The sequence below is a fragment of the Ranitomeya imitator genome, chromosome 2 (assembly GCF_032444005.1).
Source record: "Ranitomeya imitator isolate aRanImi1 chromosome 2, aRanImi1.pri, whole genome shotgun sequence".
Lineage (NCBI taxonomy): Eukaryota > Metazoa > Chordata > Amphibia > Anura > Dendrobatidae > Ranitomeya > Ranitomeya imitator.
Window position 1 is genome coordinate 339829329 of NC_091283.1, and position 144179 is coordinate 339973507.

At 45.1% G+C, this 144179-nt stretch overlaps 1 protein-coding gene across 1 annotated transcript; it reads left to right on the top strand.

Annotated features, from left to right (window-relative positions):
• The first annotated feature begins 57823 nt into the window (after positions 1–57823).
• On the top strand, positions 57824–115995 carry LOC138663659 (oocyte zinc finger protein XlCOF8.4-like). The gene is made up of 7 exons (XM_069749941.1): positions 57824–57902; positions 108687–108836; positions 108966–109145; positions 109227–109350; positions 109434–109528; positions 109727–109817; positions 113354–115995. Exons 2-7 carry the CDS (start codon positions 108759–108761, stop codon positions 114040–114042), a joined length of 1257 nt encoding a protein of 418 aa, XP_069606042.1. The 5' UTR covers positions 57824–57902; positions 108687–108758; the 3' UTR covers positions 114043–115995.
• The last annotated feature ends 28184 nt before the right edge of the window (positions 115996–144179 follow it).

Consider the following 144179-nt stretch of genomic DNA (forward strand, 5'->3'; position numbering starts at 1 on the left):
TAGTCTATGTCTATTGATTACAGTTTTTTATTTTGTATGATTTCTGGTCTGATTGGCCTGCCTCCCTTATGTGAGGCTGCAACTCCCTGGTAGACTTTAAGAAAAGGTCATCTTCCAAATGCCCGAGATTAGAAGCAAATTTCACCAGAACAGATCCCAAAGGACACACCATTTGCAGAAGCCCTAATATGCCTTATATGCCCAAAATGTCAGAAAATCAGAAAAGTAGAAATTCCCATAGTCACTTGGAAATTATAACCCTCAATGAGCTAATCTTTAGAAATGGTGACTATTTTGACTCCACAGTCTATTTCAGTAAATTAGCACTCATTAGATGGTGGAGAGTGAAAATTGCACATTTGCCGTTTTGTTACCCAAAACATAGTGCCCAGATTGTGCTCGAGAAGACGCACACGCGCACAAATGAAGTGGGTTCTTCTCACCATAGCAATTCAAAATACATGGATGATAAATGTGGTTTGGGCAAGGTTCAGAAGCAAGGGGGGATTTGATTTTGGCAGAGCGGATTTTGCTGCACTGGTTTATGAAATCCATGTTGCTTTTTAAGAGCCTTTGATCTACTAATAATGTGGAAACCTCTATTACATTGACAGATGATGGACTTGAGTGGGAACTTGTTTTTTTGTGAGATGAGTAGAGGTTTTACTGGTACATTGTTTGGTGGCTTCTTATTCCATATTTGGGAGGCAGATTGAACAGTTGAACCCCACGCTCTACTGGTTGATTCTATGAAGTTTTCCATTAGACTGTGAACTGTCATTGTCTTAGGGAATAATTACAATTTTTACATACCTTGCCATTCTTAAGGTACCTTCACACATAACGATATCGTTAACGATATCGTTGCTTTTTGTGACGTAGCAACGATATCGTTAAGGAAATTGTTATATGTGACAGCGACCAATGATCAGGCCCCTGCTGGGAGATCGTTGGTCGCTGAACAAAGTCCAGAACTTTATTTCGTCGCTGGATCTCCCACTGACATCGCTGGATCGGCGTGTGTGACACCGATCCAGCGATGTCTTCACTGGTAACCAGGGTAAACGTTGGGTTACTAAGCGCAGGGCCGCGCTTAGTAACCCGATGTTTACCCTGGTTACCAGCGTAAAGGTTAAAAAAACAAACACTACATACTTACCTACCGCTGTCTGTCCCCGGCGCTGTGCTCTGCACTCCTCCTGTACTGGCTGTGAGCGTCGGTCAGCCGGAAAGCAGAGCGGTGACGTCACCGCTCTGCTTTCCGGCCGCTGTGCTCACAGCCAGTACAGGATGAGTGCAGAGAAGCTGAGCGCCGGGGACAGACAGCGGTAGGTAAGTATGTAGTGTTTGTTTTTTTTTACTTTTACGCTGGTAACCAGGGTAAACATCGGGTTACTAAGCGCGGCCCTGCGCTTAGTAACCCGATGTTTACCCTGGTTACCGGCATCGTTGGTCGCTGGATAGCCGTCTGTGTGACAGCTCTCCAGCGACCAAACAGCGACGCTGCAGCGATCCGGATCGTTGTCGGTATCGCTGCAGCGTCGCTTAATGTGAAGGGGCCTTTACAGACCGTTTAAGTAGAAATTTTCAAAAATATAAATTTCAAGGATCTAATAATTGGTTTTATTTTTAGCATATGAGTGTAACTGGAGATCAGCGGGACAGATGACATCTTCAATTTTTAAATCAGATGATCTTGAGATCCCACAGGATGCAATTGAAGAGACTGCCATTACTCCAGATAAACCACCATCCCTTCATAGCTAAGATCTGTCATCTGATCCTTTGAAATAGGGCTCGTGTTCTGATTCACTACCGACGACTAAGGAAAATTAAAGTCACAAATTAAGCATTCAAAAATTAACTACTAGAAAGATACCAGTTTGGGCCTCCTTGCGGGCTTATAGCAAATAGGTAGAAATTGAGAAACTTTGAATGGCTCCAGCGCATCCCAATTCATTGCTATGGGGAGATGGGAGTACATGCCCCTCAATACCTCTGCTGGGCTCTATGGCATTTACAATGAAAATTTGGAGGATAAGCAGCAAGGCCTTTCAATTGATCTCCCCCAAGTCCCCTATGATCTCCTTCCATTTTACACCCTCCATACCTGATAGTCTTACTGCAACTATGACAGAACCATGGCTTCAAGCACAATTATTTTATTACGCGGCTATTGTAGACCCCTTTAATAGAAATATTCTTCCTTTTCAGACTCTTAAAGAGCGGTTTAAACTCCCACTTAGGACCTACTTCTCACACTTACAAATCCGCCACCTGGCCTTAACTTTATATAAAAACACAACGTTCTCCACCTCCACTCCCTTTGAGCGACGCTGTAAAGGGAATCCCTCTACAAAGGGTTTGCTCACGGACATTTATAGTATACTGTTCACTCCGCCATCAGACCCCCTCCTAAACATGCTTACATGATAAAGTGGGAGAGATACCTGGGGAGGGAACTTCCGCTTCCTATCTGGCAGGTCATATGGTCTAAGGCAGCTAAATCGTCACCATGCATAACACAAAAGGAAAATCAGTACAAGATACTGATGCATTGGTATCATACGCCGGAGGTTTTGCATAATATTTACCCTGCCACGTCGGATAAATGCTGGAGATGCCTGGGGGCTGTGGGCTCATTGCCACATATATTCTGAGATTGCCAGACTATATCCCTATTCTGGAAGAGAGTACAGGGGCTGATTTCTCAGGTGTTAGATGTAGAGATTCCTCTGGATCCTGTGACTTTTTTGCTTTATGTTCCCCCGTGCCCTTGACAAAGGGCCCTGCCAGGCTGCTCCTCCATATCCTAACATCGGCGAAGTTTCTATTAGCCTCGTACTGGAAGAAAAGATCAGCTCCCTCCATGAAGAAACTCCGGATAAAGATTAAAGAAATGAGACGTATGGAGAATCTTACGGCCTGTATTAATAATCAGCTTGATTTGTTCAATCGCATCTGGGCTCCATGGGATGACTATGTAACTAAGCTAACCAACTGATGTTACGTGCCTTTTTTCTTTCTTTCTGTGTCTTTTCCCCTCCCTGACTTTTTCCCTATCCCTTCCCTGTACCCCACCTACTCTTAGATGATGCATTAGATGTTTGCCCTAAGTTTAGTAGGAGCAGCAGTGCTGCGCAGTGTGCCACTGGAAGAAACATCTAAAATGTTTTGCTTAATTTTGCTACAACTATACTTATGCTTATGATGTTATTTGAATGAGAAAAAGGAAAATTTTTCAAAAATAAACAGTTTAATTTAAAAAAAAAAAATGAACTACTCCTAAAGCAAGAGAGTCATTTTCAAGTTCAGAATATGGAAATAGTTTTCCCCTTAAAAAGTCTTTTGCTTAACATCCAAAAATTCACACAGCGGAGAATAGATTTTCTTGTTCCAAATGTGGGAAATGTTTTAACCAGAAATTAAATCTTGTTAGGCAACAGATAACTCATGCAGGGAGGAAGCCATTTTCCTGTTCAGAATGTGGGAAATCTTTTAACCAGAAATCTATTCTTGTTATACATCAAATAACTCACACAGGGAATAAGCCTTTTTCATGTTCAAAATTTGAGAAATCAGATTTTGTTCTGCACCAGAGAATTCTTCCAGGGGAGAAGCCTTTTTCATGTTCAGAATGTGGGAAATGTTTTCTAGAAAAATCATATCTTGTGAAACATTAGAGAACTCGCACAGGGGTGAAGCCTTTTTCCTGTTCAGAATGTGGAAGATGTTTTACAGAGAATTCAAGTCTTATCAGACATCAGAGAACTCACGCAGAGGAGAAGCCTTTTTGCTGTTCAGAATGTGGGAAATATTTTATACAGAAATCAAATTTTGTCAAGCACCTGAGGACTCACACAGGGTAGAACTCTTTTCCTCTTTCAGAATGTGGGAAATGTTTTAACCAGAGAGCGCATCATGTTAGTTATCAGAGAACCCACACAGGGGCGAAGCCTTTTTCCTGTCCAGAATAGGAAAATGTTTTGTGAAGAAATCATCTTTTCTTAGTCGGCAAAGCAGTCACACAGAGAAGAAGCCTTTTTCATGTTTAGAATTTTGGAAATGTTTTAACAGAAAATTGTATCTTTTTAAATAAATTGTCCTTTACTAGGACAATCCATTGTCATTCATAAAAACTGTCATTTTGTCATTGTCATAAAAACTGAAAATGTAGGCCCCTTAAAAAATAGTGAGGAAAGAATGGTTGTAGATGACAAGGAAAAAGCTAACATATTAAACACCTTCTTCTCCACGGTATTCACGGTGGAAAATGAAATGCTAGGTGAAATCCCAAGAAACAATGAAAACCCTATATTAAGGGTCACCAATCTAACCCAAGAAGAGGTGCGAAACCGGCTAAATAAGATTAAAATAGATAAATCTCCGGGTCCGGATGGCATACACCCACGAGTACTAAGAGAACTAAGTAATGTAATAGATAAACCATTATTTCTTATTTTTAGGGACTCTATAGCGACAGGGTCTGTTCCGCAGGATTGGCGCATAGCAAATGTGGTGCCAATATTCAAAAAGGGCTCTAAAAGTGAACCTGGAAATTATAGGCCAGTAAGTCTAACCTCTATTGTTGGTAAAATATTTGAAGGGTTTCTGAGGGATGTTATTCTGGATTATCTCAATGAGAATAACTATTTAACTCCATATCAGCATGGGTTTATGAGAAATCGCTCCTGTCAAACCAATCTAATCAGTTTTTATGACGAGGTAAGTAATAGGCTGGACCACGGTGAGTCATTGGACGTGGTATATCTCGATTTTTCCAAAGCGTTTGATACCGTGCCGCACAAGAGGTTGGTACACAAAATGAGAATGCTTGGTCTGGGGGAAAATGTGTGTAAATGGGTTAGTAACTGGCTTAGTGATAGAAAGCAGAGGGTGGTTATAAATGGTATAGTCTCTAACTGGGTCGCTGTGACCAGTGGGGTACCGCAGGGGTCAGTATTGGGACCTGTTCTCTTCAACATATTCATTAATGATCTGGTAGAAGGTTTACACAGTAAAATATTGATATTTGCAGATGATACAAAACTATGTAAAGCAGTTAATACAAGAGAAGATAGTATTCTGCTACAGATGGATCTGGATAAGTTGGAAACTTGGGCTGAAAGGTGGCAGATGAGGTTTAACAATGATAAATGTAAGGTTATACACATGGGAAGAAGGAATCAATATCACCATTACACACTGAATGGGAAACCACTGGGTAAATCTGACAGGGAGAAGGACTTGGGGATCCTAGTTAATGATAAACTTACCTGGAGCAGCCAGTGCCAGGCAGCAGCTGCCAAGGCAAACAGGATCATGGGGTGCATTAAAAGAGGTTTGGATACACATGATGAGAGCATTATACTGCCTCTGTACAAATCCCTAGTTAGACCGCACATGGAGTACTGTGTCCAGTTTTGGTCACCGGTGCTCAGGAAGGATATAATGGAACTAGAGAGAGTACAAAGGAGGGCAACAAAATTAATAAAGGGGATGGGAGAACTACAATACCCAGATAGATTAGCGAAATTAGGATTATTTAGTCTAGAAAAAAGACGACTGAGGGGCGATCTAATAACCATGTATAAGTATAAAAGGGGACAATACAAATATCTCGCTGAGGATCTGTTTATACCAAGGAAGGTGACGGGCACAAGGGGGCATTCTTTGCGTCTGGAGGAGAGAAGGTTTTTCCACCAACATAGAAGAGGATTCTTTACTGTTAGGGCAGTGAGAATCTGGAATTGCTTGCCTGAGGAGGTGGTGATGGCGAACTCAGTCGAGGGGTTCAAGAGAGGCCTGGATGTCTTCCTGGAGCAGAATAATATTGTATCATACAATTAGGTTCTGTGGAAGGACGTAGATCTGGGGATTTGTTATGATGGAATATAGGCTGAACTGGATGGACAAATGTCTTTTTTCGGCCTTACTAACTATGTTACTATGTTACTATGTGTTGCCTAGTAAATAAAAAAATATACTCAGCTCCCATGTCAGCGCAATTCTGCCGGTGCTAGAACATGCATTCCTGGGGCTCACATGAAGTTGATACATCACACGAGACCTGCGCCCAATAAGTACAGACTTCATTGTCCCCACCTTTGGACATATTTACCATCAACAGCAAGCCAGTGCTTCGGCTTTTCTCTGACTACCTCATGATGTTCGATTTGTCTGAAGGAGGGGATAGTGACACCAACACAGATTGGGTGGAGGGCTCACATAATGTAACAACCTCACATGAGCCCAAGGAACACGCATACTGACATCGCTGGAACAGCATCTGCATGGGAGGTTCGTGTAAGGTTTTTTTTTTTTAAATAGAACCAAGCAAGAGGAATGAGAATGGGTTGACCAAGTAGTGAGTAAGAATTATAAACATTAAAAATCCCACACAGAAAGGTGGCATTATCATACCTAGGGTGTGGAAAACAAATTACTGGAAAATCGTATTTTGTTGATCATCAAAAATAACTCAGACGGGGAGAAACTATGTACCGTATTTTTCAGATTATAAGATTAAGTTCCCCCCAGATTTGAGAGGAGAATGAGAGTGCATCTCATAGTCCGAATGTAGCTCACCTGGGGGGCAGGGGGATAACTGTCATGGAGTGGGCAGGGTTAGTGCTGCAGGAAAACGGTGGTGGCAGGAGTGGGGCGATGCTGCAGTCCCCGCATTTCTCATAGATTTCTTTGCAGTGGGATTTAGGAAAATGGCCGCCTCTGGTGGAGCACGCAAAGATTGAGATCTCAGTTCCCGTGCATTGTACCACTTCTACTGCCGCTGCCAGCTTCCCTCAGCAGATACCTGCCTCATGTGACTCTGCTCAACCACCACCGCCTCCCCATTCCTGGTAAGAAAGTCATAATTAAATGAGAAAGGGTAATAGCTTTAGAACTTATGTTTTTTTGGACTATAACACATGCTTTTAGCAAGAATCTTTTAGCAAGAATAAAATCTTGTTAATAAGGGAGTTCCTCTTGACTGTAGGCAGCTTCCCATGATAGAGTAGAATGCTGAGAAAGTGTCCTTCCTGATCACTGAGTTAATTACTCAATGGTCCACTGTTTCAAAGGCAGAGGAAAGGTCCAGGAGTAAGAGGACAGAGTAGTGTCACTTGTACTTGGTGGATAGTAGGTCACTGGTGACGTTAGTCAGGGCAGTGTCTGTGGAATGATGTGGTCAGAAGCCAGATTGTAAGCAGTCAAAAAGGAAGCAGGAGGAGAGGAGGGGGGACAGTTCAAGATGGACGTGTTGTTCCAGTACTAGTTTTGAGGCAGCATAGGGGAGAAGTAATACAGGGTCATAGCTAGACACCAAGAATAGGCCAAGGACAAGAATATAGGACAAGAATAGTCAGATATAGTGCCAGGGTTACTTGTTATTGTTCAAGCTTTGGTTTGTGTGAGAGGGCGACCTATTCACTAGCTGTAGCGGTGTTATATAAAGCGTCAACAGCAATTCATTGTGTAAGGAATCTGTCTGCAAGAAGGAGAAATGACCCCGAAAGTGAATGTCCATCAAGGTGTTTGAATTTTCTGCGAGTGTGTGCAAGTTTTTAAATTGGGGATTGTGAACATGAATATGAGAGGAAAGAGAATGTAGTAGATTGGGGTCAGATGGGAGACAGGTGAGTTAGAGAAGTTGGATGGCAAACAGAGGCGGGTGAAGATGAGGTCCATTGTGTTGCCAACTTTGTGAATGGCTACTGATGACCATTGAGCAAAGCCAAAGAAGGAAGTGAGAGTTAGAATCTTAGAGACAGGTGTGTGGGAAATGTCAATTGGGATGTTGAAGTCGCACAGGATGACATTGGGGATGTCAGCGGAAAGGAAATGTAGGTAGATAAAAACTGGAATGACAGTAAGCGCAATAGGGTCTTATCCAGATTACAAAAGAAAGATTTACTTACCTGGTTAGGGTTGAGAAAGTCACAACCTCTTTGTTAGCTTGTAAGTAAAGACGAGTGGTGCAGATCCACCAAACAGTAAGCAAACTTGGAGAAGAAGGTGGATGCAAAACTGGCTGCTGAGAATTCAATATACAATAGGAAACCAGATGCGATTTTATTTGTCGATGCATTTTAAGGTGATCGTACCTCTTCATCAGGAACCTAAATGTATTAGAAAAGAGAGAGAAAAAGATGTTTGCTTTTATTGAAAAAAAAAACAGTACTATTGTGAAAACTCAAACATCGTGGAGTGAATATTCCTGCTTTTATTAAAAAAAAACCCCTGTATTGTTGTGAAGACTTAGAACATTGTGAAATGGTGAAAGAGAAGATTCTTGCCTTTGTTGAAAAAGACTGAGCGCTCCAATAGCTCTATTAACCCCTTTACCCCCTAGGGTGGTTTGCACGTTAATGACCGGGCCAATTTTTGCATTTCTGACCACTGTCCCTTTATGAGGTTATAACTCTGGAACGCTTCAACGGATCCCGGTGATTCTGACACTGTTTTCTCGTGACATATTGTACTTCATGATAGTGGTAAAATTTATTTGATATTACCTGCGTTTATTTGTGACAAAAGTTCTCAATTTTCCAACTTTGAATTTTTATGCAATTAAATCGCACAGATATGTCACACAAAATACTTAATAAGTAACATTTTCCGCATGTCTACATCAGCACAATTTTGGAAACCAAAAATTTTTTTTGTTAGGGAGTTATAAGGGTTAAAGTGATGTGTCGCTCGCAAACGATCCGAGTCAAAGAGCCAGCACCTCAGCGAGAGCCACTCTGTCTGAATGAATCTACTGGGCCTAAAATCCTTGGGCTCAGCAGACGTAACACCGCCCACCCGAACAAAACTCCACCCACTCATCACATTATTTGGTTACTAGCGAGTGGGCAGAGTTTTTGACGTAGATGGGCGGGGTTTCGGACGCCTTACGTCAGCATCTATATACATAATTGTCTAAGGGGTACTTCCGTCTGTCTGTCCTTCTGTAAAGGTTATTCGTTCGCTGATTGGTCTCGGCAGCTGCCTGTCATGGCTGCCGCAACCAATCAGCGACGCGCACAGTCCGGAAGAAAATGGCCGCTCCTTACTCCCTGCACTCACTGCCCGGCGCCCGCATACACCCCTCCAGTCTGCTCTCACACAGGGTTAATGGCAGCGGTAACAGACCGCGGTGTAATGCAGTCCGTTACCGCTGCTATTAACCCTGTGTGACCAAGTTTTTTACTATTGACGCAGCCTATGCAGTGTCAATAGTAAAAACATCGAATGTTAAAAATAATTAAAAAAAATAAAAAATGATTATATACTCACCTACACTGCCTTTCCCGCTCCTCGCGATGCAACCGGCACGTTCCGGTCGCACTGATGGTCTGGCAGAAGGACCTGCTATGACGTCACGGTCATGTGACCGCGACATCATCACAAGTCCTGTGCGCCTGCTCGAACAGGACCTGCCGTGACGTCACGGTCATGTGACCGCTACACGGTCATGAGACCGCAACGTCACGGCAGGTCCTGCACGACAAGGACCTTGCCGCTTGCAATGGAGCGGTCCCGGGAGCGTGGCGAGGAGTGGCAAAGGCGGCGGAGGGTGAGTATAGCAGGACTTCCAACGGGCCTTCGGAAGGTGAGTATATGTTTATTTATTTTTTTACATCTCTATACTACGTGGCTCTGTGCTGGGCAATATACTACATGGCTGGGCAATATACTATGTGGCTGGACAATATACTCCGTAACTGGGCAATATTCTACATGGCTCTGCTATATCCTATGTGGCTGGGCAATATACTACGTGACTGGGCAATATACTACGTGGCTGGGCAATATACTACGTGGCTGGGCAATATACTACGTGGCTGGGCAATATACTACGTGGCTGGGCAATATACTACGTGGCTGGGCAATATACTACGTGGCTGGGCAATATACTACGTGGCTAGGCAATATACTACGTGACTGGGCAATATACTACGTGGCTGGACAATATACTACGTGGCTCTGTGCTGGGCAATATACTACATGGCTGGGCAATATACTATGTGGCTGGACAATATACTCCGTAACTGGGCAATATTCTACATGGCTCTGCTATATCCTATGTGGCTGGGCAATATACTACGTGACTGGGCACTATACTACATGGCTGGGCAATATACTACGTGGACATGCATATTCTAGAATACCCGATGCGTTAGAATCGGGCCACCATCTAGTAAATATACAGTGGGGCAAAACAGTATTTAGTCAGTCAGCAATAGTGCAAGTTCCACCACTTAAAAAGATGAGAGGCATCTGTAATTTACATTATAGGTAGACCTCAACTATGGGAGACAAACTGAGAAAAAAAAATCCAGAAGATCACATTGTCTGTTTTTTTAACATTTTATTTGCATATTATGGTGGAAAATAAGTATTTGGTCAGAAACAATCAATCAAGATTTCTGGCTCTCACAGACCTGTAACTTCTTCTTTAAGAGTCTCCTCTTTCCTCCACTCATTACCTGTAGTAATGGCACCTGTTTAAACTTGTTATCAGTATAAAAAGACACCTGTGCACACCCTCAAACAGTCTGACTCCAAACTGCACTATGGTGAAGACCAAAGAGCTGTCAAAGGACACCAGAAACAAAATTGTAGCCCTGCACCAGGCTGGGAAGACTGAATCTGCAATAGCCAACCAGCTTGGAGTGAAGAAATCAACAGTGGGAGCAATAATTAGAAAATGGAAGACATACAAGACCACTGATAATCTCCCTCGATCTGGGGCTCCACGCAAAATCCCACCCCATGGGGTCAGAATGATCACAAGAACGGTGAGCAAAAATCCCAGAACCACGCGGGGGGACCTAGTGAATGAACTGCAGAGAGCTGGGACCAATGTAACAAGGCCTACCATAAGTAACACACTACGCCACCATGGACTCAGATCCTGCAGTGCCAGACGTGTCCCACTGCTTAAGCCAGTACATGTCCGGGCCCATCTGAAGTTTGCTAGAGAGCATTTGGATGATCCAGAGGAGTTTTGGGAGAATGTCCTATGGTCTGATGAAACCAAACTGGAACTGTTTGGTAGAAACACAACTTGTCGTGTTTGGAGGAAAAAGAATACTGAGTTGCATCCATCAAACACCATACCTACTGTAAAGCATGGTGGTGGAAACATCATGCTTTGGGGCTGTTTCTCTGCAAAGGGGCCAGGACGACTGATCCGGGTACATGAAAGAATGAATGGGGCCATGTATCGTGAGATTTTGAGTGCAAACTTCCTTCCATCAGCAAGGGCATTGAAGATGAAACGTGGCTGGGTCTTTCAACATGACAATGATCCAAAGCACACCGCCAGGGCAACGAAGGAGTGGCTTCGTAAGAAGCATTTCAAGGTCCTGGAGTGGCCTAGCCAGTCTCCAGATCTCAACCCTATAGAAAACCTTTGGAGGGAGTTGAAAGTCCGTGTTGCCAAGCGAAAAGCCAAAAACATCACTGCTCTAGAGGAGATCTGCATGGAGGAATGGGCCAACATACCAACAACAGTGTGTGGCAACCTTGTGAAGACTTACAGAAAACGTTTGACCTCTGTCATTGCCAACAAAGGATATATTACAAAGTATTGAGATGAAATTTTGTTTCTGACCAAATACTTATTTTCCACCATAATATGCAAATAAAATGTTAAAAAAACAGACAATGTGATTTTCTGGATTTTTTTTCTCAGTTTGTCTCCCATAGTTGAGGTCTACCTATGACTGCCCATCACTACCGCACTCCACATATATGGCTGCTCTGTGCGCACAGGACCTGTGATGAGGTCACAGGAGGGGAGGAGTCAGGGGTCACATGATCAGGAGCCTCAGTGTATGCAGGACTCTGTGCTGGTTGTCATGGTGCTGGATGAGGGGAAGTTTATGTGTGGGGTCAGGAGGGGTTTACAGTTTGGATGTAGCAGAGCCGTGTGAGTACGAGGTGTACGGAGCTGAGCTGTGTGTGTACGAGGTGTACGGAGCGGAATCGTGTGTGTACGAGGTGTACGGAGCGGAATCGTGTGTGTACGAGGTGTACGGAGCGGAATTGTGTGTGTACGAGGTGTACGGAGTGGAAGCGTGTGTGTACGAGGTGTACGGAGCTGAGCTGTGTGTGTACGAGGTGTACGGAGCGGAATCGTGTGTGTATGAGGTGTACGAAGCAGATCCGTGTGTGTACGAGGTGTACGGAGCAGATCCGCGTGTGTACGAGGTGTACGGAGCAGAGCCGCGAGTCTACGAGATGTACGGAGCAGAGCTGCGTGTGAAGGGACCCCTGTATGTATTCAGAGCCCTGTGTGTATGGACCCCTGTGTAGAACGACTGACCCCAGACACACACGGTAACACTGCAGTCGTCGGCCTGTCGTCTTTCGCACATACACTGATAATATAAGATCGAGTCAGACGAACCCTCCTACAAAACGTGAGAAGAAAGTCATTATTACAGGACAGTACAGAAAGTGATTCGTTCTACAAGAAACGCAGGAGCCACAAATGAGACAATCCGGGCTGGATACTTCAGGGCCCCAGCTTGTTAGGACCTGAGGGGTCTTTGTCCCTGGAGCTACTCGGTGTAATGAGACTCTGATCTTGGTCATATAAGGAGGGTTGGAGTAAAATAGAAACTGCTGAATATGAGACCTTTTTTTCCTCCAACAAAATGGCAGCTGCACTTGCACAGCAGAATCTATCACTTGCCATTCGGTGTGTGGTTAAAATTGATAAGTCAGCTTTATTCTTCGACTCAGAACAGTTACAGCAATACCACATTGATATCATTTTTTTATATTTATTTTCGTGCATCGCTTTATTCTGAGAACTATAAAGGTGTTATTTTTTGCTGATGGAGCTTGTTTTTTGCGGTAAATGATGACGTTTTCAGCGGTACCATGTTTATGACATTCGTCTTTTTGATCGAATGTTATTCCAATTACTAGATGGTGGCCCGATTCTAACGCATCAGGTATTCTAGACTATGTATGCATGTAATAATAATATAATAATTTTTATTTATATAGCGCCAACATATTCCGCAGCGCTTTACAAATTATAGAGGGGACTTGTACAGACAATAGACATTACAGCATAACAGAAATACAGTTCAAAATAGATACCAGGAGGAATGAGGGCCCTGCTCGCAAGCTTACAAACTATGAGGAAAAGCGGAGACACGAGAGGTGGATGGTAACAATTGCTATAGTTATTCGGACCAGCCATAGTGTAAGGATCGGGTGTTCATGTAAAGCTGCATGAACCAGTTAACTGGCTAAGTATGTACAGTACAGACACAGAGGGCTATTAACTGCATAAAGTGAATGAGAACATAATGCGAGCAGCCACATAGCATATAGCAGAGGCCACATAACACAGACAGCAGTATATAGCACAGCCATGTAGTATATAGGAGCCACGTAGTATATAACACAGCCCACGTAGTATATCACACAGCCCACGTGGTATATAACACTGCCCATGTAGTATATAACACTGCCCATGTAGTATATAACACTGCCCACATAGTATATAACACTGCGCATGTATTATATAACACTGCACATGTAGTATATAACACAGCCCACGTAGTATATAACACAGCCCACGTAGTATATAACACTGCCCATGTAGTATATAACACTGCCACATAGTATATAACACAGCCCACATAATATATAGCATCCACGCAGTATATAACACTGCCCATGTACTATATAACACTGCCCACGTAGTATATAACACTGCCACATAGTATATAACACTGCCTACGTAGTATATAAGACTGCGCACATAATATATAGCATCCACATAGTATATAACACAGCCCACGTAGTATATAACACTGCGCATGTATTATATAACACTGCACATGTAGTATATAACACAGCCCACGTAGTATATAACACTGCCCATGTACTATATAACACTGCCCACGTAGTATATAACACTGCCACATAGTATATAACACTGCCTACGTAGTATATAACACTGCGCACATAATATATAGCATCCACATAGTATATAACACAGCCCACATAGGATTTAACATTGCCTACGTAGTATATAACACAGGCCACACAGTATATAACACTGCCCACGTAGTATATAGCAGCCTCGCAGTATATAACACAGCCTAAGTACTATATAGCACTGTGGGCACCATATCTATGTTAAAAAAAGAATGAAAATAAAAATATAGTTATATACTCACCCTTCGGCCTCCAGCGAAGCTGTCCCTATGCGCGCGATGCGGCCGCCAGCTTCCGTTCCCAGCGATGCATTGCGAAATTACACAGATGACTTTGCGGTCTCGCGAGACTGCAACGTCATCATCTCGCGAGACCGCAATGCAAGGCCCGGAGCGTCGCGATAAGCGGGAAAGGCGCCGGATGGTGAGTATATAATGATTTTTTATTTTTTTCTTATTTTTAACAGATCTTTTTACTTGACATTGCTATTGGTCGATCCCTCGAAGGGATGACACCCCCTTTTTATACCGAACCTTCAGTTATTTTTGTCACCAAACCCCCACCAAATAACGACAGACTCCGATCTTGGATTATAATTGGCCACAGTGGCCTTAATTATAAACATACAACAAGAATAAATAACGTAGGGGAGGAGTCCTTGAAGCTCCAAACTGGTGGTCAACCATAACAGGGAGTGGACAGAAACATACCATATATTTACTCCCAGCCGTAACCACCCAGGCTCGGGAGCACCAAACTACCCAGAAGGGTTAACCATGTCCACTTTTAACCTGGGGATCCGGCCCACCGTTGCCAATATCCCCCCCTGAATCACCAGACCCGAAAACCAAGTTTACACCCACTGAAGGATCCATACCCCGACGGATCCCCCAGGCCAATTTATCACCAACTCCAAGGACCCCTCCCACCGCCTCGAGCCACCATGACCCAAAACAATTAAACGAAAATGCAACAATACAAAACACGATAAAACAGGGCGGGCGGGCGGGATCTCCTTGATGGTCCAGAGCGGGAACTGGTAAGCCCCACCCCACCCCTACCTTATAAACCCCTGCCTCATACATAACACACCCCTCCCCTAATTAACCCCTTCCCCTCCTATCTCTCCCTCCCAAATCCCTGTCATGACGGCCTGCACGTACGTCGTCTGCGGGGGGGTGGGACGGCTCGCTCCGGCCTGCTCTATTGATGCTGCATAGGCAGAATCAATAGTAAAAAGTTGGTCACACAGGGTTAATAGCAGCGTTAACGGACTGCGTTACACCGTGGCATAACACGGTGTAACGCAGCCATTAACCCTGTGTGAGCGCTGACTGGAGGGGGCACTGACAGAGTAGGAAGGAGCGAATTTGCGGCCGGACTGTGCCCGTCGCTGATTGTGTCGCAGTGTTATTTATACTCCGCGACCAATCAGCGAAGCGGGATTTCCGTGACAGACAGACAGAAAGACAGACAAACAGATGGAAGTGCCCTTTAGACGATTATATATATATATATATATATATTGTAGGGATTTCACTCACTCAGCTGCGACGGCTGACACTCAGGAGACGTGTTCCTTTAAAGTTCACTGGGTTTATTGCTTCATAAACCATGTGGCAAACAACAGAAAACAAATAGCCTTTGGTTCAGGTAAAGAAAAACAAGTGTCCAGTTCATCCGGCTCAGTCCTGAAGCCGTAACACACTCAGGAGGGTTTCACCTCCACACATACCTCTCTGTGTTAAGCATTAGGCTTTCTTTTATATGTCTAACCACACCCAGAACCCATCACATGACCAGACATGTGGTTGTGACATCACCACAGGTCCTGAAACACATATAGGTAGCCATGGTTACATCACAGCAACAAGCTATCTATAAGACACATATCTCCCATCGATTAGACATCCTTTAGCCACGCTACATACCTCCCCCCTCTGCCTAAAGCCGTGGGGCTTGGCACTTTCTCCCACTAGACAAGGGATTCTTGACAGGGCATCAGCATTACCGTGCAGCTTTCCGGCCCTATGTTCCACATGGAAACAGAAGTCCTGCAGGGCTAAGAACCAACGGGTGACCCTAGCATTTCTACCCTTCGTTTCCCTCATCCACCTAAGTGGGGCATGGTCGGATATCAGTCTAAATTTACGTCCCAGCAAATAGTACTGTAATGTGTCGACTGCCCATTTTATGGCCAAGCACTCCTTTTCAACGACTGAGTAGTTCTTTTCAGACGAGGACAGCTTCCTACTCAGATAGAGAACAGGATGCTCCTCTCCATGTAGTTCTTGGGAAAGGACTGCTCCCACCCCAACATCTGAGGCATCTGTCTGAAGAATAAACTCTTTCTTGAAGTTTGGGGCCATCAGAACGGGTTGCTTACATAAAGCCTCTTTCATTTCTTGGAAGGCTGAATCTGTTTCTTCAGACCACTTAACCATTACTGATTTTGTCCCTTTTAGCAGGTCAGTCAGAGGCGCCGCCATTGTGGCGAAGTTTGGGATGAACCTCCTGTAATATCCCACGATTCTCAGGAAGGCTTTAACTTGCTTCTTGGAAACTGGTTTTGGCCATGTTTGAATTGCCTCCACTTTACTGATTTGGGGTTTTATTTCTCCATGACCCACTATGTATCCAAGGTACTTAGCTTCTTCTTTACCCAATGCACACTTCTTCGGGTTTATTGTAAATCCGGCCTCTCTTATAGCATCCAACACCGCTTGGACTTTCTCCAGATGACTCTCCCAGTCCGGGCTAAAGATGACGATATCATCTAGGTACGCAGCAGCGTATGCCTTGTGGGGTGCAAGGACTCTATCCATAGCCCTTTGGAAGGTGGCCGGAGCTCCCTGTAGGCCAAATGGCATCCGGACATACTGGAAGCATCCATCTGGTGTAGAAAACGCCGTCTTCTCCTTGGCTTCCTGTGCCATGGGGATCTGCCAATACCCCTTCGTCAAATCCAAGGTGGTTATGTACCTGGCGGGCCCAAGCCTTTCGATGAGCTCATCAACTCGGGGCATGGGATATGCGTCGAACTTGGAGACCTCATTCAACTTCCTATAGTCGTTGCAAAATCTCCACTCCCCATCAGGTTTTGGGACCAGGACAATTGGGCTCGACCAACCGCTCTTGGATTCCTCAATGACTCCAAGCTTCAACATACGCTCCACTTCCTTGGAGACTATTTCTCGACGGGCCTCAGGAATTCTATAGGGCTTCACGTTCACGCGCACATGGGGCTCTGTCAGGACCTCATGCTCTATGACCTTCGTGTACCCAGGCAACTCGGAAAACAGGTCCCTGTTTTTCTGGAGTAACTCCCGGCATTGCTGTTTCTGAGACTCCGATAGCGTCTCCGCTATAGTAACCGCTCCAACCTCATCTTCTGGGTTGCTTAACAACGATGGAGTTACTGTCGGCTCTCTATCTTGCCACGGCTTGATAAGGTTGACATGGTATACTTGGAATGGTTTCCGTCTTCCTGGTTGGTGAATTTTATAGTTTACTTCACCAAGTTTCTCGACAACCTCATATGGCCCTTGCCATTTGGCCAAGAACTTGCTTTCCACTGTCGGAACTAACACAAGAACTCGGTCTCCCGGATTGAATTGCCTCACTCTTGCAGACCGGTTGTAGACCCTGGCCTGAGCTTCTTGTGCTTGGAGAAGGTGTTCTTTCACGATAGGCATCACCTTTGCAATCCTCTGCTGCATCAGGGCCACATGCTCAATGACGCTTCTGTGGGGCGTGACTTCGGCTTCCCAGGTTTCCTTGGCTATATTCAGGAGTCCTCGTGGATGTCGGCCATACAGAAGCTCAAACGGTGAGAAACCTGTGGAGGCCTGTGGAACTTCACGAATGGAAAATATCAAATAGGGTAAGAGACAATCCCAGTCTCTACCGTCTTTCTCTATAGCTTTTCTCAGCATGCTCTTCAGTGTCTTGTTAAATCTCTCAACAAGGCCATCTGACTGGGGATGGTACACCGAGGTCCTCAACTGGGAGATTTTCAGGGCTTTGCATAGTTCCCTCATCACCTTGCTCATGAAAGGTGTCCCCTGGTCAGTCAGGATCTCCTTCGGCAGACCTGTCCGGGAAAAGACATGGACCAACTCGCGAGCTATACTCTTTGAAGAAGAATTTCTCAAGGGAATTGCCTCAGGATAGCGTGTGGCGTAGTCCAGGATGATTAATATATACTGATGGCCCCGGACTGATTTAACCCTTATCCGGCTGAATAGGTACAATTGTAACTATTCCGTTTTAAAATTGCAATAACTTTTTTTTGAAAAGACGTAGAGGGCTGAAATTTCGTGACATCTCTACATTTTTGGTCCAGAATATATTGGCCAAATTTCAATAAAATATCTCCACCGAGATAAGGGGTCGAGATCTTTTTGCATCCATAACAAGCTGCATAGGTACAAATGTACCTCATATATTTTGAATGAAGATAATGCAAGGGAAAAAGCATAAATTTTTTTTTAATGATAATGCTATTTAACTATTATAAACAAGTAAAAAACTGTTCATTTACATTATAAAAGAAAATGTAAGAAACTTTTTTTTATTGATTTTCTTTGCAAGTAATGCATGTTGGCTTTGCTACAGAGTGTTCATCGCAAATGGGTTTCACACAAACCACACAAGACTTTCTAGTCTTGCGTTGTTTTCGCCTCAGGTCTCTGCAGACATAGCAACTACCAACAACAGGGGAGGGTCCACGACTACCATGAGGTATTTTGGGGCCAGCTGCTGGCTGCGATGCTACCACAATGCATCGTCCAAGCACCATTTCTACTGCACCTCGAAGAAAATGGTTTCTCATTATCATTTTGTTTGTACTACGATCTTCAATTGCAATCATACACAGCTGATTTGCGAGATCTTTCAGGAACTTTCTTCATTGATCCTTTGCCCTGAAGCTTGGATTGTGTTCTCTGTAGATGATGTAGGATGCTAACCCACTGACATCAATCATATTGTAGAAAAATGCCAAAGTCCAACGTGATGTTCGTCGTTTCACAGTGTACTCTCCCAACATTTTATCCATAACATCAACGCCACCTTTTGTTATGTTGTAGTATTTTATTATCTCTGGCTTGGCTGCTAGTGTCTCTTCAACTTCTCCCGTCATGTGCATAGATGATAGAAGCACGACTGATTTGTTCTTCTTTGGTACATATGAACAGACTGTTGCATCATGATTGTAGGCAAAATTTGTCGAGTATACAGGCCTTTCTTTGGCAGGCTGCATGTTGTTAGGTAGGAACCTTTTGTTTTTTCTCACTGTACCAACTAGTGTCATGTTCCAGGAGTTCAATACCTTAGCTAGTTCCATGGTTGTAAAGAAGTTATCGGTGGTGACATTTCTTCCAGAGCCTTTATACGAGCTCACTAGGTCCAATACTGTTCGTTCTCCAATGTTTACTTGTCGAGGACCATCAGTTGGTTTCCCAGTGTAGAGCTGACCTTGTAAAGGGTAGGCATTTGATGAGTCACAAGCCCAGAAAATCTTTATGCCATATTTAGCTGGTTTTGAAGGTATATACTGGGTAAATTTAGTATGACCTCTAAATGGAAATAATTGCTCGTCGACGGTGATACAATGATATGGCTTGTAGGCTCTCTCCAGATTACTGTTCAGCATTTTCCAGATGTCCCGTATTGGTGCAGCTTTATCTGTTTGCACACGTTCTGCACGTGTATTTTCGTTGTCAAACCTGATAAATCTGAGTATCATCTTGAAGCGGTCACGAGACATGGCTGCACGTATAAGAGGCAGAGCAGCAACATTCCACATTTCCTCCAGATTCTCTTTGTTGGCTCTGTGCACACCAGCAGCAATCAGTATGCCCAAAAATGCATGAAGTTCAGTTTCAGTAAATTGCTTGAATGTTTTTTGTGGTGGCCGTTTGGAAGAATCAGGAAAACGTTGTACCAGTTCGTTGTTGTAAGCATCACAAACTCTCTTGGCCTTTCGATTCGTTTCCCGTAATATGATGTCACACATCTCGGGAGTCATGATGGACTTGAATAGCTCTTTTGCTGTATATAGGTTGCTGATTGCTGCAGGGCCACCTCTTTGTCGTAGGACATTACGAGATTTTGTTTGTGCATTTGGCAGTGGATTACTGCACCATTGAGTTTCATCCTTAGCAGTCCAAATGTCGCCTGCACTTTGAGGCACAGAATCATCCTCAACACTTTCGTCTGATTCGTATTCATTTTCATGCTCTATGACCATTTCTTGTTCAATGTCTGAATCTTCTTCAGTAACATCCACTTGTGGTACATAGTTTTCATCATCAGATGGAACATATGGTTCATCCTCATGCTCAGAATCAGATTCTTCTAGCATTCGCATTATTTCGTCAGACGTAAATCTGTAAATATGAAAAAATGTAAAATAAATAATTTTCCGAAATACTACATTATTGGCTTTTCACAAAATTATACTAACCTGCAAACACGTTTTCTTGGATTATGGCGGAAACTAGATCCAGCATTACTATCACTCATGATGACTTGCTAAATGAATTTTGGCTTCGTATTTTGTGCTGAATATAAATAAAACATCGTAAAACAATATGTAGATACTAATTATTATCCATTTTTCGTATAAAAATTATACCTATAGTGATAAGTTTCATACAAAATATATGTAAGCCAAGTCCAGGCTGAAAGACAATTTGACTGTTCTGTCCCCACATAATGAGAATAAAGGTATAACTGGCTGTTAGATGCTGTGAGACTTTCCTACCTTCGTTTCCAAGAAATTGAAGACTTCACAAGCCTAGAAATGTGTGCTCACAGCAATGAGATGAACAGCAAAATGGCTAATGAGAGGAGGGAGGCAGGAAGACAAGTAGAAGCCACTCCCAGTTTGAATTAACTTAATTGACAGCAACATAAGTGACCAGTAACAACACTGAACAATAGATATCAGCATAACATTTGTAGCTGAATGAACTTTAGTTTCTGAAACCAAGTAAAGTCTTCCCACAGTGGAGGTATATGTGAAGGTATAATTGTACCTATGCAGCCTGTTAAGGTTGTAAAATTATGCAGCCTGACAAGGGTTAACTAAGGGACCGACCAAGTCCATGGCAATTCTCTCGAATGGCACCTCAATAATGGGCAGTGGCACAAGGGGGTTCCGGAAATGAGGAGTGGGAGCAGTTAGCTGACATGTAGGGCAGGACCTGCAATAGTTCACTATTTCCCGGTGGTACCCAGGCCAATAGAACCTCTGCACAACCCGTTCCTGCGTTTTTTCCACCCCTAGGTGTCCACCCAAGATGTGTGAATGGGCCATGTCCAACACCTTCCGTCTATATGGACCCGGCACTACCAACTGCTCTACCAACTCCTCCCTTATTTTCGTGACCCGGTACAACAACTCCCTGCTCATTAGAAAATGGGGAAATCTTGTGTCTGCCCCCGGCTCCTGTACCACCCCGTCAATAACTGTGACATTATTAAAGGCTTCCCTCAGAGTGGGGTCCCTATGTTGGGCAGTCCCAAAATTTTCACCGGATACCTCTAACTCCAGAATGTCAGATGCAGGGGACACTTCCTCCTCATCTCCAGCCAGGACACAAAAAGGAAATCTGTCTGACTCTGGGTGTGGCACCACCCTTCCCGGGTTCACTGGTTCCCTACTCTTGCTAGGGAGCTCAGAACCTTTCCCCCACAAATCCCAAAACAAACAGAAATCCCGGCCAATAATTATAGGGTGCAACAAGTCCTGAACGACGCCGACTATGTGGGACTCCGTGCCACATGTCGTTTCAATGTTCACACTGGCCACAGGGTAGTCCTTTGCATCACCATGTATGCACCGCACTCCGACCTTCTTTCCCGGGAGCAGGTGGAGAGGAAAAGTGGCCCTCACCAGGGTCACTAGGCTCCCCGAGTCTAACAGTGCCGTTACTGCTTGACCGTTCACCTTCACGGGACATGCTTGAGGTCCCTCGTTGGGCGGAGAGTTCACACTGCAAGCTGGATACGCATAGTACGAACAACGGCGTCCCATGCTGCAGTCCATCTGCTCAGTGGTTTGGGAACAACGGGCAGCTATATGTCCTGGCTTGTGGCACCTCCAACAAATAATATCACCCGTGGGGACCTTGGGCACCACCTCCCCCGCCCTTTGTGACCTTGGATGCACCACCCCTTTTTGGGACTCAGCTGCCTTCTGGGATCCCCAGTACGGCATGGGCTGCCTCCCGAAGGAGCCTTCCAACCCTTGGTACCTCTCAACCAGTCCGATCAGCTCGTCGGCATTCTGGGGATCACCCTGGGCAACCCAAGACTGTATAGGCCTCGGGAGGGAATGGACAAACCGATCCATCATCACCCGTTCTACCATCTGTGCAGGCGCAGAGGACTCTGGCTGCAGCCATTTCTGGACCAGGTGCAACAGATCAAACATTTGGGAACGAGGTGGTTTGTCCCGGTGATAGCCCCAGGAGTGAACTCGCTGTGCCCTGACAGTCAGTGTCACCCCCAAACGTGCGAGAATCTCGGCTTTCAATTTGTGATACTCTTTGGCATCCTGCAAGGTCAAATCATAGTACGCCTTCTGGGGTTCTCCCGTCAGGTATGGCGCAAGTACCTCTGCCCACTGCTCTGGCGGAAGTTTTTCCCTCTCAGCGACCCTCTCAAACACCGTCAGGAAGGCCTCAACATCATCCCCGGGAGTCATTTTCTGCAATGCGCGTCTTACCGTTTTCCGGACGTGGGTGTCATCAGCCAAACCTGGGGTTGGGGCGCTCGCCTTGCCCTGGATGGCGGTTGCCAGAAGCTGCATCTGCTGCTGATGCTCCTGCTGGCTCTGCTGCATCTGCTGCCGTTGCTCCTGCTGGCTCTGCTGCATCTGCTGCTGGCTCTGTTGTAACTGCTGCCGTTGCTCCTGCTGGCTTTGTTGCATCTGCTGCCGTTGCTCCTGCTGGCTCTGTTGTATCTGCTGCATCAACAGCCTGTTGGTCTCTTGCTGCCTTTTCTCCTGCTGTGACTGCATCTGGACCAAGTGTTTCAGCAGGTCCTCCATTTTCTCCGGCAATGCTTGCTGGCTTGCAACAGCCTTGACCCAGGACATTCAAAAATAAACTCACGTCTCCGCTGGGAACGCTGCTCGCACGTCTACCACCAATTGTAGGGATTTCACTCACTCAGCTGCGACGGCTGACACTCAGGAGACGTGTTCCTTTAAAGTTCACTGGGTTTATTGCTTCATAAACCATGTGGCAAATAACAGAAAACAAATAGCCTTTGGTTCAGGCAAAGAAAAACAAGTGTCCAGTTCATCCGGCTCAGTCCTGAAGCCGTAACACACTCAGGAGGGTTTCACCTCCACACATATCTACCTGTGTTAAGCATTAGGCTTTCTTTTATATGTCTAACCACACCCAGAACCCATCACATGACCAGACATGTGGTTGTGACATCACCACAGGTCCTGAAACACATATAGGTAGCCATGGTTACATCACAGCAACAAGCCATCTATAAGACACATATCTCCCATCGATTAGACATCCTTTAGCCACGCTACAATATATATATATATATATATATATATATATATATATATATATATATATATATATATATATATATAGATTGTTCAGCGGTATGATGATAAAGCATTGCTTTTTGCCTCGTTTATAAATTATTGATTTTCACTGTGTCACTGAAGTGGTTAACTAGATGGACGGTTTCATAGGTTGGGTCTGGAGGCGGGGATACCAAATATGTGTACAAATCCCTAGTTAGACCGCACATGGAGTACTGTGTCCAGTTTTGGGCACCGGTGCTCAGGAAGGATATAATGGAACTAGAGAGAGTACAAAGGAGGGCAACAAAATTAATAAAGGGGATGGGAGAACTACAATACCCAGATAGATTAGCGAAATTAGGATTATTTAGTCTAGAAAAAAGACGACTGAGGGGCGATCTAATAACCATGTATAAGTATATAAGGGGACAATACAAATATCTCGCTGAGGATCTGTTTATACCAAGGAAGGTGACGGGCACAAGGGGGCATTCTTTGCGTCTGGAGGAGAGAAGGTTTTTCCACCAACATAGAAGAGGATTCTTTACTGTTAGGGCAGTGAGAATCTGGAATTGCTTGCCTGAGGAGGTGGTGATGGCGAACTCAGTCGAGGGGTTCAAGAGAGGCCTGGATGTCTTCCTGGAGCAGAACAATATTGTATCATACAATTATTAGGTTCTGTAGAAGGACGTAGATCTGGGGATTTATTTATTATGATGGAATATAGGCTGAACTGGATGGACAAATGTCTTTTTTCGGCCTTACTAACTATGTTACTATGTTACTATGTTACTTTTTTAAATAAAAAATTCTAAAATTATTATTTTGTATATATATTTTTTACCTTTGTGACTTAGGCTAGTTTCACATTTGCGGTTAAGTCCGCAGGTTATTGTCCGCAACCGCAAATGCATGCAAAAACGTATGTAAACATCTGATAACGCAGCGTTTTTTATCTGCATCAGCTTACTCATGATCGTAAAAAAACGCAGAGTTTGCATGCGTTTTTACATGTGTTTGCGCTTTTTATGCACATGCGTTTGATATTTCCAGGAGGGTGTGTCTTAAAGGCTACGTTCAGACTAGCGTTGCGCGCCGCTGCGTCGGCGACGCAACGCACGACGCACACAAAAACGCGGCAAAACGCACGCAAAAACGCTGCGTTTTGCGACGCGTGCGTTGTTTTTTGCCGAAAATCGGACGCAAGAAAAATGCAACTTGTTGCGTTTTCTTGGTCCGACGCTAGCGGCAAAAAAGACGCAAGTGTTGCAAAACGCAACACACAAAAACGCATGCGTCCCCCATGTTAAACATAGGGGCGCATGACGCGTGCGTCGCCGCTGCGTCGCCCGACGCTAAGGCGACGCACACTAGCAGAACGCTAGTGTGAACGTAGCCTAATGGGCATGTCTAAATCAGTTCCTGGACATGCAGAGTCCGAAGTACGCAAGCGCATCAAACGCATGCGTACGCAAAGACATGTGTACGCATGCGTTCCCATAGACAGTAATGCGTTTTTTTGCCGCAATCCTAGCGCTAACAATCGCATGCATTTCTCGGCGGCAAATTGACGCCTCTAAAATTACTACATGTAGGGTTTACAGCGCCAAGCTGCAGACGACGAAATGCCACATGCATCGTCAAACGCGGCAAAACGCAACCAATCGCAGACACCTGCGCCCCTAATGTTAAAGATAGGAATACACAACGCATGCGGAAAATTGCGGCACAAACGTTGTGGACACAACCGCTAATGTGAAACCAGCCTAAGGCCGGGATCACACATGCGAGAAACACGTCCGTGTCTCGCACGTGAAACCCAAGCTCTGGCGCCGGAACTCCAGAGTGGAGCGTGCGGCCGCATAGGAACACATGGAGCTGCACGCTCCGCTCCCAAGTGCCGGCGCCAGAGCTTGGGTTTCACATGCGAGACACGGACATGTTTCTTGCATGTGTGATCTCGGCCTTAGGCCGGCCTCACACTAACGAGTTTTACGGACGTATGAGCGCATTAAATACGTCCGTAAAACATGCATTCCACATGGCCCAATTATTCTCTATGCCCCAGCTCCTATCTGCCGTATTTTACTGATCCGTATTATACGGCTTTCTACGGCCGTAGAAAATCACAGCATGCTGCGTTTGTCACCGTATTGCGCAAAAAAATTGCCAATGCAAGTCTATGGGGGCCCAAAAAATACGGATTACATACGGACAAGCAGTGTGACTTGCGAGAAATACGCAGCGGTGTTAGCGAGAAAAGCCGGCAATTCAGTGCGGTGTACAGTAAAATCACACTGACAGCTTACAATAGAATAGGTGGAATAAATGTGTACACATAGAATAGATATATATATACCGTATATACTCGAGTATAAGCCGACCCGAGTATAAGCCGACCCCCCTAATTTTGCCACAAAAAACTGGGAAAACTTATTGACTCGAGTATAAGCCTAGGGTGGAAATGCAGCATTTACCGGTGAATTTCAAAAATAAAAATAGATCATTATTTCCCCATAGCTGTGCCATACAGTGCTCTGCACCGTTCATTGTGCCCCATAGATGTGCCATATACGGTGTTCTGCACCGTTCACTGTGCCCCATAGATGTGCCATATACGGTGCCCTGCACCGTTCACTGTGCTCCATAGATGTGCCATATACGGTGCTCTGCACCGTTCACTGTGCCCCATAGATGTGCCATATACGGTGCCCTGCACCGTTCACTGTGCCCCATAGATGTGCCATATACGGTGCCCTGCACCGTTCACTGTGCCCCATAGATGTGCCATATACGGTGCCCTGCACCGTTCACTGTGCCCCATAGATGTGCCATATACGGTGCCCTGCACCGTTCACTGTGCCCCATAGATGTGCCATATACGGTGCTCCGCACCGTTCACTGTGCCCCATAGATGTGCCATATACGGTGCTCTGCACCGTTCACTGTGCCCCATAGATGTGCCATATACGGTGCCCTGCACCGTTCACTGTGCCCCATAGATGTGCCATATACGGTGCCCTGCACCGTTCTCTGTGCCCAATAGATGTGCCATATACGGTGCTCTGCACCGTTCACTGTGCCCCATAGATGTGCTGTGCCATATACGGTGCCCTGCACCGTTCACTGTGCCCCATAGATGTGCCATATACGGTGCCCTGCACCGTTCACTGTGCCCCATAGATGTGCCATATACGGTGCTCTGCACCGTTCACTGTGCCCCATAGATGTGCCATATACGGTGCTCCGCACCGTTCACTGTGCCCCATAGATGTGCCATATACGGTGCTCTGCACCGTTCACTGTGCCCCATAGATGTGCCATATACGGTGCCCTGCACCGTTCACTGTGCCCCATAGATGTGCCATATACGGTGCTCTGCACCGTTCACTGTGCCCCATAGATGTGCCATATACGGTGCCCTGCACCGTTCACTGTGCCCCATAGATGTGCCATATACGGTGCTCTGCACCGTTCACTGTGCCCCATAGATTTGCCATATACGGTGCTCTGCACCGTTCACTGTGCCCCATAGATGTGCCATATACGGTGCTCTGCACCGTTCACTGTGCCCCATAGATGTGCCATATACGGTGCTCCGCACCGTTCACTGTGCCCCATAGATGTGCCATATACGGTGCCCTGCACCGTTCACTGTGCCCCATAGATGTGCCATATACGGTGCCCTGCACCGTTCACTGTGCCCCATAGATTTGCCATATACGGTGCTCTGCACCGTTCACTGTGCCCCATAGATGTGCCATATACGGTGCCCTGCACCGTTCACTGTGCCCCATAGATTTGCCATATACGGTGCTCTGCACCGTTCACTGTGCCCCATAGATGTGCCATATACGGTGCTCTGCACCGTTCACTGTGCCCCATAGATGTGCCATATACGGTGCTCTGCACCGTTCACTGTGCCCCATAGATGTGCCATATACGGTGCTCTGCACCGTTCACTGTGCCCCATAGATGTGCCATATACGGTGCCCTGCACCGTTCACTGTGCCCCATAGATGTGCCATATACGGTGCTCTGCACCGTTCACTGTGCCCCATAGATGTGCCATATACGGTGCCCTGCACCGTTCACTGTGCCCCATAGATGTGCCATATACGGTGCTCTGCACCGTTCACTGTGCCCCATAGATGTGCCATATACGGTGCTCTGCACCGTTCACTGTGCCCCATAGATGTGCCATATACGGTGCTCTGCACCGTTCACTGTGCCCCATAGATGTGCTATATACGGTGCTCTGCACCGTTCATTGTGCCCCATAGATGCTCCACATAAATCTCTGCCGCCGCTGCTGCTGCTGCTGCAATAAAAAAAAAACACATACTCACCTCCCTTGATTGCAGCTCCCGGCGTCTCGTTCCGGCGCCTCCATCTTCCCGGCGTCTCTGCACTGACTGATCAGGCAGAGGGCGCCGCGCACACTATATGCGTCATCGCGCCCCCTGCCTGAACAGTCAGAGCGCAGACGCCGGGAAGATGGAGGCGCCGGCCGGGAAGATGGAGCGACGCTCGGCGGCTGGAACGAGGACAGGTGAATATGCTATACAGGTACTTACCTAGTCCTGGCGATCCTCGCGCTGTCCCTCTGCCTGGTCTTCGGTGCCGCAGCTACTTTCTCTAATCAGCGGTCACCGGCACCGCTGATTAGAGAAATGAATACGCAGCTCCACCCCTATGGGAGGTGGAGCCGTTTATTCATTTCTGTAATGAGCGGTCCCACGTGACTGCTGAAGAGGGGAAGAAGCTGCAGCACAGAAGACCGTGGGACGGCAGGGACAGCGCGAGGATCGCTGGGACTAGGTAAGTATGCCTCAGCGCCCTCACCCCCTCACCCGCCGACCCTGCCACCCACCTTGACTCGAGTATAAGCCGAGAGGGGCACTTTCAGCCCAAAATTTTGGGCTGAAAATCTCGGCTTATACTCGAGTATATACGGTATTAATATTTCATCCAGCACTAGATAGCTTAAAAGCCGGTAATTCAATTGCCGGCTTTTGCTATCTCCTTCCTAAACCCGACATGATTTGAGACATTAGTAATAAATCAATTGGCTTCTTTGAGCGTGGGAAAAATCAGAAAAGTTCCCAGGCTCGAGTTCAAATGAGGACAACCAGCAGAGGGCGCCTCACCGCGAATGAAGGTAACTACAGGTCATTGACCTAGTTTCCATTCATTCGCTGAGGTTTTACAGCCAGGAGCATAGCTACATTATAGCAGAGCTCCTGGCTGTAAAAAAAAATTAACCCCTTCAGATGGATTTACAACGTGGGACGTTAAAGATCCTCGGAGGGTATGTATATTGTTGGTTTATTATTTTTTCTTTGTTACAGGTCGAGGGTCTTCAGCGAGTGGATTCAGCGTACAATAAAATATTACAACAAACGGTGTGTTTATTTCATTAAAAGACTTTTTAATAATGTGTGTGTGTGTTTTTTAACTCTTTCATACAATTGGATTAATAATGGATAGATGTCAGAATTGACGCCTCTCCATTATTAATCTTGCTTAATGTCACCTTACAATAGCAAGGTGGCATTAACCCTTCATTACCCCATATCCCACCGCTACACGGGAATGGGAAGAGAGTGGCCAAGTGCCAGAATAGGCGCATCTTCCAGATGTGCCTTTTCTGGGATGGCTGGGGGCAGATGTTTTTAGCCAGGGGGGCCAATAACCATGGACCCTCTCCAGGCTATTAATATCTGCCCTCAGTCACTGGCTTTACTACTCTGGCGGAGAAAATTGCGCAGGAGCCCACGGCAATTTTTTCCGCCATTTAACCCTTTAATTTAATAGCTAGAATGGCCAAATTTTTCACATACACACTACTAACATTAGTAGTGTGGAATATGCAAAAAAAAGGGGGATATGACATGGTTTACTGTATGTAAACCATGTCTCATATCCTGTCGGGTTTAGGAAGGATATAGCAAAAGCTGGTAATTGAATTACCGGCTTTTAAGCTATCTAGCGCTGTATGAAATATTAATATATATACATACAGTATATGTGTCTCACTAATATATATATATATATATATAGACAGTATATATGTTTTTATTATATTTTGAGCACATGGATCCCTTGTATATCCGTATGTCGGTTTTGCAAGCCTGCGAGAAAATTTCGCAGTACGGATGCCATACGGAGGATGCCATGCGCAAAATACGCTGACACACCCTGCCTACGGAGGAGATACGGACCACTATTTTGGGGACTTTTCAGCGTATTACGGCCGTAAATTACGGACCGTATTTTTATACGCTGAGTGTGACACCGACCTTAGTCTCACTATGGGACTTTCACAGCTCTGATGTTATAAAGCAAAGAAGGGCAGGAGCATTGCTAGGTTTTAGGGTATGTGCACACGATGCGGATTTTGCTGTGGATCCACAGTGTTTCCGCAGCTGCGGATCCGCAGCAGTTTCCCATGCGTTTACAGTTCAATGTAAACCTATGGGAAACAAAAAACGCTGTGCACATGCTGGGGAAAAAAAACGCGTGGAAACGCAGCGGTTTACATTCCGCAGCATGTCACTTCTTTCTGCGGATTCCACAGCGGTTTTACAACTGCTCCAATAGAAATCCGCAGTTGTAAAACCACAGTAAAAACCGCAGAAAAACCGCGGTAAATCCGCAGCGGTTTTTCACTGCTGATTTATCAAATCTGCTGAAATCCGCTGCAGAAAAATGCGCAGTGGACCCAGAATACGTGTGCACATACCCTTATACCTGTCAGTGCTTCACTGCGCATTACCTAACTTCCTAGCTATGGTGACGACATCGAGTCACTTTGAGGGGGCAACGATCGGAGGGCAGAGGGAGCCCCCTTGCCTTCTAAATTTAGAGGGTTAAATTGCCGGGGGCATCGTTCCTGGCAATGATTGCTGGCTGTCAGCTGTCAAATCAGATGAGCACCCAGTGACGATTGTGCACACAGCTCCAGGACGTATCCATACCAAATCTGTGATGTCAAAAAGCCAAACTTCCAACTCCGTCCCCTCAATTTCCCTGACTCCAACTCCACAGCACTCGTCACTACTGAGCATGTGCATAAAGTGCAGCACAGATTCATCTGAACTCCGACTCCACAGCACTCGTCACTACTCAGCATGTGCATAAAGTGCAGCACAGATTCATCTCAACTAAAGGCCAAGATTTACAGCACATCCTGCACCCAATGTATTATATATTAGTTCATACTCCAACTTCACCAAAATAGACTCTGACTCCACAGCCCTCATGTACACGTCCAAGGTCCGGAAGTCCTTACCATGCTGGATATATGGATACATCTAAGGGGTTAACAGAGGCGTAGCTAGAGCTTTTGCCGCCCGGGGCTGTTCCCGAGTTTGGCGCCCCCCCTCCCCCCGGCTCAATACACACAAAGGTTACCAAAAATGGTTTTCCTGTTTTGTAGAACTTAAACTGGGCCTAATGGTGTCACCCCCACATGCCACACCTGTGACTTAATACCACCACACCATGACCAGGCCACATAGTGACCGAATAATACTACATACAAGGGACAAATACCACAACACCATTTCCAGACCACATATTACCACCACATAGTGACTGAATACTACAATACTGATCAGTAATAAAAAAAAAACACAATACTATCACCATAAGTGCCAGTATTCACAGGAGATCTGTACTTAGTATGCAGTGTCTGTGTAGAGGTAATACAGAGATCACTGGTGACATTATACACAGGACCTCTATATTGTATACAGTGTATAGTGTCAGTGTATAGGTAACACTGACTCACCAGTGACGTCTCTAGGTGAAGTCCTTCATCTTTCATCCAGCACAGACCGCCATCATTCCTTCCAGCCAGGACTCGTTTCTGCAGGAAATAACACAGTTATCTCGAGCTCCGCTTGCAGAACACATTACTTAATTTTTCACAACTTCTACATTACATCACATGAAGAAAAAAAGGTGATATAGTGTCACTCTGCCCCCCCCATTTAAAACAGTATACTCAAAAAATAAAATAAATATATCACTGCAGTAATAATATCCCTTAATAATCCCCTATGGTAACACTATTCCCCACCCTGGCCCCGTTTATCTCATTCCTGGCTCCAGCCATATGTTCTCGCATCCTGCCCTCATGAGTATCCATTCTACCCCATATGATCTCCCCATCCTGCCCCACCAGCCTCCATCGTATCCGTCCTGCCCCATGATCCAATCCTGCCCCGTGTCTCCAATCATGCCCCGTGTCTACATTCTGCCCATGCCTCAAGTCCTGCCCCCAGTGTGTCCAGCATATTACCCCCATGTTGTCCAGCAATCTGCCCCAGTGTGTCCAGCATATTACCCCCATGTTGTCCAGCAATCTGCCCCAGTGTGTCCAGCATATTACCCCCAGTGTGTCCAGCAATCTGCCCCAGTATGTCCAGCACTGCCCCCAGTGTGTCCAGCAATCTGCCCCAGTGTCCAGCCTTTCCCCAGTGTGTCCAGCAGTCTGCCCCAGTGTGTCCAGCATATTACCCCCAGTGTCCAGCATTGCCCCAGTGTGTCCAGCATATTACCCCCAGTGTGTCCAGCAATCTGCCCCAGTGTCCAGCATTGCCCAGTGTGTCCAGAAGTCTGCCCCAGGGTCTCCAGCATTGCCTCAATGTGTCCAGAAATCTGCCCCAGGGTCTCCAGTATTGCCCCAGTGTGTCTAGCATTCTGCCCCATGGTCTCCAGTATTGCCCCAGTGTGTCCAGCAATCTGCCCCATGGTCTCCAGTATTGCCCCAGTATGTCCAGAAGTCTGCCCCAGGGTCTCCAGTATTGCCCCAGTGTGTCCAGCAATCTGCCCCATAGTCTCCTGTATTGCCCCAGTGTGTCCAGCAATCTGCCCCATAGTCTCCTGTATTGCCCCAGTGTGTCCAGAAATCTGCCCCAGGGTCTCCAGTATTGCCCCAGTGTGTCCAGCAATCTGCCCCATAGTCTCCTGTATTGCCCCAGTGTGTCCAGCAATCTGCCCCATAGTCTCCTGTATTGCCCCAGTGTGTCCAGCAATCTGCCCCATAGTCTCCTGTATTGCCCCAGTGTGTCGAGAAATCTGCCCCAGGGTCTCCAGTATTGCCCCAGTGTGTCCAGCAATCTGCCCCATGGTCTCCTGTATTGCCCCAGTGTGTCCAGCATTCTGCCCCATGGTCTCCTGTATTGCCCCAGTGTGTCCAGCATTCTGCCCCATGGTCTCCAGTATTGCCCCAGTGTGTCCAGCAATCTGCCCCATGGTCTCCAGTATTGCCCCAGTGTGTCCAGCAATCTGCCCCATGGTCTCCAGTATTGCCCCAGTGTGTCCAGCAATCTGCCCCATGGTCTCCAGTATTGCCCCAGTGTGTCCAGCATTGCCCCCAGAGTCAGACATAAAGAAAAAAAAAAAAGTAAAATCCTCACCTCTCCCGTTCCTAGCGCAGGTCCGGTGCAGCCAGTCAGCGTCTCTCCGGCTCTGCGACGCTCAGGACAGAGAGGCAGAGCGGCGTGCACAGTAGTGACGTCATCGCGCCCTCTGCTCTGAGACGTCGCAGAGTCAGAGGACGCTGAAGCCGCAGGAACCAGGAGAGGTGAGTATTAGAGCGGGGGGCGGGGTCCGGGGGTGGGGGGAGCTGGCCCTGGTCGTGGCGGCGGACGGCGCCGCCCGAAGATTTAAAGGGGCGTCTTTTTTTTTTTTTTCTTTTCTTCTTCTCCTGCAGCGCCGGCCGCCCCCCGCATTGTGCCGCCCGGTGTGGACCCCCCCCCGCACCCCCCTTCCTACGCCACTGGCTTCTGAGCTAATTGTCCAAATACTTTTGGCAGCTCCATATTACAGAGCGGTAATTCCTTACTCCAATTAGGATGTGAAGACCCTCAAATTAAGGCCGGGATCACACACAGCGAGATACGGCCGAGTCTCACAGGTTAAAACCAAGCTCTGGCACTCCAGAGCAGAGCGTGTGGCCGCATAGTAATACATGGAGCCGCACGCTCTGCTCCGGAGTGTCGGTGCCAGAGCTTGTTTTTAACCTGCGAGACTCGGACTTATCTCGCTGTAGTGTGACTGAGAGTCGGCACTTTAAGCCAAGACTAATTATATTATTGTATCTTCAATATGTTTTGGTAAACAGCTAAAATGCCAAAACTTGTGTCCCTGTCCAAAAATATTCTGGACCTAACTATCTAAAGGTGCTATTGATATGAAATTCTCACCAGATGTCGGTAAGAGCCCATCCAATCCACACAGGCAAAGAAATCAAACCAAATATGGCCATAAATTGTGTGTAATAATGAGGAATGACCCAGGGAAAAGTGTCTGAGATACAAATACGTAGAAGGAGCCGACTCTCCTGCTGTGGATCAATGTTTGGGAGCGCGGAGCATTCGACCAGGCGTGAAGTAACCAGTATAAGGCTATGTGCACACGTTCAGGTAAAAACGCTATAAAAGCTCATTAAAAACGCATACATTATGCATTCTATCATTTAGAATGCATTCTGCATGTTTTGTGCACATTATGCGTTTTTTTCCGGGAAAAAAAACGCATCGCGGTAAAAAAAAGCAGCATGTTTATTAATTTTGCGGATTTTCTGCGTTTTTCCCGCTATTCTATGCATTTGGGAAAAAACGCATAAAAAACGCACCAAAAACGCATGCAGGTAAAATCGCGGTAAAAACGCATGCAGATTTCTTGCAGAAATGTCCGGTTTTTGTCAGGAAAATTTCTGGGGATCCTGCATATGACGGACATAAAGTGACGCGTTTCAGACCTGCTAAGATGAATCCAGCACCGGAGATGTAATAAACGGCGGTGACAGGAAGAATCTCCGCTCCGTACATACACATCATACATATGGCATACACTGAGACCCCTGATCATGTGACCCCCTGACTCCTCCCCTCCTGTGACCTCATCACAGGTCCTGTGCGCACAGAACAGCCATATATGTGGAGTGCGGCTCTGCAGGTGGAGGTAAGTGCAGATCATAGAATGGTAGAGTTGGAAGGGGCCTCCTGGGTCATCTGGTCCAACCTCCTGCTCAATGCAGGAGTCACTAAACTCTCTCTGGCAGATGTCTGTCCAGCCTCTGTTTGAAGACTTCCATTGAAGGAGAACTCACCGCCTCTCGTGGCCGCCTGCTCCACTCATTGATCACCCTCACTGTCAAAAAGTGTTTTCTAATATCTAATCTTTATCCTCTCCCTCTCAGTTTCATTTCTTTGCTTCTGGTGTTTCCATGTGTGACGTCCCTTCAGATATTTGTAGACCATTGTTAAGTCTCCTCTTAGCCTTCTTTTTTGCAAACTAAACATTCCTAGATCCTTTAACCATTACTGGCCACAGGCGGCAGTAACCCCTTCAGCACTGAGACTCCTTTGGTGTTTTTTTTGCCACTTTATAAGAATCATAACGTTTCTGTTCTGTTTCCTGTAATAGATACATACGACCCAACTATGGGAGACAGGAAGTGAGGGAAGAGATTGTTCTCATAGTACAGGGCCCCTTTCTTGGCCCCACACAGTGTTAAGCCCCCGTTATGCCCCTTATGCAGTATGTATGATGCCCCCCACACAGTGTAATGTTCCCACAGTACCGCTATCCCAAAGTCAGATATGCCAGATCACCTGTGAGGCCAAATTAAGAGGTGATGCCCTCAAATTGACAAGCGCTTGGAGAAAGGAATGCACAAGGTTGTGAGCAAATCACTTTTCTGGTTTATTGAAACAAGAGGCTGTATTTTTATACAATTTTCAGCAACTGTAACCCATGCAGCCCCCCTCCCGTTACCCTGGGTCATTATTTACCATGTACCCAGAGCATGTTCTTGCTGACTATTGAAAACATTTCATATTAGATAAAATCCTTGAATCGGAGACTATAAGGCTATGTGCACACGTAGGAAGGGTCCCTGCGGGTTCTCCCGCAGCGGATTTGATAAATCTGCAGGGCCAAACCGCTGCGGTTATCCCTGCAGATTTATCACGGTTTGTCTTGCGGTTTCCGCTGCGGGTTTTACTCCTGCACTTGTTTTACTATTGATGCTGCATATGCAGCATCAATACTAATGTTGAAAATAATAAAAAAAAAAATGGTTATACTCACCCTCTGACGTCCCGATCTCCTCGGCGCTGCAGGCGGCGGTCCGGTTCCAAAGATGCTATGCAAGAAGGACCTTCGTGATTTCACGGTCATGTGACCACGATGTCATCGCAGGTCCTGGTCGCATAGCAACCCTGAGACCGGACGACAGCGTGCAGCACTGAGAGGTGAGTATATCATTATTTTTTATTTTAATTCTTTTTTTTTTTACCACAAATATGGTTCCCAGGGCCTGGAGGAGAGTCTCCTCTCCTCCACCCCGGGTACCATCCGCACATGATCCGCTTACTTCCCGCATGGTGGGCACAGCCCCATGCGGGAAGTAAGCGGATCAATGCATTTCTATGGGTGCAGAATCGCTGCGATTCTGCACAAAGAAGTGACATGCTGCGGATTGTAAACCGCTGCGTTCCCGCACGGTGCAGCATGTGCACAGCGTTTTCGGTTTCCCATAGGTTTACATTGAATTGTAAACTCATGGGAAACTGCTGCGGATCTGCAGCTGCAGAAACGCTGCGGATCGGCAGCAAAATCCGCAACGTGTGCACATACCCTAAGGCTATTCCATTATAAGAAAAAATTCTAGCAATTCAAGGAAAAACATTAACCCTTCTATTTCAATTTCCCCTTTTGTAAATGGTATATAACCTTTTGCCACAAGGTCAGTTGGTGTCTGTAAAGGAGCTACTGTCTCATGGGCCTAGTACCCATAAGGGGGCTTTCTACCTGCTTTGCCCATCCACCCTCAGTGTGGACACTCACTTTCCCGGTCAGCAGTGGTTATCTGGGGTCTGTGATATACTATGGAAGGTTCAGACTTAGATTCTTTTTTTCACACATACATTATTCAATAGCTTAGGTAGTACATATATATTGGTGCTTTTATGGCTACATAAAGCAATAAACAAAACTATACAATTTTCATGCAAATCTGTATAATACCAGGAATCCATCCTGTTAGGCCACTAAACCAATTGGCTGGATTTAAAAAGGAGTCTCTGTATTGTATTAGTCTCATTAAGAACCCCAAGGGACCTGGAAAATCTGAGTCCAAGTCTCATTGTGTATGCAGTGTGGTGCTAATACCTTCCATAGCTCCAGAGGTAAGGCTAAGTACAGCATAGTCCGTGCAGATACTGGGCTGTGTCTACAGATCCAACAGTCTTTTGGTTTTTGTCCTTCCATGTCCTTTATAAGAGGAGCATGATGTTGAATAAGTTGGTTGTCCCAGTCAACATTTAAAAGTTTATCCAGTGTCTCTGTAGGGTGCAAAATTCCTACCACTGCCAGCACGGTGATTAGGAGAACCGTCATTCTGCTGGTGAAAAGATCTTTTTGCAGTGACTGGCATGGATCCAGGTGGGCTTTCCCTCAAGTTTCACTGAGGTGGATGTGGTCAGCTGGACTTTATAACGGGACGTCAAACCGTGGATCTAGGCTCCTTCTCACGTGTCTGTGTATGACCACCCAATCACCTGGATTCAGCTGATGTACGTCTGCACTGGCATTAGGATCTGGAATGGATGAGAACACATTTATGCACCACATTAAGTCTTTTCTGCAAGGCCTGGACATGGGCTGTCATAGCACTGTGTTGCATTTGTAGCACCTGTGGGAAGTACAGACCAGTCTTTGACAAACTACTAAACAGGACTTCAAAAGGAGACAAGCCTGTCTTTATATATGGAGAGTGTCTGACTATAAAGAGTGCAAGAGACAAGCACTGTACTCAATCATTTCATGTTTCTGTCATGGCCTATAGGATTTTTATTTTAAGTGTCCCGTTTAGTCTCTCCACTTTCCCACTACTTTGTGGTCTATATGGTGCATGATATGCTTGCTGAACTCCCAGGACCTGCATGACTTCCCTCATTATTTCTCCCGTGAAGTGTGTACCCCTATCGCTCTCTATGGTTTCTGGGACACCATGACCTTGGTATAGTCGAAGGCGCTCTCTGGGAATACTAATACCCCTTAATCCAACTAATTGTTGATACCCCTATTTAACAAAAACCCACCGTTCACCCGCCCCCCATTACCAATTAATGACAGAGACATAATTTTGTTGGAATAGTATAGGCCACAGCAGCCTCTTTTATTAAACATCAAACATTAACAATAAATGTAAAAAGCATTAACATTCTTTAAAACTAGGAGAAGTCCTTGGAGCCCCCAAGAATCTGGTGATTTAAAAACCCATAACGTGAACTCAACTTAACCAATGTTTTACTCCCAGCCGTTGTAACCCTGGCTCGGGAGCACCAAAAACCCACAAGAGGGTTCACTGTTCACGGTACTAATCTGGAGATCCGACCACCCCTACCGGAACTCCCCACCACCATTCACCAGATCCGAAACCAATTAATTCCAAACGGGGGGAGCCATATGCCAATGGACCCCCCAAACCAGTTTTCACCAACTCCAAGGACTCCCCCCAGCCGCCACAACGAAAGGCCTTTGACCACCTTAAAGGCCCGAGACCCCACCAAAACGAAAAGCTATGGCCCTTTCAATACCCTCCTGAAGACCCAGAGTCCAAAAATCCATGCCCACGGCATTCAAATGAACACCGTCAGCCAACCAATATTCCCCTTCGCTTTTTTCCAATTCGAAGTGCCTCACCGCCACTCCCCCATTCCGAGACATGAAGGCGGACACTGCCCGATTCACTTTTATCCTGGCCTTGTCGATTTTTTTTCTAGAGATCTCATATGCTTCCACCGTTTGCGTGGAACAATGTCAGACCAAACAATGGTCAAACCAGGGTACAATACCCATAACCTCAAGCAATCCTGCTTTATGTCCTTTACCAACTCACGAAAAGGCCGGGCCCCCAAATCGTTACCCCCAACATGTAAAACCAACACATCCGGGGCTCTGTCCAAACTCACGCCGTTGTGAATTTCGCGCAACACTCGATTCCATGTCATACCCCGAAAACCGAGCCACCGGATCACTGCCACGCCTCGATCAAAACCGAGCTGTCTGCCCTCCGTCCGCACATCGGCCCGCAGCGCTCCCCAATGGACATGAGTGACCGAAAATCCACACCAGTAATGACTGGTGACCTGGAAAACAAAACACAAAACTCAAAATAAAACACACACCATGGCAGAACCTTCAACAACACTCTTACATGTCCCCATCAACCATCCCCTGTGGGCGTACATAACTGCGAAACCTGCTTGATCGCCACCTGCCTATCCGCCGAATGGCGGGAGCCCCGAGACCCCCAAGTGCAGCCTCAGTCGCGGCCCCTATCCGAAAAGAATGGGGGGCAAAACAGGCCCCATCTAGACCCAATAACGCAATTGCTCTTTTAAAAACCGCTGTGAATTGGTAACGAGACAAACAAGAACCATCCTGATGGCACAATAATGATCGATCCCGCCTAAGCTGAAGGCCCCAGTACCGGCGCAGACAAGCAACAGGACACATAGCCGAACCCTCAACTGAACCCAACAAGATCCTGCTAGCCCGGCCCTCTTGATCCGATTTTGATCGCCGTAACCACAGTTCCACGTGACCGTCAGACAAAAACACATCCCTGGCTAAAATTCCCCCCGACACCTGAGTACTAGGCGACACTAACTCGCCCACTCGAAAAGCCCCGAAAAAGGCTAAGGAAAAAGCCAGCCGAAATAAACAAAGCTCCAAAACCAAAAAACATAAAGATGACAACACCTCGCCCAACTTCTCTAAAACCTTAAAGGAAACCGGCCGCCTAGAATCCTTTTTTCCCGGCCTCCGCCTGAAACCCTTCACTGCTCTCTGCACCAGAAAAGACTTGGTAATATCGCAGAGGCCCCGCAATTTAAAACCAAAGGCCAAAGCCGCCAAGACTCTTGACACTTTAGAAGATGACCATCCAACCGATGCCCCGCGACTCAACCATGACAGCAGGACCCCCACCTGATCTTCCTGACTTGACCCACTATGTGCGGCCAAAAACAAGTCCTCCCACTCCCTCCAAATCGCCTGATAAGCCTCCCAAGTTCTGGGAGCCAACGATGCCTTAATCAACGCCTCAGCGTCCCGGATACCACTAGCCAAAGTTACGCAGGGCACTCCAACCCGACCGCTTGAGCCTCTGGAGCCAAAGACCAAAAACGATCGAACTGTAAACGAGAAAGAGAGTCAGCGATGGAATTACAAACTCCCGGCACATGCGACGCCGTTACGTGTGCATTCAGAGACAAACACAACAACACCAATTGCCTTAACACACGCACCACCGGGGGCGATGACGCGGACAAGCTGTTAATCGCACAAACCACCCCCAAGTTATCACAGTGAAAACGAACTCGCCTATTTCGAAAGATCCCCTGCCACAAATGCACCGCTACCAAAATAGGAAAAATTTCCAACAACGCAATGTTACGAACCAGACCGGAGGAAATCCAACTCGCCGGCCATTTTGACGCACACCATTGACCTTGAAAGTAGGCTCCGAAACCAGACCCACCGGCTGCATCGGTAAATAACTCCAACGACTCATTGTCAATCACGCTCTCGATAAACAAGGACCTGCCATTATACGTCTTCAAAAACTCACTCCAAACCGCCAAATCCTCCTTGTGTTCAGACGACAACCGTATGAAATGGTGAGGAGCCTTAACAGTCGCACTAGCCAATCTCCTGGAAAAAACTCTGCCCATCGGCATGACACGACAAGCGAAATTGAGTTTTCCTAGCAATGATTGCAACTCTCGCAAAGGCAGCTTGCGCAGGCGACCAACCTGCCACACCTCATCACGAAGGCCTGTCACTTTGTCTTCCGGCAACCGAAACTCCCACTGAACTGTATCAATGACGATACCTAAAAAACACAAACACGTGCTCGGGCCCTCCGTCTTACCTGGGGCCAGCGGAACGCCAAAACGGAAAGCCACCCATTCTATTGCACTCAAAATCCTGGAACAACAGTCAGACCCGGCCGGGCCAACACATAAAAAATCGTCTAAGTAGTGCAAAATCGAATCACAACCAGAAACTTCTCGAACTACCCATTCCAAAAAGGAACTAAAAGCCTCAAACAGGGCACAAGATAACGAACAACCCATGGGTAAACACCTATTGACAAAAAATTGATCCTCCCAAAAACAACCAAGAAGTCTAACGCTAGACGGATGAACTGGCAACAGGCGAAAAGCGGATTCTATGTCCGTCTTGGCAAGCAGAGCACCTTTTCCGCATTTTTGTACCCAAACAGCCGCCTCATCAAACGATGCATACACCACTGAACACAGCTCTGGATCAATGCCGTCATTCACCGATCTCCCCTTGGGGTACGACAAGTGCTGAATCAGGCGAAATTTTCCCTTCTCTTTTTTAGGGACTACACCCAAGGGGGAGACGACTAAATCTTCAAACGGAGCCTGTGCAAACGGGCCCGCCATGCGACCCAGCGCCACCTCCTTACGTAATTTTTCAGAAACCACATCAGCATGCAACAAGGCTGAACACAAATTTTTTCTAACCAAGGGGACCGCAAAGGAAGGAGCCGGAATAACAAAACCTTCCGTAAAGCCTGACAACAATAAGGCCGCCTTTTCCCTATCCGGGTATCTATTTAGATAAGGGGCCATCCTTTCCACCTTCACCGGTGTCTCCCCCATAAGAATTAACTGAACCTGACTTTGCCTTGCCTTTTTTAAAACATTTTGCGGCTCCGTGGGAGGTACCACTGCAGTGGGAACACAAGTGCTTAAATTTACAATTGACTCCAAATTTGCACTGTCCCTCATTAAATTGCCAGCAGACGCCCAATTTCTGTCCGCCTGCCTGTCCCACATTACCTGAGGTACCCGCAGCGCCTGGCTGTGAACCATGGCCGGAAGCACCGGCCCCCCCATGAAAGGGGGTACCGAACTTGTACTGCGCCATTACGCGCAACCAAAGACCAATATCTTTTTGGTCCCATCTAATGGCCGGCCGAACAGCTTTCCTCTGTCTGAACTGCTCGTCATACCTAAGCCAAGCCTGACCGCCATACACCCTGTGAGACTCACTAATGGAATCCATATAACAAAATAAACCCGAGCAATTCTCGGGCGCCGTCTCACCAATAACACTGGCCAGGATAGCGAAAGCCTGAAGCCAATTGGCGAAAGTCTGAGGAATTAAACGCCACCGCCGTTTCTCCTCCTCCTCTTTTTTCGAATCATCCTTCTTTCCCTTATCAATGTTACATTTTTCCAGCGGGAGCAGTGAAAAAATTTCCACATATTCATCTTTGCTTATCTTTTCTCTAACCTCTTTTTTCAGATGCGCCCCCAACGGGCCCTCAAAACACACATACACCTCTCCGTGGGCCCTATCGTCTAAATGGATCCTACACTCCATCTCTTTCTCCTTCTGCACCGAGACGGAAACCGGTTCCGAGACCTCGACCTGCACCGCCGCTGCATTAACCGGGCCCGCTTGCTGACCAGACCACGCCCCCAAAAACCCCTGCGGACCTACGCCGCCATCCAATCTCGCCAACAATGTCTGCACGCCAGCTAAAAGCTCCCGGACCCCCGCCGCTTCACCGCCGCCTGCCAAACCCGCCGCAGCTAAACTGCTAAGCGCTCCCTGACCACCACCAACTGCAGGCGAACTCGCATCAGAATGACACAAACGAGACACAGACGCATACTCACCGGGCTGCAAGGGGTCTGTGGTCCCTCCAGCCGGAGTGCTGGTATCCTGACGTCCGCGAACCGCCCAGTCCGCCAACGAACCGTCCACCGGTGAACCTTGATGCTGGCTATCCGAACCGCTGCTCTGGAACGTCGCCGGTACCTGCGGCACCAGATCCGGGCCCCAGCTGGCAGAGGCCGTCCGCGCTGGTGAATAAGGGGCCCGCTGCCCGCCACGCTCCTTGCTGCCACAGGAGACTGCCCAGGCCTCAGCCCTGGAGCAGGGAGACCCCCCCGCCGCCGCTGCAGGGGCCGGCCCGGCGCCGTCCAGCCTCGGGCCGCCCGATCCTCCGGCCACTACCGCTCCTCCAGACCTGGTCGCTGTTGCCGAGGCAGGCCGCGCGGCAGGCACATCACCGCCGCGGCCTCCCGAAGCCCTAGGCCCCATGCGTTGTCCGGCGCGTCTAGGCCCCGCCCCCACCACGCCACGAGGTGAGGGCCAGCCACCGCCGCTGTGCCCCGTCCGGCTGTCGGATTCCTCCCAGGCCGGGGCCTGCTCGCCGCTGCTCTTACCGGCGCCCGGCCTGGAGGGTCCCGGGAGGGGCTCCTGCGCCTGCGGGGGGCACGTGGTCCAGAATCCGGCGACAGCCGCTCGGGGGGCCGTGTCCGCCGAGCTCGCCGTTCCAAAGGGGGGACCACAGATGAAGATCCACCTCCGCCGCCATCCATCAAGTGACCCACCTGCACTTCCAGCCAACCCGAAGGGCGAGAAGCTGCAGCCGCCCTCAGGCTCTCCAGAACGGCGTCCACGCTGGCCATGCTTCTGCTAAGGTGAGCGGGAACTGACCAGCCCCCGCCCCCTACCCCTTACAATATCCCCTGCCACTAGCCCACCCCCTCCCTTCTAATTAGCCTAAAGACGCCCACCCCCTCCTCTCCTAACCCCTGTCATGTAGGCCTTCACTTAGCCGCGGGGGGGGAGGGGGCGGCTCGCTCCGGCCTGTCCTTACCTGCAGATCAGTTCTTTCATCAGTTTGTCTGCAGTCGTTTTAGCATTTGCGTATTTTCCCAGGTAGGCTTCCGGCCAACCAGAAAAGAGATCTACACATACTAGGACACATTCATACACTCCTATCTTGGGTAGCTGTATGTAGCCAGTCTGCAGTCTCTGAAACGGGTAGAGAGGCCTGGGTGTCACTTTCTTAGGAACTTTTATTATTTTTCCTGGGTTGTGCTGTGCACAGATGAGGCAATGTATGTAGCAGAGCCAATCAAGTTGTGCCAGCTTCTAGCCTCCCTTTTAAAAATATGAAAAAATTATAAAAAATAAAAGTTCAAACGACCCCCCCTTTCACCCCTTTCAAAATAAAACAATAAAAAAGATCAAACCTACACATATTTCGTTTCGCCACGTTCAGAATCGCCCGATCTATCAATAAAAAAAGGTTTAACCTGATCGCTAAACGGCGTAGCGAGAAAAAAATTAAGAATGCCAGAATTACGTTTTTTTAGTTGCTGCGACATTGCATTAAAATGCAATAATGGGTGATCAAAAGAACATATCTGCACCATAATGGTATCACTAAAAACATCAGCTCAGCACAGAAAAAAATAAGACATCACCCAACCCTAGATCAGGAAAAATGGAGACGCTGCGTGTATCGGAATATGACACAATTTAAAAAAAAAAATTTTTTCGCAAAGTTTGGAATTTTTTTTTCACCACTTAGATAAAAAAAAAACCTAGACATGTTTGGTGTCTATGAACTCGTAATGCATGTAGAAAAGCTGCGAAGACATTAGGAGCAGTGCCTGGTAAAAGGACTATAAACATAAGGATGAATGACCTCGGGGAGATCAAAACATCCAACATCGCGGAGACACCATCACGTGTTTCTCAACGCAGTGATCCAGAACACTGCCCCCATCCCTTATGGGAAATATGCAAATCTATATATATAATTGTCTAAGGGTTTTTCCGTCTGTCTGTCTGTCTTTCTGTCTGTCTGTCTGTCCTGGAAATCCCACGTCCCAATCAGAGACCGGCACAGCATCGACGTAGAAATCCCGCGTCTCTGATTGGTTGAGGCCTGGCGGCCTCGACCAATCAGCAACGATGATGTCATAAAGGACGTAGATATCCCGCGTCTCTGATTGGTCGAGGCCGCCAGGCCTCGACCAATCAGCAACGAGCACAGCGACGATGCTGATTGGTCGAGGCCGCCAGGCCTCGACCAATCAGCAACGGGCACAGCGACGATGATGTCATAAAGGACATAGACATCTCACGTTTCTGATTCAGCGACGGGCACAGTATCGACGTAGATGTCATAATGGTTGCCATGGCAACGATGATGTCATAAAGGTTGCCTCGACCAATCAGCGACGGACACAGTCTGCCGCGAATTCTGGAATCATCATTGTCCATATACTACGGGGACATGCATATTCTAGAATACCCGATGCGTTAGAATCGGGCCACAATCTAGTGCATGTATAAAAGCTACCATCACGTGTTTCTCAACGCAAGCAATAAATAGCTAGGTCTTTCACCGGGAAGGAACAACCACGGGAAGGGCAGCATCCATAAAGGAAAACCACCTATGCCAAAACATGGTATCCATCCACATACAGCTGTTTCGGGGTATTTGCCCCTCATCAGTGTGGAGTAGGAAACTGGCTATTAGGAGCAGTGCCTAGTACACATGGATACCATGTTTTGGCATACGGGGTTTTCCTTTTTGGATGCTGCCCTTCCCGTGGTTGTTCCTTCCCGGTGAAAGACCTGGCTTGCGTTGATAAACACGTGATGGTGTCTCTGCTGCTTTTTTACATGCATTTGCATATTTCCCATAAGGGATGGGGGCAGTGTTTTGGATCATTGCATCAGGGCCGGACTGGGACTAAAATTCAGCCCTGGCATTTGAAGTTACACAGGCCCACTTGTCACATGGTGACTGTATAATATCTTTGTACACTTGGTAGGGCCGGTTTTAGGCAAAGTGGGGCCCTAGGCAAAGTTTAAAATGGGGCCCCAAATGCTAACATATTGCACATCACACAGAAGCATTTCGGTTGTATTTACTAGCATTGAGTTCAGGCCGCTAAATGAGTTTGATTGACAATACTGAAGTTGTTCAACGCTTGTTTCCCGGCCTCTTTTCACCAGCTGAGGAATAATGATGGGACAGAATGATCACTAATAGATCACTAACAGATCACCATACAGGATCATGTTATCAGCAGCACATCTACAGTTTACACCAGTGATGTGCTGCTGAGAACAATGATTTTTGTTCCGGCAAAGACAATCTGAATATGCAGTATGCAGCATTTTACTTGTTTAGTAAAATAGACCCCATATTCCTCCATATATTATAATGTGCACCACAGTCCTCCATATAGAATAATACACGCCCTATAGTCCTCCATATATTAAAATACACTCAGAGGCCTATCTAGGGTTTCTGGCACCCGGGGCAAGAATTCATTTTGGCGCATACATTTTTTCATTTTGGCGCATGGCTGTTTCCTCATACATGCCTCCCATTCCCCCATACTGTTTCTTCATACATGCCCTCATTCCCCCATACTGTTTCCTCATATATGCCCCCAATTCTCCTGTACTGTTTCCTCATATATGCCCTCATTGCTCTTCATTTTGTGTTCTCAAGTCTCCCACACACATTAAATCCCCCATCCCCACTACAAATCCCACCCCACACATAATAAATTCCCACATCCCCAAATTTTCCCCACACATATTAAATCCCCCTATCCCCACTCAAATTGTCCACACACATATTATTGTCCTCTACCCCACCCCATCATTGCCCTTTCCACCGCATCCATCATTTCCTCCTCCTCCACCATCCCCATCCTTGCCTATTCCACCACTTCCATCATTTCCTCCTCCCCCACCATCCCCATCCTTGCCCATTCCACCACTTCTATCATTTCCTCCTCCACCACCATCCCCATCCTTGCCCATTCCACCACTTCCATCATTTCCTCCTCCACCACCATCCCCATCCTTGCCCATTCCACCACTTCTATCATTTCCTCCTCCACCACCATCCCCATCCTTGCCCATTCCACCACTTCCATCATTTCCTCCTCCACCACCATCCCCATCCTTGCCCATTCCACCACTTTCATCATTTCCTCCACCACCATCCCCATCCTTGCCCATTCCACCACTTCCATCATTTCCTCCTCCACCACCATCCCCATCCTTGCCCATTCCACCACCATCCCCATCCTTGCCCATTCCACCACCATCCCCATCCTTGCCCATTCCACAACTTCCATCATTTCCTCCTCCACCACCATCCCCATCCTTGCCCATTCCACCACTTCCATCATTTCCTCCTCCACCACCATCCCCATCCTTGCCCATTCCACCATCATCCCCATCCTTGCCCATTCCACCACTTCCATCATTTCCTCCTCCACCACCATCCCCATCCTTGCCCATTCCACCACTTCCATCATTTCCTCCACCACCATCCCCATCCTTGCCCATTCCACCACTTCCATCATTTCCTCCTCCACCGCCATCCCCATCCTTGCCCATTCCACCACCATCCCCATCTTTGCCCATTCCACCACTTTCATCATTTCCTCCTCCACCACCATCCCCATCCTTGCCCATTCCACCACCATCCCCATCCTTGCCCATTCCACCACTTCATCATTTCCTCCACCACCATCCCCATCCTTGCCCATTCCACCACTTCCATCATTTCCTCCTCCACCGCCATCCCCATCCTTGCCCATTCCACCACTTCCATCATTTCCTCCTCCACCACCATCCCCATCCTTGCCCATTCCACCACCATCCCCATCCTTGCCCATTCCACCACTTCCATCATTTCCTCCACCACCATCCCCATCCTTGCCCATTCCACCACCATCCCCATCTTTGCCCATTCCACCACTTTCATCATTTCCTCCTCCACCACCATCCCCATCCTTGCCCATTCCACCACCATCCCCATCCTTGCCCATTCCACCACTTCATCATTTCCTCCACCACCATCCCCATCCTTGCCCATTCCACCACTTCCATCATTTCCTCCTCCACCGCCATCCCCATCCTTGCCCATTCCACCACTTCCATCATTTCCTCCTCCACCACCATCCCCATCCTTGCCCATTCCACCACCATCCCCATCCTTGCCCATTCCACCACTTCCATCATTTCCTCCACCACCATCCCCATCCTTGCCCATTCCACCACTTCCATCATTTCCTCCTCCACCGCCATCCCCATCCTTGCCCATTCCACCACCATCCCCATCCTTGCCCATTCCACCACTTCCATCATTTCCTCCTCCACCACCATCCCCATCCTTGCCCATTCCACCACCATCCCCATCCTTGCCCATTCCACCACTTCCATCATTTCCTCCTCCACCACCATCCCCATCATTGCCCTCTCCTCCCCTACACACACACACCATTTACTTCTCTGTACATTCCCCTGCAATGCCGCAACACACACACGAATACACACACACACCCCTCTCACCTCTCCTCGCGCTCTGCCGCAGCATCTCCATCGCCTTCCTCTGACACAGCCGGCCACTTAAATGATGACGTCATCCAGCGGCGCGTTTGTGTGAGTCTGAGAGGAAGCGCGGGCAGGAAGACAGATCGCTTTAGCTCCGCTGCTATTTTCTCTTGTAGGCAGCGGAGCTGCAGGGATTTCTCCCTGCCTGCCACAGCCACCCTGCAAGGGCCCCCCTCCACCTCCGCACCTGTTGGGAGTCGGCGCTCTGCAGCTTCTCTGTGCCGGCTGTCAGCTTGACAGTCGGCACAGAGAACAGCTGACTCCCAGACCGGGGCGGCAGAATGCAGCCGCCGGGGGAGACACTGCGGACTGCCGAATTAGGCGGCCTGACTGCGCCCCCCTGCCGGCTGCACCCGGGGCACATGCCCTGGCTGCCCCCCTAGATGCGCCACTGAATACACTGCTCAGTCCTCCACATAGTATAATAAACTTCCCGTAGTCCTCCATATAGCATAATACACTCCTCATAGTGCTCCATATAGTATAATGCACCGCCATAGTCATCCATGTAGTACAATTCACTTCCCATAGTATAATGCACCCCATAGTTCTTCATATAGTATAACATATTCCCCATAGTCCTCGATACAGTATAATGCAGCCCACATATAGTATAATGCAGCCACCACCCTGCAGAGTATAAAGCAGCCACCCCAGAGTATAATGCAGCCACCACACAGCGTATAATGCAGCCACCACACAGCGTATAATGCAGCCACCCCACAGCGTATAATGCAGCGACCCCACAGAGTATAATGCAGCCACCCCACAGAGTATAATGCAGCCACCCCACAGAGTATAATGCAGCCACCTGTCATGATCCCAATGGCAGGGGATCACAAAAGGACAAGCACAAAAAACAAAACAAGCTCTAGGGTGATGGAAACTGAGCTGACCGCGATCCTGAACCTCAACACACAACTAGCTGTAGCCGGGGAACGTGCCTACGATGATTCCTAGACGTCTCGCGCCAGCCGAAGAACTAACTTTCCCTATTAGAAGAAAGACAGACCTCTCTTGCCTCCAGAGAAACACCCCACAGAAATAGCAGCCCCCCACATGTAATGACGGTGAAATGAGAGGAAAGCACATACGTAGTTATGAAAACAGATTCAGCAAAATGAGGCCCGCTAAAGCTAGATAGCAGAGGATACAAAAGTGAACTGCGCGGTCAGCGAAAAACCCTACAAAAAACCATCCTGAAATTACTTGAACTCATGTTCCAACTCATGGAACATGAGGAGTAATATCAGCCCACCAGAGCAACCAGCAAAAAGGAATCACATATCTGCAAGCTGGACTAAGACAAAAATTAAGCAAAACGTGGAACAGGAAAATCAAAAACTTAGCTTGTCCTGAAGAATCCAGAAGCGGGAAGCAGAGGAAACAAGACACACTGATTACATTGATAGCCGGCGAGGAAATGACAAGAAAGCCAGGTTAAATAGGAAACTCCCATATCCTGATTGAACAGGTGGACACCAGAGACCGCAGAGAACACAAGTCACCCAGTACCATCTGTAACCACCAGAGGGAGCCCAAAAACAGAATCCACAACAGTACCCCCCCCTTGAGGAGGGGTCACCGAACCCTCACGAGAACCACCAGGGCGACCAGGATGAGCCCTATGAAATGCACGGACCAAATCAGCAGCATGAACATCAGAGGCAACCACCCAAGAATTATCCTCCTGACCATAACCCTTCCACTTGACCAAATATTGGCGTTTCCGTCTGGAAACACGAGAATCCAAGATCTTCTCCACAACATACTCCAATTCTCCCTCCACCAACACCGGAGCAGGAGGCTCAAGCGAAGGAACAACAGGTACCTCATACTTCCGCAACAACGACCGATGGAACACATTATGAATAGCAAACGATGCCGGGAGATCCAAACGAAACGACACAGGGTTAAGAATTTCCAAGATCCTATAGGGACCGATGAACCGAGGCTTGAACTTAGGAGAAGAGACCTTCATAGGAACAAAACGAGAAGACAACCACACCAAGTCCCCAACACGAAGTCGAGGACCCACGCGGCGACGGCGATTAGCAAACTGCTGAGCCCTCTCCTGGGACAACTTCAAATTGTCCACCACATGACTCCAAATCTGATGCAACCTATCCACCACCATGTCCACTCCAGGACAATCAGAAGGCTCCACCTGACCAGAGGAAAAACGAGGATGAAACCCCGAATTACAAAAGAAAGGAGAAACCAAGGTAGCAGAACTAGCCCGATTATTAAGGGCAAATTCGGCAAGCGGCAAAAAGGTAACCCAGTCATCTTGATCAGCAGAAACAAAACACCTTAAATAAGTTTCCAAGGTCTGATTAGTTCGTTCCGTCTGGCCATTCGTCTGAGGATGGAATGCAGACGAAAAGGACAAATCAATGCCCATCTTAGCACAGAACGTCCGCCAAAATCTAGACACAAACTGGGATCCCCTGTCAGAAACGATGTTCTCCGGAATCCCATGCAAACGAACCACGTTCTGAAAAAACAGAGGGACCAACTCAGAGGAGGAAGGTAACTTAGGCAAGGGTACCAGATGAACCATCTTAGAAAAGCGGTCACACACAACCCAGATGACGGACATTTTTTGAGAGACAGGGAGATCCGAAATAAAGTCCATGGAAATGTGCGTCCAAGGCCTCTTCGGGATAGGCAAAGGTGACAACAATCCACTGGCCCGAGAACAGCAAGGCTTAGCCCGAGCGCAAACTTCACAAGACTGCACAAAAGAACGCACATCCCTCGACAAGGAAGGCCACCAAAAAGACCTGGCCACCAAGTCTCTAGTACCAAATATTCCAGGATGACCTGCCAACGCAGAAGAATGGACCTCGGAGATGACTCTACTGGTCCAATTATCCGGAACAAACAGTCTTTCAGGCGGACAACGATCAGGTTTATCCGCCTGAAACTCCTGCAAAGCACGTCGCAAGTCTGGGGAGACAGCCGACAAAATCACCCCATCCCTAAGGATACCAGTGGGCTCAGAATTTCCAGGGGAGTCAGGCACAAAACTCCTAGAAAGAGCATCAGCCTTCACATTCTTTGAACCTGGCAGGTATGAAACCACAAAATCGAAACGGGAGAAAAACAGTGACCAACGAGCCTGTCTAGGATTCAGACGCTTGGCAGACTCAAGGTAAATCAGATTTTTGTGATCAGTCAAGACCACCACACGATGTCTAGCACCCTCAAGCCAATGACGCCACTCCTCAAATGCCCACTTCATGGCCAAAAGCTCCCGATTACCAACATCATAATTCCGCTCAGTGGGCGAAAACTTTCTAGAAAAGAACGCACATGGCTTCATCACTGAGCAATCGGAGCTTCTCTGTGACAAAACCGCCCCCGTTCCAATCTCGGAAGCATCAACCTCAACCTGAAAAGGAAGCGAAACATCTGGCTGACGCAACACAGGAGCAGAAGAAAACCGGGGCTTAAGTTCCTGAAAGGCCTCCACAGCCGCAGGAGACCAATCAGCAACATCAGCACCCTTCTTAGTCAAATCCGTCAAAGGCTTAACAACACTAGAAAAATTAGTTATGAAACGACGATAAAAATTAGCAAAGCCCAAGAACTTCTGTAGACTCTTAAGAGATGTAGGCTGCGTCCAGTCACAAATAGCCTGAACCTTGACGGGATCCATCTCAATAGTAGAAGGGGAAAAAATATACCCCCAAAAAAATCTTCTGGACTCCAAAGAGACACTTTGAACCTTTTACAAACAAAGAATTGGCCCGCAGGACCTGAAACACCTTCCTGACCTGCTGAACATGGGACTCCCAGTCATCCGAAAAAACCAAAACATCATCCAAATACACAATCATAAATTTATCCAGATATTCACGGAAAATATCGTGCATAAAGGACTGGAAGACAGAAGGAGCATTAGAAAGTCCAAAAGGCATCACCAAATACTCAAAATGGCCCTCAGGCGTATTAAATGCGGTTTTCCACTCATCACCCTGCTTTATCCGCACAAGATTATACGCACCCCGAAGATCAATCTTAGTGAACCATTTAGCCCCCTTAATGCGAGCGAACAAATCAGTCAACAATGGCAAAGGATACTGATATTTAACTGTAATCTTATTCAAAAGACGGTAATCTATACAAGGCCTCAAGGAACCATCTTTTTTGGCCACAAAAAAAAAACCTGCTCCCAAAGGGGACGAAGATGGACGGATATGTCCCTTTTCCAAGGACTCCTTAACATAATCCCACATAGCAGTATGCTCTGGCACTGACAGATTGAACAAACGACCTTTAGGAAATTTACTGCCAGGAATCAAATCTATAGCACAATCGCAATCCCTGTGAGGAGGAAGCGAATTGAGCTTAGGCTCCTCAAAAACATCCCGATAATCAGACAAAAATACCGGAACCTCAGAAGGAGTAGATGAAGCGATAGAAATTGGAGGTGCATCATCATGAACCCCCTGACATCCCCAGCTTAACACAGACATTGTTTTCCAGTCCAAGACTGGGTTATGAGTTTGTAACCATGGCAGACCAAGCACTAAGACATCATGTAAATTATACAGTACCAGGAAGCGAATCACCTCCTGATGAACGGGAGTCATACGCATGGTCACTTGTGTCCAGTACTGAGGTTTATTCATAGCCAAAGGTGTAGAGTCAATTCCTTTCAAAGGAATAGGGACTTCCAGAGGCTCCAGACTAAACCCACAGCGGTTGGCAAATGACCAATCCATAAGACTCAGGGCAGCGCCTGAATCCACATAGGCATCGACGGAAATGGCTGATAATGAACAAATCAGAGTCACAGACAGAATGAACTTAGACTGTAAAGTACTAATGGCAACAGACTTATCAACCTTTTTTGTGCGTTTAGAGCATGCTGATATAACATGAGCTGAATCACCACAATAAAAACACAACCCATTTTTCCGCCTATAGTTTTGCCGTTCACTTCTGGACTGAATTCTATCACATTGCATTGTCTCAGGTGCCTGTTCAGAAGACACCGCCAAATGGTGCACAGGTTTGCGCTCCCGTAAACGCCGATCAATCTGAATAGCCATAGTCATAGACTCATTCAGACCTGTAGGCGCAGGGAACCCCACCATGACATCTTTAATGGCCTCAGAAAGGCCATCTCTGAATCTTGCAGCCAGGGCGCACTCATTCCACTGAGTAAGCACCGACCATTTCCGAAATTTCTGACAATATATTTCTGCTTCATCTTGCCCCTGAGAGAGAGCCAATAAAGCTTTTTCAGCCTGAATCTCTAGGTTAGGTTCCTCATAGAGCAAACCCAATGCCAAAAAAAAACGCATCCACATTGAGCAACGCAGGATCCCCTGGTGCCAATGCAAATGCCCAATTCTGAGGGTCACCCCGCAGGAAAGATATAACAATCTTGACTTGCTGAGCAGGGTCTCCAGAAGAGCGAGATTTCAAAGAAAGAAACAACTTGCAATTGTTCCTAAAATTCAGAAAACTAGATCTATCTCCAGAAAAAAACTCTGGGATAGGAATTCTAGGTTCAGACATAGGAGCATGTACAACAAAATCTTGTATATTTTGAACCTTAGCAGCAAGATTATTCAGGCTGGAAGCCAAACTCTGGACGTCCATGATAAACAGCTGAGGTAAGACGCAGCCAGGCTGCAATTAAGGCTATGCAGCAAACTCTGAGGGGAAAAAAAAAAAAAAAAACTTCCTCAGACTACTTTTCCTCCTACTTCAGCCAACACGATTACCACTTTTTGGGCCGGCTATACTGTCATGATCCCAATGGCAGGGGATCACAAAAGGACAAGCACAAAAAAAAAAACAAGCTCTAGGGTGATGGAAACTGAGCTGACCGCGATCCTGAACCTCAACACACAACTAGCTGTAGCCGGGGAACGTGCCTACGATGATTCCTAGACGTCTCGCGCCAGCCGAAGAACTAATTTCCCTATTAGAAGAAACACAGACCTCTCTTGCCTCCAGAGAAACACCCCACAGAAATAGCAGCCCCCCACATGTAATGACGGTGAAATGAGAGGAAAGCACATACGTAGTTATGAAAACAGATTCAGCAAAATGAGGCCCGCTAAAGCTAGATAGCAGAGGATACAAAAGTGAACTGCGCGGTCAGCGAAAAACCCTACAAAAAACCATCCTGAAATTACTTGAACTCATGTTCCAACTCATGGAACATGAGGAGTAATATCAGCCCACCAGAGCAACCAGCAAAAAGGAATCACATATCTGCAAGCTGGACTAAGACAAAAATTAAGCAAAACGTGGAACAGGAAAATCAAAAACTTAGCTTGTCCTGAAGAATCCAGAAGCGGGAAGCAGAGGAAACAAGACACACTGATTACATTGATAGTCGGCGAGGAAATGACAAGAAAGCCAGGTTAAATAGGAAACTCCCATATCCTGATAGAACAGGTGGACACCAGAGACCGCAGAGAACACAAGTCACCCAGTACCATCTGTAACCACCAGAGGGAGCCCAAAAACAGAATCCACAACAGCCACCCCAGAGTATAATGCAGCCACCCCACAGAGTATAATGCAGCCACACCAGAGTTTAATGTAACCCCATGGAATATAATACAGCCCACCTCCCCATAATATATAATGTAGCCCCCCACAGAATATAACAGTCTCCCCCATAGAATATAATATACCCCCACAATAGCATACAACACAGCCACATAGTACATAACATGGCCTCCCCCATAGAATATAATATACTCCCCATAGTATATAGCAAAGCCCGCATAGTATATAGCACAACCCGCATAGTATATAGCACAGCCTGCATAATATAGCACAACCCACGTAGTAGATAACAGCCCATACAGCAGTATACAGCACAGCCCACACAGTAGTATACAGCACAGCCCACGTAGTAGTATACAGCACAGCCCACACAGTAGTATACAGCACAGCCCACATAGTATATACAGCACAGCCCACACAGTAGTATATACAGCACAGCCCACACAGTAGTATATACAGCACAGCCCACACAGTAGTATATACAGCACAGCCCACACAGTAGTATATACAGCACAGCCCACACAGTAGTATATACAGCACAACCCACACAGTAGTATATACAGCACAGCCCACACAGTAGTATATATAGCACAGCCCACAGAGTACTATATATAGCACAGCCCACAGAGTACTATATATAGCACAGCCCACAAAGTACTATATACAGCACAGCCCACATTGTACTATATACAGTACAGCCCAGAGTACTATATAGAGCACAGCCCACACAGTACTACATACAGCACATCCCACAGAGTAATATATACAGCACAGCCCACAGAGTACTATATAGAGCCCAGTCCACACAGTACTATATACAGCCACAGCCCGCATCTCTTCTCATCCCCCCCACCCCCCGAGAATGGCCCCTAAAGAAAAAAAACACACACTCCTCACCTCTCCTCGTGCCCCGCGCTGCTTCCTGCTCCTATCTCAGCGGCTGCAGTCTGCCCGAGACACAGCAGGTGCGCTATGATATGACGTCATCGCGCACACGCAGTGTCAGAGGCAGAGTGGGGAATGATGGGAGAGGGAGCGTCTGTAGACGCTCTCTCCTCCATCATTGCATTCAACAGTACTGGCGTCACGCCGGTATAGTTGAATGCGACGGCGGGGGGGTGAGTCGTCGGCGGCGGTGGGGGGAGGCGGATCGAGTGGCCCATCACTGGCACTGGCCCTTCTGGCATTTGCCAGAAGTGCCCGATGGCCAGTCCGGCCCTGCGCTGCATTGAGAAACACGTGATGGTGTCTCCGCGGTGTTGGATGTTTTTATGAACTCGTAATGGCCTGGAGAATCACAATGGCGGGTCAGTTTTAGCATTTCATGAACCTAGCAAAGAAGCCAAACAAAAAACCAATGTGGGATTTCACTTTTGCTGCAATTTCACCGTTCTTGGAATTTTTTTTTCACGTTTTGTAGTACATGACTTGGTAAAATCAATGGTGCCGTTCAAAAGTACAACTCGTCCCGCAAAAAATAAGCCCTGACATAGCCATATTGGCAAAAAAATTAAAAAGTTAGGGCTCTGGGAAGCAGGGGAGCGAAAAATGAAAAAGTAAAACCCCAAAAAGCTCCTGGGGTTAAGGGGTTAAAAGCACAAATCTCCTAGCGCACATTACACCAAAGACAGAAATACAGAGAACTCGAGCGTATTTTTCCCCCCCCTCCCATTATGTACTAGGGGTGATAAGAGGAACTTGCATAGGAAAAACTCATACGCAATTAAGCAGCTTCATTGTTACTCAATCTCAGATGTAGATTAAAATATCTAAAACGCATCCGTCCTGGGCCCTCCGCAATAATTGGAAAAGTAATGGCACTAGGAATCCATGAAAAAAATCCTGTAGCGCTCTGCCCCTTGACACACTGCGCTCAAAATACCTTTGCTCTCTTCAGAGAATGGAGTGTGCTGATACATTCATACGTGGTCATTCAGGATTTTTTTTTCTTTTTCTTTCACCTTCCTGAGATCTGAAATCAGTTGATTTTACAAAAAGAAGAGAAGAACAAAATCCCTTAGGCTAGGTTCACATTGCATTAGTGGGTGTCCGCTAACGGAATCCGTTACATGGCGAAATTGTCACAATTGACGCCATGTAATGGATCCGTTAGCGCACCCATTGACTGCAATGTGCTAACGGATCGCTAACGCATCGCTAACGTATGCCATTTTTGGCATGCGTCAGCGATGTGTCGTTATTTTCGTACGGACCTCGAACGCTGCTTGGAGCGTTCAGCTTCCATTCTTCGCTAGCGCAGATCGGGCATCTGCGCTAGCGGGATTGACAAGCACAATCCCTTTTTGGACATTGCGTTAGCGCAATCCGTTAGCGTATCCGCTAAACGGATGGCACTAACGCAATGTGAACCTAGCCTTATCTCAATCACTCTGCCTGATTCAGCTCAAAGTGAGTTGAATAATGTCCTCTGTCACATACAGAGGATAACACCTAACGGAACCCCTCATCCATCAGGGACTTACTTATTTGTCCCTTATACTCAGTTACTCATCACTCATGTCATTCAGAGGTTCTCGTAAAGATGCATACAACGATTCACACAGCCTGCCTACTGTACCTAGGAATTAGCACAACTTATGAAAACTGCAGTGTCCACTGACACTCCGAGAACGCCAAAGCCAACTGCATAAACATGAACCACAGAAACACAACCCTATACAATGTCCTGACAATCCAAAATGACCAAACAATAAAACTGCACAGAGACTGACCCAACTCTGTGCTACACAACCAGTTAGTAGACTGACAGATAATACAGATAATGCTTATTGTCTTATTACTCTATTATTCAACTCTCATACAGACATAAACAGACAAAAAATTACAAAATCTCACTGGTGAGGTTGGTTCTTGAACCGTGTTTGCAGTCTTTACCCAGAGATGTGGAGAGATCCAGAGAGATTGCAAGTACAAAAGCATAGTACAAGAATAAGGCTTCCTACCTTGCTGCAGCTGGGATTTGTATGTCCAATCTCTCAGGAAGCTCCCACGTAAGGATTTCGAATAGGCTGTTTACCACGACCCCGCTTTGGGCGCCAAAACTGTTGTAGCTGTTTTCGTTCTGACTCAAAGTCAGATATGCCAGATCACTAGGCCAAATTAAAAGGTTACGCCCTCAAATTGACAAGTGCTTGGAGAAAGGAATGCACACAGATTGTGAGCAAATCACTTTCCTGGTTTATTGAAACAAGAGGCAGTATTTTTTATACCATTCACAGCAAATGAAACTCAATGTAAGTCATGTAGCCCCCCCGTTACCCAGGGTCATGCTTTATTTACCATGTACCCAGAACATGTTCTTGCTGACTATTGAAAACATTTCATATAAGATAAGAAGTATAAAATCCTTGAATCGGAGACTATAAGGCTACTACATTATAAGAAAAAATTCTAGGAATTAAAGGAAAAACATTTAACTGTTCTATATCACACAGTACCTCCATCCCTCCCCCTGACGAAGGCACGTCGCCGAAACGCGCGTAGGGGCTGTGGCACCATCTCCTGAGCTCTGGTAAGACCCTGCTATTTATGTTTGTTACAGTTGCTGCAAGTACAACGTGTTCTTCCCTGCTGATTACTATACATCTGTGTATGACAACTCTGGCACGCCACTATGGCTGTGTACTGTTGCTCTTAGCTGTGTATACCCTGTGGGTTGCTGTGCTCCCTATTGCAGGAATTTCTTTCCATATAGCAACATACCATATTACTATAGTTTACTAGGTCTTGCTAGACCATCTGCTCAGTAGTGGTGCCACTTTTGTTTCTTCGCTCATTAACCCAACATTCCCTGTGGGTACTATTTTTAGATATGTGTTTAACATAGTAACATAACATAGTAACATAGTTAGTAAGGCCGAAAAAAGACATTTGTCCATCCAGTTCAGCCTATATTCCAACATAATAAATCCCCAGATCTACGTCCTTCTACAGAACCTAATAATTGTATGATACAATATTGTTCTGCTCCAGGAAGACATCCAGGCCTCTCTTGAACCCTTCGACTGAGTTCGCCATCACCACCTCCTCAGGCAAGCAATTCCAGATTCTCACCGCCCTAACAGTAAAGAATCCTCTTCTATGTTGGTGGAAAAACCTTCTATCCTCCAGACGCAAAGAATGCCCCCTTGTGCCCGTCACCTTCCTTGGTATAAACAGATCCTCAGCGAGATATTTGTATTGTCCCCTTATGTACTTATACATGGTTATTAGATCGCCCCTCAGTCGTCTTTTTTCTAGACTAAATAATCCTTATTTCGCTAATCTATCTGGGTATTGTAGTTCTCCCATCCCCTTTATTAATTTTGTTGCCCTCCTTTGTACTCTCTCTAGTTCCATTATATCCTTCCTGAGCACCGGTGCCCAAAACTGGACACAGTACTCCATATGCGGTCTAACTAGGGATTTGTACAGAGGCAGTATAATGCTCTCATCATGTGTATCCAGACCTCTTTTAATGCACCCCATGATCCTGTTTGCCTTGGCAGCTGCTGCCTGGCACTGGCTGCTCCAGGTAAGTTTATCATTAACTAGGATCCCCAAGTCTCCCTGTCAGATTTACCCAGTGGTTTCCCGTTCAGTGTGTAATGGTGATATTGATTCCTTCTTCCCATGTGTATAACCTTACATTTATCATTGTTAAACCTCATCTGCCACCTTTCAGCCCAAGTTTCCAACTTATCCAGATCCATCTGTAGCAGAATACTATCTTCTCTAGTATTAACTGCTTTACATAGTTTTGTATCATCTGCAAATATCGATATTTTACTGTGTAAACCTTCTACCAGATCATTAATGAATATGTTGAAGAGAACAGGTCCCAATACCGACCCCTGCGGTACCCCACTGGTCACAGCGACCCCGTTAGAGACTCTACCATTTATAACCACCCTCTGCTTTCCATCACTAAGCCAGTTACTAACCCATCTACACACATTTTTCGCCAGACCCAGCATTCTCATTTTGTGTACCAACCTCTTGTGCGGCACGGTATCAAACGCTTTGGAAAATTCGAGATATACCACCTCCAATGACTCACCGTGGTCCAGCCTATAGCTTAGCTCTTCATAAAAACTGATTAGATTGGTTTGACAGGAGCGATTTCTCATAAACCCATGCTGATATGGAGTTAAACAGTTATTCTCATTGAGATAATCCAGAATAACATCCCTCAGAAACCCTTCAAATATTTTACCAACAATAGAGGTTAGACTTACTGGCCTATAATTTCCAGGTTCACTTTTAGAGCCCTTTTTGAATATTGGCACCACATTTGCTATGCGCCAGTCCTGCGGAACAGACCCCGTCGCTATAGAGTCCCTAAAAATAAGAAATAATTTTTTATCTATTACATTACTTAGTTCTCTTAGTACTCGTGGAAGTATGCCATCCGGACCCGGAGATTTATCTATTTTAATCTTATTTAGCCGGTTTCGCACCTCTTCTTGAGTTAGATTGGTGACCCTTAATATAGGGTTTTCATTGTTTCTTGGGATTTCACCTAGCATTTCATTTTCCACCGTGAATACTGTGGAGAAGAAGGTGTTTAATATGTTAGCTTTTTCCTCGTCATCTACAACCATCATCGTTTGTCCATTTTATTCTAATAAAGATTGTTATACTTTGTTCTAAATACGCCTCAGTTTCTATATGATTCTATCCCTCACACAAAGTATAATGTTAACATAGTACCACAATCCACCACATAGTATCTTCCCACAGTACCGCCATCCCTCACACAAAGTATAATCTTCCCACAGCACCGCCATCCCCCACCCACAATATAATGTCCCCACAGTATCTCCATTCACCCACACACAGTATATTCTTCTCACCATGCCACCATCCACCCCTGCACCCACATAAGTATGTTATTTTCACAGTAAAATACCGCCATCCCCCCCCCACAGTAAAATGTTAACATATTGCATGAGAATGAGGTCATAGGGGTAAGACAGTTCTTGAAATCAAGATCAATAGAGTGTACCGTATATACTCAATTTTAAGCCGACCCGAGTATAAACCAACCCCTCTAATTTTGCCACAAAAAACTGGGAAAACTTAATGACTCGAGTATAAGCCTAGGGTGGAAAATGCAGCAGCTACCGGTAAATGTCAAAAGTTAAAATCGATACCAATAAAAGTAAAATTAATTGAGACATCAGTAGCTTAAGTGTTTTTGAATATCCATATTGAATCAGGAGCCCCATATAATGCTCCATAAAGTTTATGATGGCCCCATAAGATGCTCCATATTAAAATATGCCCCATAGAATCATGCATAAAGGTTAATAATGGCCCCATAAGATGCTCCATAGACACATTTGCCCAATATAATGCTGAACAAATGTTGATTGTGGCCCCATAAGATGCTCCATAAAGATATTTGCCCCATATAGTGCTGCACAAACGTTATGGCCCCACAAGATGCTCCATACAGACACTTGCCCCATATAGTGCTGCACAAACGTTATGGCCCCATACAGACACTTGCCTCATATAGTGCTGCACAAACGTTATGGCCCCATATGATGCTCCATACAGACACTTGCCTTATTTGCTGTTGCTGCGATAAAAAAAAATAACATACTCACCTCTCCGTCGCTCCGGCCCCCAGCACTTTCAATATTCACCTGATCCTCGCTCCGGGCGCCACTCCGTCTTCAGCGTCTTCCGCACTGACATTCAGGCAGAGGGCGCGCACTAACCACGTCACCGCACCCTCTGACCTGAGCATCACTGCAGAAGACGCTGAAGACGGAGCGGCGCCAGAACGGGGAGCAGGTGAATATCGCGCAGCGCTCCCCTCCCCGTTATACTCACCTGCACCTGGCGCTGTGCAGTCCCTGCTTCCCGGCACTGGCAGCTTCTTCCTGTACTGAGCGGTCACCGTTACCGCTCATTACAGTAATGAATATACGGCTCCACCCCTATAGGAGGTGGAGCCGCAAATTCATTACAGTAATGAGCGGTAACATGTGACCGCTCCGTACAGGAAGAAGCTGCCGGCGCTGGGGAAGCCAGGGACCTGCAGGGACCGCACCAGGAGCAGGTGAGTATAATTAGACAGCCCCCGCTCCCCCTCCCCTGCCGCCCCATGGGTATGACTCGAGTATAAGACGAGAGGGGGACTTTCAGCCCACAAAAATGGGCTGAAAATCTCAGCTTATACTCGAGTATATATGGTAATAGATCACTTCATGGAGGATCTTCTAAAATTCACTCTTACTCATAACTTCTTTCTTACTGGCAGGAAGTACTTCCACCAGCTCAGGGGTACTGCGATGGGGAGACCCTGTGCCCCCTCATATGCTAACCTATTCCTGGGCTGGTGGGAGGAAACCACAGAATTTAGGGATGATCATTGTTGTGAATTCTGTGGCAGAGCTCCCTCCTGTGGTCACAAGTGGTACTTCGGCTGATTCTCTCTGTGAGCTTCCGTTGGTGGAGGAAAGTGGTACTGCGGCTTCTGAGTTTCCTTCCTCAGGTGATTTGGTGAAGTCGTTAGGTGCTGCTCTATTTAACTCCACCTAGTGCTTTGATCCTGGCTTCCAGTCATTGTTCTAGTATTGGACCTGTTTCCTCCTGGATCGTTCCTGTGGCCTGCTGCTCTGCATAGCTAAGTTTTGCTTTGCTATTTTGTTTGCTGTTTTTTCTGTCCAGCTTGTCTATTTGTTTTTTCCTGCTTGCTGGAAGCTCTGGGACGCAGAGGGTGTACCTCCGTGCCGTTAGTTCGGTACGGAGGGTCTTTTTGCCCCCTTTGCGTGATTTTTGTAGGGTTTTGTGTTGACCACAAAGTTACCTTTCCTATTTATTATTTTATTATTATTATACATTTTTATAGCGCCATTTATTCCTTGGCGCTTTACATGTGAATGCGGGGCAAATATAGACAAATACATTAAACATGAGCAGATAACAAGGCACACGAGTACATAAGGAGGGAGGACCCTGCCCGTGAGGGCTCACAGTCTGCAGGGGGTGGGTGAGGATACACTAGGAGAGGGAAGAGCTGGCTATCCTATCCTCGCTCTGTTCAGAAAGTCGGGCCTCACTTTGCTAAATCTATTTCATCTCTACGTTTGTCTTTTCATCTTAACTCACAGTCATTATATGTGGGGGCTGCCTTTTCCTTTGGGGTATTTCTCTGAGGCAAGGTAGGCTTATTTTCTATCTTCAGGCTAGCTAGTTTCTCAGGCTGTGCCGAGTTGCATAGGGAGCATTAGGCGCAATCCACGGCTGCCTTTAGTGTGGTTGGAGAGGATTAGGGATTGCGGTCAGCAGAGTTCCCACGTCTCAGAGCTCGTTCTATGTTTTTGGGTTATTGTCAGGTCACTGTATGTGCTCTGACCTCTATGTCCATTGTGGTACTGAATTACCTTATCATAACAGTACTGGAGGCCCAAAGTACTAATGATTCTCAATAGAGGGAAAAAAGAAGTTCTGAGACCATTTTTTTTTCTCTGCACTGTGTTTTGCCTTTTTTTTCCCCTAGACATTTGGGTGGTTCGGGACACAGGTGTAGCGATGGACATTAAAGGTCTGTCTTCATGTGTGGATCAGCTCACGGCAAGAGTACAAAATATTCAAGACTTTGTGGTTCAGAATTCTATGTTAGAACCGAGAATTCCTATTCCTGATTTGTTTTTTGGAGATAGAACTAAATTTCTGAGTTTCAAAAATAATTGTAAACTATTTCTGGCTTTGAAACCTCGCTCCTCTGGTGACCCAGTTCAACAAGTTAGGATCATTATTTCTTTTTTACGTGGCGACCCTCAGGACTGGGCATTTTCTCTTGCGTCAGGAGATCCTGCATTAAGTAATATCGATGCGTTTTTCCTGGCGCTCGGATTGCTGTACGATGAACCTAATTCAGTGGATCAGGCAGAGAAAAATTTGCTGGCTCTGTGTCAGGGTCAGGATGAGATAGAGGTATATTGTCAGAAATTTAGAAAGTGGTCCGTACTCACTCAATGGAATGAAGGTGCGCTCGCAGCTATTTTCAGAAAAGGTCTCTCTGAAGCCCTTAAGGATGTCATGGTGGGATTTCCTATGCCTGCTGGTCTGAATGAGTCTATGTCTTTGGCCATTCAGATCGGTCGACGCTTGCGTGAGCGTAAATCTGTGCACCATTTGGCGGTATTATCTGAGCTTAAACCTGAGCCTATGCAGTGCGATAGGACTTTGACCAGAGTTGAACGGCAAGAACACAGACGTCTGAATGGGCTGTGTTTCTACTGTGGTGATTCCACTCATGCTATCTCTGATTGTCCTAAGCGCACTAAGCGGTTCGCTAGGTCTGCCACCATTGGTACGGTACAGTCAAAATTTCTTCTGTCCGTTACCTTGATCTGCTCTTTGTCATTGTATTCTGTCATGGCATTTGTGGATTCAGGCGCTGCCCTGAATTTGATGGACTTGGAGTATGCTAGGCGTTGTGGGTTTTTCTTGGAGCCCTTGCAGTGTCCTATTCCATTGAGAGGAATTGATGCTACGCCTTTGGCCAAGAATAAGCCTCAGTACTGGACCCAGCTGACCATGTGCATGGCTCCTGCACATCAGGAGGTTATTCGCTTTCTGGTGTTGCATAATCTGCATGATGTGGTCGTGTTGGGGTTGCCATGGCTACAAGTCCATAATTCAGTATTAGATTGGAAATCCATGTCTGTGTCCAGCTGGGGTTGTCAGGGGGTACATGGTGATGTCCCATTTCTGACTATTTCGTCGTCCACCCCTTCTGAGGTTCCAGATTTCTTGTCTGATTACCGGGATGTATTTGATGAGCCCAAGTCCGATACCCTACCTTCGCATAGGGATTGTGATTGTGCTATCGATTTGATTCCTGGTAGTAAATTCCCAAAAGGTCGACTGTTTAATTTATCTGTGCCTGAGCACGCCGCTATGCGGAGTTATGTGAAGGAGTCCTTGGAGAAGGGGCATATTCGCCCATCATCGTCGCCATTAGGAGCAGGGTTCTTTTTTGTAGCCAAGAAGGATGGTTCACTGAGACCTTGTATAGATTACCGCCTTCTAAATAAGATCACGGTTAAATTTCAGTACCCCTTGCCGTTGTTATCTGATTTGTTTGCTCGGATTAAGGGGGCTAGTTGGTTCACCAAGATAGATCTTCGTGGTGTGTATAATCTTGTGCCTATTAAGCGAGGCGATGAATGGAAAACTGCATTTAATACGCCCGAGGGCCATTTTGAGTATCTAGTAATGCCATTCGGACTTGCCAATGCTCCATCAGTGTTTCAGTCCTTTATGCATGACATCTTCCGAGAGTACCTGGATAAATTCCTGATTGTGTACTTGGATGACATTTTGATCTTCTGGGATGATTGAGAGTCTCATGTGAAGCAGGTCAGAACGGTGTTTCAGGTCCTGCGTGCTAATTCTTTGTTTGTGAAGGGATCAAAGTGTCTCTTTGGTGTTCAGAAGGTTTCATTTTTGGGGTTCATCTTTTCCTCTTCTACTATCGAGATGGACCCTGTTAAGGTCCAAGCCATCCATGATTGGACTCAGCCGACATCTCTGAAAAGTCTGCAAAAGTTCCTGGGCTTTGCTAATTTTTATCGTCGCTTCATCTGCAATTTTTCTAGTATTGCTAAACCATTGACCGATTTCACCAAGAAGGGTGCTGATGTGGTCAATTGGTCTTCTGCTGCTGTGGAAGCTTTTCAAGAGTTGAAGCGTCGTTTTTCTTCTGCCCCTGTGTTGTGTCAACCAGATGTTTCGCTTCCGTTCCAGGTCGAGGTTGATGCTTCTGAGATTGGAGCAGGGGCTGTTTTGTCGCAGAGAAGTTCTGATTGCTCGGTGATGAAACCATGCGCCTTCTTTTCCAGGAAGTTTTCGCCTGCTGAGCGAAATTATGATGTGGGCAATCGAGAGTTGCTGGCCATGAAGTGGGCATTCGAGGAGTGGCGTCATTGGCTTGAAGGAGCTAAGCATCGCGTGGTGGTCTTAACTGATCATAAGAACTTGACTTATTTCGAGTCTGCCAAGCGGTTGAATCCTAGACAGGCTCGTTGGTCGCTGTTTTTTGCCCGTTTTGACTTTGTGATTTCGTACCTTCCGGGCTCTAAAAATGTGAAGGCGGATGCTCTGTCTAGGAGTCATGTGCCCGACTCTCCGGGTTTATCTGAGCCGGCGGGTATCCTCAAAGAGGGAGTAATTGTGTCTGCCATCTCCCCTGATTTGCGGCGGGTGCTGCAAAAATTTCAGGCTAATAAACCTGATCGTTGCCCAGCGGAGAAACTGTTTGTCCCTGATAGGTGGACGAATAAAGTTATCTCTGAGGTTCATTGTTCGGTGTTGGCTGGTCATCCTGGAATCTTTGGTACCAGAGAGTTAGTGGCTAGATCCTTTTGGTGGCCATCTCTGTCGCGGGATGTGCGTACTTTTGTGCAGTCCTGTGGGATTTGTGCTCGGGCTAAGCCCTGCTGTTCTCGTGCCAGTGGGTTGCTTTTGCCCTTGCCGGTCCCGAAGAGGCCTTGGACACATATCTCTATGGATTTTATTTCAGATCTTCCCGTCTCTCAAAAGATGTCAGTCATTTGGGTGGTCTGTGATCGCTTCTCTAAGATGGTCCATTTGGTACCCTTGTCTAAATTACCTTCCTCCTCTGATTTGGTGCCATTGTTCTTCCAGCATGTGGTTCGTTTACATGGCATTCCAGAGAATATAGTTTCTGACAGAGGTTCCCAGTTTGTTTCGAGGTTTTGGCGAGCCTTTTGTGGTAGGATGGGCATTGACTTGTCTTTTTCCTCGGCTTTCCATCCTCAGACTAATGGCCAGACCGAACGAACCAATCAGACCTTGGAAACATATCTGAGATGCTTTGCTTCTGCTGATCAGGATGACTGGGTGTCCCTTTTGCCTTTGGCTGAGTTCGCCCTTAATAATCGGGCCAGCTCGGCTACCTTGGTTTCGCCGTTTTTCTGCAACTCTGGGTTCCATCCTCGTTTCTCTTCAGGGCAGGTTGAGTCTTCGGACTGTCCTGGTGTGGATACTGTGGTGGACAGGTTGCAGCAGATTTGGTCTCATGCAGTGGACAATTTGACCTTGTCCCAGGAGAAGGCTCAACGTTTCGCTAATCGCAGACGCTGTGTGGGTCCTCGACTTTGTGTTGGGGATTTGGTTTGGTTATCTTCTCGTCATATTCCTATGAAGGTTTCTTCTCCTAAGTTTAAACCTCGTTTCATTGGTCCGTATAGGATTTCTGAGGTTCTTAATCCTGTGTCTTTTCGTCTGACCCTTCCAGATTCTTTTTCCATACATAACGTATTCCATAGGTCATTGTTGCGGAGATACGTGGCACCTATGGTTCCATCTGTTGATCCTCCTGCCCCGGTTTTGGTGGAGGGGGAGTTGGAGTATATTGTGGAGAAGATTTTGGATTCTCGTGTTTCAAGACGGAAACTCCAGTATCTGGTTAAGTGGAAGGGTTATGCTCAGGAAGATAATTCCTGGGTCTTTGCCTCTGATGTCCATGCTCCCGATCTTGTTCGTGCCTTTCATATGGCTCATCCTGGTCGTCCTGGGGGCTCTGGTGAGGGTTCGGTGACCCCTCCTTAAGGGGGGGTACTGTTGTGAATTCTGTGGCAGAGCTCCCTCCTGTGGTCACAAGTGGTACTTCGGCTGATTCTCTCTGTGAGCTTCCGTTGGTGGAGGAAAGTGGTACTGCGGCTTCTGAGTTTCCTTCCTCAGGTGATTTGGTGAAGTCGTTAGGTGCTGCTCTATTTAACTCCACCTAGTGCTTTGATCCTGGCTTCCAGTCAATGTTCTAGTATTGGACCTGTTTCCTCCTGGATCGTTCCTGTGGCCTGCTGCTCTGCATAGCTAAGTTCCGCTTTGCTATTTTGTTTGCTGTTTTTTCTGTCCAGCTTGCTTATTTGGTTTTTTCTTGCTTGCTGGAAGCTCTGGGACGCAGAGGGTGTACCTCCGTACCGTTAGTTCGGTACGGAGGGTCTTTTTGCCCCCTTTGCGTGGTTTTTGTAGGGTTTTGTGTTGACCGCAAAGTTACCTTTCCTATCCTCGCTCTGTTCAGAAAGTCGGGCCTCACTTTGCTAAATCTATTTCATCTCTACGTTTGTCTTTTCATCTTAACTCACAGTCATTATATGTGGGGGCTGCCTTTTCCTTTGGGGTATTTCTCTGAGGCAAGGTAGGCTTATTTTCTATCTTCAGGCTAGCTAGTTTCTCAGGCTGTGCCGAGTTGCATAGGGAGCATTAGGCGCAATCCACGGCTGCCTTTAGTGTGGTTGGAGAGGATTAGGGATTGCGGTCAGCAGAGTTCCCACGTCTCAGAGCTCGTTCTATGTTTTTGGGTTATTGTCAGGTCACTGTATGTGCTCTGACCTCTATGTCCATTGTGGTACTGAATTACCTTATCATAACAGTACTGGAAGCCAAAAGTACTAATGATTCTCAATAGAGGGAAAAAAGAAGTTCTGAGACCATTTTTTTTTCTCTGCACTGTGTTTTGCCTTTTTTTTCCCCTAGACATTTGGGTGGTTCGGGACACAGGTGTAGCGATGGACATTAAAGGTCTGTCTTCATGTGTGGATCAGCTCACGGCAAGAGTACAAAATATTCAAGACTTTGTGGTTCAGAATTCTATGTTAGAACCGAGAATTCCTATTCCTGATTTGTTTTTTGGAGATAGAACTAAATTTCTGAGTTTCAAAAATAATTGTAAACTATTTCTGGCTTTGAAACCTCGCTCCTCTGGTGACCCAGTTCAACAAGTTAGGATCATTATTTCTTTTTTACGTGGCGACCCTCAGGACTGGGCATTTTCTCTTGCGTCAGGAGATCCTGCATTAAGTAATATCGATGCGTTTTTCCTGGCGCTCGGATTGCTGTCCGATGAACCTAATTCAGTGGATCAGGCAGAGAAAAATTTGCTGGCTCTGTGTCAGGGTCAGGATGAGATAGAGGTATATTGTCAGAAATTTAGAAAGTGGTCCGTACTCACTCAATGGAATGAAGGTGCGCTCGCAGCTATTTTCAGAAAAGGTCTCTCTGAAGCCCTTAAGGATGTCATGGTGGGATTTCCTATGCCTGCTGGTCTGAATGAGTCTATGTCTTTGGCCATTCAGATCGGTCGACGCTTGCGTGAGCGTAAATCTGTGCACCATTTGGCGGTATTATCTGAGCTTAAACCTGAGCCTATGCAGTGCGATAGGACTTTGACCAGAGTTGAACGGCAAGAACACAGACGTCTGAATGGGCTGTGTTTCTACTGTGGTGATTCCACTCATGCTATCTCTGATTGTCCTAAGCGCACTAAGCGGTTCGCTAGGTCTGCCACCATTGGTACGGTACAGTCAAAATTTCTTCTGTCCGTTACCTTGATCTGCTCTTTGTCATTGTATTCTGTCATGGCATTTGTGGATTCAGGCGCTGCCCTGAATTTGATGGACTTGGAGTATGCTAGGCGTTGTGGGTTTTTCTTGGAGCCCTTGCAGTGTCCTATTCCATTGAGAGGAATTGATGCTACGCCTTTGGCCAAGAATAAGCCTCAGTACTGGACCCAGCTGACCATGTGCATGGCTCCTGCACATCAGGAGGTTATTCGCTTTCTGGTGTTGCATAATCTGCATGATGTGGTCGTGTTGGGGTTGCCATGGCTACAAGTCCATAATTCAGTATTAGATTGGAAATCCATGTCTGTGTCCAGCTGGGGTTGTCAGGGGGTACATGGTGATGTCCCATTTCTGACTATTTCGTCGTCCACCCCTTCTGAGGTTCCAGATTTCTTGTCTGATTACCGGGATGTATTTGATGAGCCCAAGTCCGATACCCTACCTCCGCATAGGGATTGTGATTGTGCTATCGATTTGATTCCTGGTAGTAAATTCCCAAAAGGTCGACTGTTTAATTTATCTGTGCCTGAGCACGCCGCTATGCGGAGTTATGTGAAGGAGTCCTTGGAGAAGGGGCATATTCGCCCATCATCGTCGCCATTAGGAGCAGGGTTCTTTTTTGTAGCCAAGAAGGATGGTTCACTGAGACCTTGTATAGATTACCGCCTTCTAAATAAGATCACGGTTAAATTTCAGTACCCCTTGCCGTTGTTATCTGATTTGTTTGCTCGGATTAAGGGGGCTAGTTGGTTCACCAAGATAGATCTTCGTGGTGCGTATAATCTTGTGCCTATTAAGCGAGGCGATGAATGGAAAACTGCATTTAATACGCCCGAGGGCCATTTTGAGTGTCTAGTAATGCCATTCGGACTTGCCAATGCTCCATCAGTGTTTCAGTCCTTTATGCATGACATCTTCCGAGAGTACCTGGATAAATTCCTGATTGTGTACTTGGATGACATTTTGATCTTCTGGGATGATTGAGAGTCTCATGTGAAGCAGGTCAGAACGGTGTTTCAGGTCCTGCGTGCTAATTCTTTGTTTGTGAAGGGATCAAAGTGTCTCTTTGGTGTTCAGAAGGTTTCATTTTTGGGGTTCATCTTTTCCTCTTCTACTATCGAGATGGACCCTGTTAAGGTCCAAGCCATCCATGATTGGACTCAGCCGACATCTCTGAAAAGTCTGCAAAAGTTCCTGGGCTTTGCTAATTTTTATCGTCGCTTCATCTGCAATTTTTCTAGTATTGCTAAACCATTGACCGATTTCACCAAGAAGGGTGCTGATGTGGTCAATTGGTCTTCTGCTGCTGTGGAAGCTTTTCAAGAGTTGAAGCGTCGTTTTTCTTCTGCCCCTGTGTTGTGTCAACCAGATGTTTCGCTTCCGTTCCAGGTCGAGGTTGATGCTTCTGAGATTGGAGCAGGGGCTGTTTTGTCGCAGAGAAGTTCTGATTGCTCGGTGATGAAACCATGCGCCTTCTTTTCCAGGAAGTTTTCGCCTGCTGAGCGAAATTATGATGTGGGCAATCGAGAGTTGCTGGCCATGAAGTGGGCATTCGAGGAGTGGCGTCATTGGCTTGAAGGAGCTAAGCATCGCGTGGTGGTCTTAACTGATCATAAGAACTTGACTTATCTCGAGTCTGCCAAGCGGTTGAATCCTAGACAGGCTCGTTGGTCGCTGTTTTTTGCCCGTTTTGACTTTGTGATTTCATACCTTCCGGGCTCTAAAAATGTGAAGGCGGATGCTCTGTCTAGGAGTCATGTGCCCGACTCTCCGGGTTTATCTGAGCCGGCGGGTATCCTCAAAGAGGGAGTAATTGTGTCTGCCATCTCCCCTGATTTGCGGCGGGTGCTGCAAAAATTTCAGGCTAATAAACCTGATCGTTGCCCAGCGGAGAAACTGTTTGTCCCTGATAGGTGGACGAATAAAGTTATCTCTGAGGTTCATTGTTCGGTGTTGGCTGGTCATCCTGGAATCTTTGGTACCAGAGAGTTAGTGGTTAGATCCTTTTGGTGGCCATCTCTGTCGCGGGATGTGCGTACTTTTGTGCAGTCCTGTGGGATTTGTGCTCGGGCTAAGCCCTGCTGTTCTCGTGCCAGTGGGTTGCTTTTGCCCTTGCCGGTCCTGAAGAGGCCTTGGACACATATCTCTATGGATTTTATTTCAGATCTTCCCGTCTCTCAAAAGATGTCAGTCATTTGGGTGGTCTGTGATCGCTTCTCTAAGATGGTCCATTTGGTACCCTTGTCTAAATTACCTTCCTCCTCTGATTTGGTGCCATTGTTCTTCCAGCATGTGGTTCGTTTACATGGCATTCCAGAGAATATCGTTTCTGACAGAGGTTCCCAGTTTGTTTCGAGGTTTTGGCGAGCCTTTTGTGGTAGGATGGGCATTGACTTGTCTTTTTCCTCGGCTTTCCATCCTCAGACTAATGGCCAGACCGAACGAACCAATCAGACCTTGGAAACATATCTGAGATGCTTTGCTTCTGCTGATCAGGATGACTGGGTGTCCCTTTTGCCTTTGGCTGAGTTCGCCCTTAATAATCGGGCCAGCTCGGCTACCTTGGTTTCGCCGTTTTTCTGCAACTCTGGGTTCCATCCTCGTTTCTCTTCAGGGCAGGTTGAGTCTTCGGACTGTCCTGGTGTGGATACTGTGGTGGACAGGTTGCAGCAGATTTGGTCTCATGTAGTGGACAATTTGACCTTGTCCCAGGAGAAGGCTCAACGTTTCGCTAATCGCAGACGCTGTGTGGGTCCTCGACTTTGTGTTGGGGATTTGGTTTGGTTATCTTCTCGTCATATTCCTATGAAGGTTTCTTCTCCTAAGTTTAAACCTCGTTTCATTGGTCCGTATAGGATTTCTGAGGTTCTTAATCCTGTGTCTTTTCGTCTGACCCTTCCAGATTCTTTTTCCATACATAACGTATTCCATAGGTCATTGTTGCGGAGATACGTGGCACCTATGGTTCCATCTGTTGATCCTCCTGCCCCGGTTTTGGTGGAGGGGGAGTTGGAGTATATTGTGGAGAAGATTTTGGATTCTCGTGTTTCAAGACGGAAACTCCAGTATCTGGTTAAGTGGAAGGGTTATGCTCAGGAAGATAATTCCTGGGTCTTTGCCTCTGATGTCCATGCTCCCGATCTTGTTCGTGCCTTTCATATGGCTCATCCTGGTCGTCCTGGGGGCTCTGGTGAGGGTTCGGTGACCCCTCCTTAAGGGGGGGTACTGTTGTGAATTCTGTGGCAGAGCTCCCTCCTGTGGTCACAAGTGGTACTTCGGCTGATTCTCTCTGTGAGCTTCCGTTGGTGGAGGAAAGTGGTACTGCGGCTTCTGAGTTTCCTTCCTCAGGTGATTTGGTGAAGTCGTTAGGTGCTGCTCTATTTAACTCCACCTAGTGCTTTGATCCTGGCTTCCAGTCAATGTTCTAGTATTGGACCTGTTTCCTCCTGGATCGTTCCTGTGGCCTGCTGCTCTGCATAGCTAAGTTCCGCTTTGCTATTTTGTTTGCTGTTTTTTCTGTCCAGCTTGCTTATTTGGTTTTTTCTTGCTTGCTGGAAGCTCTGGGACGCAGAGGGTGTACCTCCGTACCGTTAGTTCGGTACGGAGGGTCTTTTTGCCCCCTTTGCGTGGTTTTTGTAGGGTTTTGTGTTGACCGCAAAGTTACCTTTCCTATCCTCGCTCTGTTCAGAAAGTCGGGCCTCACTTTGCTAAATCTATTTCATCTCTACGTTTGTCTTTTCATCTTAACTCACAGTCATTATATGTGGGGGCTGCCTTTTCCTTTGGGGTATTTCTCTGAGGCAAGGTAGGCTTATTTTCTATCTTCAGGCTAGCTAGTTTCTCAGGCTGTGCCGAGTTGCATAGGGAGCGTTAGGCGCAATTCACGGCTGCCTTTAGTGTGGTTGGAGAGGATTAGGGATTGCGGTCAGCAGAGTTCCCACGTCTCAGAGCTCGTTCTATGTTTTTGGGTTATTGTCAGGTCACTGTATGTGCTCTGACCTCTATGTCCATTGTGGTACTGAATTACCTTATCATAACAGATCATACGTGGTGCCATCCACATATTGGGGTAAGGTATAGATATATTGATGCCATTTTTATCATCTAGTCGGAGATCTCAATGGCAATAATGTGGGCCTGTGATTTGCATTGGAGTTTAATTATTACCAGTTGTCTTTCCTGGATGTATTAACCCTGCTGTTCTGTTCGGTCTGGGGAGACCTATTTTGAACTTTGGTATTTTTTGGGGTGTTCAAGATGCGGTTCTGAAACTTGTGGTTGATTGACTTAAATGAGGATGGGTCGGTCGGCCACGGGTTTCAGAGCCGCATCTTGAATATTTTAAAGAATATTGAAGTTCAAAGTCGGTCATTTTTGACCAACAGAACAGCAGGGTTAATCAAGAAAGAACGGGATGAGACCCTAGGGACACTCATCTACCATAAACTTACAAGCCCTAATAACCTGCTGAAGTGGGATAGCCACCACCCCATTCTCCAAAAAAAAAAAAAAAAAAAAGGAATACCCAAGAACCAATCTTTCCTATTAAGAAGGAATTGTTTTAATGTCACAGATTCTAATATACAGGCAATAGACATGAACACCAGATTCAGGAAAAAAGGGTACTCTCAGTACATTTTGGGGTTCGACACAAACGTTTGTAGAAAAACGGGATGGATAAGCACTCCTCCAAACCTAACCAAGGGACCAAGAAAAAACAAGGATATCATGAGTAATAGGAACTTACGACAATCAGTGAGACCATATCTTTAATATCCTCAGAAAACACTGGGATATGCTTGTGGTCGACCCAGACCTACTCCCACAATAACTTTCAGAAAGGGTCGGTCAATTAGGGACCATTTACTGCATAGTTTCTATAAAAACCTGAACCCAAAGGGGACTTGGCTAGATAGAAGAATTTTCAGATTCTTTAGATATGGAGAATGTTGTACGTGTAATAATAATAATTTTTATTTATATAGCGCCAACATATTCCGCAGCGCTTTACAAATTATAGAGGGGACTTGTACAGACAATAGACATTACAGCATAACAGAAATACAGTTCAAAACAGATACCAGGAGGAATGAGGGCCCTGCTCGCAAGCTTACAAACTATGAGGAAAAGGGGAGACACGAGAGGTGGATGGTAACAATTGCTATAGTTATTCGGACCAGCCATAGTGTAAGGCTCGGGTGTTCATGTAAAGCTGCATGAACCAGTTAACTGCCTAAGTATGTATCAGTACAGACACAGAGGGCTATTAACTGCATAAAGTGAATGAGAACATAATGCGAGGAACCTGATTTTTTTTTTTTAAATAGGCGACACAGGGATCGTTAGGTTAATGCATTGAGGCGGTAGGCCAGTCTGAACAAATGAGTTTTTAGGGTACGCTTAAAACTGTGGGGATTGGGGATTAATCGTATTAACCTAGGTAGTGCATTCCAAAGAATCAGCGCAGCACGTGTAAAGTCTTGGAGACGGGAGTGAGAGGTTCTGATTATTGAGGATGCTAACCTGAGGTCATTAGCGGAGCGGAGGGCACGGGTAGGGTGGTAGACTGAGACCAGAGAGGAGATGTAGGGTTTTGCTGAGCCATGGAGTGCTTTGTGGATGAGGGTAGTAGTTTTGTACTGGATTCTGGAGTGGATGGGTAGCCAGTGTAATGACTGGCACAAGGTAGAGGCATCGGTGTAACGGTTGGTGAGGAATATGATCCTGGCAGCAGCATTCAGGACAGATTGGAGCGGGGAAAGTTTGGTAAGAGGGAGGCCGATTAGTAGAGAGTTACAATAGTCCAGACGAGAATGAATAAGTGAAACAGTAAGAGTTTTTGCAGAGTCGAAAGTAAGAAAAGGGCGAATTCTAGAAATGTTTTTGAGATGCAGGTAAGAAGAGCGAGCCAGTGATCGGATGTGGGGGGTGAATGACAGGTCAGAATCAAGGATGACCCCAAGGCAGCGGGCATGTTGCTTTGGAGTAATGGTGGAACCGCACACGGAGATGGCAATGTCAGGCAAAGGTAGGTTAGTAGAGGGAGAGAACACGAGGAGTTCAGTTTTTGACAGGTTTGGTTTCAGATAGAGGGAGGACATGATGTTAGAGACAGCGGTAAGACAATCCCTGGTGTTTTCTAAAAAGGTCGGCGTGACAACAGGAGAAGAGGTGTATAATTGGGTGTCGTCAGCATAGAGATGGTACTGGAAACCAAATCTACTGATTGTTTGTCCAATAGGGGCAGTATACAACGAGAAGAGGAGGGGGCCTAGGACTGATCCTTGAGCAACCCCAACAGTAAGGGGAAGGTGAGAGGAGGAGGAACCAGCAAAACATACAGTGAAGGATCAGTCAGAGAGATAGGAGGCGAACCAGGAGAGAATGGTGTCCTTGAGGCCGATGGAGCGGAGCATAGTGAGGAGAAGCTGATGGTCCACAGTATCGAATGCTGCAGAGAGATCCAAGAGAATTAGCATGGAGTAGTGACCATTAGATTTAGCTGTTAGTAGGTCATTAGAGACTTTAGTGAGGGCAGTTTCAGTAGAGTGTAAAGAGCGGAAGCCAGATTGAAGAGGGTCGAGAAGAGAGTTATCTGAGAGATAGCGGGTAAGACGGGAGTGGACCAGGCGTTCGAGGAGTTTAGAGATGAAGGGAAGATTAGAGACAGGTCTATAATTAGCGGCACAGTTTTGATCGAGGGATGGTTTTTTAAGTAATGGATGTATGATGGCATGCTTAAATGAGGAGGGAAAAATACCGGAAGTGAGGGAAAGGTTGAATATTTTTGTTAGGTGAGAGGTGACAGCCGGGGAAAGGGACTGGAGGAGATGTGACGGAATGGGGTCACTGGTGCAAGTGGTCGGGCGAGAAGATACAAGGAGCCTGCTTACTTCTTCTTCTGTAACTGCTTCAAAGTCAGAGAGTGAACTAGATGCAGTGGGGGAGGGAGGACAGTGCATGGTATGAAGAGATTGGGAGATGATTTCCTGTCGAATGTGGTCAATGTTTTCTTTGAAGTAATTGGCCAGATCGTCAGCACGGAGATCCGTGGTTGGGGCCTGCTCTCTTGGGTTGAGTAGGGACTGGAACGTGTCAAAGAGACGTTTAGGGTTATTGGACAGGGAGGTGATGAGGGTGTTGAAGTAGGTTTGTTTGGAGAGGTGAAGGGCAGAATTGTATGTCTTTAGCATGAACTTATAATGGATGAAATCTTTGGGTAGATTAGATTTTCTACACAGACGTTCTGCGCACCTGGAGCACCGCTGCAGGAAACGTGTTTGCAGCGTGTGCCACGGTTGTTGCCGTCTGTGCCGAGTTGTTTTATGTATAGGAGGAGCAGCTTCATCCAGAGCACTTTGCAGGGTTTCATTGTAATGCTTCAGAGCAGAATCAGGACATGAGATGGAGAAGATTGGGGCCAATGAGGACTGCAAGTTCTTCATAAGTTTCTGGGTGTTAATGGTCTGTATGTTTCTATAAGTGTGGAAAGTGGAGGTGGCCTGAGCGGGATGGCAGTTCTTGATAGAGAATGAAAGAAGGTTGTGGTCAGAGAGTGGGAGAGGGGAGTTTGTGAAATCATCCACTGAGCAAAGCCGGGAGAAGTTTGTCAGGTCTTTTATTGTTTCAATACTGATGATTTTGGCATACAACTCCTGATAACCCAAAAAACCTGTCTCAATAAATTAGCATATTTCACCCATCCAATCAAATAAAAGTGTTTTTTAATAACAAACAAAAAAACCAACAAATAATAATGTTCAGTTATGCACTCAATACTTGGTCGGGAATCCTTTGGCAGAAATGACTGCTTCAATGTGGCGTGGCATGGAGGCAATCAGCCTGTGACACTGCTGAGATGTTATGGAGGCCCAGGATGCTTCAATAGCGGCCTTAAGCTCATCCAGAGTGTTGGGTCTTGCGTCTCTCAACTTTCTGTTCACAATATCCCACAGATTCTCTATGGGGTTCAGGTCAGGAGAGTTGGCAGGCCAATTGAGCACAGTAATACCATGGTCAGTAAACCATTTACCAGTGGTTTTGGCACTGTGAGCAGGTGCCAGGTCGTGCTGAAAAATGAAATCTTCATCTCCATAAAGCATTTCAGCCGATGGAAGCATGAAGTGCTCCAAAATCTCCTGATAGCTAGCTGCATTGACCCTGCCCTTGATGAAACACAGTGGACCAACACCAGCAGCTGACATGGCACCCCACACCATCACTGACTGTGGGTACTTGACACTGGACTTCAGGCATTTTGGCATTTCCTTCTCCCCAGTCTTCCTCCAGACTCTGGCACCTTGATTTCCGAATGACATGCAAAATTTGCTTTCATCAGAAAAAAGTACTTGGGACCACTTAGCAACAGTCCAGTGCTGCTTCTCTGTAGCCCAGGTCAGGCGCCTCTGCCGCTGTTTATGGTTCAAAAGTGGCTTTACCTGGGGAATGCGGCACCTGTAGCCCATTTCCTGCACACGCCTGTGCACGGTGGCTCTGGATGTTTCCACACCAGACTCAGTCCACTGCTTCCTCAGGTTCCCCAAGGTCTGGAATCGGTCCTTCTCCACAATCTTCCTCAGGGTCCGGTCTCCTCTTCTCATTGTACAGCGTTTTCTGCCACATTGTTTCCTTCCAACAGACTTACCATTGAGGTGCCTTGATACAGCACTCTGGGAACAGCCTATTTGTTGAGAAATTTCTTTCTGGGTCTTACCCTCTTGCTTGAGGGTGTCAATGATGGCCTTCTTGACATCTGTCAGGTCGCTAGTCTTACCCATGATGGGGGTTTTGAGTAATGAACCAGGCAGGGAGTTTATAAAAGCCTCAGGTATCTTTTGCATGTGTTTAGAGTTAATTAGTTGATTCAGAAGATTAGGGTAATAGGTCGTTTAGAGCAGGGGTCCCCAACTCCAGTCCTCAAGGCCCACCAACAGGTCATGTTTTCAGGATTTCCTTTGCATTGCACAGGTGATGCAATTATTACCTGGGCAAGACTAAGGAAATCCTGAAAACATGACATGTTGGTGGGCCTTGAGGACTGGAGTTGGGGACCCCTGGTTTAGAGAACCTTTTCTTGATATGCTAATTTATTGAGACAGGTTTTTTGGGTTATCAGGAGTTGTATGCCAAAATCATCAGTATTAAAACAATAAAAGACCTGACAAATTTCAGTTGGTGGATAATGAATCTATAATATATGAAAGTTTAATTGTAATCATTACATTATGGTAAATAATGAAATTTAACACTATATGCTAATTTTTTGAGAAGGACCTGTATAATAAATGTCATTTGCCAAGATACCTGTCAATCCACATATCAGTCTTTCAGTGTTATCATGTCAGGCAAGAAACGTTCCAAAAACTACTAGTATGTGTATAGTCCCACCTACAGATCTGATATACATTTGTGCTATAGTAAACACATGAATTAAATTATATGTGCCAAGACACTTATCGATCACTGTCAGTTTTCAGTCTGTCCAGCTTGCAGGTTAAACAAGACCTACAAGTTTAGGCCCCTTCATTGCTTTATACTGTATACTGTGCCTGTGTGTATTCAAGGCAACAGATCAGACATAGCACATAGTAAATAACATGTGCCAGAATACTCCTCGGTCCACATGCTGTGTGCAGCGTGTCCTCTGGTCCAGGGTGCTGCTCCTCCTAGTCAGATGCAGACAGGTGTAGATTTTATTAGATATAGATAATATTGGTGGATATTTTTAGAGGGGATGTTTTTTCTACATATATTGCCTTATGAATATTTATATAATAGGGGTTCATCAGCGTATATTTATATTTATGTGCAAATAGATATAGTCTGTTATTTATTGTGCACTTTTCACCTTAATAAATTTTAGATGGGTTGGTTTTTAATACCTCAATATACTGAATTATATTAAAATTAAATTCATTAATAAATACAGATTATTTATCACTTCACCGTATTTTTATTACTAGTTTGCACCTTATGCACTGCAATATTATAGATATTGTTGTCGTCACCGCACACTGTGATCCATTAAAATTAGTTTTATGTCCATGTGATTTTTTTTTAGTTTTTACTATGTATAGATTCGTTTTTATCTATGTATTAATGTACATATGGATCAAATATTAGATGCACTTTATACTTGTCGGGGTATTTATCCATTCACCACGCACCTTATATATTTATTTATTTATTTATTTCTTTAGTCAATTTGTTTTGTTGTATGGACCCTCACTGCATATATTTATATTTGTCTATTCGGTGTAACATCGGCAATATGGCCCCTTTATCTTATAAGTTCTTTCTGGGGCTATTTATTTCTTCCCCGGTCTCCTGGATGATTGTGCGCATGCGCGGGTTTCCCTCTCCTTACACTTCAGACAGCGTCACTGGTGGTATCCGCTTGCGTTCCAGCTTGCGGTCAACTTGGCGGGTTTTATTAGTGTTATTCCATCCGGAGTAGAGCTGATCTGCGCATGCACCGCTGAGTCATCCATGGAGACTGGCGGCAATACTGTGGAGAATGGCGGCACGGGATTGGACCAGGGGCACTATATAATGTCACTCTGCCTGGGTATAGATACGCCCCGGAAGAAGCCAGGGTGAAACGCGCATCGGGGCGCTGGGAAAGAGCCGTGGGAGGACGCACACTATCCAGACCTTGATTTTGGTAACCGCACTTATACCATTTTTCTAACTTACCTTATGTTGACATAGGTCTTATGATTGGTTTATGGAGATATGGTAGGGTAGTATTGTTTTAAAGGGCTGCTTCTATATATGGGACACTGATATTTAAAAAGGGATGCTGTCTGCACCTTATATTTGTATGTGTCCATTATGAAGCATAGGCGGTCTGTTATATATGCACCTTATTATTCTCTGAAGATATCTTTTTGGTGTGCTTCTCACGGCTTTCCCATGGGGTATTACCCGGATGGAATGTTGTAGCTTTTTTATATATATGTGTATTGTCTATATTTTTTCTGTTATATTTTTTCTGTAATAAAATTGATTTGAGTTTTTATCTATGGTCGGCTTCTTTATAGATGACAGAGATTTTACTGCCATCTTGTGGTTGGTTTATATGCATTTGGGAAGTACCATTCATTTTATATGGTTGGACTTTTTTGTATCACTTCAGAATAGTCCAGTATTTTCCTCTTAGCCTTTCTTGGGTGTTTTTAGCTGTGTGTTTTGAGTCATTATCCTGTTGCAAGACCCTTGACCTGCGACTGAGCCCAAGCTTTCTGACACTGGCCAGCACATTTCTATCTAGAATCCCTTGATAGTCTTGAGATTTCATTGTACCCTGCACAGATTCTAGACACCCTCTGCCAGATGCAGCAAAGCAGCCCCAGAGCATACAGTGCCTTGCGAAAGTATTCAGCTCCCTGGAACTTTACAACCTTTTCCCACATATCATGCTTCAGACATAAAGATACCAAATGTAAATTGTTGGTGAAGAATCAACAACAAGTGGAACACAATTGTGAAGTTGAACAAAATTTATTGGTTATTTTAAATTTTTGTGGAAATTCAAAAACTAAAAAGTGGGGTGTGCAATATTATTCGGCAATATTATTAGTTTGGATGTGCCAGTCGTTTTTCTGTCATTTCTATGTTAGCTTACTGACTGAGCACTCCTCCCTTCATCCTTGTGGTTTTTAATTACATCTAATTACACTTGGTTCCGGCCAACCCATATGTAGGCTTTGCTGACAGAAGTGTCCAAATTCACCCAGACATACAGACATTGGCCTTCGGTAAGTGTTCACATTTGGACAAGGAGGTCAGGGACCCATCAAATTAATGTGACCACCTTGACGATGGTTGATGGGCTCACACTATTTGATCAAATTCTGTGCAAAGTGTCTCTCAAATATTTTCCTAATGTCCAGAAGCCATTTTGCTATTCATATTTCATGTATTTCATATTAGACATGCATTGGCATGATAGAGTGCAACCGTTTTTGTATATGGTGGTGGCAGCATCATGGTTTGGGCCTGCTTTTCTTCATCAGGGACAGGGAAGATGGTTAAAATTGATGGAAAATGGATTGAGCCAAATACAGGACCATTCTTGAAGAAAACTTGTTGGAGTCTGCAAAAGACCTGAGACTGGGACGGAGATTTGTCTTCCAACAAGACAATGATCCCAAACTAAAAGCAAAATCTACAATGGAATGGTTCACAAATAAATGTATCCAGGTGTTAGAATGGCCAAGTCAAAGTCCAGACCTCAATCCAATCGAGAATCTGTGGAAAGAGCTGAAAACTGCTGTTCACAAACGATCTCCATCAAACCTCACTATCTCGAGCTGTTTGCCAAGGAATAATGGGCAAGAATTTCAGTCTCTCAATGTACAAAACTGATAGAGACATACCCCAAGCGACTTGCAGCTGTAATAGCAGCAAAAGGTATTAAGTTAAAGGGGCCGAATAATATTGCACGCCCCACTTTTCACTTTTTTAAATTTCCACAAAAATTTAAAATAACCAATAAATTTCATTCAACTTCACAATTGTGTTCCACTTGTTGTTGATTCTTCACCAAAAAATTAGATTTGGTATCTTTATGTTTGAAGCATGATATGTGGGAAAAGGTTGAAAAGTTCCAGGGAGCCAAATACTTTCGCAAGGCACTGTAACAGAGCCTGCTCCATGTTTCACAGTAGGGACAGTGTTCTTTTCTTGATATGCTTCATTTTTCTGTCTGTGAACATAGAGCTGATGTGCCTTGACAAAAAGTTCCACTTTTGTCTCAGCTGTCCATAGGACATTCTCCCAGAAGCTTTTTGGCTTGTCAACATGTAGTTTGGCAAATTCCCGTCTGGCTCTTTTATGATTTTTTTTCAACAAAGGTGTCCTCCTTGGTCGTCTTCCATGAAGTCCACTTTGGGTCATACAACGACGGATAGTGTGACCTGCCACTGGAGTTCCTTGAACTCTAAAGGCCCCTTCACACTGAGCGACGCTGCAGCGATACCGACAACGATCCGGATCGCTGCAGCGTCGCTGTTTGGTCGCTGGAGAGCTGTCACACAGACCGCTTTCCAGCGACCAACGATGCCGGTAACCAGGGTAAACATCGGGTAACTAAGCGCAGGGCCGCGCTTAGTAACCCGATGTTTACCCTGGTTACCATCCTAAAAGTAAAAAAAAACAAACACTAGATACTTACCTACCGCTGTCTGTCCTCCAGCGCTGCGCTCTGCTTCTCTGCTCTCCTCCTGTACTGTCTGGGAGCCGGAAAGCAGAGCGGTGACGTCACCGCTCTGCTTTCCGGCTCACAGACAGTACAGGAGGAGTGCAGAGCACAGCGCTGGAGGACAGACGGCTGTAGGTAAGTATCTAGTGTTTGTTTTTTTTTACTTTTAGGATGGTAACCAGGGTAAACATCGGGTTACTAAGCGCGGCCCTGCGCTTAGTTACCCGATGTTTACCCTGGTTACCAGTGAAGACATCGCTGGATCGGTGTCACACACGCCGATCCAGCGATGTCTCCAGGGAGTCCAGCGACGAAATAAAGTTCTGGACTTTATTCAGCGACCAACGATCTCCCAGCAGGGGCCTGATCGTTGGTCGCTGTCACACATAACGATTTCATTAACGATATCGTTGCTACGTCACAAATAGCAACGATATCGTTAACAATATCGTTATGTGTGAAGGTACCTTAAGTTCACCTTTAATCTGTTTAGAAGTTTTTTGGGGCTCTTTTGTTAGCATTCGTTCTACCCATCTGTTTGATTTGTCATCAATTTTCCTCCTGCAGCCACTTCCAAGGAGGTTGGCTACAGTCCCATGGATATTAAATTTCTGAATAATATGTGCAACTGTAGTCACAGGAACATCAAGCAGCTTGGAGATGGTGTTATAACCTTTACCTTTAACATGCTTGTCTATAATTTTCTTTCTAATCTCCTGAGACAACTCTTTCCTTCGCTTCCTCTGGTCCATGTTGATACACATCATGTCACCAAACAGCACAGTGAGTATCTGTAGCCCTATTTTATTATTATTATTATTATTTATTTATATAGCACCATTGATTCCATGGGGCTGTACATGAGAAGGGGTTACATACAAATTACAGATATCACTTGCAGTAAGCAATCTAACAATTACAGACTGATACAGAGGGGCGAGGACCCTGCCCTTGCGGGCTTACATTCTACAGGATGGTGGCGGAGACAATAGGTTGAGGGTTGCAGGAGCTCCGGTGTTCGTGAGGCGGTAGCTTCGGTAGTGGTGAGGAGGCAGCGGAGTCAGAGCAGGCTGTAGGCTTTCAGGCCCACTCACTGATTCCAAGATTGTAGACATCTGTGGTGCATGCTAGTTAGTGGACACACCTTGATTTAACACGTCCCTTTTGTCACATTTTTTTCAGGGGTACCATCATTTCTGTCCAGGCCTATTTCATGAGTTTAATTTTTTTTTTTTTTTAATTCTGTGTAAGCATGGTTGAAAAGCAATGTCTGACTTTAATTTGTTCATTTTCATAGATCTTTTATTTATTATTACTTTCGTTAGATTCAAGGTATTTCTGTGACAATTGTGGGGTTTTCTGTCATTAACCCCTTAGTGACAGAGCCAATTTGGTACTTAATGACCAGGCCAATTTTTGCAATTCTGACCACTGTCACTTTATGAGGTTATAACTTTGGAACGCTTCAACGGATCCCGCTGATTCTGAGATTGTTTTTTCGTGACATATTGTACTTCATGTTAGTGGTAACATTTCTTCGATATTACTTGCGATCATTTATGAAAAAAACGGAAATATGGCGAAAATTTTTAAAATTTTGCAATTTTCAAACTTTGTATTTTTATGCCCTTAAATCAGAGAGATATGTCATGAAAAATAGTTAATAAATAACATTTCCCACATGTCTACTTTACATCAGCACAATTTTGGAAACAAAATTTTTTTTTGTTAGGGAGTTATAAGGGTTAAAAGTTGACCAGCAATTTCTCATTTTTACAACACCATTTTTTTTTAGGGACCACATCACATTTGAAGTCATTTTGAGGGGTCTATATGATAGAAAATAATGAAGTGTGACACGATTCTAAAAACTACACCCCTCAAGGTTCTCAAAACCACATTCAAGAAGTTTATTAACCCTTTACGTGCTTCACAGGAACTGAAACAATGTGGAAGGAAAAAATGAACATTTAACTTTTTTTTGCAAACATCTTAATTCAGAACCATTTTTTTTATTTTCACAAGTGTAAAAACAGAAATGTAACCATAAATTTTGTTATGCAATTTCTCCTGAATACGCCAATACCCCATATGTGGGGGTAAACCACTGTTAGGGCGCACCGCAGAACTTAGAAGTGAAGGAGCGCCGTTTGACTTTTTCAATGCAGAATTGGCTGGAATTGAGATCGGACACCATGTCACATTTAGAGAGCCCCTGATGTACCTAAACAGTGGAAACTCCCCACAAGTGACACCATTTTGGAAACTAGACCCCTTAAGGAACTTATCTAGATGTGTGGCGAGCACTTTGAACCCCCATGTGCTTCACAGAAGTTTATAACGTAGAGCCGTGAAAAAAAAAATTGCATTTTTTTCTACAAAAATGATCTTTTTGCCCACAAATTTTTATTTTCACAAGGGTAACAGGAGAAATTAGACCACTAAAGTTGTTGTGCAATTTCTCCTGAGTACGTCGATACCAAATATGTGGGGGTAAACCACTGTTTGGGCGCACCGCAGAGCTTGGAAGAGAAGGAGTGCCGTTTTACTTTTTCAATGTAGAATTGGCTGGAATTGAGATCGGACGCCATGTCGCGTTTGGAGAGCCCCTGATGTGCCTAAACAGTAGAAATCCCCCACAAGTGACCCCATTTTGGAAACTAGACCCCCCATGGAACTTATCTAGATGTGTGGTGAGAACCTTGAATGCCCAAGTGCTTCACAGAAGTTTATAATGCAGAGCCGTGAAAATAAAAAATATTTTTTTTTCCACAAAAAAGATTTTTTAGCCACCAAATTTTTATTTTCACAAGGGTAACAAGAGAAATTGGACCCCAAAAGTTGTTGTCCAATTTGTCCTGAGTATGCTGGTACCCCATATGTGGGGGTAAACCACTGTTTGGGCGCACGGCAGAGCTCGGAAGGAAGGAGCGCCGCTTTGGAATGCAGACTTTGATAGAATGGTCTGCGGGTATTATGTTGCGTTTGCAGAGCCCCTGATGTACCTAACCAGTAGAAACCCTCCACAAGTGACCCCATTTTGGAAACTAGACCCCCCAAGGAACTTATCTAGATGTGTGGTGAGAACTTTGAATGCCCAAGTGCTTCACAGAAGTTTAGAATGCAGAGTTGTGAAAATAAAAAATATTATTTTTTTCCACAAAAAAGATATTGTAGCCCCCAAGTTTTTATTTTCACAAGGGTAACAGGAGAAATTGGACTGCAATAGTTGTTGTCCAATTTATCCCGAGTACGCTGATGTGCCATATGTGGGGGTAAACCACTGTTTGGGCGCACGGCAGAGCTCGGAAGGGAAGGAGCGCCTTTTCGGAATGCAGACTTTGATAGAATGGTCTGTGGGCATTATGTTGCGATTGCAGAGCCCCTGATGTACCTAAACTGTAGTAACCCCCCACAAGTGACCCCATTTTGGAAACTAGACCCCCCAAGGAACTTATCTAGATGTGTGGTGAGAACTTTGAATGCCCAAGTGCTTCACAGAAGTTTAGAATGCAGAGTCGTGAAAATAAAAAATATTATTTTTTTCACAAAAAAGATTTTGTAGCCCCCAAGTTTTTATTTTCACAAGGGTAACAAGAGAAATTGGACCCCAGAAGTTGTTGTCCAATTTATCCCGAGTACGCTGATGCCCCATATGTGGGGGTAACCCACTGTTTGGGCGCACGGCAGAGCTCAGAAGGGAGGGAGCACCATTTGACTTTTTGAGCGCAAAATTGGCTGTCGTATTTGGAGACCCCCTGATGTACCTAAACAGTGGAAACCCCCCAATTCTAGCTCCAACCCTAACCCCAACACACCCCTAACCCTAATCCCAACCTCATCCATAATTCTAATCACTAACCCTAACCATAATCACAACCCTTACCCCAAAACAACCCTAATGTCAACCCTAACCATAACCCTAATCAAAACCCTAAATCCAACACACCCCTAATCCTAATCTCAACCCTAACCTCAAACCTAACCCTAATCCCAATACACCCCTAATCACAACCCTAACCTTAACCCTAATCCCAAACCTAACCCTAATCCCAAGCGTAACCCTAATGCCAACCCTAACCCTAATACGAACCCTAATCCAAACCCTAACCCTAATCCCAGCTCTAACCCTAACTTTAGCCCCAACCCTAGCCCTAACTTTAGCCCCAACCCTAACCCTAGCCCTAGGGCTACTTTCACACTTGCGTCGTTTGGCATTCCGTCGCAATCCGTCGTTTTGGACAAGAAACGGATCCTGCAAATGTGCCCGCAGGATGCGTTTTTTGCCCATAGACTTGTATTGCCGACGGATCGTGACGGATGGCCACACGTCACGTCCGTCGTGCACTGGATCAGTTGTGTTTTGGCGGAGCGTCGGCAGAAAAAAAGTTCAATGAAACGTTTTTTTGTACGTCGCATCCGCCATTTCTGACCGCGCATGCGTGGCCGTAACTCCGCCCCCTCCTCCCCAGGACATAGATTGGGCAGCGGATGTGTTGAAAAACTACAGCTGCTGCCCACATTGTGCACAATTTTCACAACGTGCGTCGGTATGTCGGGCCGACGCATTGCGACGGCCCCGTACCGACGTAAGTGTGAAAGAAGCCTAACCCTAAGTTTAGCCCCAACCCTAACCCTAAATTTAGCCCCAACCCTAGCCCTACCCCTAACCTAACCCTACCCCTAACCCTAACCTAACCCTACCCCTAACCTAACCCTAACCCTAACCCTACCCCTAACCTAACCCAACCCCTAACCCTACCCCTAACCTAACCCTAACCCTACCCCTAACCCTACCCCTAACCCTACCCCTAACCCTACCCCTAACCCTAACCCTAACCTAACCCTACCCCTAACCCTAACCTAACCCTACCCCTAACCCTAACCCTAATTTTAGCCCCAACTGCTGTTCTCCTGCCGGCCAGGCAAATGGAGACAGATGGCGGGCGCACTGGGCATGCGTCCGCCATGTTCTGCTGCCGGCGGCCAGGAGGAGCAGCAAGAGGATCCAGGGACCTAGGTGAGTATGCTAGGGTCCCCGAATCCCCCTATTTCTCTGTCCTCTGATGTGCGATCACATCAGAGGACAGAGAATTACACTTTACTTTTTTTTTTTTTTTTTTTTTGCGGTCGCCGGTAAACAGTTAATTACCGGCGATCGCAAAACAGGGGTCGGTAATACCGACCCCGATCGTGCTCTTTGGGGTCTCGGCTACCCCCGGCAGCCGAGACCCCAAAGATTCTCCCGGTGCCGGCCGGCGGGCGCACTGCGCATGCGCCCGCCATTTTGAAGATGGCGGCGCCCACCGGGAGACACGAGGAGCATCGGGGGAGCTAGGTGAGTATTAGGGAGCCACCTGGGACCCCTTTTCTCTGTCCTCCGATGTGCGATCACATTGGAGGACAGAGAAATTAAAAAGAGATCGCTTTTTTTTTTTTTTTTTGCGATCGCCGGTAAACGGTTAATTACCGGCGATCGCAAATGCGGGGTGGGTTAAAAACCCCCCGAATCATGTTCTCTGGGGTCTCGGCTACCCTCGGCAGCCGAGACCCCGGAGAAAATCGGCCTCTGGGGGGCGCTATGGACTTTTTCCACAGCGCCGTTAATTAACGGCGCTGTGGTTTAAGTACCCTTAGCGGCCGCCGTTAAAAGGCGTATCGGCGGTCGCTAAGGGGTTAAACAAGGGTTACAAACAATTTTGACCACGTGTGTATATCAAAGCTAAAGGTACCGTCACACTGAACGATATCGCTAGCGATCCGTGACGTTGCAGCGTCCTGGCTAGCGATATCGTTGAGTTTGACACGCAGCAGCAATCAGGATCCTGCTGTGCCATTGTTGGTCGGAGCAGAAAGTCCAGAACTTTATTTCGTCGCTGGATCTCCCGCAGACATCGGTGAATCAGCGTGTGTGACGCCGATTCAGCGATGTCTTCACTGGTAACAAGGGTAAACATCGGGTTACTAAGCGCAGGGCCGCGCTTAGTAACCCGATGTTTACCCTGGTTACCAGCGTAAACGTAAAAAAAAAAAACACTACATACTTACCTTCCGCTGTCTGTCCTCCGGCGCTGTGCTGACGCTGTGCTGTGCTGACGTCACCGCTGTGCTTTCCGGCTGGCGCTCACAGTCAGTGCAGAGAAGCACAGCGCCGGGGGACAGGCACCGGAAGGTAAGTATGTAGTGTTTGTTTTTTTAATGTTTACGCTGGTAACCAGGGTAAACATCGGGTTACTAAGCGCGGCCCTGCGCTTAGTAACCCGATGTTTACCCTGGTTACCAGGGGACCGGCATTGTTGGTCGCTGGAGAGCTGTCTGTGTGACAGCTCTCCAGCGACCAAACGGCGACGCTGCAGCGATCGGGATCGTTGTCTGGATCGCTGCAGCGTTGCTAAATGTGACGGTACCTTAACCAGTACTTTTGAGGGATGCCCACCGGTGAATGGAGGCGCCATTATCATTCCAAAGTGTGACAACCTCCACGGATGAGCAGTATCAGCTTTGTTTAAGTATGGGGTAGGTTAAGATAGTGTCACAGGGAAACAGGGACAGATAGGGGCCAGAAGATCATGGCATCTGGTTTCACTAACCATGGGCCACTACACTGAATGTGGGGCCATGGTAGACTGTAAAGGCCTTCATACTGGTTGGGGGCCTTCATTTTGTGTGGCAGGCTGTTGTGGCCATAACACTGTGTGAGGTGCTGTGGAGGCCATCATACTGTGTTGTGGCATTTGTACTGAGCTACATGGGCACACAGGAGAACAATTTCCTGGTGATAAGTCAAATAAAGATAAGTAAATGAGAAATACAGACCTTTAGGGTACCGTCACACAATGGCACTTTGATCGCTAGGACGGCACGATCCGTGACGTTCCAGCGATATCCTTACGATCTCGCTGTGTCTGACACGCTACTGCGATCAGGGACCCCGCTGAGAATCGTATGTCGTAGCAGACCGTTTGAAACTTTCTTTCGTCGCTGGATCTCCCGCTGACATCGCTGAATCGGCATGTGTGACGCCAATTCAGTGATGTCTTCACTGGTAACCAGGGTAAATATCGGGTTACTAAGCGCAGGGCCGCGCTTAGTAACCCGATGTTTACCCTGGTTACCAGCGTAAATGTAAAAAAAACAAACACTACATACTTACATTCCATGTCTGTCCTCCGGCGCTGTGCTTCTCTGCACTGGCTGTGAGCGCCGGCCAGCCGGAAAGCACAGCGGTGACGTCACCGCTCTGCTTTATGGCTGACCGGCGCTGACAGTGCAGAGGAAAGCACAGCACCAGAGCACAGACATGGAAGGTAAGTATGTAGTGTTTGTTTTTTTTACGTTTACGCTGGTAACCAGGGTAAACATCGGGTTACTAAGCGCGGCCCTGCGCTTAGTAACCCGATGTTTACCCTGGTTACCAGGGGACCGGGATCGTTGGTCGCTGGAGAGCTGTCTGTGTGACAGCTCTCCAGCGTCCAAACAGCGACGCTGCAGCGATCGACATCGTTGTCGTATCGCTGCAGCGTCGTTTTAGTGTGACGGTACCCTTACACTATCTGGCTGCAGAACTGAATTGATATGGTGTTGTGTGCCAGAAGGGAAACATCAGATATGTTCTGAAGGAAAGTAAAGATACAATGGCAGTGGGAATCCAGATTCCAGGCAGAGCATAGCAGACACAAAGAGCAGGGCGAGCTCCTTAGCTCAGGCAAGGGGGGGGCAGAAGGCCATGAGGAATAATCAAAGGGATAATATTTTACTCAGGTGAGCAGCAGAGGCCTACTTAAACGGTACAGAACTCTGGCCTGGGGCAGAGACGAAGCTAGGGTTTTGGTTCGGGGGGGGGGGAAACTTCTGAGTGGGCCCCTAACTAGGTAACCTTGATTACAACTGGGTGACGCACCCTAATAGTGGAGGAGAACCTCAGCAAATGACAGCACTGTTCCTGAAAATAATTAGTGATGAGCGAATATACTTGTTACTTGAGATTTCCCAAGCACGCTGGGGGGTCCTCCGAGTATTTTTTTTAGTGCTTGCAAATTTAGTTTTTCTTGCCGCAGCTGAATTACATCTGTTAGCCAGCTTAATTACATGTGGGGATTCCCTAGCAACCAGGCAACCCCCACATGTACTTATGCTGGCTAACAGATGTAAATCATTCAGCTGCGGCAATAAAAACTAAATTTCCGAGCACTAAAAAATACTCGGAGGTCACTCGAGTAACGAGTATATTTGCTCATCACTAAAAATAATCTCTATACAAAGACCAACACAGATATTACCGCCATATGGTCAGTGGTAAATACCAGTCCTACAGACCATATAAGAGATCACAGCACAGTTATAGATGGCGACTTACAGGTGATGTTCTTTCTCATGGAATCGTTCACTTTTCACGTCTTTTCCTTTGGGCCCAGACCGACATGACCATTTGTTCCAGCCAGGACTCTCAGAGATTACAACAAAGACACATTTCACGTCTCATGTTTTCTGCACTGTTCCTAATGGGACTATTCCCAACCTGCACAACCTCCTTATCCTGCTGATACCCCAATACTGAGCCGCTGCTGCCGTATGGGTCCCTATTACTGCACTTGCTGTGTGGTTCTATGTGCCCTCTAAATTCTAAAGCAACCCTCTATAATATAGTAATGCTAGGTGCAAGTTCCCTAGAAAACAGTGCCCACATTTTTCCCCTTAGAAAGTAATAATGCCCTCTTTGTGCCCCTTTGACATTCACAGTAACTTGAGTTTCTCTATAACATTAAGTGCCCACTTTACATTTAATAATGTCCTGAGTTTCCCCCGTGTACAGCTCCCCTATGCACAGCATGTTGCTCTTTTATATACAGTCTAATGCCCCCTCACTGTATGTATACGGACCCTTTAGTATCCTCCAAACTATTTGATGGCTCCAACACTGTATGATGGCCTCATCACTGTAATCTCTGCAGTGTTTGATGGCCCCATAGATAGCCTCAGTATAGTATAATGCACCGGATAGTCATAAATATAGTACAATGCACTCGCCATAGGCCTTTATATAGTATAATGTACTCCACATAGGCCTCCTTGTAGTTTAATGCACTCCTCATAGGCCTCTATAGTATTAGGTACTTCCCATAGACAGACTCTATATAGTATAATGCACTCCCCATAGGCATACTCTATATAGTAAAATTGCACTCTCCATAGGCAGACTCTATATAGCATAATGCACTCCCCATAGGCAGACTCTATATTGTATAATGCACCCCCAGGCAGACTCTATATTGTATAATTCACTACCTATAGGTAGACTCTATATTATATAATGCACTGCCCACAGTCAGATTCTATAGTATAATGCACTCCCCATAGGCAGACTCTATATAGTATAATGCACTCCTTATAGGCCTCCATATAGTATAATGCACCAAATAGTCCTCAATATCGTATAATGCATTCCCCACAGGCATACTCTATTTAGTAAAATTGCACTCTCCATAGGCAGACTCTATATTGTATCATGCACCCCCAGGGAGACTCTATATTGTATAATTCACTACCTATAGGCAGACTCAATATTGTATAATGCACCTCCCATAGGCAGACTCTATGTAATATAATGCACCCCCATAGGTAGATTATATGGTATAATGCACCACCTATAGGCAGACAATATATAGTATAATGCACCCCCCATAGGCAGACTCTGTAGTATAATGCACCCCCTATAGGCAGACTCTATAGTATAATGGACCATCCATAGACAGACTATATAGTATAATGCGTTCCCCATGCGCAGACTCTATATAGTAAAATGCATCCCCCATGGGCAGACTCTATATAGCATAATGCATTACCCATAGGTAGACTCTACAGTATAATGCATCCCCAATAGGCAGACTATATAGTATAATGCATTCCCCATAGGCAGACTCTGTATTGTATAATGCACTCCCCATAGGCAGACTCTATATTGTATAATTCACTACCTATAGGCAGACTCTATATTGTATAATACACTGCCCACAGGCAGATTCTATAGTATAATGCACCCCCCATAGGCAGACTCTATATAGTATAATGCACCCCATAGGCAGACTCTATAGTATAATGCACTCTCCATAGGCAGACTCTATATAGTAAAATGCACCCCCCATAGGCAGACTCTATAGTATAATGCATCCCGAATAGGCAGACTATATAGTATAATGCATTCCTCATAGGCAGACTCTGTATTGTATAATGCACTCTCCATAGGCAGACTCTATATTGTTTAATTCACTACCTATAGGCAGACTCTATATTGTATAATACACTGCCCATAGGCAGATTGTATAGTATAATGCACCCCCCATAGGCAGACTCTATATAGTAAAATGCACCCCCATAGGCAGAATCTATAGTATAATGCAGTTCCACATAGGCAGACTCTATAGAATATAAAGCACCCGAATAAAAATAAATACATCCAATACTCACCTCTCCTCCTGGTTTCACCACTGCTCCGATTAGTGACGTCATCCCGACCACCTGTCAGTGTCTGCATCAGGGATGTCAGACGCTGAGAGGGGTATGATGGGAGAGTGAGCGTAGCGTTCTAACTCTCATCAATGTGGTCAACTGTATCAGCATCTTGCTGATACAGTTGAACTTGTGATGACAGGCTGGGGGCCCAACTGCTGGCACTAGGCCCCCCTCCTGCTCAGGGGCCCAAAGCGGCTGGATGGCAGAGCAGTGAGATTGATTCTTCCTGCTCTGCTGCAGAACGTAACCGCATCGGCGTGCTGTGCACGCTGATACAGTTACAGTAGCGTAGCTTCAGGTGGGATTCCTCATAGCGCTGGCCCAAGGGTGGCCGCCCCCTCTTCCTCCCTGGTAGTTACGCTACTGACTGAGGGCATGGGACAGAAGACCTAATTAAAGGGGATTAAGCTAAGAAAGGACCAGAATCTAATTATCTAAGACCAGCATTTGAGCAAACAATTGTCTATACTACAACCCCTGGCAAAAATTATGGAATCAAGGGCCTTGGAGGATGTTCATTCGGTTGTTTAATTTTGTAGAAAAAAAGCAGATCACAGACATGGCACAAAACTAAAGTCATTTCAAATGGCAACTTTCTAGCTTTCAGGAACACTTAAAGAAATCAAGAACAATAAAAGTGGTAGTCAGTAATGGTTACTTTTTTTAAACAAGCATATGGGAAAAATTATGGAGTCACTCAATTCTGAGAAAAAATTATGGAATCATGAAAAACAAAAAAACACTCCAACGCATCACTAGTATTTTGTTGCACCACCTCTGGCTTATATAACAGCTTGCAGCCTCTGAGGCATGGACTTAATGAGTGTCAAACAGGACTCTTCATCAATCTGGCTCCAACTTTCTCTGATTGCTGTTGCCAGATCAGCTTTGCAGGTTGGAGCCTTGTCATGGACCATTTTCTTCAACTTCCACCAAAGATTTTCAATTGGATTGAGATCCGGACTAATTGCAGGCCATGACATTGACCTTATGTGTCTTGTTTCAAGGAATGTTTTCACATTTTTGCTGTATGGTAGGATGCATTATCATCTTGAAAAATGATTTATTCATCCCCAAACATCTTTTCAATTGATGGGATAAGAAAAGTGTCCAAAATATCAACATAAACTTGTGCATTTATTGAAGATGTAATGACAGCCATCTCCCCAGTGCCTTTACCTGACATCATCAATGACTGTGGAAATTTGCATGTTCTCTTCAGGCGGTCATCTTTATAAATCTCATTGGAACGGCACCAAGCAAAAGTTCCAGCATCATCACCTTGCCCAATGCAGATTCGTGATTGATCACTGAATATGACTTTCATCCAGTCATTCACAGTCCACGATTGCTTTTCCTTAGCCTAATGTAACCTTGTTTTTTTTCTGTTTAGGCATTAATGATGGCTTTCGTTTAGCTTTTCTGTATGTAAATCCCATTTCCTTTAGGTGGTTTCTTACAGTTCGGTCACAGACGTTGACTCCAGTTTTCCTTCCATTCGTTCCTCATTTGTTTTTTTGTGCATTTCCTGTTTTGGAGACATATTGTTTTAAGTTTCCGGTCTTGACGCTTTGATGTCTTCCTTGGTCTACCAGTATGTTTGCTTTTAACAACCTTCTCATACTGTTTGTATTTGGTCCAGATTTTAGACACAGCTGACTTTGAACCACCAACATCTTTTGCAACATTGCATGATGATTTACCCTCTTTTAAGAGTTTGATAATCCTCACCTTTGTTTCAATTGAGATCTCTCGTGTTGGAGCTATGATTCATGTCAGTCCACTTGGTGCTACAGCTCTCCAAGGTGTTCACTCCTTTTTAGATGCAGACTAACGAGCAGATCTAATTTAATGCAGGTGTTATTTTTGGGTATGAAAATTTACAGGGTGATTCCATAATTTTGTCCTCAGAATTGAGTGATTACATAATTTTTCCCCTATGCTTGGTTAAAAAAGTAACCATTACTGACTATCACATTTTTAGTTTTTGATTTCTTTTAGTGTTTCTTAAAGCCAGAGAGTTGCCATTTGATATGACTTTAGTTTTGTGCCATGTCTGTGACCTTCTTTTTTTGTACAAAATTAAACAACTGAATGAACATCCTCCAAGGTCGGTGATTCCATAATTTTTGCTTTTTGCCAGGGGTTGTAGAAAAGAAGCCACGGTGTTGCCAAACTGGGATACGAGTTCTCCTATCGAGAGCTGAAGACGCAGTGCAACGAATGGACTTTGAGAGTATTAGTGAGGAGTTGTAAGTATGCATCTCAGTCAGTGAGATCTTTACAAATATGCTGTACATGGTGTCAAAGTCCTGCAAAATGACCTCCAGCAGGCCACTAACATCCATTTGTCTGCTCAAAATGTCAGCAACAGACCCCATTAGGGTGGTATGAGGGCCCGACGTCCACAAATGGGTGTTGAGCTTACAGTCCAACAACATGCTAGGCAATTGACATTTGCCAGAGATTGGCAGATTCGACATTGGTACCTTGTGTTCTTCACGGATGAGAGCAGGCTCACACTGAGCACAGCACATGTGAAAGAGTCTGTAGACTCTGTGGAGAACATTTTGATGCCAGCAACATCCTCCAGCGTGACCGCTTTGGCAGCAAGTCAGTAATGGTGTGGAGAATTATTTCTTTGGAGGGCTGCACTGTCCTTAATGTGCTAGCCAGAGGCACCATGGCTGCCGTTAGGTACCAGGATGAGATCCTCATGTGAGACCATATGCAGGTGCACTTGACATTGGGTTCCATCTGAAGCATGACATTGCTAGGCCTCCTGTGGTTGAAGTGTGTCAGCATGTCATGAATGATGAAGACACTGATGCTATGGAATGGCCTACCCATTCCTGAGACCTGAATCCATTCGAGTACATCTGGGACTGCACATCTGGTTAAATCCACCAACGTCACATTGCACCACAAACTGTACAGGAGTTGACTGATGCTTTATCCCAGTTCTGCGAGGAGATACTACAGGAGAACATCCGCCTCCTCATCAGGACCATGCCCAGGCATTGTAGGGAGGTTATACAGGCACGTGGAGGCCACACACACTACTGAGCATCATTTCCTTGTCTTGAGGCATTTCCACTGAAGTTGGATTAGCCTGTAATTAGATTTTCCACTTTGATTTTGAGAATCATTCCAAATCCAGACTTCCATGGGATGTTAATTTTGATTTACATTGATCATTTTTATGTTTTATTTTTCTCAACATAGTAACATAGTAACATAGTTAGTAAGGCCGAAAAAAGACATTTGTCCATCCAGTTCAGCCTATATTCCATCATAATAAATCCCCAGATCTACGTCCTTCTACAGAACCTAATAATTGTATGATACAATATTGTTCTGCTCCAGGAAGACATCCAGGCCTCTCTTGAACCCCTCGACTGAGTTCGCCATCACCACCTCCTCAGGCAAGCAATTCCAGATTCTCACTGCCCTAACAGTAAAGAATCCTCCTCTATGTTGGTGGAAAAACCTTCTCTCCTCCAGACGCAAAGAATGCCCCCTTGTGCCCGTCACCTTCCTTGCTATAAACAGATCCTCAGCGAGATATTTGTATTGTCCCCTTATATACTTATACATGGTTATTAGATCGCCCCTCAGTTGTCTTTTTTCTAGACTAAATAATCCTAATTTCGCTAATCTATCTGGGTATTGTAGTTCTCCCATCCCCTTTATTAATGTTGTTGCCCTCCTTTGTACTCTCTCTAGTTCCACTATGTAATGAATAAAGATATGCAGTTTGAGGGGCCCAATTACAGCTATTGCTGTAGGAGCTGTGATTTCTAGCTATATAATAATAGAGTATAATAAAGTTGCTGTGGACGTGACTTAACTAACATTGAAACATTGTGCAGTGACTCTGTTTTCCCTGTATTTCTTGTTGCTACAAGTTTGATTTTTTTTTTCACGTTAAATTTAAAAAAAAAACAAAAAAAATCTTTTCCAAGCCTCTGTTTTCTCTGGTGATGCACTGTACTACTGTAGTGCCGTGTATCATCACTGTCTGTCAGTGTAATACTAACGGTCCCATACACATGAGATAAGTGTTGGCTGAACGGTCATTTGGCAGACGGCTATCTCTCCCGACTCCCCCATACACACAAATATGGGAGAGTTGCATCGAGACTCCTCTAGAGCAGAGGTGTTAAACTGCATTGCTCGAGGGCCGCAAACAGGTCATGTTTTCAGGATTTCCTTAGCATTGCACAAGGTGCTGGAATCATTCTGTGCAGGTGATTAAATTATCACCTGTGCAATACAAGGAAATCCTGAAAACATGACCTGTTTGCGGCCCTCGAGGAATGCAGTTTGACACCTCTGCTCTAGAGGATTATCTACAGGAAGAACAGACGGATAAGCCTCTGAAATTCATGATGCCAGAACCTTCTCTGCCCTGACAACATCTGTCAGGACGCCCCAAATACATTATATAGTCGCCCAGACCCCTAAAATCAGTGGTTTCATGTAAATTTAATGTGTATGGGGTGTTAAAATGAAACTTATTGGATGCTGCCTCTGGCCCGATCTTATAGACCTTCGTGAATTGCAGGCCCAGACACCATTATTAGGCATGTAAGTATCGTATATACCCCAAAGAAAATATTTACTGACAACAAATACAAAAATTTAATTCATAAATTTTATTATTAAAAAAGACATAACACAATCAATAACATTTTTATTAAAAAAAATAAAAAATATATATACAGTGGGGCAAAAAAGTATTTAGTCAGTCAGCAATAGTGCAAGTTCCACCACTTAAAAAGATGAGAGGCGTCTGTAATTTACATCATAGGTAGACCTCAGCTATGGGAGACAAACTGAGAAAAAAAAATCCAGAAAATCACATTGTCTGTTTTTTTATCATTTTATTTGCATTTTATGGTGGAAAATAAGTATTTGGTCAGAAACAAACAATCAAGATTTCTGGCTCTCACAGACCTGTAACTTCTTCTTTAAGAATCTCCTCTTTCCTCCACTCATTACCTGTAGTAATGGCACCTGTTTAAACTTGTTATCAGTATAAAAAGACACCTGTGCACGCCCTCAAACAGTCTGACTCCAAACTCCACTATGGTGAAGACCAAAGAGCTGTCGAAGGACACCAGAAACAAAATTGTAGCCCTGCACCAGGCTGGGAAGACTGAATCTGCAATAGCCAACCAGCTTGGAGTGAAGAAATCAACAGTGGGAGCAATAATTAGAAAATGGAAGACATACAAGACCACTGATAATCTCCCTCGATCTGAGGCTCCACGCAAAATCCCACCCCGTGGGGTCAGAATGATCACAAGAACGGTGAGCAAAAATCCCAGAACCACGCGGGGGGACCTAGTGAATGAACTGCAGAGAGCTGGGACCAATGTAACAAGGCCTACCATAAGTAACACACTACGCCACCATGGACTCAGATCCTGCAGTGCCAGACGTGTCCCACTGCTTAAGCCAGTACATGTCCGGGCCCGTCTGAAGTTTGCTAGAGAGCATTTGGATGATCCAGAGGAGTTTTGGGAGAATGTCCTATGGTCTGATGAAACCAAACTGGAACTGTTTGGTAGAAACACAACTTGTCGTGTTTGGAGGAAAAAGAATACTGAGTTGCATCCATCAAACACCATACCTACTGTAAAGCATGGTGGTGGAAACATCATGCTTTGGGGCTGTTTCTCTGCAAAGGGGCCAGGACGACTGATCCGGGAACAAGAAAGAATGAATGGGGCCATGTATCGTGAGATTTTGAGTGCAAACCTCCTTCCATCAGCAAGGGCATTGAAGATGAAATGTGGCTGGGTCTTTCAACATGACAATGATCCAAAGCACACCGCCAGGGCAACGAAGGAGTGGCTTCGTAAGAAGCATTTTAAGGTCCTGGAGTGGCCTAGCCAGTCTCCAGATCTGAACCCTATAGAAAACCTTTGGAGGGAGTTGAAAGTCCGTGTTGCCAAGCGAAAAGCCAAAAACATCACTGCTCTAGAGGAGATCTCCATGGAGGAATGGGCCAACATACCAACAACAGTGTGTGGCAACCTTGTGAAGACTTACAGAAAACGTTTGACCTCTGTCATTGCCAACAAAGGATATATTACAAAGTATTGAGATGAAATTTTGTTTCTGACCAAATACTTATTTTCCACCATAATATGCAAATAAAATGATAAAAAAACAGACAATGTGATTTTCTGGATTTTTTTTCTCAGTTTGTCTCCCATAGTTGAGGTCTACCTATGATGTAAATTACAGACGCCTCTCATCTTTTTAAGTGGTGGAACTTGCACTATTTCTGACTGACTAAATACTTTTTTGCCCCACTGTATATATATATATATATATATATATATATATATATATATATATATATATAATCTAAAATAGAACACATATATAAAAATAAATGTACAGTATAGACCAGTATGTGGGGGGGCCAAGGCACACCAGAGCTGATTGATAACAAAATACAATAGTATATATCAGATAGGTAGAAGTATAATCACATAAAAATATATAAAATTATATAATAACACGGTTGACAAAATATATAACAATTATTCACAATGAAATATAAAAAATATATACTTAATGTTAGTCGTAAAATTGCTTCAATATAACTTGCGTTTATTTGTGTAAAAAAATAAAATTTGACAAAAATTTTGAAAATTTAGCAATTTTCAAACGTTGAGTTTGTATGCCCTTAAATCAGAGAAGCATGTCACATACCATAGTTCATTAATTTCCCACATGTCTACTTTACATCAACACAGTTTTGGAAACATTTTTTTTCACTAGGAAGTTTTAAGGGTTAAAAGTTGACCAGTGATTTCTCATTTTTGCAACAAAATTTACAAAACCATTTTTTGAGGAACCACCTCGCATTTGAAGTCACTTTGAGGGGTCTATATGGCAGAAAATACCCAACAGTGACACCATCCAAAAACTGCACCCCTCACGCTGACCAAAACCACATTCAAGAAGTTTATTAACTCTTCCGGCGCTTCACAGGAATTAATAGAATGTGAATGGAAAAAAGAAGATTTAACTTTTTTCACTAAAATGTAACTTTAGACTATTTTTTTTTTCATTTTCACAAGGGTAAAAGGAAAAAATGAACGTCAAAATTTATAATGCAATTGCTCCTGAACATTCCAATACCCAATATATGGGGAAAAACCACTGTTTAGGCGCACGGCAGAGCTCGGAAAAGGAGCACCGTTTGACTTTTTCAACGCAAAATTGGCTGGAATTGAGATCGAACGCCATATCACATTTGGAGAGCTCCTGATGTGCCTAGACAGTGGAAACCCCCCACAATTGACTATATTTTGGAAACTAGAGCTCCCAAGGAACTTATTTAGATGTGTGGGGAGCACATTTTGAACCTTCAAGTGTTTCACTAAAGATTATAATGTAGAGCCATGAAAACAAAATCATATTTTTGTCCACAAAAATGATTTTTAGCCCCAAATTTTTTATTTTGCCAACGGTAACAGGAGAAATTGGTCCCCAAAAGTTGTTGTCAAATTTGTCCTGAGTACACTGATACCCCTTATGTTGGAGAAACTTACTGTTTGGGCACACGTCGGGGCTCGGAAGGGAAGTAGTGACGTTTTGGAATGCAGACTTTGATGAACTGGTGTGGCTGGCGTCATGTCACGTTTGCAGAGCCCCTGATGTGCCTAAACAGTAGAAACCCCCCACAAGTGACCTCATTTTGAAAACTAGATTCCCCAAGGAACTTATCTTGATGTGCCTAAACAGTGGTAATGCCCAACAAGTGCCCCCTTTTTGGAATTAATATACTGTTTCTTGGTATGTGAATTTCATAATGTGGTGACAGGAAAGATATATATCTTTGTACCGTGTTAGTCACTAGATAGAAAATTATTTAGACGTGAGAGTCCTCAGTGGTTGATACCTTTTAATGGCTAACTGAAAAGATGGTAACAAATTGCAAGCTTTCGAGACTATGCAGGTCCCTTCATCAGGCAAAGACTAAATCAAGTTCTGAAGAATCACATATTTATATACAACACAGCACAGAGAGAAAGAAGGCAATAGATAGGACAAGTGAGGTGAAGATGAATTATCATTATGTGAGAGGGAAGGCCATAAATATTGGAACAGTTCATAGATAAGGAAGTCTTAATGTTTTATGGTCCTCTTAATTTGGTCTGGTTTTATGTTGCGATTAACCCAGAAGGTCTGATGAGCAAATTCCTTGATTGATGTAAAAAGATCTGCTGACAAGGGAGGTGCAATAGTCATGATGAACACATCAGACTAAACAAAAGAAGCAAACGGACAACTTATGGAGACACACTACACTACAGGACTATAACAAGGAACTAAACAAGTTGAGGTGGAGGGAGTAAAAGGAGGGGAAGGGGGGAGAGGAGGATTGGGGTGGATGAGGAGAGATCGGGCAGGGATCAAAACACTTAAGGTGTGTGCACATGTTGCGGATTTTGATGCGTTTCCACAGCGCGCATGCCCAGGAATCCCAGCCCCGCAGTGTGAATAAATCATAAGACACTGAGGGGCTGGGAGTCACAAGCAGGGCGGCCGCACAGGCGCAGTCAGCAAGACTGGATATGAGGACAGACGGGCAGCTCTCACTGCGCCTGCCCCAGGCATGACAAAAGGGCGCAGGCGCCGGCAGATTTCAAAACAGCGCCGAGGAGGTGGCGCCCGGCGCCAAGAAGACTTGAGTGACGGCTGTGAGGCGTCTACAGCAGGGGGGAAAGGCCTGCCTCCAGGACTGAAGACAGGTATTTCGGACAAATTACAAAACGGATTATTTCTGCATTTACAGCACCAATAACTAAAAGAGCCACCTTGTCAGAATGCAGCATTACTGCTGCACAAGGTGGCTCTTTTAGTTTCAAACCCCTGGGGGGGTGTGACAGGTTCCCTTTAAGAGGGAGAATTTTTATCCCTACACCATACATATTATCATTATATGACTATTATCACAGGCTCAATGCATAGGGAGACATTCAATGCTGCATTGAATGTCATCTTGTCCCGCAGAAAACGAGCCACGATACAGCATCATCAGCGAAAAAATGAAAAAGTTATAGCTCTCAGAAGAAAGCAATGCAAAAACAATTATTTTTTATATAAAATAGTTTTTATTGTATAAAAGCGCCAAAACATAAAACACGATATAAATGAGGTATCGCTGTAATTGTACTGACCCGAAGAATAAAACTGCCTTATCAATCTTACCACACGCGGAACGGTATAAATGCCCTACCCAAAAGAAATGAATTGCTGGTTTTTATTCATTTTGCCTCCCAGAAATCGTAATAAAAAGTGCTAAAAAAAAAGTCATGTGCCCAAAAATGGTACCGATAAAAACGTCAACTTATCCCGCAAAAAACAAAACCTCACATGACTCTGTGGGCCAAAATATGGAAAAATTATAGCTCTCAAAATGTGGTGATGCAAAATCTAATTTTTGCAATAAAAAGTTTTTTAGCGTGTGACAGCTGCCTAACATAAACCCGCTATGAATAGTAAATCAAACCCCCCTTTATCACCCCCTTAGTTAGGAAAAAATAATAAAATAAAAAAATGTATTTATTTCTATTTTCCCAATGGGGTTAGGGTTGGGGCTAAAGTTAGGGTTAGGGCTGGGGCTAAAGTTAAGGTTAGGGTTGGGGCTAAAATTTATGGTTGGGGCTTGAGTTGGGTTTAGGGTTTGGATTACTTTTATAGTTGAAATTAGGGTTGGGATTAGGGTTAGTGGTGTGTTGGGGTTAGGGTTGGCATTAGAATTGGGGGTTTCCACTGTTTAGGCACATCAGGGGCTCTCCAAACATGACATTGTGTCCGATCTCAATTCCAGCCATGCACCCAAATGGTGGTTCCCCCCACATATTGAGTATCAGCATACTCAGGAGAAATTGCCCAACAACTTTTGGGGTCCTATTTCTCCTGATACCCTTGGGAAAATAAAAAATTGGAGACTAAAAGATTATTTTTGTGAAACAAATATGATTTTTCATTTTACGGCTCTATATTATACACCTCTGTGGAGCACTTGGGGGTTCAAAGTGCTCACCACACATCTAGATAAGTTCTTTAGGGGTCTACGTTCCAAAATAGTGTCACTTGTGGGGGGTTTCCTCTGTTTACTCACATCAGAGGCTCTCCAAACGCGACATGGCGTCCGATCTCAATTCCAGCCAATTTTGCATTGAAAAGTCAAACGGTGCTCCTTCCCTTCTGAGCTCTGCCATGCGCCCCAAACAGTGGTTTATATGGGGTATCTGCGTACTCAGGACAAATTTTACAACAACTTTTGGGATCCAATATCTCCTGCTTCCCTTGGTAAAATAAAACAAATTGGATCTGAAATATATTTTTGGGTGGAAAAAAAGTTAAATGTTCATTTTTTTAAAACATTCCAAAAATCCCTGTGAAGCACCTGAATGGTTAATAAACTTGTTGAATGTGGTTTTTAGCACCTTGAGAGGTGCAGATTTTAGAATGGTGTCACTTTTAGATATTTTCTATCATATAGACCCCTCAAAGTGACTTCAAATGTGATGTGGTCCCTAAAAAAATGGTTTTATAACTCTTTAACAAAAAAATGATGATTTCTGATGTAAAGTAGACATGTGGGAAATGTTACTTATTAAGTATTTTGTGTGATATATCTGAGTGATTTTAGGGCATGAAAATTCAAATTTGGAAAAATGCTAAATTTTTGCAAAATTTCGGCTTTTTTCACAAATAAACACAAGTCATATCAAAGAAATTGTACCACTCCCGTGAAGTACAATATGTCTCGAGAAAACCGTGTCAGAATCACCAGGATCCATAGAAGCGTTCCAGAGTTATAACCTCAGAAAGGGACAGTGATCAGAATTGTAAAAATTGGTCTGGTCATTAATGTGCAAACCACCCTTGGGGGTTAAAGGGTTAATAGCCAGTTAAGGCTAAATATACAGCTGTGAGCTGATATTAATAGCCTGGGAAGATCCATGGATATTTACTCCTTCCTAGGCTATAAACATTGGCCCCCAGTCGCTGGCTTTCCCTCTCTGGCGCAGAAAATTGCACTGAAGTTTTCGCCATTTATTTTCCAATTAAACAGATATTGCATTTAAGGCCAGGGTCACACTCGCGAGAAACTCGCACGAGTCTCGCACCTCAATTCAATACCCGGCACTGCCGCTGGTACTGGGATCGGAGCGATCAGCTGCATAGAAACGTCCACTCTGATCCCGAGTACTGGCGGCAGTGCCGGGTATTGAGGTGCGAGAGTCATGCGAGTTTCTTGCAATTGTGACCCCGGCCTCACACAAATTTTGTGTGTGTGTGTCTTTATTTAACTCTTTATATATCATTTTATTATGTTTATTACTGTAACGCCCACAGGGTGTGACAAGGTATAGTGGACTCACTAGACCACTGATGGTGCAGTGGCGGCTGTATACCCGACACTCAAAAGACAGGAGAGTGGATCTCATAAACCAAAAGATATTTATTAACAAGGTAAAACAAAAAGGGAAAAAGTGTCAGAGGGAAGAACCTCTGGATCACGACACTGTACCACGTGGTGGAGCACCAGGCAAGGTGTACCCCTATACAGGGATTCCCCCGTCACAACACCCAGTGGCCTGAATACCGCAAAGCCAGGACCAGAAGACGACCCGTACTGACAAACTAGCAATACTGTGGAATACTTGGACTTGCTGGTGGAGAGAATCCCAGAACCTCCATGAAATCCAGAAAGGTTAATCCCACCGGTAGTAGGGTCGGGACAGTTCCGTGAGAAGAGGCAAGACAACTTGGAGTGGGAACTGAAGAGACCAGAGGAGTCCAGGATGGGAAACGCCAGAAGAGGACTCTGTGGAAATAGACATGAAAGTAAAGTGCAGAGCACAACAGAGCGTGGCCTGAAGCAGAGGCAACAATCCAGAGAATGAACACGTTGACCAGGCACCTCCCTTAAGGGGAGTATGATTTTTATGCACAGGGCATCATAGCACAGACAGGCCTAATAGCAAACAGGTGCCCTGTTGTTTCAAGTATGTGCAGGAATCGGGGCGCGGCTCCTAAGAGCATTTCCAGGAGACCTGCCAAGAGGATGCAGGTTCTTAGCAGAGAAAGGAGCCGCTGATCGTCTGGAGCCACGGACAGGGTGAGTAAGGCTGTGTAATAGGTGCCAGTCTCGCTTCGCAGCGGAGACCGAACCTGCAGCTGAGGGCATGACAATTACTAAATTTCGGGCTTGGTATTATCTATCTATCTATAGATATATCTATCTATCTATAGATCTATCTATCTATAGATCTATCTATCTATAGCTCTATCTATTTATCTATCTATCTATCTATCTATCGATATATCTATTTATCTATCTGTGTGTAAACATTATTCTTCAATGGAGTATGTAAGAGATTGGAGAAGAAATTACATCACGATTCATTTTTTTTAGTTAAATAATAGATCTTTATTTCGCTTACAAAAACGCATAAAAATCCGCATGAAAATCCGCATAAAAAACGCACGGATTTTTACCTGCATTTTCTGCTAAGAGAGGAAGAATCTGTGCAGAAAATTCCACAGGCAAATCCGCAACATGTGCACATACCCTCACACTTGTCTTTCTTCTATCTTGTCTTCGCTCTTTTCTTCTTCTTTCTTCAGCAGGGATTGTGGTGTCACAGGCTTCTATGGCACCACAAGGCCCAGTACAGTGCAGATCCTGTAGAATGATCACTCTGCAGAAATCCTCAGGTACTGTGAGGACCTGCAGCGCGATCACAGATGGGTCACAGAGCGGTCACACCGCTGCTGTGCCCTGTCATCAGAGCTGGCCCTGGTGATGCTGGCATTGCCAGGCAATGGCTTAGGATTGGTGCTCTCACAGCTCTTATCCTAGGCAGGTCACAGCCAGGGCCAGGTCACAGCTCGGACATACCGTGGATATGCCCTGTGATTGGCGTGATCGATGTAATCGTCAATCGTGCCAATCAGCGGGTACATACCATGCAGCGCGATCACAGATGGGTCACAGAGCGGTCACACCGCTGCTGTGCCTTGTCATCAGAGCTGGCCCTGGTGATGCTGGCATTGCCAGGCACCAGCCTATGATAGGTGCTCTTACAGCTCCGATCATAGGCAGGTCACAAGCAGGGCACATCATGGTCACACCGCTGCTGTGCTCTGTGATTGGCAAGATAGATATAATCATTGCACCAATCTGTGGGTTCAGCGATGCCTGGCGTTGCCAGGCACCAGCTTAGAATCGGTGCTCCTGGAGCACCGATCTTAGGCTGGGACATCAGTGTTTCAGGCAATGTGATTGCCTGAAACACTTAGAAATGCTGTGATTGGCTGTTCAGAATTGAACAGCCAATCACAGTGATTGTGGTTGCAGGAGGGAGGCGACACCCTCCAGGATAATGGCACCATCTGCCCAGAAGTAAGATGGTGCAGAATTTTAATGCGATCACCGCGACTTCGGTCGCAATGTCGCATTAAAAAATGACGTAATATTCCATCCATGGTCAAATAGACCCAGTTCATATGGACAGAATATTATGTCCGATGTCAGAAAGGGGTTAAACAAATGTTTTACATGTGAAAAAATAATAAAATGTGTCTTCTGCCTTTTGCATGTTTTTTTCTTTTTACAAGAATTGTTGGTGCCAATTTCCTTTTGAAGCATTCTAATATCTGATTTTTTTTCTGGAGTTTTTATTGTAATATAGGAAAGCCTAATGCCAGAAATAAATTCCATAAAACACTATGTAACAGTTTCTCCCCAACCGGTTTTCATGAACCATACTGTAATCAAGCCTACATTAACAATCCTTGTCCTGCAATTGGTGGGGGCTTGGGTGTCTTTGTTACTCCCTGTAGGGGTATCTCAAATACACAAACTTGCAGACAGGGCTTCTGGAGCATTCTTCATCCTTTGAGCTATGCTTAACAGGGTGGGTGTTGGTATCTCTGCCCAACAAGGGGACTGATCCTAAGGGTACCGTCACACTAAACGACGCTGCAGCGATACCGACAACGATGTCGATCGCTGAAGCGTCGCTGTTTGGTCGCTGGAGAGCTGTCACACAGACAGCTCTCCAGCGACCAACGATCTCGAGGTCCCCGGTAACCAGGGTAAACATCGGGTTACTAAGCGCAGGGCCACGCTTACTAACCCGATGTTTACCCTGGTTACCAGCGTAAACGTTAAAAAAACAAACACTACATACTTACCTTCAGCTGTCTGTCCTCCGGCGCTCTGCTTTCCTCTGCACTGTCAGCGCCGATCAGCCGGAAAGCAGAGCGGTGACGTCACCGCTGTGCTTTCCGGCTGGCCGGCGCTGACACAGGATGCAGGAGGAGTGCAGAGAAGCAGAGCGCCGGGGACAGACAGCTGAAGGTAAGTATGTAGTGTTTGTTTTTTTAACGTTTACGCTGGTAACCAGGGTAAACATCGGGTTACTAAGCGCGGCCCTGCTTACCAGTGAAGACATCGCTGGATCGGCGTCACACACGCCGATCCAGCGATGTCAGTGGGAGATCCAGCGACAAAATAAAGTGCTGGACTTTCCTCAGCGACCAATGATCTCCCAGCAGGGGCCTGATCGTTGGTCGCTGTCACACATAACAATTTCGTTAACGATATCGTTGCTACGTCACAAAAAGCAACGATATCATTAACGATATCGTTATGTGTGACGGTACCTTAAGATAGGTAGGACAGTAAGCCACATGTTGAGTTAGTTGATGTTGTGTCTTGGGAAGGGCAAGAATCTGCAGCTGCGGCCAGGTCCTCTGCCATCTATGGAGATTGGAGATCATTTGCCACTTTGGATTGTTTCGTCTCACGACCCTGCTTGATTTCAGGATCGAATCTAAAGACTGTTGTTGCATATTCCTTGGCGTCGGATTACTGGGTGGTACCCATGGATTTGTCCATTTTGTATGGCCACCTTGCAATCTCCAAGGAACCATATCTACGTTTTGATGTTATATTCTCCCAATTTCAATAAAAGTTGTTGGATTGTTCATCGGCCTGCTGCCCCTACCGGATCTGTCCTACCACTGTACATGGAGACTTTTGTATCAAATCATTTCAGTCAGCGGTGTTTGTGGAAACAAAAAAGCTTTTATAAAAGCCTCAAACTTCTGTGTGTGAATCAGACATGAGTTCTAGCGTGATAGAAGATTACAGTCCAGGGAAGATGGGAAACATTCATATAGACGGCAGGTGGTGATGGAGTCAGTGACGGACTCTGGCCAAATATGTTTCTAGAGCCTTAGTTGAAGATGAAGATGTCATCTGTGGAAACACGGGGGTCAGCAGGTGCTTTAGTCCGCTGGCTTGAGGTCGCATGGACCAGGGATCATCCCACTGAACTCCTGCTCTCCTTTTACCATGGGCATAATACTACTCAGACAACACAGGGTGAGGGTAACACAGTATGGCAATACTTTATTGAAAGACAAAATAGGCGATTAACACATAGAACAAGTCCCAGCAAAATACCTTCAATCCATCATTCACAGGTCAAAGGAAAGGTGTTATGATGGTAACCCACATTATTTGATTATAGTTTATCTTTCCATATTTGCAAGCCCACAAACTGCATGGCCTGGTGTAATGTGTAATCAACATATTAGCAAACATCATTGTTCAGTGACTTTGCATCCCTGATTTGCAAAGATAACAGTACAATACACTACAGGAGCGAATATAAGAGGTAAATAACAACAACCATTCATCAATTTACAAATATCAATTCAACCTACAAGAGGAGCCAATAATTCAGACACTAGTCCATGATTCTGGGAATATGAAATTTATGTCTGGCATAATTAAGAAGAAATGCTGTGTTGTCACATCGTCCTCATCATGAATTAGTTTATTTCTCATGTTACGTGAAATGAATATCTCCTGCAGTATTGCTAATGCCGATTCCAGTTTCTTTAAATGAGACGAGAATTAGCGTTATGGAAGATGAGTCTATGAGAAACGTATTCAACTGCCGACTCCGAGGAAGAAACTGCTTGTTGTTTGTGGCCGAAAATATATAGATTTTATTAGTAGATGTAAGGAAGAAAACTAAATACTGTAAAATAATAAATCTCCTCATATGTTTCCCTTATTATCTCCAGTAAATGTATTATTACACAGGATTTTTATCATGTAACATTGGCTCATCTTCTTCTCATTCAGGTCCCTACAATATCGAACCCTATCAGTGAAGATCTTCTATAAAAGAGAATTTTCCTGATTTACCCGTCCAAGATGGATATGGACAGAGACAAGATGGTGGAGAGGATATTACACCTCACCTTAGAGATCCTCTTCCGGCTTACTGGAGAGGTGAGAGATTCTGATGACGTCACATTACATCATTCTTATCTATGGGAATAACAGATCGACAGAACTGGAGAGGTGAGGACTCTGTAAATATCTGTTTTGAGCTTTACTAATGTGTCTCTCTATAACCAGGATTACACAGTAGTCAAGAAGACTTCTAGTAACTGCTGTCAGGCCCCTGTGTCTGAGGGACGGGGAAGACCTCTGAGCCCAATAATGGGGCCTCCACCCCACCACCTGATACACAAGGATGTCAATGACCAGAACATTATAGAACTCACCTATAAGATGATTGAGCTGCTGACTGGAGAGGTGACACTGCTGGGAATGCTGGGACATTATACAGTAATGCTATGAAGGGATCAGAGGGATGACAGTATCATTGTGTGTCAGGTTTCTATAAGGTATCAGGATGTTGCTGTCTATTTCTCCATGGAGGAGTGGGAGTATTTAGAAGGACACAAAGATCTGTACGAGGACATCATGATGGAGGTTCCCCAGTCTCTCACATCACCAGGTAATAGACAGGGCTAAATACACATGGCCTATAATTATCTGTTTGTAAAAAATTAATTCAGTCCATGTATGTGCTTTCTCCAGATCTATCCAGTAAGACGACAACACCAGTGAGATGTCCCCATTCTCTTCTTCCACAGGACTGTAAACAAGAACCCAATATTCCTCAGGATCAACAGGTAGATGGAGAGAAGGTGTCATGCGATCTCCTCTATGACGTGTAGATGGCCGTGAAGGTCTTGTGTTCAGTATTGTTTTATCCACCAGTATTATATGTTTTATACTTGTGCAATGAGAACGGTGGAGATGGCAGGATTAGAGCTGATCATAGATGTGACTTCTCCATCTGTCTGTGACTGTTACAATATTTGTTTCAGGGTGAAGATCTGACCCATATTAATACTACAGAGACATATGTGAGGAGTGATGAGCGGTGTAAAGAGGAGATTCATACATATGACTACCCAGGTGAGTAGTAACCACTAAATGCAGAGAAGTCACAGATTATTCACCGTCACCGGCTGTGGCTGCTTTATCAGTGGTGTAGTCCGGCCGTATCACAATCATGTAATCACTGCTTTGCCTCTAGACCACAACATTATCCTTCACCCAAAATTGTTCAAATTACTTTACAGATTTAAAGTCCTTTTCTATAGAATTTAGAACGTTGAGGATCCACTTACCCCCTGGGTTTAGAAGTCGCTGACCGTTACATGCCCAGATCTGTAAACTACAAAGCCAAAGAGAGCACGGTGGCCCAGTGGGAAGCGCTGGTGCTTTGCAGCATGGGAGTCCAGGGTTCTAATCCCACCATGGCATATTGCAAATGGACCTCCTCTAGTTTTTTACAATTATTAGGTTCTGTAGAAGGACGTAAATCTGGGGATTTATTATGATGGAATATAGGCTGAACTGGATGGACAAATGTCTTTTTTCGGCCTTACTAACTATGTTACTATGTTACAAATGACAGCGTACATAGAATGTGGTGATAAGTTAGAAAATCACTTAAAAAAAATTATCATGATGGGCCTGTAAGAGAAAGCAGAGTTTAATGATGCTGTTGGCTTCCTAGATCCCTGATATCTTATTGGATAAATCTCCCTTCTCTCCCTTCTGTGCTGCTGAATGTGCTCATATGGTCCCTACAAGACCAGGTCCAGTCTTTCTGACCAAACTTCACACTTTTATGATTGTCAACATTAAATGTGCAGTGATGGCCAAGTGTGAATTTCTGTACAATAACAACAGAGTTTCCCTTTATCCTGACTTTTCAATTTCTTTTAAAATTGATTAACCCATTATCTACCAATATCTTTTTTTGGGGCACCTAATCTTTTGCTTCTAGCAACTAAGATTTTATAATTTTTATAATTAGGTCCAATATTTTGTGTTGTGTTTGTAAAATGTATGTTTTCAAAATAGGAAATCATTTCATTGTCATTTTTAATTGAATATTGGGACGACCTTTTCTGAAAAATCAGTAAAATGAAAATTTCTAATTTGGCAAGTAATGGGGTAACTTCAAACAGGATTGCGATAAACTGTGTAAAGAACATTACACCGGTGCCATGATGTAACTCTAAGCTGTGCATGGCTGACGGCTGTAATATACATTTACTCAGGAGATGTGTTGGCATAGCTCGAGCCCTGGTTTCATGGATGCACTCTACGTCATAAATTCCAGTATGTTTTCAAGGAATTCAGATTACTTCACAATATCGCCGGAAATGGGGAGCACTAATACTTTCACTACGCTTCGGGTCAGGACTCATAGTAGCTCCAATGGTCCACCATACATGAATGCATCTCTGGTTTAATATTGAAGTTCTCCCTTCAAATATATGTTTTTTTACTGTTTGATTGTGGTGGGATTGGCCTGCCTCACTTATATGAGTCTGTAACTCCCTGGTAGTCTTTTCTACATTACCTCTTCCAAATGCCCTGGATCTAAATTTAAGACACCTCAGTATTCTAAAAAGTTTTCTTTAACCCCCTTAGTGACTGAACCATATTTTTTAAATCTGACCAGTGTCAATTTATGTGGTAATAACTCTGGAACGCTTCAACAAATCCCAGTTATTTTGAGATTGTTTTTTCGTGACACATTATACTTTATGATAATGGTAAATTTAGGTCGATTTGTTTTGTGTTTATTTATAAAAAAAATATTAGAAATGTGAGAAAAATGTAAAAAAATAGCAATTTTCAAACTTTGAATGATTATCCCTTTTATTCACATAGTTACACCACAGCAAAACATTAATAAATAAGTTTTCCCTCGTGTCTGCTTTATATCAGCACCATTTGAAATTTTTATTTTATTTTATTTAGTTAGCATTTTAGGAGCTATAAAAAATGTAGCAGCAATTTTTCATTTTTTCAAGGAAATTTACAAAATGTATTTTTTTTAGGGACTTATCCATGTTTGAAGTGCTTTTAGGGGTCCTATATATTGGCAAACTCCCAAAAGTTATACCATTTTAAAAACAGCACCCCCTCACATACTGAAAACTGCAGTCGGGTAGTTTACTAACCCTTCAGGTGCTTTTCAGGAATTAATGCAAAGTGGCATGACAGAAATTAAAATGTGTATTTTCTCAACAAGCCGCTATAGCCGTCAGACTCTAAGGCCACTATTTGGTCGTGAATTGCCATGGCAAACATCAGGACCACACAATCATGATCTGAGGGCACCAATTGGGATAAAGAGGAAGCCCCCACACCCAGTTAACCATGCATATGCTGTAGGCACTATTGACAGCAGAATCTAAGGGGTTAAACAGATTTGGATGGTGCAAACACTGATCGTGGCTGATGCAGCAAGTTGTCTGCTATAGTGTACAGCTGACAGCTGCTGGATTGTCACCTGTATGGGGAGGCTATTCCCTTATATCTCAGGTCAGTTAAAAGACGCATTGGCAGTCATTAAGGGGTTAAATGAATAATAATTATTCTTTAAACTCATCTGACAGAAAATATTAGCCCTTATTATAATTTAGATTACCAAGAGCAACCGAGCCCCATAATCTAATTACCCCAGAGAGGTTTCACAACTAGTTACTTTTTTTCCTGGAGAAGACTTGATCATTTCAGTAGATGTGTTACTGTCTATCGTCACAGTTTTGCCCATTGTCCTTTAACTTCTTTAACCCCTCTACATGGATCTTGACTTACACAGAGACCCCTAGGCTGGGGCCACAGTGTTACCTGCTGTTCTGTGGAGTGAGATGCCAAGAAGAATAGTCAAGTAGTTGGGTCAGAACCAAGTGGGCAGATAAAATACAAAATCAGAAGACACAAAAGTAGTCAGTAAATGGGTATGATCACAACAAGAAACAATACACAAGCTGGGAGCTGAGCACAGAGGACTGAACCAGAGGAGAAAAAAGCTGTATCTGGCAGATTCCAGCAATATGGTTTGAGTTTTAGTAGTGCAGTGCTTTCCAATGGGGTGAAGCGGGGAGCTGATTACTCCAGCTAGACAGAACACACACACATACTGCCAGACCGGATGGTACTACAAGTCCCAGGCACCCTAATTTTACTGGCTGGACAGAACCTGCTTCACCCAGGCCTTCTGGTTTCAAAGTCTCCTCTATCACCAGCTCTGCCTGAAGAATGAATAAGGCGGTGCATGGTGACAGAAGCAGACTTCGCAGGAGCAGATCCCAGAGAAAATGGGGCACACCATTTGCAGAAGCCCATATATGACTATATGGCAGAAAACCAGAGAAACAGAAATCCCTATAATGTGACTCCATTTTGGAAATTAAAACACTCAGTGACTTAATCTATAGGAGTTGTGACTATTTTGATTCTGCACAGGTAGAATGAACAACTACTGGTTCATCCTATGAGGTTTTGATTAAACCATGAACTGTCATTGTCTTCGTGAAAGATTCAATATTTTTAGATAAACTTTTGGTGAAAATGGCAAGTTAGGTCAAAATATTCAAAAATATAACATTTTATTAAAAAATAATAATTGGTTTTATTCTTAGCAGATGACTGTACCTGGAGATCAGAGGGAAAGCTGACATCTTCACTGTTTAAATCAGATGATCTTGAGATCCCACAAGATACAATTGAAACGAATGCCAATACTCCAGATATACCATCATCCCTTCACAGAAAAGATCTATCATTTGATCCTTTGAAACAGGTCCTATCTTCTGATTCATTACCGACTACTAAGGAAAATCAAAGTCACAGAATAAGCTTAAAAAAACAAATTGCTCCGAAAGCACACAAGTCATTTTCATGTTCAGAATGTGGGAAATGTTTTAGCAAAAAATTTAATTTTGTTACACACCAAAGAACTCACACAGGCGAGAAGCCGTTTTCCTGTTCAGAATGTGGGAAATGTTTTAACCAGAAATCAAATTTTGTTGCGCACCAAAGAATTCACACGGGGGAGAAGCCCTTTTCATGTTCAGAATGTTGGAAATGTTTTACAGAGAAATCAAATCTTATCAAACATTGGAGAACTCACACAGGGGAGAAACCTTTTTCATGTTCAGAATGTGAGAAATGTTTTAAACAGAAATCAGATCTTGTTAAGCACCAGAGAATCCACACAGGGATGAAACCCTTTTCATGTTCAGAATGTGGGAAATGTTGTAACCAGAAATCAGATTTGGTTAGGCACCAGAGAACTCACACAGGGGAGAAGCCTGTTTCATATTTTTAATGTGGGAAATGTTTTACACAGAAATCAAGTCTTAACCACTTTCTGGCATTGGACGTACTCTTCCGTCTATGTGAACTGAGACTTAATTCCCATGGATGGAATAATACGTCATCAGCGATCAGCTGTGCTCACGGGGCAAGCGCGGCTGGGTGTCAGCTGATTGTCACAGCTGACACCCGGCACTAAGTGTCAGGAGCAGTCACGGACTGCTCCCGACACTTTAATCCCAGGAACACTGCAATCAAACATGATTGCAGAGTTCTGGAGCCGGCAGAGGGGCTAAAACCCCTCTGCCTTTGGATCGGAGACTCCACAGCATTAAGCGGGGTCCCGATCGCTGCCATGGAGACCCGATGTCGTCATTATGGCATCCGGGTCTCCAGAGCTGAGAGATTTCCTGTCATGCACAGTGCATGTCAGGAAGTCTCTAAGGAATGTGCATAGAAGCTGAAACGCTGACAGCTTCTATAGCATGCAAATCTGCATGCTATAGAAGCGATCATCCTGCAAAAAATGAGTGTCCCATAGTGGGACACAGTGTTAAAGTAAGAATAAATAAAAAAAAAAATTAATAATTGTAAAAATATTTTAACCCCTTAATCCCATACATACTATCCGGTCAAGGTGACCTGGGATCGCAGCTGACTATCGCAGCTGACATCCGGCACTATGTGCCAGGAGCGGTCACGGACCACTCCTGACACATTAACCCCCGGCACACCGCGATCAAACATGATGGCAGTGTTCCGGGGGCATAGGGAAGCATCGCGCAGGGAGGGGGCTCCCTGCGTGCTTCCCTGAGACTATCGGTACAAGGCGATGTGCTCACCTTGTACCGAGCATCTCCTCCCTGCAGGTCCCGGATCCAAAATGGCCGCGGGGCTACTTCCGGTTCCTGCAGGGAGTACTTCCGGGTCCAGAGCAGGCTCTGGTAACCAAGCAGCAGGGCACGCCAGATCGCTGATCTGACACAGTGCTCTGCAAGGTGTCAGATCAGCGATTTGTGAGTATACAGTAATGTCCACCCGGGACAAAGTAAAAAAAAAATTTTTTTAGATGCGTAAAAAACAAAAATTCCTAAATAACGAAAAATATATATATATGTATATATATTGTTTCCATAAATACATTTCTTTATCTAAATAAAAAAAAACAATTAAAGTACACATATTTAGTATTGCCGCGTCTGTAACGACCCGCCCTATAAAACCGTCCCACTAGTTTACCCCTTCAGTGAACACCGTAAAAAAGACAAAAACAAAAAAAACAACGCTTTATTATCATACCGCCGAACACAAAGTGGAATAACACGCGATCAAAAAGACGGATATAAATAACCATGGTACCGCTGAAAACGTCATCTTGTCCCGCAAAAAACGAGCATCATCAGTGAAAAAATAAAAAAGTTACAGTACTCAGAATAAAGCGATGCAAAAGAATTGTTTTTTCTATAAAATAGTTTTTATCGTATAAAAAGCGCCAAAACATAAAAAAATGATATAAATGAGGTATCGCTGTAAACGTACTGACCCGAACAATAAAACTGCATTATCCATTTTACCAATCACGGAACAGTATAAATGCCCTCCCCCCTCCCCCCCAAAAAAAAAGAAATTCATGAATAGCTGGTTTTTGGTCATTCTGCCTCACAAAAATCGGAATAAAAAGCGATCAAAAAATGTCCCATGCCCGAAAATTTTACCAATAAAAGCGTCAACTCGTCCTGCAAAAAACAAGACCTCACATGACTCTGTGGACCAAAATATGGAAAAATTATAGGTTTCAAAATGTGGTAACGCAAAAAATATTTTTTGCAATAAAAAGCGTTTTTTAGTGTGCGACGGCTGCCAATCATAAAAATCCGCTAGAAAACCCACTACAAAAGTAAATCAAACCCCCCTTCATCACCCCCTTAGTTAGGGAAACATAAAAAAAATTTAAAAATGTATTTATTTCCATTTTCCCATTAGGGTTAGGGTTAGGGTTGGGGCTAGGGTTGGGGTTGGGGTTAGGGCTGAGGTTGGGGCTAGGGTTAGGGTTGGGGCTAAAGTTAGGGTTGGGGCTAAAGCTAGGGTTGGGGCTAAAGTTAGGGTTGGGGCTAAGGTTAGGGTTAGGGTTCCATTTACGGTTGGGATTAGGGTTAGGGGTGTGTCAGGGTTAGGGGTGTGGTTAGGGTTATGGTGGGATTATGGTTAAGGGTGTGTTGGTGTTAGGTTTTCAGTTAGAATTGGGGGTTTCCACTGTTTAGGCACATCAGGGCTCTTCAAATGCGACATGGCGTCCGATCTCAATTCCAGCCAATTCTGCGTTGAAAAAGTAAAACAGTGCTCCTTCCCTTCCGAGCTCTCCTGTGCGCCCAAACAGGGGTTTACCCCAACATATGGAGTATCAGCATACTCAGGACAAATTGGTCAACAACTATTGGGGTCCAATTTCTCTTGTTACCGTTGGGAAAATAAAAGTTTGGAGGTCTAAAAAACATTTTTGTGGGGAAAATTTTTTTTATTTTCACGACTCTGCGTTATAAACTGTAGTGAAACACTTGGGATTTCAAAGTTTTCACAACACATCTAGATAAGTTCCTTAGGGGGTCTACTTTCCAAAATGGTGTCACTTGTGGGGGGTTTCTACTGTTTAGGTGCATCAGGGGCTCTGCAAATGCAACGTGACGCCTGCAGACCAATCCATCTAAGTCTGCATTCCAAATGGCGCTCCTTCCCTTCCAAGCTCTGCTATGCACCCAAACGGTGGTTCTTCCCCACATATGGGGTATCAGCATACTCCGGACAAATTGGACAACAACTTTTGGGGTCCAATTTCTCTTGTTACCCTTGGGAAAATAAAAATTTGGGGGGCTAAAAAAACATTTTTGTGGGGAAAAAAATAATTTTTATTTTCACGGCTCTGCGTTAAAAACTGTAGTGAAACACTTGGGGGTTCAAAGTTCCCACAACACATCTAGATAAGTTCCTTTGGGGGTCTAGTTTCCAAAATGGTGTCACTTCTGGGGGGTATCTACTGTTTAGGTGCATCAGGGGCTTTGCAAATGCAACGTGACGCCTGCAGACCAATCCATCTAAGTCTGCATTCCAATTGGGGCTCCTTCCCTTCCGAGCTCTGCCATGCGCACAAACGGTGGACCCCCCCCACAAATGGGGTATCAGTGTACTCAGGACAAATTGTATAACAACTTTTGGGGTCAAATTTCTCCTGTTACCCTTGGGAAAATACAAAACTGGGGGCTAAAAAATAATTTTTGTGAAAAAAAATAATTTTTATTTTCACGGTTCTGCATTATAAACTGTAGTGAAACACTTGGGGGTTCAAAGCTGTCAAAACACAGCTAGATAAGTTCCTTAGGGGGTCTACTTTCCAAAATGGTGTTATTTGTGGGGGGTTTCAATGTTTAGGCCCATCAGGGGCTTTCCAAACGTGACAATTTTGCATTGAAAAGTCAAATGGCGCTCCTTCCCTTCCGAGCTCTGCCATGCGCCCAAACAGTGGTTTACCCCCACATGTGGGGTGTCAGCGTACTCAGAACAAATGGCACAACAACTTTTGGGGTCCAATTTCTTCTATTACCCTTGGGAAAATAAAAAATTGGGGGACGAAAAGATCATATTTGTGAAAAAATATGATTTTTTATTTTTACGGCTCTGCATTATAAACTTCTGTGAAGCATTTGGTGGGTTAAGGTGCTCACCACACATCTAGATAAGATCCTTAGGGGGTCTACTTTCCAAAATGGTGTCAATTGTGGGGGGTTTCAACATGGCGTCCCATCTCAATTCCAGTCAATTTTGCATTGAAAAGTCAAACGGCACTCCTTCCTTTCCGAGCTCTGCCATGCGCCCAAACAGTGGTTTACTCCCACATGTGGGGTATCGGCGTACTCAGAACAAATGGCACAACAACTTTTGGGGTCCAATTTCTTCTCTTACCCTTGGGAAAATAAAACAAATTGGAGCTGAAGTAAATTTTTTGTGAAAAAAAGTTAAATGTTAATTTTTTTTTAAAACATTCCAAAAATTCCTGTAAAACACCTGAAGGGTTAATAAACTTCTTGAATGTGGTTTTGAGCACCTTGAGGGGTGCGGTTTTTAGAATGTTGTCACACTTGGTTATTTTCAATCATATAAACCCCTCAAAATGACTTCAAATGTGATGTGGTCCCTAAAAAAAATGGTGTTGTAAAAATGAGAAATTGCTGGTCAACTTTTAACCCTTATAACTCCCTAACAAAAAAAATTTTTGGTTCCAAAATTGTGCTGATATAAAGTAGACATGTGAGAAATGTTACTTATTAATTATTTTACATGACATATCTCTGTGATTTAAGGGCATAAAAATTCAAAGTTGGAAAATTGCAATTTTTTCACAAATAAACGCAAGTTATATTGAAGAGATTTTACCACTATCATGAAGTACAATATGTCACGAGAAAACAGAATCGCCAAGATCCGTTGAAGTGTTCCAGAGTTATAACCACATAAAGGGACAGTGGTCAGAATTGTAAAAATTGGCCCGGTCATTAACGTGCAAACCACCCTTTGATCTTAAGGGGTTAAAAAATAATAAAAAAAATTGTAATAAATCAATATTTATTCCATCAATAAAAAATATTTGAATAAAAAAATCTAAACAATAAAAGTACACATGTTTAGTGTCGCCGCGTCTGTAACAACCTGACCTATAAAGCTGTCCCACTAGTTAACCCCTTTAGTGAACATCATTAAAAAAAAAGTGCTTTATCATCATACCGCCGAACAAAAAGTGGAATAACACGCGATCAAAAAGATGGATATAAATAAACATGGTACCTCTGAAAAAGTCATCTTGTTATGCAAAAAACAAGCCACCATATAGCTCCATCACCAGAAAAATAAAAAAAGTTATAGCTCTCAGAATAGGTTTTATTGTATAAAAGTGCCAAAACATAAAAAAAGATATAAATGAGGTATCACTGTCATCGTATTAACCCAAAGAATAAAAAAGCTTTATCAATTTTACCACACGTGGAACGGTATAAACGCCCCCCCAAAAGAAATTCATGAATTGCTGTTTTTTGTTCATTCTGACTCACAAAAATCGGAATAAAAAGTGATCAAAAATTGTCATGTGCCCGAAAATTGTACCAATGAAAACGTCAACTCGTCCCGCAAAAAACAAGACCTCACATGACTCTGTGGGCCAAAATATGGAAAAATTATAGCTCTGAAAATGTGGGGAAGCAAAAGCTACTTTTTGCAATAAAATGCATCTTTTAGTGCGTGACAGCTGCCAAACATAAAAACCCACTATAAATAGTAAATCAAACCCCCCTTTATCACCCCATTAGTTAGGGAAAATATTAAACTAAAATAAATGTCTTTATTTCCATTTTTCCATCAGGGTTAGGGTTGGGGTTGGGGCTAAAGTTAGGATTACGGTTACGGTTGGGATTTGGGTTAGGGTTGGGATTTGGGTTAGGGGTGTGTTGGGGTTAGGTTTGTGGTTAGGGTTATGGTTAGTGTTGGGATTAGGGTTAGGGGTGTGTTGGGATTAGAGTTAAAGTTAGAATTGGGGGGTTTCCACTGTTTAGGCACATCAGGGGCTCTCCAAATGTGATATGGCATCTGATCTCAATTGCAGCCAATTCTGCATTGAAAAAGTCAAACGACGTTCCTTCCCCTCCAAGCTCTGCCTTGCACCCAAATAGTGGTTTATCCCCACATATGGGGTATTAGCGTACTCAGGACAAATTGCACAACAACTTTTGGGGTCCCATTTCTCCTGTTACCATTGGGAAAATAAAAAATGTTGGATCTGAAGTAATTTTTTTGTGAAAAAAATTAAAATGTTCATTTTTTTAAAAACATTCCAAAAATTCCTGTGAAGAACCAGAAGAGTTAATAAACTTCTTTAATGTGGTTTTGCGCACCTTGAGGGGTGCAGTTTTTAGAATGGTGTCACTTTTGGGTATTTTCTATCATATAGACCCCTCAAAGTGACTTCAAATGTGATGTGGTCCCTAAAAAAAAAAGGGTTGGAAAAATGAGAAATCGCTGGTCAACTTTTAACCCTTATAACTTCCTAACAAAAAAAATTTGGTTCCAAAATTGTGCTGATGTAAAGTAGACGTGTGGGAAATGTTACTTATTAAGTATTTTGTGTGACATATCTGTGATTTAAGGGCATGAAAATTCAAAGTTGGAAAATTGCTTCATTTTTTCACAAATAAACGCAAGTAATGTCAAAGAAATTTTACCACTGTCATGAAGTACAATATGTCACGAGAAAAGAATGTCGGAATCACCGGGATCCGTTGAAACGTTCCAGAGTTATAACCTCATAAAGGGACAGTGGTCAGAATTGTAAAAATTGGCCCGGTCATTAACATGTAAACCACCTTTGGGGGTAAAGAGGTTAATAAACATCAAAGAAGTCACACAGGGGAAAAGCCTTTTTTTTTGTTCAAAATGTTGGAAATCTTTTAACCAAAAATTTTATCTTAAAGGGGTTGTCCACTGCTAGGACAACCTTTGTCATTCTCATGTTTGGTTTTGTCAAAATAAAAGCACTCTTACTCACCTTCCGTTCCAGCAGTGTCAGCACTCGTGTTCCCGGGGCTCATGTGAGGTTGTTATATAACACAAACCCTGCGAACAAGCAGCGCTAGCCTCACTGTCCCCGCCTTCGGTTATATTGATGAACAGGAAGCCAGGGCTGTGGCTGCTGTCTGACTTCCTCTTATTGTACAATTTGTCCAAAGGTGGGGACAATGACAAGTGGGCTGATTGGGTGCAGGGCTCACATCATGTTACAACGTCACATGAGCCCTAGAAACACACGTGCTAACACTGCTGGAACGGCACTGACATTGGAAGCTTGTATCATTGTTTTTATTTTAACAGGACCAAACATGAGGAATGAAGCGGTCATATAATTACATGAGAAAGGGAAATTACTTTAAAACTTAATTTATTTCTTGACTAGAAGACATTTTTGCAAGAAAAATATTTTGCTATGTCTTATAAACTGGAGGCAGCAACCTGTGACAGAGGAGAACGCCCAGACAGTGTCCTTCTTCATCACTGAGAGAACTGCTCTTTCTGCTACAGGCTCCACACTATCTAACTGATTGGTGCAGAGCAGGAGAGGAAAGTATCAGGACCTGCACAGAGAGACTGCACGTCCTGAGTGAGCAGCTGAAGGACCTTTCATCTAACTAGCTCAAGGACCTTTCAGATCATGTAATTAATCACATGATATGGAAGGAACTGCAAAATATGGTAATGTATATACAGTATATATGTATGCAAATGTGCCTATGCAGTAGAGCTGTGTGCATGTAAATGTGCTTATGTAGAAGAGCTGTGAGTGTATGTAAATGTGCGTATATAGCAGAGCCGAGTGTGCTTGCACCATTCATGCAGCAGTGTTGTGAGTGTATACATGTGCAGTATAGAGTGTTCATTAACGTTTGTGCTGTGAAGTTATATATATACTAGATGTTGGCCCGATTCTAACGCATCGGGTATTCTAGAATATGCATGTCCCCGTAGTATATGGACAATGATGATTCCAGAATTCGCGGCAGACTGTGTCCGTCGCTGATTGGTCGAGGCAACCTTTATGACATCATCGTCGCCATGGCAACCATTATGACATCTACGTCGATACTGTGCCCGTCGCTGAATCAGAGACGCGGGATATCTACGTCCTTTATGACATCATCGTCAAGTGTCAGGAGGACTGATCAATATAGAAGTGTCAGGAGGACTGATCAATATAGAAGTGTCAGGAGGACTGATCAATATAGAAGTGTCAGGAGGACTGATCAATACAGAAGTGTCAGGAGAACTGATCAATATAGAAGTGTCAGGAGGACTGATCAATATAGAGGTGTCAGGAGGACTGATCAATATAGAAGTGTCAGGAGGACTGATCAATATAGAAGTGTCAGGAGGACTGATCAATATAGAAGTGTCAGGAGGACTGATCAATATTGAAGTGTCAGGAGGACTGATCAATATAGAAGTGTCAGGAGGACTGATCAATATAGAGGTGTCAGGAGGACTGATCAATACAGAAGTGTCAGGAGGACTGATCAATATAGAAGTGTCAGGAGGACTGATCAATATAGAAGTGTCAGGAGGACTGATCAATATAGAGGTGTCAGGAGGACTGATCAATATAGAAGTGTCAGGAGGACTGATCAATATAGAGGTGTCAGGAGGACTGATCAATATAGAAGTGTCAGGAGGACTGATCAATGTAAAGGTGTCAGGAGGACTGATCAATATAGAATGTCAGGACTGATCAATATAGAGGTGTAAGGAGGACTGATCAATATAGAAGTGTCAGGAGGACTGATCAATATTGAAGTGTCAGGAGGACTGATCAATATTGAAGTGTCAGGAGGACTGATCAATATTGAAGTGTCAGGAGGACTGATCAATGTAGAATGTCAGGAGGACTGATCAATATAGAGGTGTCAGGAGGACTGATCAATATTGAAGTGTCAGGAGGACTGATCAATATAGAAGTGTCAGGAGGACTGATCAATATAGAAGTGTCAGGAGGACTGATCAATATTGAAGTGTCAGGAGGACTGATCAATATTGAAGTGTCAGGAGGACTGATCAATATAGAAGTGTCAGGAGAACTGATCAATATAGAAGTGTCAGGAGGACTGATCAATATAGAAGTGTCAGGAGGACTGATCAATACAGAAGTGTCAGGAGGAATGATCAATATAGAAGTGTCAGGAGGACTGATCAATATAGAAGTGTCAGGAGGACTGATCAATACAGAAGTGTCAGGAGGACTTATCAATATAGAGGTGTCAGGAGGAATGATCAATATAGAAGTGTCAGGAGGAATGATCAATATAGAAGTGTCAGGAGGACTGATCAATATAGAGGTGTCAGGAGGACTGATCAATACAGAAGTGTCAGGAGGACTGATCAATATAGAAGTGTCAGGAGGACTGATCAATATAGAAGTGTCAGGAGGACTGATCAATATAGAAGTGTCAGGAGGACTGATCAATATAGAGGTGTCAGGAGGACTGATCAATATTGAAGTGTCAGGAGGACTGATCAATATAGAAGTGTCAGGAGGACTGATCAATATAGAGGTATCAGGAGGACTGATCAATACAGAAGTATCAGGAGGACTGATCAATATAGAAGTGTCAGGAGGACTGATCAATACAGAAGTGTCAGGAGGACTGATCAATATAGAGGTGTCAGGAGGACTGATCAATATAGAAGTGTCAGGAGGACTGATCAATATAGAATGTCAGGCGGACTGATCAATATAGAGGTGTCAGGAGGACTGATCAATATAGAATGTCAGGAGGACTGATCAATATAGAAGTGTCAGGAGGACTGATCAATATAGAAGTGTCAGGAGGACTGATCAATATAGAAGTGTCAGGAGGACGGATCAATATAGAATGTCAGGAGGACTGATCAATATAGAAGTTTCAGGAGGACTGATCAATATAGAAGTTTCAGGAGGACTGATCAATATAGAGGTATCAGGAGGACTGATCAATATAGAAGTGTCAGGAGGACTGATCAATGTAGAATGTCAGGAGGACTGATCAATATAGAAGTGTCAGGAGGACTGATCAATATAGAAGTGTCAGGAGGACTGATCAATATAGAGGTATCAGGAGGACTGATCAATATAGAGGTGTCAGGAGGACTGATCAATATAGAAGTGTCAGGAGGACTGATCAATATAGAAGTGTCAGGAGGACTGATCAATATAGAAGTGTCAGGAGGACTGATCAATATAGAAGTGTCAGGAGGACTGATCAATATAGAAGTGTCAGGAGGACTGATCAATATAGAGGTGTCAGGAGGACTGATCAATATAGAGGTATCAGGAGGACTGATCAATATAGAGGTATCAGGAGGACTGATCAATATAGAGGTATCAGGAGGACTGATCAATATAGAAGTGTCAGGAGGACTGATCAATATAGAAGTGTCAGGAGGACTGATCAATATAGAAGTGTCAGGAGGACTGATCAATATAGAAGTGTCAGGAGGACTGATCAATATTGAAGTGTCAGGAGGACTGATCAATATTGAAGTGTCAGGAGGACTGATCAATATAGAAGTGTCAGGAGGACTGATCAATATAGAAGTGTCAGGAGGACTGATCAATATAGAAGTGTCAGGAGGACTGATCAATATAGAGGTATCAGGAGGACTGATCAATATAGAAGTGTCAGGAGGACTGATCAATATAGAAGTGTCAGGAGGACTGATCAATATAGAAGTGTCAGGAGGACTGATCAATATAAAAGTGTTAGGAGGACTGATCAATATAGAAGTGTCAGGAGGACTGATCAATATAGAAGTGTCAATCAGACTGGCGGCCTTGACCAATCAGAGACGCGGGATTTCTACGTCGATGCTATGCCGGTCTCTGATTGGTCGAGGCCTGGCGGCCTCGACCAATCAGAGAGCCGGGATTTCCAGGACAGACAGACAGACAGACAGACGGAAAAACCCTTAGGCAATTATATATATAGATATATAAACATGAGTGTATGTATGTATGTCTGATGTCATAATGGTTGCCATGGCGATGATGTCATAAAGGTTGTCATGGCGTGGATGATGATGTAATTGGTTGCCATGGCGATGATGAAGTCATAATAGGTTACAATGGTGACGGTTATGTCATAATTAGTGATGAGCGAGCACTAAAATGCTCGGGTGCTCGTTGCTCAGGTCGAGCAGATTGGAATACTCCGATGCTCGGCAAGAACAACGAGCCCAATGTAAGTCTATGGGAGACCCGAGTATTTTTACCGCGATCCCCCCGGGGGGTCCTTTTAACGTCAAAAAACGTCTGAAGACTTCTGCTCAAATGACAAAGGAACATCATGAGGATCGCCCCTGGAAGCATTCCAGACTCTTAGTTCACAGCTTTAAACCATTTTTTCCCGAGATTCATGCCATTTTTCCCAATGCAACCAAAACCACACTAAAACGATACCAAAACGGATTTTGTTGGGAAATATGATAAAGTACATCCTTTGCAGGTTAATAGCTTGCCTGTAAGGCCAAATTATTAACCCCAGAACGAGGAAAATTTTCTCCCCCACTTAGGCTTAGTTCAGAAGCAGCGTTTTTGAAGCGTTTTTCAACTTTAAGATTGCTGTCAACTAGGGTTGAGCGACTTTTACTTTTTTAGGATCGAGTCAGATTTCGCGAAACCCGACTTTGTCAAAAGTCAGGTCGGGAGAAATCGGCCAATTATCACGAAAAGTCGTGGATCGACCGAAACACGAAACCCAATGTAAGTCAATGGGGAATCAAAGTCGAAAGCCTGAAGATTGAAGCTCAGCTTTGTAAAGTGGAGAAAAGCAAGCAGCCGCAGACACCATTAGTACGCCCAACCAAACCAGTAGCCCAAATGTAGTTTAATATCTGATATAGGCCGAAAGCCTGAAGATTGAAGCTCAGATTTGTTCAGTGGAGAACACCAAGCAACGGCAGACACCGTTAGTACGCCCAACCAAACCTGTAGCCCAAATGCAGTGTAATATGTGATATAGGCCGAAAGCCTGAAGATTGAAGCTCAGCTTTGTAAAGTGGAGGAGAACACCAAGCAGCGGCAGACACCGTTAGCACGCCCAACCAAACCAGTAGCCCAAATGCAGTTTAATATCTGATATAGGCCAAAAACCTGAAGATTGAAGCCCAGATTTGTTTAGTGGAGAACACCAAGCAGCGGCAGACACCGTTAGTACGCCCAACCAAATCAGTAGCCCAAATGCAGTGTAATATGTGATATAGGCCGAAAGCCTGAAGATTGAAGCTCAGCTTTGTAAAGTGGAGGAGAACACCAAGCAGTGGCAGACACCGTTAGCACGCCCAACCAAACCAGTAGCCCAAATGCAGTTTAATATCTGATATAGTCCGAAAGCCTGAAGATTGAAGCTCTGATTTGTTCAGTGGAGAACACCAAGCAGCAGACACCCTTATTAGGCCCAACCAAACAAGTAGTTCTAATGCAGTTTAATATTTTATATAGGCCGAAAGCCTGAAGATTGAAGCTCAGATTTCTTCAGTGTAGAACACCAAGCAGCGGCAGACACCGTTATTAGGCCCAACCAAACAAGTAGTTCTAATGACTCCAAATACCAAAGATATTCCAGCTCCAGCAAGATGGGTAAAAAAAATAATCTGGAAGACAAAATAATGAATCGAAAAAAACGCAAGTTTGAAAGAGATCTGAATGATTACTCAACTAACACTGTATATGAATGGGGACAGTGGGAAAAATCCTTCAAATCACCTTAATCCATCTTGGAAAATAGCCGAGCTCGTCAAAAACCAACCAATAGACCACATGTTGATTTTTCATCCACAGAACCTGATTCTTCGGACACAAATGCAAGTACATCGGATATTTCAACAGCAAGCAATAGGAAGCATAAGAAATCTGCCAGGAGTAACAACCCGTTATCAGAAGAAACGCAAACATTGAAAAAAAGCAATGTGGTTAACCTGTCCTCCCAGCCTTTGTCGCATGATCAACTGGATGTACTGGCGCTTGGTCTGAATTTTGTGTCAGATTTGGACTTTAACTTATTCATGACTATTTTGGATGTCAACAAGTTCATAAGAAATGTAACTATAAAAAAAAGATCAAGGTGCTGTATCCGATCCGGATGCTGTTCCTGAGATAAATGAGTTTGAAAATTTGGATTTTGGTGAACAGGTGGCACTTAACTGTCTCATTAAATTATCGAAGGAGCAGCATGAGGAGGAAGAACACAGCCTTCTGAAGACATCTGAGAGATTCAAAACAAAAAATCCCTTTTTTTACCCATTACAAACAAGAGTTGAGTGTATGGAAAGATTCCAAGAAGTGATTGAAAGGGACTTGAAAACACTCCAAGAAACACAAAATAATAAATCTCATAGGAACTTATCATCTAAACAGCGAAAAGCTTTAACTGAACTAAAATCAATGAAAAATATTATTAAAAAAAGCGACAAGGGTGGCCTTATAGTAGTAATGAATGAATGTGACTATAAGGCAAAAATGATTGAACTTCTATCTGACACAGCCACATATGAGAAACTTAAGAGAAATCCAACTAGAGAAATCAACGCCAATATTGCTGAGCTGATTAATGAGGGGGTCAGTCTGGCGGTATTTGATACAAAACAAGCGGATTATCTCTATGTGGAGTCCCCCAAATTACCGATCATGTATGGTCTCCCAAAAGTCCATAAAGGGGATGGGTTACCAGCAATGCGTCCAATCATTTCAGGAATTGGTTCCATGTTAGAACATCTATGTGAGTGGATGGACTCTCTGTTACAACCTTTAGTTCTAAAGATGCCAGGATACATCAGAGACTCTAAAGCAGTTTTGAAACTACTTTCAAAATGGTCATGGAAGAGTGAATATAGCTGGTTAAGCTGTGACGTCGTATCTTTATATACGAGTATACCTCACGACGTAGCAATAAAAGCTGTGGATTACCATTTGAAAGACTGTGGCCAATATTCAGAAGACTTGATCAATTTTGCATTGCAGGTTTTATACTTTCTTATGCAGAATAACATTTTTTCTTTTGACAATGTAGTGTATATCCAGAAGTCGGGAGTCCCTATGGGTGCCAAATATTCACCGTCTTTGGCTAATCTTACTATGGCATATTGGGACCAAAGATATCTGTATTCTGTTGACAATCCTTTTGTTGAACACATCTCCTGGTATGGCAGATACATTGATGACACCCTTATTATTTGGAGGGGTGATGTGTCTGCCATACCGGGATTTGTGGAATACATCAATCATAATGATTGTGGTATTAAATTTACGTTTGTGCATAATATATCTAGTATCTCCTTTTTGGATCTAGAGCTGTCAGGCCGGATTGGAGAATCTATTGCAAGAAAAACATTTGTTAAACCAATAAGTGGGAATACTATACTACATGCGGATAGTAGTCATCCTGCCCATACAATTAAATCCATACCTGTAGGGGAGTTTATTAGGCACAAGCGCAATTGTAGTAGAGAACAGGACAGGTTAGAAGAATTTGGAGAATTGAGAAAAAAACTAAAGAATCGTAAATACCCTAATTGGACTTTTGACAGAGCCATTAACCCCTTCATGACCGGGGGATTTTTCGTTTTTCCGTGTTCGTTTTTCGCTCCCCTCCTTCCCAGAGCCATAACTTTTTTATTTTTCTGTCAATTTGGCCATGTGAGGGCTTATTTTTTGCGGGACGAGTTGTACTTTTGAACGACATCATTGGTTTTAGCATGTCGTGTACTAGAAAACGGGAAAAAAATTCCAAGTGCGGTGAAATTGCAAAAAAAGTGCAATCCCACATTGGTTTTTTGTTTGGCTTTTTTGCTAGGTTCACTAAATGCTAAAACTGACCTGCCATTATGATTCTCCAGGTCATTACGAGTTCACAGACACCAAACATGACTAGGTTATTTTTTATCTAAGTGGTGAAAAAAAATTTCAAACTTTGCTAAAAAAAAAAAAAAAATTGCGCCATTTTCCGATACTCGTAGCGTCTCCATTTTTCATCATCTGGGGTCGGTTGAGGGCTTATTTTTTGCGTGCCGAGATGACGTTTTTAATGATAGCATTTCGGTGCAGATACGTTCTTTTGATCGCCCGTTATTGCATTTTAATGCAATGTTGCGGTGACCAAAAAAACGTAATTCTGGCGTTTAAAATTTTTTTCCCGCTACGCTGTTTAGCGATCAGGTTAATACTTTTTTTTAATTGATAGATCGGGCGATTCTGAGCGCGGCGATACCAAATATGCGTAGATTTAATATTTTTTTTATTGATTTATTTTGATTGGGGCGAAAGGGGGGTGATTTAAACTTTTATATTTTTTTTATTTTTTTCACATTTTTTTAAACTTTTTTTTTTACTTTTGCCATGCTTCAATAGCCTCCATGAGAGGCTAGAAGCAGGCATAGCACGATCGGCTCTGCTACATAGCAGCGATCTGCTGATCGCTGCTATGTAGCAGAATTGCACGTGTGCTGTGAGCGCCGACCACAGGGTGGCGCTCACAGCGACGGGCAATCAGTAACCATAGAGGTCTCAAGGACCTCTATGGTTACCATTCACAAGCATCGCCGACCCCCGATCATGTGACGGGGGTCGGCGATGACGTCATTTCCGGCCGCCCGGCCGGAAGCGGTAGTTAAATGCCGCTGTCTGCGTTTGACAGCGGCATTTAACTAGTTAATAGGTGCGGGCAGATCGCGATTCTGCCCGCGCCTATTACGGGCACATGTCAGCTGTTCAAAACAGCTGACATGTCCCGGCTTTGGTGCGGGCTCACCGCGGAGCCCTGCATCAAAGCAGGGGAGCCGGCATCGGACGGTATAGTACGTCCGATGCCGGTAAGGGGTTAATATAGCGAAAAAAAAACATAGAGGTGATATGCTAGTGCCCCCTGCTGATAATAAATTTGAGAAAGAAATATATAATAGAAAGCCTTATGTATGTCTGCGGTTTTCTTCCCAATTTAATCAAATTAGAGGGATTATCAACAGGAGGCTGCCTATTCTATATGAGGATAATATCTTATGTGATTTATTGAAAGATGGAGTTAATGTGGTAGCCAGAAGGGCTCAAACCATCGGTGATCTGATTGCCCCTAGTTCTATGTCGCCCATAGCCAGATCTAGTACTTGGCTTGAGTGTAAGGTTTTTTTTTAGATGTGGCACTTCTGCCTGCAGCACTTGCGCACATATACAGCCGGGCAATGTCTTTTATAATTCGGAACATACTAAGGAATATAAAATTAATAGCTTCATCAATTGTCATACCAAGAACGTAGTTTATAAGATAGACTGCATATTATGCCACGTGTCTTATATAGGATGCACCACACGTAAGTTAAAAACACGTGTAACTGAGCACATTAGAGATGCTACTTGTTCTAATATAGTGAACAAAAATGTCTCTATGGTATCGAAACATTTTTATATGCAGCATAATGGAGATATTGCGGCTTTAAGAGTGCACGGCATTGAAAAGGTTCACCTGTCATATCGCGGAGGCGATATTAAAAGACGCCTGCTCACTAGAGAGGCGTTCTGAATGTACAATTTAAATACTCGCTTTCCTAGAGGTATGAGTAAGAGGAATGAAATTCTGTATCATTATGTATGATTTTAATGTGTTTATGTACGAATTGTTTTATTTTTTATTTGAGATGTGTGTAGCTTCAGGACCTTACGATCTAATCATGTGACCCATATGGGTGTGTCTTTTGACTTGATCTCACTATATGTATGGCATTCAGTCCTGAGACTACACGGGCATGAGTAAGACCTATATGGGTTAACTTTTTTTACCCATCTTGCTGGAGCTGGAATATCTTTGGTATTTGGAGTCGTTATCGCAAGACGTCTTGGTCTGGACGGATTCCGTGCCCCGCATTTGATGGTCTGGTTGGTGAGCTGGTTTGGCTTTTTTTAGCCATTTTTTCTGCTAAGTAGTTCTAATGCAGTTTAATATCTGATATAGCCCGAAAGCCTGAAGATTGAAGCTCAGATTTCTTCAGTGGAGAACACCAAGCAGCGGCAGATACCGTTAGTAGGCCCAACCAAAAAAGTAGGCCAAATGCAGTTTAATATTTAATATAGGCTGAAAGCCTGTAAATTTAAGCTCAGCTTTATTCAGTGGAGAACACCAAGCTGTGGCACACACCACTTGTAGGCCCAACCAAAGAAGTAGGCCAAATGCAGTTTAATATCTGACACTGGATGAAAATTGAGGCTGAGCTTTGTTCAGTGGAGGACAACTGTAATGGGAGGCAGACACAGTTAGTAGACCTTAATAAGTAAGTAGGCAAAATGCAGTTAAAAATTGGTAAGTGGAGTACACAAGCGGCATAGCTTTGTTCAGCGGAGGACAACTGTAATAAGTGGCTCAGACAGACATAGTAGGCCGACAATTAAAAAAGGTGGCTAATTGCAGTTCAAAGTTGGTAAGAGGAGTACACAGGCGGCATAGCGTGGTTAAGCGGAGGAGGACATGTGTAATTAGTGGCTCTGACACACTGAGTAGACCTAAAATAAAAAAGAAGGCTATATTCAGTTCACAATTGGTAAGAGGACTACAGAGGCGGCATTGCTGGGTTCAGCGGTGGAGGACAACTGTTGTGAGAGTCTGACATAGTTACTAGGCCCAAATAAGTAAGTAGGCTAAATGCTGTTCCAAATTGGTAAGAGGAGTACACAGGCGGCATAGCTTGGTTCAGTGGAGGACAACTGTAATAAGTGGCTCAGACAGACAGAGTAGTCCTAAAATAAAACAGTTGGCTGAATGCAGTTCCAAATTGGTAACAGGAGTACACAGGCGGCATAGCTTGGTTCAGCAGAGGACAACTGTAATAAGTGGCTCAGACAGAGTAGGCCTAAAATATGAAAAGTAGGCTAATGTCTGTCCAAAATTTGTTTGAGTTGAACACAGGCGGCATAGCTTTGCTCAGAGGAGGACAGTTGTAATGTGTGGCACAGACATACAGACAGACAGAGGCCTAGAATTAAAAAAGGTGGCTTCATGCAGTTCAAAACTGCTACCAGGACTTACCAGGCGGCCTAGCTTGTTTCAGGGAGGGACAGTTGTAATGTGTGGCGCAGACAGACAGACAGAGGCCTAAAATAAAAAAAGGTGGCTAAATGCAGTTTGAAACTGCTACCAGGACTAACCAGGCGGCCTAGCTTGTTTCAGGGAGGGACAGTTGTAATGTGTGGCGCAGACAGACAGACAGAGGCCTAAAATAAAAAAAGGTGGCTAAATGCAGTTTGAAACTGCTACCAGGACTAACCAGGTGGCCTACCTTGTTTCAGGGGGGGACAGTTGTAATGTGTGGCACAGACGGACAGACAGAGGCCTAAAACAAAAAAGGTGGCTAAATGCAGTTCGAAACTGCTAGCAGGACTAACCAGGCGGCCGAGCTTGTTTCAGGGGGGACAGTTGTAATGTGTGGCGCAGACAGACAGAGGCCTAAAATAAAAAAGGTGGCTTCATGCAGTTCAAAACTGCTACCAGGACTAGCCAGGCGGCCTAGCTTGTTTCGGGGGGGGGGGGGGGGAAATATTGCTTTGTTCAGCGGAGGACAACTGTTATAAGTGGCTGACACAGTTAAGGTACCGTCACACTTAGTAACTTTGCAACGAGAACGACAACAATCCGTGATGTTGCAGCGTCCTGGATAGCGATCTCGTTGTGTTTGACACACAGCAGCGATCTGGATCCCGCTGTGCCATCGCTGGTCGGAGCTAGAAGTCCAGAACTTTATTTAGTCGCCAGGTCGGCGTGTATCGTCATGTTTGACATCAAAAGCAACGACGCCAGCAACGTTTTACATGGAGCTAACAACCAGCGAGAACGATAAGTGAGTCGCCGTTACGTCACTGGATCACTCCTGCATCGTTCTGGAGTTGCTGTGTTTGACGTCTCTACAGCGACCTAAACAGCGACGCTCCAGCGATCTAGTTTAGGTCGGCTCGTTGTCTATATCACTGCAGCGTCGCTGAGGGTGACGGTACCTTTAGTAGGCCAAAAAACTAAATTGGGCTAAATGTCTGCCAAGGAATTGTTCATAAATAAACTGGTGGCATAGCGAGGTACAGGGGTGGGCTCCTCTGCAGAGTTGCAGACAGTGGTATTTGGCGCAAAGTATTAAGGGGTCTAAATGGAGGCCAGGGCCCCTGTATATTTTTTCTATCATCTATCATTGCAACAAATTTGTAATGGCAGTGCCATTTAAGGATTTAACAGCACAGACTACACAGTGGTGGAGCAGGGAGAGGTAAGTATTGCAAGTGGTAGAGCACTGTTTGAGCTGGGGGGGAACACTCTCTCGTGGGCGGCGGTACTGGCACAGGGCCCCTCATATTACGACGGTGTGTCTGACGTTGGTTGTGCACCACCACCGTCAGAGACACTTCATTGTACTATGTAGGACCCTGTGCCAGTGCCGTCACCCAAGAGTAGGCACACACACCTGTCCAGGCAAACGGCACTCGCACGGGTGCTTGTGCCAAGTTGTGACCACGGCCCTGTGGGAGGAGTCAACCCATTTAGGGAGGTATACAAATGGCCTATGGTGGGCATTCGGCACCAGCAAATGGCGAAATTGGAGCAGTCAGTAAGAGGAGGCCAAATGCAAGAAATTTTTCTGGCAAGCTACGTGTCAGCAGGGGAAGGTGGGGCAAAATAATTTGAAATCCATGATTGGTTCATTTTAATGAAGGGTAGATCATCAACATTTCGGGGAGGCAGACGTGTCCTGTATTTGGTCAGTATTGAACCAGCAGCACTGAAGCCTCTCTTTCTGAGAGCACACTAGCAGCTGGACAAGCGAGCTCCTGTAATGCATATTCTGCCAATTCGGGCCAGGTGTCTAGTTTAGATGCAATATACAGAACAAAGCGGCAACACTCACCGGTCCAAGTGTGGTCTGAATCCTTTATTGAAAAATGTAAAATGACACCGTCATCTTCACGGCTCGGGGTAGTGAAACAGAGACGGAGGTGAGCATGATTTGACGACGGCCGTTTCGCGCCTACAATAGCGCTTCCCCTCCCTCCCTCTCATCCCACGCCCCTTACCTCCGGCACCTAGAGACAAAATACAACATGTGTCAAACATAAAACATATTAAAAACCGGAACCAAACCCGGACTATATACAACACCTTGTGTCAGCTCTCAATTAAAAACTTCACAAAACATCCGGGGTGACCGCATCAATACAAAAAACATCCACCCACCCCACCCCCAACGCAGCATGCAGCACACACCTTCACATATGTTTATCATATACACTCTTTTGCCGCAGAGTCATACTACAACACAGGGGACATAAATGGTTCATCAAAACATACCAACCTAGTTCGTCAAAACACCAATATGTACATAAGCACAGGAGTCAAGATCACGACCAACCTTCTAAGAAGTTTTAAGAAGACGGACATATCTATCCTGTCATTCAAGCCCGCTGGACACATCGCGCACGTGCGCATAATCCACTTGGCTTCCTTTCTTAACAACAACTTGTGTACATCACCCCCCTGTACCGGTAAGGGTATGTGCACACGTCAGTATTTCTTGCAGAAATTTTCCTGACAAAAACCGGACATTTCTGCCAGAAATCCGCATGCGTTTTTACCACGATTTTGACGCTTTTTTTGATGCGTTTTTGGTGTGTTTTTTGTGTGTTTTTTCCCAAATGCATAGAATTGCGGGAAAAATGCAGAAAATCCGCAAAAATAATGAACATGCTCATTTTTTTACCGCGATGCGTTTTTTTCGCGGAAAAAAAACGTATCCATATGCACAAAACATGCAGAATGCATTCTAAATGATAGAATTCATAATGTATGCATTTTTAATGAGTTTTTATAGCATTTTTAGCGCGAAAAAACCTGAACATGTGCACATGGCCTAAGACTGCCCTCTCAATACCCGCAAACATGAGGACCTCTGAGTCCCCTAGATGTGTGTCCCTGATATGCTCAATCAATCTTGGCACACCCTTACCCATCCGAATCGATCTAAAGTGCTCCCTAAAACGGACACACAATTGGCGTATGGTCTTCCCTATATAAAACCTCTTACAGGAACAAAAAACCACATAGACTACGTAATCGGTCTTACAAGAGATGAACTGCTGAACAGTATGTCTAATAGGCCCTATATTCAAAACTTGCCCGGTGACATGACACTTACAGGAGAGACAATGGCCACAGCGATAGTTACCCCTAGGGACCGATTGTTCCAACCACGTCGCTCTAGGATTAGATATACGATTGCGCACCAAGACATCTCTAACCCGTGTGCTCCGTCTGTTAGAGATAAGCGGCCCCCAGCCACCCTATCCGAGAGATCCCTATCTCTTGCCAGCACATGCCAGTGACTCCTAATAGATGCCCTTATCTCCTGGTCCATCGGACCATAACGAAAACAGAAGGTGAATCGTTGCCCCATAGGGGACCTTGTGCCGTCAACCCGGCATCGTGCATGCTCATTAACCCGCTCCACAGCCCTCTGCAACACGGCGTACGGATAACCCCTCTCACGGAGCCTTCCACACAAATCTCTGGACTGATCCTCGAAACCTGTCTGCGTGTTATTAATCCTCGTCCGGAGAAGCTGACTATAGGGCAGCGAACGTTTGATGTGCGCCGGATGGAAACTGTTGTAATGTAACAACGAATTCGTTGCAGTAGATTTACGATGAACAAAAGTACGGATTTCACCATCTTGAATCCTCACTGCCACATCCAAGAACTCCAAGCTACAACCCCCGAACATAGAAGTAAAGGACATCCCCATGGTATTGGAGGCATTCAAATAATGAACAAATCAAAATCTCCCTCCGTCCCATCCCACACCAGGAACACATCATCCACATACCTGAGGAGAAGTTTAATATGCTTAAGAAATTTGTTATTTGAAGAGTACACATATACCTCCTCAAAAACCGCCAAATACAAATTAGCGAAAGTGCATGCGGCCGGGGTCCCCATGGCAGTCCCCGTGGTCTGAACTTACCAGGTATCCAGAAAGGTGAACGCATTATGGGTTAGTATAAACCTCAACCCATCGCAAACAAAATCGATGAAAGTCTGCCCCTTATCAGTAGTGTTCAACACACGCCTGATAGTGTCCACCCCCAACGACTGAGGGATACTGGTATAAAGATTGACCACATCGATGGACGCCAGGGAGAACCCCGGCTGCCATGTAAAACTACTAGTTTAGATGCCCAATAATCAAAGGGGAATGACCTGTGAGGGAGAACATCGATAATGGCGGAAAAATAGTTGGTAACCATACTGGACAAATGCTGTCTCCTGTCACTTTGCATCGATGCAGCAGTACCTGTCGTGTCTGCGGTCACTGCGAAATCACTCCACAACCTGGTCATAAATCCCCTCTGTGCAACGCCACTTCGGCTTTGTGTACTTCTAACACCTCTGCCATGTTGCCCCCTACAGCTCGTGTGAGAACCATCAGCGCCGCTGTGTGCTGGAATGCCTGAACCAAACGGTCTACAAGAGTTGCTTGTTTGGTAGCCAATATTTGCTCAAGGTTCTCGTGTGGCATGATACTTTGTAATTTGCCTTTGTATTGTGAATCCAGGAGGCAGGCCAACCAGTAATCGTCATCGGTCATCATTTTTATAATGCGGGGGTCCCGTTTTAGGATACGCAAGGCATACTCTGTCATGTGGGCCAAAGTTCCAGGTGTCAATTCACTGCTTGTGCTGGGTTGAGGAGCACTTACTTGAAAATCTACATCACTTGTGGCCCGCAAAAAACCTGTACCTGACCTTGCAATGCCACCAGTTTCTATTGCCCCCTGAGAAGCATTCTCCTCCTATAAATATTCAGCCCCATCATCCTCCTCCTCTTCATCCGCCACCTCGTCCAGGAAAGTTCCCTGAGCAGACAATGGCTGACTGTCATCAAGGCTTCCCTCCACCTCGGCCGCAGACGCCTGCTCCTTGATGTGCGTCAAACTTTGCATCAGCAGACGCATTAGTGAGATGCTCATGCTTATGATGGCATCGTCTGCACTGACCAGCCATGTGCATTCCTCAAAACACTGAAGGACTTGACAGAGGTCTTGGAGCTTTGACCACTGCACACCAGTCAACTCCATGTCTGCCATCCAACTGCCTGCCCGTGTATGTGTATCCTCCCACAAATACATGACAGCACGCCTCTGTTCGCACAGCCTCTGAACCATGTGCAGTGTGGAGTTCCACTTTGTTGCAACGTCGATTATTAGGCGGTGCTGGGGAAGATTCAGCAATTGCTGATGGTTAAGCATACGGCTGGAGTGTGTGGGCGACCGGCGGATGTGCAAGCAAAGTCTGCGCACCTTCAGGAGCAGGGCTGGTAAATCAGTGTAATTCTTGAGGAAGCACTGCACCACCAGGTTCAAGGTGTGAGCCAGGCAAGGTATTTGTTTCAGTTATGAAAGGGCTATGGCAGCCATAAAATTCCTTCCGTTATCACTGACTACCTTGCCTGCCTCAAGATGTACACTGCCCAGCCATGACTGAGTTTCTTGCTGCAAGTACTCGGCCAGTACTTCCGCGGTGTGTCTGTTGTCACCCAAACACTTCATTTGCAGCACAGCCTGCTGACGATTCCCACTAGCTGTTCCATAATGGGACACCACGGGTGCAACACTGGCAGTTGCGGATGGAGTGGTCGTGCGACTGCGATCTGTGGATGAGCTTTCGCTTCTGGAGGAGGAGGAGAGGCAAACACCTACAGCCAACTGTTTCCTAGACCGTGGGCTAGGCAGAACTGTGCCACTATGGCTGTCCCCTGTGGACCCTGCATCCACCACATTAACCCAGTGTGCCGTAATGGACACGTAACGTCCCTGGCCATGCCTACTGGTCCATGCATCTGTTGTGAGGTGTGCCTTTCTACTGACTGATTGCCTGAGTGCATGGACAATGCGTTCTTTGACATGTTGGTGGAGTGCTGGGATGGCTTTTCTCGCAAAGAAGTGTCGACTGGGTAGGTCATAGCGTGGTACTGCGTAGGCCATCAGGGCTTTGAAAGCTTCGCTTTCAACCAAACGGTAGGCCATCATCTCCAACGAGATTAGTCGAGCAATGTAGCCGTTCAAACCCTGTGTACGCGGATGAGAGGAAGAGTACTTTCCTTTCCTATCGAGAGTCTCTTTTAGGCTGAGCTGGACTGGAGAGCTGCATATGGTGGAACTAGCGGGGGTGGTTGTGGACATGGCATATTGAGAGAGGCTTGGTGATGGTATTCTTGATGTGGGCCTACCTACAGTGTTTCCAACCAAGAACCTTGCGATTCCCTGACTGCTTTGGCCTTGCGACAATACCTCCACATTTGGTACTGGTGGTGTCATAACCGGTGGGCTTCCAGTGAGGGAAGCAATGATGCGTTGCTGACTACCTTCATTCTGACATAATTTCAGTTGTTTCACAATCTTGGTAAGTATATAATTCCACATGTGTTAATTCATACTTTTGATGCCTTTAGTGTGAATGCACAATTTTCACAGTCATGAAAATACAGAAAAATCTTTAAATGAGAAGGTGTGTCCAAACTTTTGGTCTGTACTGTATATATATATATATATATATATATATATATATATACACACACACACACACACACACACACACACACACACACACACACACACACACACACACACATTATATATATATTGTAACACAATACTCCGGGATCTCCTTTGCTGGGGTCAAAGGCCACGTGGTTTGTGCATTGAATCTGAGGCGTACAGCAGGTTTTCTGAGCAGGCTGACCTCAGGTCAGATTTATTAACGTGAAAGCAACATAGATAAAACAAAACATAAAAATAAATCCTAGCCTGTCCGGCGCTAACTAAACCAACACGTTGCTATCTCAACAACTGGGGGGGCTTCCCCCACCCAGTTAACATCACACAATTCTTGAGCACAGCTCTCACTCACGTTTGTCTCACACAGACAGGCAATCTGTGTGCCCCAGGCTGACACTGGAAACTCCCAGCTGGTCATCCTTTATTCCTGCACTTGTTAACCCATTCGCACCCTGAAGATACTGAGCAGCCTAATTCACATAGGACAAATACCTGGGCGAGCTGTACCTGCCCCCAACTACTACACCGACATGAGTCTTACATATCCCCCCCCTTGCTCAGACCACTCCGGTTGAGCAAGAACACTCTTGAAACAGTGTACTCGGGACAGGGCATCGGAGTTCCCCATCTGCACCCCAGGTCGGTGTTCCACCGTAAAAGAGTAAGCCTGCAGGGCAAGGAACCACTGGGTTACCCAACTATTACGGTCTTTGTGGAGGTGCATCCACTTGAGAGGGGCATGGTCCGTGACCAGCCTAAACTTCCTACCGGCCAGGTAATACTTGAGGGAGTCGAGAGCCCATTTAATGGCTAGGCACTCTTTTTCAACCACTGCATACCTCTGCTCATGTACATTCAGTTTCCGGCTGAGGTAGAGGACCGGGTGTTCGACTCCGTCCCTCACCTGGGAAAGTACAGCTCCGACACCAGTATCAGAGGCATCAGTTTGCACCACAAACTCGCTGCTGAAATAAGGAGTCACCAGTACGGGCTGAGAGCACAAAGCCCGTTTCAGGCTGTGGAAGGCCTCCTCAGCAGCTGAGGTCCATTTTACCATGACGGAACCCCTCCCTTTGGTAAGATCCGTCAAGGGGGCAGCCATGGCTGCAAAATTGGGTATGAACCGGCGATAATAGCCGGCAATCCCCAGGAAAGCTTGTACTTGTTTCTTGTTCACTGGTTGTGGCCAGCCCTGGATTGCCTGTATTTTGTCGATCTGGGGTTTAACCACTCCTCTGCCAATCACGTAGCCCAAGTATCGGGCTTCTTCAAGCCCGATGTGACATTTCTTGGGGTTTGCCGTTAAGCCTGCATCTCGCAGGTCATCAATCACCGCTTGTACCTTCCGGAGGTGAGTTTCCCAGTCCAGGCTGTAAATTACGATGTCATCCAGGTAGGCAGAAGCATACTGTCGGTGGGGCCTCAAGACTCGATCCATCAATCTCTGGAACGTTGCGGGAGCTCCGTGAAGTCCAAACGGCATGTAGACATACTGGAACAGACCTTCCCATGTAGCAAATGCCGTCTACTCTCTGGCCGCCTCGGCCAGAGGGATCTGCCAGTACCCCTTTGTTAGATCCAGGGTCGTAATGTATCGGGCTTTACCAAGCCGGTCGATCAACTCATCAACCCGGGGCATAGGGTACGCATCAAATTTAGAAACCGCATTCAGTTTCCTAAAGTCATTACAAAACCGTATGGAGCCATCCGGTTTAGGTATCAACACGATTGGACTGGACCAAGCTCTGTGCGACTCCTCAATGACTCCTAAATCCAACATTGCCATCACTTCCCGGGAGATGGCTTCACGGCGTGCTTCTGGAATCCGGTAGGGCTTCACATGAACTGTGACACCAGGCTCTGTAACAATCTCATGTTTCACTAGCTTAGTCCGGCCAGGTTTTTCCGAGAAAAACTGTCGGTTCTGTAACAAAAACTGCTTAACCTCAGATTTTTGTCGTTCCGAGAGAGTCTCGGCAATCTGCACCTCCGGTACGGTAGGTGAACAAACCGGACGGGGCAGATCCGCCGTTAGGGCAGAGCGGTCTTTCCAGGGTTTTATCAGATTCACATGATAAATTTGTTCTGGTTTTCTCTTACCAGGCTGGTACACTTTATAGTTCACTTCACCAACTCTTTCCAGGACCTCAAAGGGGCCCTGCCATTTCGCCAGAAATTTACTATCCACCGTAGGGATTAGGATCAACACCCTATCCCCGGATGCAAATGTACGGACCTTAGCGCCTCTATCATAACTTTGCCTCTGGGCTCCCTGGGCCTGTAACATATGGTCCCTAACAATGGGCATGACAGCGGCAATACGGTCCTGCATTTGTGTTACATGGTCAATCACCGTTTTAAAGGGAGTGACTTGACCTTCCCAGGTTTCTTTTGCGACGTCCAACAGTCCCCGGGGACGACGGGCGTACAACAGTTCGAAAGGCGAAAACCCTGTGGAAGACTGGGGAACTTCCCTAATGGCAAACAGCAAATAGGGTAACAAGTAATCCCAGTTCTTCCCATCTTTGTCTATCGCCTTCCGGAGCATCTGTTTTAAGGTTTTGTTGAACCGCTCAACCAGGCCATCTGTTTGAGGGTGATAGACAGATGTACGCAACGGGTCTATTTGTAAGAGTCTGCAGAGCTCCTTCATTACCCTCGACATAAAGGGAGTCCCCTGGTCGGTGAGTATCTGTTTTGGAATTCCCACCCGACTAAACACTTGTACCAATTCCTTGGCGATCGTCTTGGTAGCTGTGTTACGCAAAGGGATGGCTTCCGGGTAACGAGTGGCATAATCCATGATGACGAGGATATGTTGGTGCCCACGTGCGGATCGGGGAAGGGGCCCAACCAAATCCATTCCAATTCTCTCAAAAGGGACTCCAATGATAGGAAGGGGTACCAAAGGGCTACAGAACCAAGGTTTAGGTGCCGAGATTTGGCACTCTGGACAGGACTCACAATAGTTACGCACATCATTATGTATTCCAGGCCACACAAAACAATGCGATATCCTTTCTGTGGTTTTCTGTACCCCCAGATGTCCCCCCATTATATGTCCGTGGGCCAAGTCTAGTACCTTCCGCCGATAAGGTTTGGGTACGACTAACCGTTGCACAGTGTCTTCCCCTTTTTTTTCTACCTGGTAGAGCAAATCATTTTCAAGAACAATATACGGGTACGGTAGCCTAGTGTCAGGTTCTACGGGTACCCCATCTATCATTTTTACATTTTTCCTAGCCGGAGTCAGGGTAGGATCTTTCATTTGCTCGCTGTGGAAGTCATCCAACTGGACTTCCAAATCTGGCAAGCAGGGTGCCGGATGGCTGTCTGCCTCCGCCTCTCGCTGAGGTTCCTCAGTTTCCTCAGTTTCCCCCGCCATGACGGAGAAGGGGTACTGAAGGTTAGATTCACTAACCTCCCCAGCAACATCTTCCTGTGGGGTCTCCTCTAGGGACTCGGGACCTCCAGATGGCATGGGAGAAGATTCACGGGTACAGCTACTGTGAAGGATCAACTGATTCTCCCACAACTGCCAGAAATGGGGAAAATCCCTGCCCAGGATTACATCCTGCAACAATGCGGGAACAAGTCCCACTTTGTGTTGTACTGACCCATAGGGAGTGGAAATCCATATGACCACTGTTAGGTACGAGCAGGTGTCACCATGTACACACGTTACAGAAAACTTGTCAGACGGACCAGGTGGAAGTGCCACCAGACTAGCTTTCACCAGAGTCACCACACTTCCAGAGTCTAGTAATGCCACAACACTTTTCCCATCAACAGATAATTCACACAGGTGTTTTGCTGTATCATTTTGACCCGCATTCACACTCACTAGCCGTGTAACCAAAAACATGCGTTTTTTAGAGTCTATAACGTTGCACTGCATGGGCTCAGCGGTAACAGGACAGTTCACAGAAACATGGCCCTTCTCATGGCAGCGGAAACACCTAACAGGTCCCCTACTGAGACCACCATCCAATACTCTCGGTCTCGGAGTGCGAGCAGTCCCGGGTTCCTCCCCCACAGTTTTAAGCGATTTTCCTTCACCCGTAGTCCCTGGAACAGTCTTACCGGCTCCACGAGGAGGAGGCACAGACCGGGGCCTGGCGGTGTCGTCGGGAAGTCCTTCTGCCACGGAATAACGCTCAACCAACTCCACAAGTTGATCTGCTGTCGTGGGATTTCCTTGGCTTACCCACCTTTTCAGCGCTGGTGGTAGTACTCTCAGGTACTTGTCCAGGACAACCCGCTGGATTATTTCGGGTATTGTCAGTACCTCGGGTTGCAGCCATTTCTTTGTCAAGTAGATCAGGTCGAACATCTGAGACCGCGCCGGTTTATCTTGCTGGTATGTCCACTGATGTACCCTCTGCACGGACAGCCGTCGTCACACCCAGCCGGGCCAGGATCTCAGCTTTCAGCTTCTCAAAGTCCTGAGCGACCTCCGGGTCCAAATCATGGTAAGCTTTTTGGGCCTCGCCGGAGAGAAACGGGGCAATCAAATCGGCCCATCGTGCCTTCGGCCACTTCTCTCTCAATGCCGTCCGCTCAAACGTTGTCAGGTATGCCTCGACGTCATCTTCTGCAGTCAGCTTTTGTCAGTATCGACTCACATGGATCCTTCTGGACTCTGCTTCCAGGTCAGCGTCAGGCATGCTCACCAGGCGCTGCGCCACCTGTTGGAGAAGTTGGCGGGATCGCCTTTGCTGGGGTCAAAGGCCACGTGGTTTGTGCATTGAATCTGAGGCGTACAGCAGGTTTTCTGAGCAGGCTGACCTCAGGTCAGATTTATTAACGTGAAAGCAACATAGATAAAACAAAACATAAAAATAAATCCTAGCCTGTCCGGCGCTAACTAAACCAACACGTTGCTATCTCAACAACTGGGGGGGCTTCCCCCACCCAGTTAACATCACACAATTCTTGAGCACAGCTCTCACTCACGTTTGTCTCACACAGACAGGCAATCTGTGTGCCCCAGGCTGACACTGGAAACTCCCAGCTGGTCATCCTTTATTCCTGCACTTGTTAACCCATTCGCACCCTGAAGATACTGAGCAGCCTAATTCACATAGGACAAATACCTGGGCGAGATATACCTGCCCCCAACTACTACACCGACATGAGTCTTACAATATATATATATACCCACACACACATATGTACATCTACTATATAAATGTTTAAGGGTCACTTCCGTCTGTCCTTCTGTCTTTCTGCCTTTCACGGATATTCATTGGTCGCGGCCTCTGTCTGTCATGGAAATCCAAGTCGCTGATTGGTCGTGGCAAAACAGCCACGACCAATCAGTCGGGCACAGTCCGGCGGCAACATGGCCACTCCTTCCTCCCCGCAGTCAGTGCCCGCTCCGTACTCCCCTCCAGTTAGCGCTCACACAGGGTTAATGGCAGCGTTGACCGCGGGGTAATGCACTCGGTTAACGCTGCTATTAACCCAGTGTGACCAACTTTTTACTATGCTGCCTATGCAGCATAAATAGTAAAAAGATCTAATGTTAAAAATAATAATAAAAAAAAAAATCGTTATATACTCACCGTCCGTCGGCCCCCCGGATCAGGAACCGGCCTTTCCCGCTCCTCGCGACGCCCCGGTGACCGCTCCATGCATTGCAGTCTCGCGAGACCGCTACGTCATCATCTCGCGAGACCGCAATGCACTCTTCAGACCCGAACGCGCGAGGAGCGTCGGTAAACGCTTCCTGGATCCGGGGGCCAACGGAGGGTGAGTATATCACTATTTTTTATTTTAATTCTTTTTTTTTTTTTTAACAGGGACATGGTGCCCACATTGCTATATACTGCGTGGGCTGTGCTATATACTGCGTGAGCTGTGCTCTATACTACGTGGGCTGTGCAATATATGCTGTGCAATGTACTGCACGGGCTGTGCAATGTACTTCGTGGGCTGTGCAATATAGTACGCGGGCTGTGC

Excerpts from the sequence above, each read along its gene's own strand:
- LOC138663659 (XM_069749941.1), top strand. The coding sequence starts at position 108,759 with ATGGATATGGACAGAGACAAGATGGTGGAGAGGATATTACACCTCACC. Across the intron at positions 109,146-109,226 it reads TTGAGCTGCTGACTGGAGAG|GTTTCTATAAGGTATCAGGA; the intron begins GTGACACTGCTG and ends ATTGTGTGTCAG. Across the intron at positions 109,818-113,353 it reads TCATACATATGACTACCCAG|CAGATGACTGTACCTGGAGA; the intron begins GTGAGTAGTAAC and ends TTTTATTCTTAG.